A 144179-nucleotide genomic window follows, 5' to 3' on the forward strand; every position below is an offset into this window, starting at 1 on the left:
CATGTAATGATGGATTGACTACTCTTGAAATTTCTTTTTAGTATTCTTGAGTAGGGCATTGAAATCTTTGTTTAACCATGACCGAAGTTGAAAGGGTATGGTTGTGATGTATTCGACCATGGTGCATTCATGAGCATGATTTATGCTTGTTACTTGAATGGTAAAAATTTGTGTTTTAGATGGTTATGAACACCTTGAGATTCGGCCATGCACCTATATGTGTATATGTTTGCACATGATGTTTTGGTTATGAAGTAAGTGATAAATATGTTTGCTTAAAGAAGAAAATGTTGAAGAATGGTTGTGAAATTGCAAGTACATTCGGCCTCGTACACATATGATGTGAAAATCTTGGAATTTATTGTTGATTTGGTGCAAGTATGACTAAGTATAATCGGCCATATGAGTGCTTGATGCTATATTATAAGTATTGAGCTACAATATGTAAAGCATTAGCTAGTAAAATGTGTGCCATTCATGTGTGGTGTTAAACATGTAATTGGCCTCAACATCAACATGCATAATCGGCCATGAATGGGTGCCTAAGAGGTTGTGTTGTTCGGCCATGAGTAAGCATGTTGAAGGCTTTGTGTGTTAAGTTGATTCATGAATTCCGTACTTATGTGACTTTAATGTCTAGTGAATATATGTGGGCTAAGTGCCTTGAGTTCTTCTTTTCGATACTCAAATGATTGAATCAAATTATTTGTTAAATTAAGCTCAAGAGCAAAGGGGACCAAATCCGATAAAGGGAAGGAAAAAGTAGTCGAATAGCCATCGAATCGCTTCGACAACATCCGAGGTAAGTTTTCGAGTATCGAAACTTAGATTTTGATTCGATTGAATGAAGTAATAAGCAATCGAAATTACGCCCTTGTATATGGCCATTGAGCCGAAATGATATTTTGTTAAGTGAATTGTGCATAAAAGTTTTGTTGTGAAAATGAAACAAAGATGTGCATGAATCTTGAGTGATATCCGGGCTAAGCCCAAGGCAATTGTGCGACCAGTGATATCCGGGCTAAGCCCAAGGCAATTGTCGAAGCTATGATATCCGGGCTAAGCCCAAGGCAATTGTGCGAGTTGTGATATCCGGTTAAGTCCGAAGGCATTTGTGCGGATTACCATAACCGGGCTATGTCCCGAAGGTGTTTTGAACGAGTAGCTATATCCGGATAAACTCCGAAGGTATGTGATTTGAAATTTATAAGCTGCTGGAAAATTTTCAGTTAATGCACTTGTGAAATTCCCAACAACAAGGTATGTTTTGTGTGTGCTTTGCACACTATGAGTAAGTCGTATGAATATTCGCTCTAATGATAAATGAGCTATCGGCATTAACTAGGCCGTTATTTGTGTATGAATATAAGAGTTGGGATTGTGAAGTAAGCATGTCTTGAGAAATTGTGCATATGAATTATTGTTTAGCTACTTGAATGCTATGCTTTGGTTGTGTGTATATTATGGCTCGAAACTTACTAAGCATAAATTGCTTACTCCGTTTCTTTGTTTCTCTGTTTATAGATTTTGCTCGTTAGCGATCGGATTCGGGATCATAGAAGTTGAAGTCAACCACACTATCAAAGCCCTTTTTGGTGCTCCTTTAGTTGAGTTTTGGATATGGCATGTATAGAACTACCCTTGGTTGTTTTTAAGTACTTGTGATGTATATGTGTACGGCCATGCGAAAATGGTTCGTAATAGTGGAGTATGGAATTAGACTATTTGTGGTTTGTAATTATATATGGTTTCATGATGTGATTATGGATTGGAATGGGAGTGTTGGTCACATGATCAGCCATTGGAATTGCTAAATATGATCATATGTGGACCCATGTATGGCAAGACTATAGTTGGCCCATGGAGACTACAAATTAGGTAAAGCCTACCTTAAAAACAGATGCTGCCAGCTGCAGTGACGTGGATGTGGAAAATCACCAAATTTGTTGGAATGGTGTTAAATAGTGAATAAATTATGCGATTGAACCTTGATGAGTCTATTTTCATATGAAAGTAACGAAACGATCATATGAACAGTATACCGAGAGATATTAAAGTTCTCGTGAGACAGGGCCAGAACGGTTTCTAGGTCCCCTGTCGTGACTTTGAAAATTTACCATAAATTATCCAGAATGAATTAGAAGTCATGCCTTATATTTGAAGATTCCTTTTTGAGTCTAGTTTCATTAGAAACAAACGGCATCAGTATTGAAACCCTGTACAGAGAGATATTCAAGTTGTAACACGCGAAGGTCAGTGTAGTCGACCCCTGTAACATGGGTGACTTTAACTAATAAACTGTACCAATTGGCCTGACCAAAAATTCTAGAAATAAATCCATGGATGGATATATGAGTCTAAATTCAGGGAAAATTTACAGAATCAGTTTCCAAGTTGTGAAACTCGAGATATGCTTTTTAAGGCGACAGCGATGCAGTTTTCCAGCTTGCCTGGGAATGTCAAATTGGTCGGTGCCATAAGTGGTTTTGGCTTGTTAACCCCTCGTGTCCGACACCGGCAATGGTCTCGGGTTCGGGGTGTTACAATTTTATTGGTATCAGAGCTACGGTTTAGTCGATTCTAGGACTACCGTGATATGTTTGGGGTCTAGCTATACATGCCATTAAGTGATGAATTGATAGTGTGGTGATTTCTGACCATTTGACTTTGTGTTTGTGTATAGCAATGGATCCCGATCCCAACCGAGCAATAGCTGATGATGTGGAGAGTGTGGCGCTGCTCCGCGCAAGGGACAGCGCCGACGGACTCTCAACCTATTGCCAACAATCCGAATGATGAGGCTAAGCAAGCCTTTTATAGTGTGATGAATGATTGGTTTAACCAATACATTCGAACTAACACGGCTGTTCCACAACCTCCATTCCCGACTAATGCAACCCCCGCACCTACAATACCTCCGATGGCCGACCAAGTAAGGTCAAGTAAGCCCCAGTCTCAGGATTCAAAACATGGGGCCACTGAATTTAAAGCTACGGATGATGACGATGCCGAGCAAGCTGAATTTTGGATGGACAACACTATCCGGGTGCTCGATGAGCTATCTTACACACCCGATGAATGCTTAAAGTGTACTATCTCCTTGCTACGCGATTTCGCCTACTATTGGTGGAGTACTCTGACTTCTGTGGTGTCTAGAGAGCAAGTAACTTGGGAGTTCTTCCAAACTGAATTCCGAAAGAAGTATATCAGTCAGAGATTTATGGACCAAAAACGAAAGGAATTCCTTGATCTTAAGCAAGGTTCCATGTCGGTTACCGACTACGAACAAAAATTTGCGAGGCTTAGCCGGTACGCGCGCGAGTGCATTTCTTCAGAAGCTGTGATGTGTAAACGCTTCGAAGATGGACTGAACGATGATATAAAGCTGTATGTTGGCATTTTGGAAATCCGAGAGTTTGTGGCTCTTGTCGAGCGAGCGTGCAAAGCCGAGGAGCTCAGTATGGAGAAAAGAAAAGCTGAAGTGGGAGCAAGGGAGTTTCGTAAGAGGTCTTCGAGGAAGCCCTTCCCACAATCATCAAAGAAATTTAGAGATGGCTTAGGCGGTCTAGAGACATTTCGGCTTTTCTAGACGAGACCGCGATCGACCCCTATGGGCACGCGATTCACTTCGATTGCCGTGTTGGCAATGATCGTTGAGATGAGCGGAGTGCCAATATTGTGGCAAATGGCATTCGGGAGTTGTAGATTCCGTGACCGCTCTGTTACAAGTGCGGATCACCGATCATTTCATTAAGGATTGCCCGAGCTTATCTGGACAAAACGTAAATCAAAGTGGGAACCCGGGTGCTACCACAACTCGAGGTAAGCCGTCTAGAAATACGGGCAATGCTAGTGGCGGTCAGAGAGGATCTAGAGATGCCACCATCGGATCTCGAGGCTCGTGCTCTGCTAGGACTTATGCCATACGCCAAGACGCCGAGGATGTCTTTGCCTCACCGGATGTTATTACCGGTATCCTCACTCTTTTCGATACTAATGTGATTGCTTTGATTGACCCGGTTCTACTCATTCTTACATATGCGAAACCTTAGCATCCAGCAAGACTTTGCCCATTGAGTCTACTGAGTTTGTAATACGGGTGTCAAACCCCTTGGGTCATTACGTGCTCGTCAACAAAGTGTGTAAGAAAAGTCCCCTAGTATTTTGAGGTTCTTGTTTTCCGGGGACTTGATGCTTTTGCCATTCGACGAATTCGACGTTATTCTTGGTTTGGATTGGTTGACCATGCACGATGCGGTTGTAAATTGCAAAAGCAAGACTATTGATCTGAGGTGCACGAATAACGAGTTAATTCGGGTTGAGTCTACGGACTTAAAGGGATTGCCAGCTGTAATATCAGCAATCTTGGCTCAGAAATACGTAAGAAAGGGGTGTGAAGCATACCTTGCGTATGTTCTAGATGACAAGGAGTTAGAAAAGAAACCCGAATCTGTGCAAGTGGTTTGTGAATACCCAGATGTTTTCCTTGAAGAATTGCCGGGTTTACCACCTGTTTGGGAAATAGAGTTTGGCATCGAATTGGTACCTGGTACCATTCCAATTTCGATAGCTCCGTATCGTATGGCACCAACGGAATTAAAGGAGTTGAAAGCTCAGTTGCAAGAATTGGTGAATAGAGGTTTTGCTCGCCCGAGTTTTTCACCTTGGGGTGCACCAGTGTTGTTTGTGAAAAAGAAGGGTGGAACCATAAGGCTGTGCATCGACTATCGTCAGCTTAATAAAGCGACGATAAAGAACAAATATCCGTTACCGCGTAGTGATGATTTGTTCGATCAACTGAAGGGAGCCTCAGTGTTCTCGAAAATGGATTTGATGAATCGGATCTTCGGACCATATTTGGATCGGTTCGTAGTCGTGTTCATTGATGACATCTTGGTCTATTCAAGAAATGAGGCCGAACATGCTGAACACCTGAGGTTAGTGCTGTGAATCTTATGGGATAAGCAATTATATGCTAAGTTCAGCAAGTGTGAGTTCTGGTTAAGAAAGGTTAGCTTCTTGGGACATGTGGTATCTCAGATCGGTATTCGAGTCGACCCAAACAAAATTTCAGCCATACTTAATAGGAAGCCTCAGAAATATTACTGAGGTTCGAGAGTTTTGGGGCTTGCTTAGGTTATTACCGACGATTTGTAAAAGGTTTCTCAATGATAGCCACGCCAATGACGGTTACTCCAAAAGGATGTTAAGTTCGAATGGACGGAGAAATATCGAAAAAGTTTCGATCAACTGAAAACTTATTTGACCGAAGCCCCAATTCTAGTGCAACCCGAATCGGCAAAGAGTTTGTCATCTATAGTGACGCCTCCCTACTTGGGTTAGGTTGCGTATTGATGCAAGAAGGTCGAGTTGTGGCCTATCGCGCGAGGCAATTAAAGCCACATGAGAAAAATTATCCGACCCATGGTCTCGGATTGGTCGCCATCGTATTCGCCTTAAAGATATGGCGACATTACTTATTTGGTGAGAAGTGCCATGTGTATTCGGATCATAAAAGTCTCAAATATTTGATGACTCAAAGAGACTTAAATCTGCGATAAAGACGTTGGCTCGAGTTGTTAAAGGATTATGAGTGGTCTTTGACTATCACCCGGAAAGGCGAATGTGGTTGCAGATGCCTTGAGTCGTAAATCATTATTAGCTTTACGAGCGATGAACGTGCACTTGTCCGCTCGATCCGACAATGTGTTAGTAGCTGAATTAAAAGCCAAACCATTATTGATACATCAAATTCGTGAAGCTCAGAAAGTCGACGATGAGTTGGCTGCAAAATGGGCTGAGTGTGTTCCGAACAAGGACTCGGAATTTCAAATCGATGATGATGATTGTTTGAGGTTCAGAAGTCGTCTGTGTGTTTCAAAGAATTCGGAACTTATTTCGATAATTTTGAAAGAAGCCCATTGTAGCCGAATGGCAATCCACCCGGGGAGTACGGAAATGTACAATGATTTGAAACGTCGGTTTTGGTGGCATGGTATGAAACGAGACATCTCCAACATCGTTTCGAGGTGTTTAATATGTCAACAAGTGAAAGTGGAACATCAAGTACCTTCAGGATTACTTCAGCCGATCACGATACCCGAGTGGAAATGGGATCGAGTCACAATGGACTTTGTATCCGAACTGCCATTGTCAGCGAATAAGAAAGATGCGATTTGGGTCGTTGTAGATAGATTGACTAAGTCGGCTCACTTTGTCCCCGGACGTAACGGACTTTTCAATGGACAAACTAGCCGAATCAGACGTTTCTCAGATTGTGAGATTACATGGGGTGCCTATTTCCATCGTGTCGGATAGAGATCCGAGATTTACCTCGCGATTTTGGAAAAGGTTACAAGAAGCTTTGGGTACCAAGTTGCATTTCAAAGACCGCCTTTCACCCCAAACCGATGGTCAATCCGGCGGATGATTCGATACTTGAGGATATGTTAAGATGTTGCATCCTCGAGTTCGGTGGTTCATGGGAACGATATTTGCCTTTGATTGAATTCGCTTACAACAATAGTTTTCAATCAAGTATTAAGATGGCACCTTACAAGGCCTTGTACGGGCGTAAATGCCGTACACCATTGTGTTGGACGGAGCTCGGTGAAAGCAAATTTTCGGGGTGGACTTGATTAAAGATGCTGAACAGAAAGTGATAGTGATCCGTGAAAATCTGAAGATAGCCTCCGATCGTTAGAAGTCGTACGCGGATCTGAAGCGTAAAGACATCGAGCATCGTGGGAGATAAAGTGTTTCTCAAGGTTTCGCCTTGGAAAAAGATACTCGATTCGGTAGTAAGGGCAAGTTGAGCCCGAGGTTCATTGGGCCATATGAGATATCCGAGCGAGTCGGTCCGATTGCATATCGTTTGATTTTGCCCCGAACTCGAAAAGATTCACGATGTCTTTCATGTTTCGATGCTTGACGCTATAGATCCGATCCATCGCACGTAATTAGTCCATCGAGGTTGAAATTCAATCCGATGTGAGTTATGAAGAAGAACCGATTCGTATCCTAGCTCGTGAAGTGAAGGAGTTGCGAAACAAAAGGGTTCCGTTAGTAAAAGTGTTATGGCTCAAACACGGGATGGAAGAAGCTACTTGGGAACCCAAGAGCCCTATGAAAGAGCGTTACCCAAACCTATTTACCGGTAAGATTTTCGGGGACAAAAATTTCTTAAGTGGGGGAGAGTTGTGACAGCCTAAAATTGACCCTAGTCGGGGTGTGGTTTCGGGACCACAAAACCGAGGCATAAAAATAATTTATAATTTATTTTGATGCCTATAATATGTGTTAATTCATGTGTGACATTTTTGATGTTTCGATTTAGAGTTATAAATGTGAATTTCACTAGAAAGGACCTAGTAGTAAACTTTGAAAGTATGATGGGGAAATGTGTGATGACTAGTTGAAAATGCATGCAAAATTAAGGGATTTGCATGTCAAATTCCCCAAAGATGGCATAGTGGCCGGCCATGACATGGTTTATGGGCAAAGAAAACATGTTGAAACATATTTTGTTAATGCATGATGTATTAAATGATAAAAAAATTAATGATGTTGGATGAGAAATAAAAAAATGTGTGTGAGTGTGGCATTTCCCCCCCCCCATTGCAGTGCAAGTGAAAGAAGAACAAGAAAAAAATTGTTCATCCTTGTTCTTTCCTTTTTGGCCGAAAATACTAAGGGAGGAGATAGGAGTTTTGCTTCATGCTTGGTTTGGAAGAGAACAAGAAGGAGATTTGGCTATACTTGTATCAAGATTAAGGTATGTTTGAGGTTGTGTCATGAAGTTCATGCTTGTTTTGGTTGCTAACTTGATGTGCATGTTAGCCATGGTTCAAATCCTTGTTATGCCATGAAAATGGTATTTGGCCAAGGTTGATATTGTGTTAAAGCCATTGCATGCTAAATGTGAAGCTTGTTGATGATGCATGTAATGATGGATTGACTACTCTTGAAATTTCTTTTTAGTATTCTTGAGTAGGGCATTGAAATCTTTGTTTAACCATGACCGAAGTTGAAAGGGTATGGTTGTGATGTATTCGGCCATGGTGCATTCATGAGCATGATTTATGCTTGTTACTTGAATGGTAAAAAAATTTGTGTTTTAGATGGTTATGAACACCTTGAGATTCAGCCATGCACCTATATGTGTATATGTTTGCACATGATGTTTTGGTTATGAAGTAAGTGATAAATATGTTTGCTTAAAGAAGAAAATGTTGAAGAATGGTTGTGAAATTGCAAGTACATTCGGCCTAGTACACATATGATGTGAAAATCTTGGAATTTATTGTTGATTTGGTGCAAGTATGACTAAGTATAATCGGCCATATGAGTGCTTGATGCTATATTATAAGTATTGAGCTACAATATGTAAAGCATTAGCTAGTAAAATGTGTGCCATTCATGTGTGGTGTTAAACATGTAATTGGCCTCAACATCAACATGTATAATCGGCCATGAATGAGTGCCTAAGAGGTTGTGTTGTTCGGCCATGAGTAAGCATGTTGAAGGCTTTATGTGTTAAGTCGATTCATGAATTCCGTACTTATGTGACTTTAATGTCTAGTGAATATATGTGGGCTAAGTGCCTTGAGTTCTTCTTTTCGATACTCAAATGATTGAATCAAATTATTTGTTAAATTAAGCTCAAGAGCAAAGGGGGACCAAATCCGATAAAGGGAAGGAAAAAGTAGTCGAATAGCCATCGGAATCGTTCGACAACATCCGAGGTAAGTTTTCGAGTATCGAAACTTAGATTTTGATTCGATTGAATGAAGTAATAAGCAATCGAAATTCTGCCCTTGTATATGGCCATTGAGCCGAAATGATATTTTTGTTAAGTGAATTGTGCATAAAAGTTTTGTTTTGAAAATGAAACAAAGATGTGCATGAATGTTCGAGTGATATCCGGGCTAAGCCCAAAGGCAATTGTGCGAATTGTGATATCCGGGCTAAGCCCGAAGGCAATTGTGCGAGCTATGATATTCGGGCTAAGCCCGGAGGCAATTGTGCGAGTTGTGATATCCGGGTTAAGTCCCGAAGGCATTTGTGCGGGTTACCATAACCAGGCTATGTCCCGAAGGTGTTTTGAACGAGTAGCTATATCCGGATAAACTCCGAAGGTATGTGATTTGAAATTTATAAGCTGCTGGAAAATTTTCAGTTAATGCACTTGTGAAATTCCCAACAACAAGGTATGTTTTGTGTGTGCTTTGCACACTATGAGTAAGTGCGTATGAATATTTGCTCTAATGATAAATGAGCTATCGGCATTAACTAGGCCATTATTTGTGTATGAATATAAGAGTTGGGATTGTGAAGTAAGCATGTCTTGAGAAATTGTGCATATGAATTATTGTTTAGCTACTTGAATGCTATGCTTTGGTTGTGTGTATATTATGGCTCGAAACTTACTAAGCATAAATTGCTTACTCCGTTTCTTTGTTTCTCTGTTTATAGATTTTGCTCGTTAGCGATCGGATTCGGGATCATAGAAGTTGAAGTCAACCACACTATCAAAGCCCTTTTGGTACTCCTTTAGTTGAGTTTTGGATATGGCATGTATAGAACTACCCTCGGTTGTTTTAAGTACTTGTGATGTATATGTGTACGGCCATGCGAAAATGGTTCGTAATAGTGGAGTATGGAATTAGACCATTTGTGGTTTGTAATTATATATGGTTTCATGATGTGATTATGGATTGGAATGGGAGTGTTGGTCACATGATCAGCCATTGGAATGGCTAAATATGATCATATGTGGACCCATGTATGGCAAGACTATAGTTGGCCCATGGAGACTACAAATTAGGTAAAGCCTACCTTAAAAATAGATGCTGCCAGCTGCAGTGACGTGGATGTGGAAAATCACCAAAATTTGTAGGAATGGTTTTAAATAGTGAATAAATTATGCGATCGAACCTTGATGAGTCTATTTTCATATGGAAGTAACGAAACGATCATATGAACAGTATACCAAGAGATATTAAAGTTCTCGTGAGACAGGGTCAGAACGGTTTCTGGGTCCCCTGTCGGGACTTTGAAAATTTACCATAAATTATCCAGAATGAATTTGAAGTCATGCCTTATATGTGCAGATTCCTTTTTGAGTATAGTTTCATTAGAAACAAACGGTATCAGTATTGAAACCCTGTACAGAGAGATATTCAAGTTGTAACGCGCGAAGGTCAGTGTAGTCGACCCCTGTAACATGGGTGATTTTAACTAATAAACTGTACCAATTGGCCCGACCAAAAATTCTAGAAATAAATCCATGGATGGATATATGAGTCTAAATTCAGGTAAAATTTACAGAATCAGTTTCCGAGTTGTGAAACTCAAGATATGCTTTTAAGGCGACAGCGATGCAGTTTTCAGCTTGCTGGAATGTCAAATTGGTTGGTGCCATAAGTGGTTTTGGCTTGTTAACCCCTCGTGTCCGACACCGGCAACGGTCTCGGGTTTGGGGTGTTACAGTGAGTTTGGAAACTCAATGTGTAACAAGCCCCTATCAGAGCCCAAAGCAATATCAGCCTGCTGGGCCTAAGCCCAACTTCAATCTCAACAGATCTCGGGTCAAGCCTTTTCATATTTCATATTCTTGGGCAAGCCTTTATCAGAAATGGTATGGCCCATAGGCCCATTTCAATATCACATGTAATATCAATGAATGTATGCAAGCCCATTTGGGGAGACTACTCAACCCACCATCCGCTACTCTCCACCCGTACCAACCAACACACCATGTGAGGAATAACTCAACCCACCCAACCAACACACCACCGGCAAAGATAGTCGCTTTATCATATATCCGAGGCCTAGCCTCTTTAATAATCGGGCAAAGCCCTTTTGAAATGGGCAAAGCCCTTTTCAATAAACTGGGGCATAAACCTTTTTTAATAAACTGTGGCATAAGCCCTTTTTCAATAAACTAGGGCATAAGCCCTTTTGCACTTCCTCCATCCATATAAAACCCAACCCAATGCATTTACGAATACATCATGTGCATATCATACCAATCATGTATATCAAAATCCCATGTATCAAATTATAAGTAAATCCTAGGGGTATAACGGTCATTTTTACCTAGGGGCAAAACAGTCATTTTCATAATATAAGGGTAATTTCATAATTTTACCAAATATTAGGGTTTTTCGTGTTCATTATTAGTTACTAACCATTCATATGTTTTAAACAGCGATTCTGGCCCATTTTTCGCGATACCGAGTTATTGGGCCAGAAACCCCTTATGGGCCCTACATAGCCGATTTAGTCATCTAGGTCCATTTAGCCTATTCCATAATGTTGTTACTAGTCTTAATGCGCAATTTAACAGGTTTTCATTTTCTACCAATTTTACCCAAATGGGCCCGAAAGCCCTTGGGCCCAATTTCAGCCCATTGAGGCCCAACTTACCATCGTGCACAAAATTGAGTTCTTACATGTTCCATCGATCCAAACACCGATCTTATCATATTTATCGCATCTATACCCAAACGCAACATTACAAGTTCCCGAAATACCAGTATTTTAGCATTTCGGCTTCTCAGCAAATATTAATCTAAACTATTACGGGGGTTAGTACACACCTGTTACGAGTTGAAGTTGAAACGTTTCCAAAATCAATCGCCTACGATAACCACCACCTGTCACTCAAACTTAACTAATCCAATATCAATATATGTAAATCCTAAGCACATCAGTCATACGGAACATAAGGGCATATTCGTCATTTTACCATGCAGGGGAATTACGGTCACTTTACCTTACAGGGGCTTCACGATCTTTTTACCTAATAGGGGTATTTTAGTCATTTCATCCTACAAGGGTGTTTTGGTAAATCTACAAACCAAGGGTATTTCAGTAATTTTGCAAACCAATAGTATTTCCATAATTTTTAGAAAGTCAAGGGTATTTCTGTAATTTTGTAAATTAGGGGTATTTTGGTAATTTTACTGATCGAGGGTATTTTGGTAATTTTGTAAACCAAGGGTATTTTAGTAATTTTGTAAATCAAGGGTAAAACAGTAATTCTGTAAATCAAGGGTAAAACAGTAATTCTATAAATCAAGGTAAAACGGTAATTCTGTAAATCGAGGGTAAAACAGTAATTCTATAAATCGAGGGTACTTTGGTAATTTTACAATTTGAGGGCATTTCAGTAATTTGATAAACTAAAGTATTCTAAACAGGGATAACAATACAAATGGGCCTAAAGCCTATTCTCGACCCAAATGGGCCCACACGCTCGTGTGGCCCTTTTAGCCCAAATCTAGCCACAAATATGAGATTCACCTAGCCTAGTCCAATATTTACTACACAATCAAACAACTTATCCAATTGGGCCCGTAGGCCCACATGGCTCTTTTCGGCCCATCGCGGCCCGAAGTAGCCATCCTACAGCTAGAGTAGTGAGAAATACACACCTGATAGGAGACTGGAGTTAATCCACGCTCTGAGCACTCTTAGCCGACGCCCAACCCAAACGAGCACGCCATACAGCGAAAGGGATCAGCCAAGAAAAGGTACCTTTACTCTCCTCATGGTTCCCTCTATTTAAAGCCAGCTTCGCAACCACTCTTATGTTAGCTTCCCGATGTGGGATCCCTCCAACATCAGTGTAACACCCCGAACCCGAGACCATCGCCGGTGTCAGACACGAGGGGTTAACAAGCCAAGATCACATGTTTTGCCCACCAATTTGACATTTCCAGTCAGGCTGGAAGACTGCGTCACCTTCGCCTTAAAAATCATATCTCGAGTTTCAAAACTCGGAAACTGGTTTTGTAAATTTTCCCTGAATTTAGACTCATATATCCATCCATGGATTTATTTCTAAAATTTTTGGTCGGGCCAATTGCTACAGTTTATTAGTTAAAATCACCCATGTTACAGGGATCGACTGCTCTGACCTACGCGCGGTATAACTTGAATATCTCTCTGTACAGGGCTTTAATGCTGGTGCCGTTTGCTTGTAATGAAACTAGACTCAAAATGGAATCTGTACATATAAGGTATGTCTCCTAATTCTTTCTGGATAATTTATAGTAAATTTTTAAAGTTGCAACAGGGGACCCAGAAACCGTTCTGGCCCTGTTTCACAATAGCTTCAATATCTCTTAACATGTAACTCCTATGACCATTTCGTTTCTTCCATATGAAAATAGACTCATCAAGGTTCATTTACATAGCTTATTCACTATTTAATACCATTCCTACGAATTTTGGTGATTTTTCACATTCACGTCACTGCAGCTGGCAGCATCTGTTTTTAAGGTAGGTCTTACCTATTTGGTAGTCTCCATGAACCAACTAGTCTTGCCATACATAGGTTCATATATGATCATTTTAACCATGCCAATGGCTGATCATGTGACCAACATTCCCATTTCCAATCCATAGCCACATCATGACACCAAATATATACATACAAACCACAAATAGTCTAAGTTCATGCTTCCTTTTTACGAGCCATTTTCGCATGGAAGTATACATATACATCACCACATTTTTAAACTAACAGGGGTAGTCCTATACATGCCATTTCAAAGTTCAAACAAAATTTATACCAAAATAGAGGCATTGATAGTGTGGATGACTTCGACTTTATTGATCCCGAATCCGATTGCTAACGAGCGAAATCTATAAAATAGAGAGCCAAAGTAACGGGGTAAGCATTTTTATGCTTAGTAAGTCTCAAGGAATATAATCAACTCTAATTACAGCAATACATTCACATAGCCAAATGCATCATTTCATTAATACACATTCTTACTTCACACTTCATCATTATATACTTTCACAAAGTATCAATCAAGTCAATAACTGAAATTCATTAGTCGATTGAGCGAATGTTGCTCAAACGTGTCGACTTTCCAATGCACATATAAACGTACCTTATTCTTTGGGCTTTTCGTGTACTAATTGAATTTATTACAGCAACCAACACTCACCTCCAGCCCAAGATTCTTCGAATATAACCGGATATAACCATGTGCACAAATGCCTTGGTCTTAGCCCGAATAGAATGACTTCATACGAATGCCTTGGTCTTAGCCCGGATATAGCCACTTGCACAATTGCCTTGGTCTTAACCCGGATATAATTTCAGCATAATTGTCTTCGGCTTAGCCCGGATATCATTCAATTTCTCATGTACACATACATCAATAATCATTGGACATACATATTTCATTTTCACACTAAGGCTCAAACGCAAATATAATCACAAGCATATTCGCTTGGACTTAGCCCGGTAGAATTCAAATACTCATACACACATAATCAATAATCAATACACATCCATACTTTATTTCACATAATTCAAGTAGGGTCACTTCTTGAGGACTTACCTCGGATGTTGTCGAACGGCTTTTTCGGCTATTCGATCACTTTCTCCTTCCCCTTGTCCAATTGTGGCCCTCTAAGCTCTTGAGCTAATTCAAACAAATTCAATTTATTAAAACCTCATTGTGCTAGCTTATGGCCGAATATGACAAGGAGTTTAAATGGTCATATGGCCACCCTTTAGCTTGAATACACAATGGTCATGCACATTTTATACTACATCAAGCAATTCAATACAATTTATTCGAGCATCAAGGAAATGCTAAGGCCTTCAATAGGCTACCCAAGGCGAATATTCATGTACATGTTGAGGCCAATTATGCACTTAATACCTCACAAAACAGCATGCATTTTACTAGTTAATGCTTTGCATATTGTGGCTCAAAACTTATAATATAGCATCAAGCACTTATATGTGTGCTAGGCGAATTGTGCTTGCAATTTCACAATTATTCTTCAACATCTTCTTCTTTAAACAAACTTATTCATCACTTCCTTCATAACCAAAACATCATGTGCAAACATATATATACATATATGAGCATGGCAATTTCAAGGTGTCCATAGCCATCCAAAACACAAATTTTAACTAACATGCAAGAAGCATGAACCATGCTCATGAATGCATCATGGCGAATATGACAATCATGCTCCTTTTCAACTTCAATCATGATAAAACAAAAGAAAGCTCAAAATCTTACTCAAGAGTAGACAATCCATCATTGCATGCATCATCATCAAGCTTCACACTTAGCATGCAATGGCTTTATCACCATAACAACTTTGGCCAAATACCATTTCCATGGCTTAACAAAGATTTGAGCCATGGCTAACATGCACATCAAGTTAGCAACCAAAACATGCATGAAACTCCTAACACAACCTCATACATACCTTAATCTTGATGCAAACTTAGCCAAATCTCCTTCTAGATCTCTTCCAACCCAAGCATGAAGCAAAAATCCTCCCCCTTTTTCCTTAGTATTTTCGGCCAAGAAGTGAAAATAGATGAACAAATTTTTTCTTTTCTTTCTTTAGGATATTCGGCCAAGGCTATGGAGAAAGATGAACACTTTTTTTTGTTTCTCATCCTACTAACATTAATTTTTTTTCCATACTCTTATTTTATTATTTCTAACATCATCCATTAGTAAAACATGTTGGGAACATGTTTCCCTTGCCCATAATTTGTCATGGCCGGCCATCCACCTTAGGAAATGGGATAATTGACATGCAACTCCATTTATTTCACTTCATGCATTATTAGGCCACTTAAAAATACACCTATCACATTTTCAAGTCCTAGCACATGGGTCCTTTCTTATAAATTTGCACCTAATTAATAAAAATCGAGACACGAAATATTTACGCATACAAATTCCACATACAATAAGCACGGAATATAACACCTAATTATTCTTGTGACTCGGGTTCGTGGTCCCGAAACCACTCTCCGACTAGGGTCACATTAGGGGTGTCACAATCAGAGTTTAAATTCAACACCAACTCTTGCCGTCCCCTGTTAGCAAAATAAATGCTCCTTGCTTACCATGGGATTCGAACCCATGCCTCCCCTCAGATGCTCCACACGCTACTTGCCACTAAGCCACAAGGCTTTTTGTGTCATATTTTATCCCCAATTAATTATAAAGTCTAAAGGCCAAAGTCCAGGTTCCCTTAAAGAAACCAAAATAAATTGCAAGAGCCAAGGCTTGAACCCAGGCTCCCATACAACCTTAATGACGCCACAACCACTAGACTACAAGCTTCCTTGTGTCATTTATTTAACACAATAATTTAAAAACCCTCATCCAAGCATCCAGTTTTTTTTCACTTAATACCAAAATTTTTGCTAAAGCCCAAGTTTGAACCCAAGATTTCTCCAACACTTCTCAAAGCCATTAACCACTAAAGCAAACATTTAATTGTGTTATTTCATTGCACAATTAAATACCTATATACAACCTCCTTACGGACCCGCACTCAAGGCCCAATACTTCTAGGCCCAAATTCAGGGTGTTACAGGTTATTACAGACGGTTTGTTAAAGGATTCTCCATGATTGATACTCTGATGACGAGGTTGTTACAGAACGATGTCAAGTTCGAATAGACAGCAAAGTGCCAACAGAGTTTCGAGAAATTAAAGACATTATTGGCTGAGGCTTCGGTTTTGGTACAACCCGAGTCAGGTAAAGAATTTGTGATTTATAGTGATGCTTCCTTAAATGGTTTGGGATGTGTACTTATGCAAGAGGGTAAAGTCATAGCTTACGCTTCAAGATAGTTGAAGCCTCACGAGAAGAACTACTCGACACATGACTTAGAGTTGGCCGCCATAGTGTTTTCTTTGAAGATTTGGCTACATTATTTATTTGGTGAAAAATGCCATGTCTTTATCGATCACAAAAGTCTTAAGTACTTGATGACTCAAAAGGATTTGAACTTGTGACAACGAAGATGATTGGAACTGTTAAAAGATTATGAGCTTGTGATTGATTACCATCTAGGTAAGGCAAATGTGGTGGCCGATGCTTTATGTAGGAAGTCGTTGTTTTCCTTAAGGGCTATGAATACATGGCTGGCTTGGTCGATGATGGTTTGATTCTAGCCGAGTTGAGAGCTAGACTGACTTTTCTCCAACAGATTTATGATGCTCAGAAAGTTGATAAAGAGTTGCGAGCTAAGAGAATCCAGTGTGTGTCTAACAGTGAATCGGATCTTCTGAGTGACTCCGATGGTTGTTTGAGATTCCGTTGTAGGATTTGTGTTCCGAAGGACATTGAGTTGATTTAGAATATTTTACATGAAGCACACAACAATTGTTTGTCAGTTCACCCAAGAAGTACAAAAATGTATAATGACTTGAAGAAAATGTATTGGTGGAATGGTATGAAAAGAGATATCTCAGATTTTGTATCGAAATGCTTAGTTTGTCAGCATGTAAAAGTTGAACACCAAGTACCTTCAGGTTTACTTCAACCATCATGGTTCTCGAGTGGAAATGGGACCGAATTACTATGGATTTTGTGACAGGTTTACTTTTAACTCTTAGAAAGAAAGATGTCATACAGGTTATTGTCAATAGACATACTAAATCAGCTCATTTTATTCTAGTGCGTACTGATTACTCACTCGATAAGTTATCTGAATTTAGCATTAGTGAAATTGTTAGACTTCATGGAGTACCTATATCGATTGTATCGGATAGAGATCTAAGGTTTACTTCACGGTTTTGGAAAAATTTACAAGAAGCTTTAGGTACAAAGCTAAACTTTAGCACTACTTTTCATCTACAGACTGATGGTCAGCTTGAGCGAGTAATTCAGATCTTGAAAGACATGCTCCGATGTTGTGTAGTGGAATTCCAAGGTTGTTGGGAAAAGTACTTATCATTGGTGGAGTTTGCCTACAACAACAGTTATCAGTTGAGTTTTAAAATGGTACCCTATGAGGCATTGTACGGATGTAAGTGCTGAACACCTTTGTATTGGACCGAGCTTAGAGAAAATCAGATTCACGAAGTTTACCTAGTCAAAGAAACCGAAGAGAAAGTGAAGGTAATTCATGATTGTCTGAAAGCCACTTCGGATAGACAGAAATCCTACACAGATTTGAAATGGAAAGAAATTGAGTATCAAATCGGTGATAAGGTATTTTTGAAAGTATCTCTATGGAAAAAGGTTTTGAGATTTGGTAAGAAGGGCATGTTGAGTCCTCGTTTTATTGGGCTGTATGAGATCACCGAGAGAATAGGGCTGGTTGCCTATCGGTTAGCTTTACCATCTGGGTTGGAAAAGATTCATGATGTATTTCATGTGTCTATGTTATGCCAATATAGATCAGATTCTTCACATGTGATTTCATCAACAGAAGTTGAGATTCGACTGGATATGACTTATGGTGAGGAACCGGTTAAGATTTTGGCACGAGAAGTTAAACAATTGAGAAACAAAAGCATTACCTTGGTCAAAATGTTATGGCAAAGTTCATTTAAAATTCATTCAATTTCATCACAACCCAAGCCTAGCCGAATATTTATTATGCTTATAGCAGCCCAAAATTTTTATTTATTTCACATTTTAACCACTAAATATACACATTTCACAATTTAGCCCCTAATTTGGATTTTCATTAAAAATCACTTAACAAAACTTGTATATCTATCAACAAACATTCATAATCTAACAAAAAATTCAAAATACATGCTTATTCATCAATGGAAACATTCAAAATCTTTAACATTTTTGCAAATTAGTCCCTGGGCTAGCTAGACCTAGTTGCAACGATCTCAAAAACACAGAAATCACTAAAAACGGATCAAAAACACATACCTAATTGATGGAAATAAGAGTGCCAAACCTTAGCCCTATTTCTCTCAAGAAAATCAGTTGGTTTTTGTCTTTTGAAGAAGATCAACACAATTAAAACATTTTGTTATATTTAACTTTCATTTATTTACTAAATTGCTAAAATAACTTTATTATTAATTCAAAATTTCAATTATGCCAAGCAATTATCATCCCCTATCTAATTAATAGTCTATTTACCACATAAGGACCTTAACTTTAAGGTTTTATAGCTATTAGATACCTTTAACTAATAGAACTCTACTTTTACACTTTACGAGATTTAGTCCTTTTTATCAAATTGACTAATCAAACGGTAAAATTTCTGAATGAAACTTTCACACAATCATATATTCATGCATAGACTTTAAAATAATAATAAAATAAATATTTTGACTTCGGATTTGTGGTCCCTAAGCCACTGTTCTGATTTGACTAAAAATGGGCTGTTACAAGAGCCTTGGAAAGTTTACTCAAAATCTAAAAGTAAATCTCGGATCAATGTTAGAAACAATAAACATTGTCACTCCATGAAATCTGACAATCTCTGACATATATGACTCGGCTCCTTCTTAAGCGAATAATCAGTTTTGACTAGAGTAAACGAGCTAACTTTGACAATCTATCAACCATAACCCAGGTCAAATATTTCTTTCTCGGTGATACAGGAATACCCTATACAAAATCCCTCGTGACTCACTCCCATTTCCACTCAGAAATCAAGACAAACTATACTAATTCTAGCAATAATTGATGTTTCTATTTTTATTTGAAAGAATAGAATAAGTGTTGCTGCGAGTCTTAGATAAAATGTTTCATTTATCTCTAGATTATTCAAAACACACAATTATTACGATAATACTTTAACTATCAGTATCCACTGTAACTCCTTTAAACGAATCATTCTGGGTTTACTCTCACTTAAGTATCAGTCTTTAGATCATCATCATGCAATACCTAAATTCTTTGTAAAGGCAACGGTCTACTTTTAAATAAACTAATATAGAATCATTACTATAATCAATATATTCCTTTTCGAGTTCAGGTTGGATCAATACAAAACTTCCAACAGTAATACTTTCGACTTGTCATAACTTTCAGAAACATTATTAGAGTTTCCAAATAACAATGGAAAAGAGTTTACTCGGACCTATACAAATCCTATTTGTCAAATTTACATAACCATGAAATCCAACCTTGCAAAACCATAACTCACCTTTACTAACATTCACATAATCTATTTTCTCAAGTAAAATCTATAATAAAATTTTCAATGTTGAGCATGCTCAGATTCTGTATTAGAATAGATCAAAATATCATCAATAAACACAGATACAACTATATATATCTAGATGAAACTAAAAAACCCAATTCATCAAATTCCTAGATTATCAAAAACATTAATTACTCCAAGCAACATTATTAGAATCCATATACCACATCAAGCTTGAAAGCAGTTTCAATATACCACAATCTTTAACTTGCAACTGATAATAATTGGATTTGTATTTATCTTTTGATAACACTGTTATACTTTGTTTTTTTTACTGATCAAATAGAGCAGCTATACAAGATAAAATATATTTATTCTTTTTCTTGAATTTATTCAATTTTCACATTCATACAAAAGTCCCAGAATTTCTTCAGAAAATAGATCAAAAAACCCTCTGGGAATCGGTATATGATAAATCTTTGATCTTATTTCTTGAGTATCAATTAATAGATATATAATATACCAAAAATATTTATCAATCGCCCAAATAATTTTCTGTATAAAAAACCCTCAATACGTATGGCCAGTCGTCTATAGTTGTGTAGTTTGGGAATAAAGAAAAGGGTAAATACAAATTAGCATTTTCAGCTCAGGTTTTGTATATTCATCAAAAAGTGTTTTTTGGCTCAAATATAGGTACTAAGGATGAATAAACAGAGTTAGCTTTTTGGCTCTAGGTATATACCAAACAATGCCTTAAGTCATCCCTAGGTATCTCAATATCCACAAATTTAATCAATCAAACAATCACAAATTCAACTATTTATCATACATACTAGCATGTTTGTTTTCCTGTATTATCAATATCATTTGGTATATTCAATTACTTAATGCCTATTTACAGTGTAATATATAGAACTTAATAGTCTAATAGTCAAAAATTTAAAATCATTCACTATCATGCCAAATTTATAGTAAGCACAATCAACCTATATACATGTTCCTAACCAATCACTTGTATTTCTACAAGCTCAAGCACTCATTTGACAATAAAAAAATAAAAGGAAAGCACGAATGTAACACCCTTCACCTATATTCAAAGCCGAAATAGGGTTACGGAGCATTACCGAACTTATAAACATTTAAACATTCAATTCACATATAATTTCACATTTCATGCAAACATTATTCAAACTCAATCATAATATCCGTACAATGAGCCTACGAGGCCCTAAACATGCTTTGGGAGCAGTTCAGGACTAAAACAATAACTTAGGAAACTTTCACGAATCCTTAAAAAATTTTCTCAAAGTAGGGGACACATGCCTGTGTGGCTCAGCCTTGTCTCTCACACGACCATAGACACGGGTCGTGTGAACATTCAAAATAGGAGCACAGGGTCATGTCCTAGCCCGTGTCAGACCCCGTGTAACTCTCTGACTTAGGTCACACGGCCAACACACACGCTTGTGTGGCTAGCCCGTGTGCCCTAAAAATGGGCATACACGCCTGTGTGCCAGGTCGTGTGCTAGGCCGTGCCAAACCTGTAGGGTGTACTGACTTGTGCCACACAGCCAAGTCACTCGCCCGTGTGTGAGGCTGTGTGGAGCATATTGACTTGGTTTCAAAATCAACACCAGGGGACACATGGCTATGTAACATGACCGTGTGCCACACACAGCTGAGACGCATGCTCGGGTGGACAAAAATAGGCTATTTACCAAGCCATTTTGCTACCTCAAATTGGCACACACCTACATCAAACCAATTACATAATTCATAATGTTTACAAGCAACCAAAACAACTATATCTAAGACCAAAATACATATACCATTTCAATGCCAACATCTAACATGCTTATAATACCATACTATGCCTATTCAAATCATGCCAATTCACAATTTCAAAGCAATTATATGTACCATTTCAACTAAGCATTTCGTTGCCAAAAACCACAAGCACAACCATTCCCAATTCATCAAATATTAGCTACCTTGAAAGTTGCATTCAACAATCCATTCCTAAGCAATCATGAGCCACATCACTAAGAGGCATTAATACAAATATACATACACCACATAATTGTCAAAATAAGCCAACTTACATGGCTAATACAAACCAAACACTTAATCTTCACAAGCCAACACAAATGCCCAAAATCATGCTACATATACCAAAATGACTCAAAGTCCCTATACATGCCATATACTTAAATACCAAAGTTCATAGGTACCAAGTGATAGGTGGATAGTGTGAAGCGATCTCAAACGATCCCCAAATTCGAGCTAGCTTGATAACACTAAAACATGAGAAAAATAAACAAAGTAAGCTATAAAGCTTAGTAAGCTCGTATACACTAAACTTAATTCAATCTCAAGATTATAAATCAACAATTTGAATATATCAACATTTAGCATATATTAGCTAACAAACCTTTCATATACACAATTCTAATATTAATCATATTCTTTACAAGTTTCTTCACACTAAAGCTTATATATGTCACGTACGTACCTGTACCATCTTTTATCATTCTTATGTCACGTACATACCTGTACCATCTTTTATCATTCTCATACTCAATCACATCTTTCATTTACCCATTGAACCATTCAAAATAGAAGTCGAATACTCAAGTCTCTCGCACACTAAATACCTATACCATGGCCCGAAGCCAAATCATGGTAACTTATATCCGCAGTACTGATATCATGGCCAGAAGCCAAATTAGTCGATATTCATGGCTCGAAGCCAAATCGGTATAACTAGCACCCAAAGTTCTAATATCATGGCCTGAAGCCAACTCAATGTATGCCCTAATGACATGTCACTAGTATCCTAAACTATTCCTAAGGCTCAACCAAGATTTCAAATGTCGAATCGTCATTAAATCACTATCAGTCATATCCATAGACTTGTATTCACAATTTATGCAATATCAAAGCATATGAAATACATTTCTATCAAAACTTATAATATACGAACTTACCTCGGGTTCAAAAATAATGAAATAGACCGATTAATCCAAAACTTTATTTTTCCCTCAATATAGATCCGAACTTCGTTTTTCTTGATCTAAATATAATCAAAATTAACTTATTTAATCATCTCTAAATTCAATTTAATCCAAAACTCACATTTAAGCAAATTTACACTTATCCTCTAATATTTCACATTTTTCACAATTTAGTCCTTATTTCATAAAATCACAAATTAATGAAATTCAAAATTAACCCATGCTAGCTGAATTACTATTATACCCCTAGTAGGCCTTATTTTTCATTTATTTTGCATTTTAACCATGAAGTTTTCACATTTCACAATTTAGCCCCTAAATTGCATTTTCACTAAAAATCACTTACCAAAACTTGTATAATTCACAACCAACATTCATAATCTATCATTAAACATCAAAACACACATGCATTCATCAATGGCATCATTCAAAACTTTAACAGTTTTGCAAAATAGTTCCTAGGCTAGCTAGACCTAGTTGCAACGATCACAAAAACCTAGAAATCATTAAAAATGGGACGAAATTCACTTACAGCGAGCTTGAGAGTGAACCGAATGCTTCAAGCTATATTAATGGCTTCCTGACATATATTTTCAGTGGATGAATGATAATGGAAGATGATAGGAACTATTGTTTTGTTTTAATTTATTTTTATTTACCAATTTACTATATTAACGTTAGTTATAAAACATTAAATTCACCTAACATATGTCCAACAATGTCCTCTTACATTATAAATGGACTAATTATCACTTAAGTACCTCTACCTTAAATTTCTATAGCTATTCGGCACCTTTAGCTAATAGAACACAAATTTTACACTTTACGCGATTTAATCCTTTTTACTGAATTGAGCACTCAAACAGTAAAATTACTAAACGAAAGTTCCACATAATCATTTTATCATGCTGTAAACATTAAAATAATAATAAAATAAATATTTTGACTTCAAATTTGTGGTCTCAAAACTACTATTTTGATTTGACTAAAAACAGGCTGTTACAATGAAAATAAGAGTAAATTTCCAATAATACCCTTCCTCACTTTAGATAACACATTGTCTTCAATGTGTAGCCCTGAAAAGATAAGGAAAGAAGTTACCCAATTGATCGTGACATTGATTAAATCTACTAGTGGCCTCTTCCTTCCTTTTTCGTTATTAGCTCGAAAATGTTGTGCTTTTATTATGTGGGGTTCCTACACAAAAAACTTAAATAAAAAAAACACAAATATAAAAGTTTACCATTAATCCTACTCCTAAAATGATAAAATAAAAGTTATCCAAAATTTAATACATTCCCAAAATAAAAATTAAAAATTTAGTCGTCTTCATCCTCATCAAAGTCCATCTCCTCATTCCTTTATTATTCGTCATCCTTGCTTTCTTCTTGTTCCCCAGTCTTTTTCTCCTCATCTTCATGCTTTAGATGCGTCAGGGCCGAACATATCTAGCAGATAATTAGGTATTCTCATGTTGTTTTGCCTCACAAAGTCTTAAAGAATAGGACCTGTTTCTTGCATCCATCTAATCATTCCGTCGATTTTTGCACTACTACTCTTGCTCCTTTCTTGTCTAGATGTCAATTTTACTTTTCTTTTGAGTGAGGCTGGGACGTCCATATTTTCTTTTCTCCTCTAGTTCCAAGCTATGATATGCTTTTGGTTGAGTTCTAAATATTGAGTGTACATAGAATCGCCTATTAAGCACTTTTTTAGGTGCATGAACTGCTCGTTCTCTTCCATTGGAACCTCATCGCTCTTACAAAGTGCCATCACGAGATGGAGAAAGAAAGTCCCTACCTTGTGGCCATTAACACAACACTTTATACTTTGATGGATCCATTGCCTTATGCATAATTGTTTCTTTAGTAAAATTCCATATAAAAAAATAGCTCGGAATGTATCGACATTAGAAACATTAAGAGCAGGTGTAATTCTAGTGCAAATAAATTACATCCACTTTGAGCTATTCGAAACATTATAGCTTACTTTTCAGTATCTAGCCGGAGGTTTCACTAACCTCAATTTTCAGTTAAGTATTTCACAAAGATTTCAATATTGACATCTTGAAATCTCGTTAGATTAGTATTTTCTAAATAATCAGAGTCATAATATGGAGCATAGTAATATTTACAAATCTTTTTCAAGGAGAATGGCACATCTTTACCTCGCATTGTTATTGTTTTCCACATGACACCATGTGGTCTCCAAGTTTCCTCGTCCTTAAGAGTAGTATAAAATTCTTGCACAAGATGAATAACATCATTTTCTTTTGAGATCGTGCAGAAACGCTCCCATATATGATGTCGTACTAAAGACCAAGTTTCATTACAAAGGACCATCGATAGTTTTAATTCCCTTTCCTAAAAAAAGGTTTTGCCTTGAAGCTTGAGGAAATATTTTTTGACATTCTGGTTTCAAAATTTCAAAGGATTCGAAACCACCGGTGGTTCTTGTACATTAGTTTTTCTAACTTTCCCAGGTGTAATACTCAATATGATTTTTTCTTAGAAAAATTAATAAATTCAAACAATGTATTTCAAAGGCAATAGAACAGTAAAATTTGAGATTTGGAACTCTTAACCTTGTCCTTGAAGTCTTGTTTATTTTGTTTAAAGGTATTGTTGTGACCTCCCGTATGAATGCTTGATGTATAACTTGCACCAAAATAAAGAATAAAAGATTGCATAAAAATAAAAGAGAAAGGAATAAGAAGGGAAAGTTAGGTCTTGAAGAATTTTTAGATTATTTGAGAGAGTTTAGAAGTTACGAGGGTTTTAGGTTTAAGTTAAAAGAGTTTTTAGATTTTAAAGGCGATATTTTAAGGATAGTTTCAGTTATAAATTAGGTTTAAAATAGGTGGATTCTGTAATGGGTCAGGTTAGCCCTATAAAAACTTACAACGATGTCGCGACACAGGAGTTCCGTGTTGCGACACCCTTAGTGGTATGTTAATGTCATGACATCGAGGATCAATGTCATGACACACCCTGAAATTTTGGAATCCTAGGTAAAAATCCTCTGTGTCGCGACACAGCACCTCTATTGATATTTTGATTACAGAGGCGGTGTTGCAACAGGGAGGTTTCATGTTGCGTCACCGACTTTGTTGTAGCACAAATTTCCCATATTTAAAGTGTCTCATTTTCTATTTAAAGAAAAATTTAATAAAAAATAAAATCTAAACTATCGGTTAGTTAAAAATACAATAATATACATAAAGTTAAAATTCAGTTAAGAATGTTAGGTCTTGCTGTCAGATTCATCCGTCAGCTCGATTAATGAATACGTGCACCCTCCTCTAGTTTTGGTTTTTATAGAATTAGTCCAATGCCCGTCATGCCACTCCACCTTCCTTCGCTTATATCACTCTTTGAACTTACTTTTTCGACCCGCACGTATTACAGAGAACACTTGTAACACCCGTAACCCATATCCGTCGATGGATTAGGGTTACAAGGCATTACCGAACAATTCACAGCTTAAGGAAGTCATTTATTACTATACATGTTTAAGATAATATAAACTCAATTATACGAATTATATATATCTCCTTTATAATGTTCAAATAATCAAATTTTAAAATAAATACTTTCATGATAAATTTTCTATACAAACATTAAGACATTCAAACTCATATATCAAATACATGTCATTAAATCATCTAACTTGGCAAATATCAAACATATCTTTATGAACCATTAATTGAGCAAAACATACAAACTAAATTACATCTCATTCACATACAAAAATCATTCATAAATTAATCTTACGTAATCAAATCCATATGATCATACTATTCCATCACATAAATATGCCATAAACACTTATAAAATGATTTAGTACTACAATGTAATATACATTATACTTAACTTTACCCATTTTACCAAACTTATAACAAACATGACAAACATATATTCCTTGTATTAAATTTAATAACTTAAACTAATTCATAGTACAAATCATCTATTTCAAGTAAACCAAATTTTAAGACACAACCAAATACATATATGTATATACATATATCTAATATGAAAAGCTTCCCAAAATGATTAACCATAATCTATTTATATCATTACTTTAAAATCGTGAGCATATACCAAGCACACTATATATGTATATGGCATACATATTACTAACTAATACATTACATATTTTAACTCAATAACATCCATCATTTACTCCATTACCGGAACACAAGATCAAGTACCACAACACATATATACCTTGAAATGATGTCTATGCATATATCATCACACATTATGTGCCAAAATATATTTATATGTGCAAGTACCGAATCATCAATCAAGTATGTTCCTTACCTAATTTCAACATTTAACCGAATACATTCGACAACCAAGTTAAATCATTCCTACCAAATACCAATTAAAATTGAATCATTTTAATCATGAATAACATAACAAACATATTTCATACTTATGTATATTCCATGGCCAATTCAAAAAAACCACGTCCAAAATCATCAACCACTTTCCATGTATAAAACACTTATCTACTTGACTAAAGTTTCATATACTCAATATCATATTAGCCATACTTGTATGGCTTAATATATACACAACTTCAAAATCAAACATATTAAGTAGTCTATACATGCCATATGTTCAAATTTAAACTTATCAAATACCAAAAATAGTCGATAGTGTGATAGACCTTGCTGACGATCCCCGAACTCGTAACTAGATCTCGAAAACTATAAAACAGAGGCAAACATAACATACAGTAAGCTATTAAAGCTTAGCAAGTCATAAGCAAATCATAACTCAATGACATTTATCAACTTATTTTAACCAAACCAAGTTATACTATCATAGTCAAATTTAATCTCAAGTTTAACATTTCACAATTAACATATGCTTTCATAAATAACCTTATCTTAACCGATTATACATATAAACATATTCCAAGTATCATTCAATTTCAAAGACATAACATCATTATATAACTGAATGTATTTACACACGTATGCACATACTCATGAATCAAAATATAACATCACATGCATATACATAACGTATAGCCGAATATACTTTGCAAGTGCACATATGTTCACATTAATAACTTATATAATTTGCATCATATATCAAATGGCCAACTTACCTTTTTTTTGAATACGTAATCAACTAACTCATACCTGATCATTTTAGCTCATTTTACACCTTTTTTCACAACTTATCATTGCCCGTTGAACCATTCGAAATTGAATAGGATACTCGGATAATCACATATATTAAACAATGCCAACATCCCAGATGTGGTCTTACATGCTATCTCATATCGATGCCACTATCCCAGATAGGGTCTTACACAAATCAAATACGATGCTGATGTCCCAGACATGGTCTTACATGTAATCACAGATTGATGCCAACGTCCTAGAGTGGTCTTACATGAGAACACATATCAAAAATCCTATTTCATGACATATGTATCCTAGCTATTCGTAAGGTTTGTACAGGACTTTCAGATGTTATAATTTGGTCGAATCGAACTCATAAACTTTGTTTCCATGCATATGTACATTCGACTTTCACATATATAATTTCACATAATTTAATTGCAGCATTTAAACTCATACATAATTAAAATAAACAATATCTATTTGCTTATAAACTTATCTCGGATGATGAAAATCGGAACGAGACGGCTAATCGACAACTTTAGTTTTCCCCCGGTCCAAATCTGATTTCTTTGGTTCTTGATCTTGAATCAAGCTTGCTAATGACCACATACCTCAAACTTTCATTCTTTTTCTTTCCTTTTTTATTCGGTCAACATAAAAAGAAGATGAACAATGACTTTTAATTTTAATGTTTTATTATAAACATATTATTTACCATTTTACATATTTAACCTTTAAAAATTAATTACTCAAACAGATATTCTAAAGTTACTACCTTACATACCATAATCTCATGGTAAAATTGCATTTTAGATACCTCAAATTAATAAGACAATAGCGATTCGGCCTTTATACATATAACCATCAAATTTTTATTTTATGCAATTAAGTCCTTTTTATTAAATCAAACACTCAAATGAAAAAATTAAATCACGAAAATTTCACACATATAAATTCAAACATAATAAACACAGAAAATAATTTTAAAATATTTTTCTAACTCAAATTTGTGGTCTTGAAACCACCATTTCGAATAGGGTCTAAATCGAGCTGTTATAACACTTTCTCTAGTTCAGGGTAATTAAGGATTTTTACAAATATTCCAAAGCATTGTCTCCCTAATTTTCCCTATGTTCCTTATTTTTCGGTGACCACATCTAAAGGTTTTTGTCTCACCATTTATCTTCATTTTTAACTCATTATTTTCTAGGTCAATGGTGGACCTTAATGTTACTAAAAGTGGCCTACCAAACAAAATGGGTATTTCACGGTCTTCCTTGAAATCTACAATTATAAAATAAGTTGAGATGATAAACCTCCTCACTTTAACCAACACATCTTCAAGTACCCCCTTTGGTTGTACTGATGACCTTTCAACTAACTGTAGTGTGATCAGGGTATTTTTAAGCTCCCTTAACCCAATTTCTTCATAAATAGATAAGGGTATTAAATTAATATTGTCTCCTCAATCACATAAAGCCTTACTAAAATGGATGTCCCCTACCTCTATAGGTATTGTGAAACTCCCAAGGTCTTTTAGTTTTGGGGGTATCTGTAACACCCCTTACCCGTACCCAAGGCCGGGATAAGATACAAGGTATTACTGAACACATACATAGTCATTCATACAAAAATGGGGCTATAAAATTTTTCTTTGACACAAATTCATTCATACATACACAATTTGTTCCTAATATAGGCCTGCAATGCCCAAAACAGCCATCGGAAGGGATTTGGGACTAAATAGAAGACTTTAGAAAAGTTTGGGAAATTTTCCCTAATACAGAGCCATATGGATGTGTGAGACAGGGGACATGCCCATGTGCTCTCGACACGCCCATGTCCTCCAACCATGTAACTCTCTGACTATGACGTTAGCATCCATTTAGGGTTACACGGCCATATCACACTGCCGTCTGGCCAGACCATGTGTCAATTAAAATTAACTGAATTTTTCATAAAAAGGTGCAGACTTCACACGGCCAGTGTACACACCCATATGGGTAGGCCGTGTCTCTCACACGGCCAAGACACAACCCCGTGTCTTAGCCCGTGTGTTTACTACTAAGCATACTGACTTGTAAAAATTAGGGTCCAAGGGACACACGGCCATTCAACACGCTCATGGGGTAGACCGTGTGTCACATACGGTCTAGATACATGCCCGTGTCTTTACCCTATGGACCATTTAAAGGCTACTTTCCAAGCCAATTTTCACCCTCAATCATTCATACATTCAAACATATTTCATAGCATGCAACATGACATATTTAGACACTCAAATATTCAACACCATGGCACTCTCACATCTTCATAATGTCATCCTATTATACATTTATTTTGTTACACCATTTAGAAGCATTCCACACCAATTTCATGCATTATTAAACTTGTTACCATAACTTCAAATTATGCATTCATGACTATAGTCATTTTGATCCATTAAGTCATCCCTTATCTTTTGGCATCTAATACATACTCTTTCATACATTCACCAAGCAATAACATATCACATCATCAATGCACTAACACATGCATGCATGGGTAATTAGATTACAGCCCAATGATCAAATATAAGCCATATCACATGCCATTACAAAATGAATCATCAATATCATAAGCCTTCACAATTTGGCCAAATAGCGTGACACATATCACAAAATAACCAAGTCCCCTGTACATGCCATACTCAAAATAACAATTTCAATATACCCAATAATCTTTTGATAATGTGATCGAATACTCTAATAGCTTCTGATCCCCGAGCTAGCTTGGCAGAACTACAAATGATGGAAAAGAGAGGGGAGTAAGCATTTAAACTTAGTAAGTCCACATGCAAAAAATATGCAATATTAATAAACCATAATCATGCAAGACATAATAGCATAACCACCAAGATTATTCATCATTCAAGCATTCTAGCTCATTTATCAAGTGTTCATATATATATATATATATATGAATATACTTTCTCATCACATACCATCCTTTAACGAGGCATCCCTTATGAGTATAATGAATGTACCTGTACATATCTGTAGCATATCAATTAACTTTACTTTCATTACAATGCCATCTTGGGACTTTCATCGCATCATTTATTATAATACTCGTTGAACACTCGGAATACTATTAGATACACTAAAACTTGCACATAAGTGCCACATAAACATACGTAGCCAAAGCTACCTCATATCATGCAACACTCACCATGGAGCTACTTATGAGCTTGCTCATACAAGCTATCAATCAAGGTGCAACTACACGAGCTGTTCACAAAAGTTGTCAGGTATTCGACCACTCAAGGACTACCTATCCATCGGTAGGACACACAAGACCATTGTCCAGAACTCAATCACATGTATCGCATCCATTATGAACTCGGACCACTCAACGAGCTTGGATACTACATATATCACGAACCCGAACCACTCAACGAGTTCGGACTTCTTAATTCCTAGTGACATGTCACTTGTATCCTAGACTATTCCTAAGGTTCAAACGGGATTTTCCTCACTTGCACAAGGAATACTTTATCGTACTTGCTCGTGATGTCGTATGTAACAGCCAATTATCATTTATGCTTTCATAGCAACCAATAAGTATATAACTCAAAATAACAAGAAAACATTTGTCACATAATATCAAAACATTAAAAACATGCTACAACACCACATTATTTGCATATGCACTTACCCCGGTATAAAATGATGGTAATCATACCTAATCGCCGTATACTTTATTCTTTCCTTGATCAAGACCCGGTTCACGTTTTTCTTGATCTATAATGCCAAATTTAACTTGTTTATTAATCACATTATTCAAATGAATCCATAATTCATGCTTTGGTAAAATTACCTTTTTACCCCTAACTTTTCACTTATTTATGATTTAGTCCCTAGGCTCGTAAAATGAAATACGTGTATTTTCTTTGTTACCCAAGCCTAGCCGAACCTATACCATGCTTACATCAGCCTACATTTTGTAGCACCCCTAACTTGTATCCGTCGCCAGACTAGGGTTAGACGTTACTGAACAAATTAGAACATTCAACATTCATTTCACAATCATTATAGCATCATAGTCATACATCAGCACAGAGTCCCTTACATAGGTCAACAATACCTTAAACATGCTTTAGAAAAGGGTCGGGACGAAACTAAGCTCATACAAAATTTTTTGACAATTAAACATTTTTCAAAGTTACAGAGGTCACACGCCGGTATGAATAGGCCGTGTGCCTCACACGAAATTAGACATGCCCGTGTGTCTAGACCGTGTCATATCAGGGCATACATACTAACTTAATCACACGGCTACAAGACATGCCCGTGTGCTTTGGCCATGGTCAAAACTAACTTGGGCCACACGGCTAGCCACACGCTCGTGTGCTTTGATCGTGCTCAAAACTGACTTAAAATGTAGGGTACCCCAGGGGACACACGGCCGTGCAACATGACCGTGTGTCTTACATAGCTGAGACACACGCCCATGTATCTGCCCTTGTAGACAAAAATAGGCCATTTGAAAAGCCAATTTGCCACACGATTTGGGTCAAACTTACTAGCATCAAACCAAGTACATTTGCACTATAATTTCAGCCAATTTCAATACCAAAACTTACATCATTCATTCCATAATATTGACAACAAATTCATGTCTGTAACACATACCAAAACATGTCATTCCATAAGTGAAAATCATACCAAAACATATGGATTCATAATCTCTAATCATACAATTAAATCTCATGTCAAACCTTACCAAATTCCATACTAGGCACATTCCAAAACACTTCACATAGATAATATTGCATCACATAATTCATACCAAAAGCTCATTTATATGCACAACCAAAACCAAGCCAAATCACATGGCTAGATACACTTCACAACACATAATCAACTATTTCTAGCCTATACATGCCATACTTTCTGAATTTACACTTTCCAAAATTTACCAAAATAGAGCTTGATAGTGTGGTGATGATCCTTGATGATCCTCGAGCTTCTGATAGTTACGAAACCTTGTACGGATTTAGATAGACGGAATCAACTACTCAACGACTTTCAACTTTCCCCGATCTAATTCCATTTTCTTTAATTCTTGATCTAAATCACCTAATCTCTTAGCTGAACCCTAAGCTTGCTTTTATCTTTTCTTTTTCTTTGGTTTTTTGGCAATATGGTGAAAAATATGAACAAAATTCATGTTTTCTTTAATTAATAAACTTTAATCCATCTTTTACCATTTTAACCTTGTTAAATTCATTTAAAATCCACTATCACATATCCATAATTGTCCATTCATTTAAACCATGGTATAATTGCATCATAAGGACCCACATATAAAGACATAACAATTAAGCACTTTAATAAATAGCAGGCAACTTTTGCATTTTATGCGATTAGGTCCTTTTATCAAATTCAGCACACAATTGATTGAATTTTCATACATAACTTTTACACGTCAATTCAAATATAATAAGCACGAAAAATAGTATTAAAATATTTTTCTGACTCGGATATGTGGTCCCGAAACCACTATTTTTACTAGGGTCTAAACCGGACTGTTATATATTTTCCTTTATTTCACATTATTACTACCTACTTTTACACTTTTACAAACAATTCCCCATTTTTAGGTGTTTTCACTAAAAATCACCGAGTAAAAGATGTTTATCATGCATCAAACATTCATATTCATCCATTAATCATCAAAATACATTCATGTTACACATAGGTCAAATTTCATACATGAACCTTAGCTCAAAATATAGCTAGAAATAGGTATATCATGGTTTAAAGACTTCAAAAATACAAAGAACATTAAAAACGAGGCTAATGAACACTTACAATCAAGCTTGGAAAGGTTGAACAAAACCTTAGCTATGGCTATTGAGAAATTTGGCTAACACTTGAAGAAGATAGACACATTTTTGCTTTGATTTTCCCTTTTTTATTCTTTTAATTACCGAATGGCTAAAATGCCCTTACGGTCTTTCTTTCAAATTTTTCCTATGCGTGTCCATTTTTGTCCAAAATTATAGAAATTGGTCAAATTTCTACTTAGGACCCTCTAATTCATAATCTAAAGAAATTTCATGCTTAAAGCTTCTAGAATGCAAGTTTTGCATTTTATTCAATTTGGTCCCTAAAATTCAATTAGACATTTTATGCATAGAATTTCTTCATGAAACTTTCACATAAGCATGCATTCATATTATAGACCTCATAAAAATCATAAAACAATTATATCTATCTTGGATTTGTGGTCTCAAAACTACTATTCCAACTAGGCCCTAATTCGGGATGTCACAACTCTCCCCCTTTAGGGATTTTCGTCCCCGAAAATCCTACCTGTAAAAAGGTTTGGATATTGTTTTCTTATAGCCTCGTCGGGCTCCCATGTAACCTTTTCAAACCCATGTCTTTTCCATAAAACATTCACAAGAGCAACACTTTTGTTTCTCAATTGCTTAGCTTATCGAGCCAAGATCTTAACCGGTTCCTCACCATAAGTTCTATCCGATCTAATTTCAACATCTATCTGTACAATCACATGAGAAGGATCGGATCTATATCCACGCAACATGGATACATGAAACACTTCGTGAATCTTTTCTAACTCAGTCGGCAAGGCCAATCGATAAGTAACAGGCCCTATCCTTTTGGTAATCTCATACAGTCCTATAAAATGAGGTCTCAACTTGCCTTTTCTTTCGAATCTCAAAACCTTTTTCAACGGAAACACTTTAAAGAATACTTTATCACTGACTTGATACTCAATTTCTTTCCTTTTTAAATTAGCATACGACTTTTGTCTATCCGATGTCGCTTTCAAACAATCACGAATTACTTTCACCTTTTCTTCAGTTTCCTTAATCAAATCTATCCCATGAATCTTATTCTCCATAAGCTCAGTCCAATAAAATGGTGTATGACATTTACGTCCATACAATACTTCATAAGGTGCCATTTTCAAGCTCGTCTAATAACTGTTGTTATAGGAAAATTCAACCAAAGGTGAGTACTTTTCACAACTACCTTGGAATTCAAGAACACAACATCTGAGCATATATTCAAGTATATGAATTACTCTCTCAGATTTTCCATCAGTCTATGGATGAAAAGTAGTACTAAAATTTAGTTTTGTACCCAACGCTTCTTGTAACTTCTTCCAAAATAGAAAAGTGAACCTCAGATCTCTATCCGAAATAATCAATAAAAGGTACTCCATGAAGTCTCACAATCTCAGAAATATACGATTTGGCTAACTTGTCAAGTGAATAATCAATGCGTACCGGTATAAAATGAGCCGATTTAGTCAATCTATCAACCACAACCCATATGGCATCTTTCTTTCTTGGTGTCAATGGCAAGCCTGTTACAAAGTCCGTAGTAATTCGGTCCCATTTCCATTCGGGAACTAAAATAGGCTAGAGTAAACTTGAAGGTACCTGGTGTTTGGCCTTTACTTACTGACAAATCAAGCACCTCAACACAAACTCGGATATATCTCTTTTCATGCCATTCCACCAATACATTTTCTTTAAATCATTGTACATTTTCGTGCTACCTGGGTGAACTGACATACCTCTATTATGAGCCTCATGCAAAATATTCCGAATCAACTCAACATTCTTCGGGACACAAATCCTTCTACGGAAACTCAGACAACCATCAAAATGTGACAGCCCAAAATTGACCCTAGTCGGGATGTGGTTTCGGGACCACAAAACCGAGGCATAAAAATAATTTAAAATTTATTTTGATGCCTATGATATGTGTTAATTTGTGTGTGACATTTTTGATGTTTCGATTTAGTGTTATAAATGCGAATTTCACTAGAGAGGACCTAGTAGTGAACTTTGAAAGTATGATGGGGAAATGTGTGATGACTAGTTGCTCATGCATGCAAAAATAAGGGATTTGCATGTCAAATTTCCCCCAACATGAAGTGGCCGCCATGGCAAGAGAGGATGGGCAAAACATGTCATGAAACATGTTTTGTTGGTGCATTAGGGAGAAATAATAAACAAAGGTGTATGGGTAAGAAAAGAATGAAAAAAAATGTGTGTGAGTGAGGTATTCCCCCATTGCCGTGAGTTGTAGAGAAGGAAAGAAAAATTTTGTTCATCCTTTCTCGTGAGCCAAAACTAAGGAAGAAGGAGGATTTTTGCTTCATGCTTGGTTTGGAAGAGATCTAGAAGGAGATTTGGCTAAGTTTGCATCAAGATTAAGGTATGTATGAGGTTGTGTTAGGAGTTTCATGCATGTTTTGGTTGCTAACTTGATGTGCATGTTAGCCATGGCTCAAATCTTTGTTAAGCCATGGAAATGGTATTTGGCCAAAGTTGTTATGGTGATAAAGCCATTGCATGCTAAGTGTGAAGCTTGATGATGATGCATGCAATGATGGATTGTCTACTCTTGAGTAAGATTTTGAGCTTTCTTTTGTTTTATCATGATTGAAGTTGAAAAGGAGCATGATTGTCATATTCGCCATGATGCATTCATGAGCATGGTTCATGCTTCTTGCATGTTAGTTAAAATTTGTGTTTTGGATGGCTATGGACACCTTGAAATTCGCCATGCTCATATATGTATATATATGTTTGCACATGATGCTTTGGTTATGAAGGAAGTGATGAATAAGTTTGTTTAAAGAAGAAGATGTTGAAGAATAATTGTGAAATTTGCAAGCACAATTCGCCTAGCACACATATAAGTGCTTGATGCTATATTATAAGTTTTGAGCCACAATATGCAAAGCATTAACTAGTAAAATGCATGCTGTTTTTGTGAGGTATTAAGTGCATAATTGGCCTCAACATGTACATGAATATTCGGCCTTGGGTAGCCTATTGAAGGCCTTAGCATTTCCTTGATGCTCGAATAAATTGTATTGAATTGCTTGATGTAGTATAAAATGTGCATGACCATTGTGTATTCAAGCTAAAGGGTGGCCATATGACCATTTAAACTCCTTGTCATATTCGCCATAAGCTAGCACAATGAGGTTTTAATAAATTGAATTTGTTTGAATTAGCTCAAGAGCTTAGAGGGCCACAATTGGACAAGGGAAGGAGAAAGTGATCGAATAGCCAAAAAAGCCGCTCGACAACATCCGAGGTAAGTCCTCAAGAAGTGACCCTACTTGAATTATGTGAAATAAAGTATGGATGTGTATTGATTATTGATTATGTGTGCATGAGTATTTGAATTCTACCCGGCTAAGTCCCAAGGCGAATATGCTTGTGACTATAATTGCGTTTGAGCCTTAGTAACGAAAATGAAATATGTATGTCCAATGATAATTGATGTATGTGTTCATGGAAATTGAATGATATCCGGCTAAACTCAAGACAATTATGTTGGAAATTATATCCGGTTAAGACCAAGGCAATTGTGCTAGTGGCTACATCCGGCTAAGACCAAGGCATTCGTGAGACATTCTATCCGGCTAAGACCAAGGCATTTGTGCACATGGTTATATCCGGTTATATTCAAGAATCTTGGGCTGGAGGTGAGTGTTGGTTGCTGTAATAAATTCAATGAGTACACTCAAAAGCCCAAAGAATGAGGTACGCTTTATATGTGCATTGAAAGTCGACATGTTTGAGCAACATTCGCTCAATCGACTAATGAATTTCAGTTATTGAATTGATTGATACTTTGTGAAATTATATAATGATGAAGTGTGAAGTAAGAATGTGTATTAATGAAATGATGCATTTGGCTATGTGAATGTATTGCTGTAATTAGAGTTGATTATATTCCTTGAGACTTACTAAGCATAAAATGCTTACCCGCTGCTTTGGCTCTCGCTTTCTAGATTTCGCTCAAGCAATCGGATTTGGGATCGTTGAAGTCAAGTCATCCACACTATCAAGCCTCCATTTTGGTATAAATTTTGGTTGAACTTGAGATGGCATGTATAGGACTACCCCTTGTTGGTTAAATATGTTGTGATGTATATATGTACGGCCATGCTAAAATGGCTCAAAAAGGAAGCATGAACTTAGACTATTTGTGGTTTGTATGTATATATTTGGTGTCATGATGTGGCTATGGATTGAAATGGGAATGTTGGTCACATGATCAGCCATTGGCATGGTTAAAATGATCATATATGAACCTATGTATGGCAAGACTAGTTGGTTCATGGAGACTACCAAATAGGTAAGACCTACCTTAAAACAGATGCTGCCAGCTGCAGTGACGTGAATGTGAAAAATCACCAAAATTTGTAGGAATGGTATTAAATAGTGAATAAGCTATGTAAATGAACCTTGATGAGTCTATTTTTATATGGAAGAAACGAAATGGTCATAGGAGTTACATGTTAAGAGATATTAAGGCTATTGTGAGACAGGGCCAGAACGGTTTCTGGGTCCCCTGTCGCAACTTTAAAAATTTACTATAAATTATCCAGAAAGAATTAGAAGTCATGCCTTATATGTACAGATTCCATTTTGAGTCTAGTTTCATTAGGAACAAACGACACCAGTGTTAAAGCCCTGTACAGAGAGATATTCAAGTTATAACGCGTGAAGGTCAGAGCAGTCGATCCCTGTAACATGGGTGACTTTAACTAATAAACTGTACCAATTGGCCCGACCAAAAATTCTAGAAATAAATCCATGGATGTATATATGAGTCTAAATTCAGGGAAAATTTACGAAACCAGTTTCCGAGTTTTGAAACTCGAGATATGATTTTTAAGGCGACAGTGACGCAGTTTTCCAGCCTGACTGGAAATGTCAAATTGGTGGGCAAAACATGTGAACTTGGCTTGTTAACCCCACGTGTCCGACACCGGCGATGGTCTCGGGTTCGGGGTGTTACAATTTTATTGGTATCAGAGCCACGGTTTAGTCGATTCTAGGACTACCGTGATGTGTTTGGGGTCTAGCTATACATGCCATTAAATGATGAATCGATAGTGTGGTGATTTCGACAATTTGACTTTGTGTTTGTTTATAACAATGGATCCCGATCCCAACCGAAGCGATAGCTGATGATGTGGAGAGTGTGGCGCTGCTCCTCGCAAGAAGGGACAAGGTCTGGCGGACTCTCAACCTATGGCCAGCAATCCGAATGACGAGGCTAGGCAAGCCTTTTATAGTGTGATGAACGAATGGTTTAATCAATACATTCGAACTAACACTACTGTTCCACAACCTCCATTCCCGACAAATGCAACCCCAAGACCTACAATACCTCCGGTGATCGACCAAATAAGGTCAAGTAAGCCCCAATCGATAGGATTCAAAACATGGGGCCACCGAATTTAAGGCTACGGATGATGATGATGCCAAGCGAGCTGAATTTTGGTTGGATAACACTATCCGGTGCTCGATGAGCTATCCTGACACCCGATGAGTGCTTAAAGTGTACCATCTCCTTGCTACGTGAGTCCGCCTACTATTGGTGGAGTACTCGACTTGTGGTGCCTAGAGAGCAAGTGACTTGGGAATTCTTTCAAACCGAGTTCAAAAAAGTATATCATCAGAGATTCATCGACCAAAAGCGGAGGGAATTTCTTGATCTTAAGCAAGGTTCTATGTCCATATCGACTACAAACGAAAGTTTGTGAGGCTTAGCCAGACGCTGCGAGAATGCATTTCGTCCGAAGCTATTATGTAAACGCTCGAGGATGGGCTGAATGATGATATAAGGATGTTTGTTGGCATTCTCGAGATACGAGAGTTCGTAGTACTTGTTGAGCGAGCTTGTAAAGTCAAGAGCTTAGAAAGGAGAAACAAAAAGCGATGTGGGAACCGGAGAATTCGAAGAGGTCCTCGGAAAGTCTCTTCAACAAGCATCGAAGAGATTTCGAGATGATGCGAGCCGGTCTAGAGGCGTTTGGGCTTTTCTAGACGAGGACGCGATCGACCCTGTGACCACACGAGTCACTTCGATCGCCATGGTGGAAGTGATCGCCGAGAGAGGCGAGTGTCCACATTGTGGCAAATGGCATTCGGGAGCTGTTGGTTTCGTGATCGCTCCGCTATAAGTGTGGATCGGCCGACCACTTTATGAAGGATTGCCCGAGGATGCTTGAACAGAATGTGAGTCGAGTGGAAACCCGGTGCTACCATCGCCGAGGTAGGCCACCTAGAAATATGGGCAATGTCAGTGGCGGTCTAGATCCTGATGCTACCATCGATCCGAGGCTCGTGCTCTGCAAGGACTTATGCCATACGCCGCACGTGAGGATGCTGCCTCTCCGATGTCATTACAGGTACTTTCACTCTTTTCAATACAAATGTGATTGCTTTGATTGACCTTGGTTCTACTCATTCATATATATGTGAAACCTTAGCATCCAAAGAAGACTTTGCCTATTGAGTCTCTCGAGTTTGTAATTCGGTGTCAAACCCTTGGGTCATTACGTGCTTGTCAACAAAGTGTGCAAGAAAAGTCCCCTAGTGTTCCGAGGTTCTTGTTTTCCGCGGACTTGATGCTTTTGCCGCTCGATGAGTTCGACGTTATTCTTGGTTTGGATTGGTTGACCATGCACAATGCGGTTGTAAATTGCAAGAGCAAGACTATCGATTTGAGGTGCGCGAATAATGAAATAATTCGGGTTGAGTCTACGGACTTAAAGGGCTTGCCAGCTGTAATATCAGCGATGTTGGCCCAGAAATATGTAAGAAAAGGGTGCGAAGCGTACCTTGCGTACGTGCTCGATGACAAGGAATTAGAAAAGAAACCCGAATCGTGCTCCGTGGTTTGTGAATACCGGATGTTTTCCACGCAGAATTGCGGGTTTACCACCGCTCGGAAATAGAATTTGGCATCGAATTGGTACCGGTACCACTCCAATTTTGATAGCTCCGTATCGTATGGCACCAACAGAATTAAAGGAGTTGAAAGCTCGCTTGCAAGAATTGGTGGATAGAGGTTTTGCTCGCCGAGTTTTTCGCCTTTGGGTGCGCCGGTGTTGTTCGTGAAAAGAAGGATGGAACCATGCGGTTGTGATCGACTATCGTCGCCTTAATAAAGCGACGATAAAGAACAAGTATCCATTGCCACGTATTGATGACTTGTTCGATCAATCAAGGGAGCCTCGGTGTTCTCGAAAATAGATTTGAGATCGGGCTATTATCAATTGCGAATCCGAGATTCGGACGTGCCCAAGACCGCCTTCGAATCGAGATATGGTCACTATGAGTTCCTAGTGATGCCGCTTTGGGCTCACTAATGCCCTCGCGGTATTTATGGATTTGATGAATCGGATCTTTAGACCATATTTGGATCGATTCGTAGTCGTGTTTATTGATGACATCTTGGTCTATTCAAGAAATGAGACCGAACATGTCAACACCGCGATTAGTGCCGCAAATTTTACGGATAAGCAATTATATGCTAAGTTCAAGCAAGTGTGAGTTCGTTAAGAGAGGTTAGCTTCTTGGGTCATGTGGTATTCAGATCGGGTATTCGAGTCGACCAATAAAATTTCAGCCATACTTAATTGGAAGCCTCAGAAATATTATCGAGGTTCGAGCTTTTTGGGGCTTGCTTGGTTATTACCGACGATTTGTAAAGGATTCTCAACGATAGCCACGCCGATGACGGTTACTCCAAAAGGATGTTAAGTTCGAATGGACGGAGAAATGTCAAAAAGTTTCGATCAACTCAAAACTTATCTCGATCAAGCCCCAATTCTAGTGCAACCCGAGTCCGCAAAGAGTTTGTCATCTATAGCGACGCCTCCTACTTGGATTAGGTTATGTATTGATGCAAGAGGGTCGAGTTGTGGCCTATGCGTCGAGGCAATTAAAGCCACATGAGAAAAATTATCCGACTCATGATCTCGAATTGGCGCCATCGTGTTCGCCTTAAAGATATGGCGACATTACTTATTTGGTGAAAGGTGCCATGTGTACTCGGATCACAAGAGTCTCAAATATCCGATGACCCAAAGAGACTTAAATCTGCGACAAAGACGTTGGCTCGAGTGTTAAAGGATTATGAGTGATCATTGACTATCACCCGAAAGGCGAATGTGGTTGCGGATGCCTTGAGTCGTAAATCATTATTCGCTTACGAGCGATGAATGTGCACTTGTCCGTCCAATCCGATAGTGTGTTAGTAGCTGAATTGAAAGCCAAACCACTATTGATACATCAAATTCGAGAAGCTCGAAAGTCGACGACGAGTTGGTCGCAAAACGGGCCGAGTGTGTTCCAACAAGGACTCGAATTTCAAATCGACGATGACGATTGTTTGAGGTTCAAAAGTCGTCTGTGTGTTCCAAAGAATTCGGAACTCATTTCGATAATTCTGAATGAAGCCCATTGTAGCCGAATGGCAATCCACCCGGGGAGTACGAAGATGTACAATGATTTGAAACGTCGGTTTTGGTGGCATATCGTTTGATTTTGCCCCCTGAACTCAAAAAGGTTCACGATGTCTTTCACGTTTTGATGCTTCGACGCTATAGATCCGATCCATCGCACATGATTAGTCCATCAGAAATTGAAATTCAAGCTAATATGAGTTATGAGGAAGAACCGATTCGTATCCTATCACGAGAAGTGAAAGAGTTGCGAAACAAACGGGTTCACTGGTGAAAGTGTTATGGCTCAAGCACGGATGTAAGAAGCTACTTGGGAGACCGAGAACTCTATGAAAGAGCGATATCCAAACCTATTTACGGTAAGATTTTCGGGACGAAAATTTCTTAAGTGGGGAGAGTTGTGACAGCCCAAAATTGACCCTAGTCGGGATGTGGTTTCGGGACCATGAAAACCGAGGCATAAAAATAATTTAAAATTTATTTTGATGCCTATGATATGTGTTAATTTGTGTGTGACATTTTGATGTTTCGATTTAGTGTTATAAATGCGAATTTCACTAGAGAGGACCTAGTAGTGAACTCTGAAAGTATGATGGGGAAATGTGTGATGACTAGTTGCTCATGCATGCAAAAATAAGGGATTTGCATGTCAAATTTCCCCCAACATGAAGTGGCCGCCATGGCAAGAGAGGATGGGCAAAACATGTCATGAAACATGTTTTGTTGGTGCATTAGGGAGAAATAATAAACAAAGGTGTATGGGTAAGAAAAGAATGAAAAAAAAATGTGTGTGAGTGAGGTATTCCCCCATTGCCGTGAGTTGTAGAGAAGGAAAGAAAAAATTTTGTTCATCCTTTCTTTGAGCCAAAACTAAGGAAGAAGGAGGATTTTGCTTCATGCTTGGTTTGGAAGAGATCTAGAAGGAGATTTGGCTAAGTTTGCATCAAGATTAAGGTATGTATGAGGTTGTGTTAGGAGTTTCATGCATGTTTTGGTTGCTAACTTGATGTGCATGTTAGCCATGGCTCAAATCTTTGTTAAGCCATGGAAATGGTATTTGGCCAAAGTTGTTATGGTGATAAAGCCATTGCATGCTAAGTGTGAAGCTTGATGATGATGCATGCAATGATGGATTGTCTACTCTTGAGTAAGATTTTGAGCTTTCTTTTGTTTTATCATGATTGAAGTTGAAAAGGAGCATGATTGTCATATTCGCCATGATGCATTCATGAGCATGGTTCATGCTTCTTGCATGTTAGTTAAAATTTGTGTTTTGGATGGCTATGGACACCTTGAAATTCGCCATGCTCATATATGTATATATATGTTTGCACATGATGTTTTGGTTATGAAGGAAGTGATGAATAAGTTTGTTTAAAGAAGAAGATGTTGAAGAATAATTGTGAAATTTGCAAGCACAATTCGCCTAGCACACATATAAGTGCTTGATGCTATATTATAAGTTTTGAGCCACAATATGCAAAGCATTAACTAGTAAAATGCATGCTGTTTTTGTGAGGTATTAAGTGCATAATTGGCCTCAACATGTACATGAATATTCGCCTTGGGTAGCCTATTGAAGGCCTTAGCATTTCCTTGATGCTCGAATAAATTGTATTGAATTGCTTGATGTAGTATAAAATGTGCATGACCATTGTGTATTCAAGCTAAAGGGTGGCCATATGACCATTTAAACTCCTTGTCATATTCGGCTATAAGCTAGCACAATGAGGTTTTAATAAATTGAATTTGTTTGAATTAGCTCAAGAGCTTAGAGGGCCACAATTGGACAAGGGAAGGAGAAAGTGATCGAATAGCCGAAAAAGCCGCTCGACAACATCCGAGGTAAGTCCTCAAGAAGTGACCCTACTTGAATTATGTGAAATAAAGTATGGATGTGTATTGATTATTGATTATGTGTGCATGAGTATTTGAATTCTACCCGGCTAAGTCCCAAGGCGAATATGCTTGTGACTATAATTGCATTTGAGCCTTAGTAACGAAAATGAAATATGTATGTCCAATGATAATTGATGTATGTGTTCATGGGAAATTGAATGATATCCGGCTAAATCTCAAGACAATTATGCTGAAATTATATCCGGTTAAGACCAAGGCAATTGTGCTAGTGGCTACATCCGGCTAAGACCAAGGCATTCGTGCGAGACATTCTATCCGGCTAAGACCAAGGCATTTGTGCACATGGTTATATCCGGTTATATTCAAGAATCTTGGGCTGGAGGTGAGTGTTGGTTGCTGTAATAAATTCAATGAGTACACTCAAAAAGCCCAAAGAATGAGGTACGTTTATATGTGCATTGAAAGTCGACATGTTTGAGCAACATTCGCTCAATCGACTAATGAATTTCAGTTATTGAATTGATTGATACTTTGTGAAATTATATAATGATGAAGTGTGAAGTAAGAATGTGTATTAATGAAATGATGCATTTGGCTATGTGAATGTATTGCTGTAATTAGAGTTGATTATATTCCTTGAGACTTACTAAGCATAAAATGCTTACCCGCTTGCTTTGGCTCTCGCTTTTCTAGATTTCGCTCAAGCAATCGGATTTGGGATCGTTGAAGTCAAGTCATCCACACTATCAAGCCTCCATTTTGGTATAAATTTTGGTTGAACTTGAGATGGCATGTATAGGACTACCCCTTGTTGGTTAAATATGTTGTGATGTATATATGTACGGCCATGCGAAAATGGCTCAAAAAGGAAGATGAACTTAGACTATTTGTGGTTTGTATGTATATATTTGGTGTCATGATGTGGCTATGGATTGAAATGGGAATGTTGGTCACATGATCAGCCATTGGCATGGTTAAAATGATCATATATGAACCTATGTATGGCAAGACTAGTTGGTTCATGGAGACTACCAAATAGGTAAGACCTACCTTAAAACAGATGCTGCCAGCTGCAGTGACGTGAATGTGAAAAATCACCAAAATTTGTAGGAATGGTATTAAATAGTGAATAAGCTATGTAAATGAACCTTGATGAGTCTATTTTCATATGGAAGAAACGAAATGGTCATAGGAGTTACATGTTAAGAGATATTAAGGCTATTGTGAGACAGGGCCAGAACGGTTTCTGGGTCCCCTGTCGCAACTTTAAAAATTTACTATAAATTATCCAGAAAGAATTAGGAGTCATGCCTTATATGTACAGATTCCATTTTGAGTCTAGTTTCATTAGGAATAAACGACACCAGTGTTAAAGTCCTGTACAGAGAGATATTCAAGTTATAACGCGCGAAGGTCAGAGCAGTCGATCCCTGTAACATGGGTGACTTTAACTAATAAACTGTACCAATTGGCCCGACCAAAAATTCTAGAAATAAATCCATGGATGTATATATGAGTCTAAATTCAGGGAAAATTTACGAAACCAGTTTCCGAGTTTTGAAACTCGAGATATGATTTTTAAGGCGACAGTGACGCAGTTTTCCAGCCTGACTGGAAATGTCAAATTGGTGGGCAAAACATGTGAACTTGGCTTGTTAACCCCTCGTGTCCGACACCGGCGATGGTCTCGGGTTCGGGGTGTTACACAAAATCTCTCTGAAAATCTGATTCACTTCTCGAATCACACTGAGCTTTCTTCACTTGTAACTCTTTATTCGCTTCCTAAGCATCACAAACCGTCTGTAATAACCGGCTAAACCCAAAAAGCTCCTAACTTCAGTTACATTCCTTGGCGGCTTCCATTCAAAAATAGCAAAAATCTTACTAGGATCAACTCGTATACCATCTTCTAAAACAATGTGGCCTAAGAACTCGACCTCTCGAAGCCAAAACTCGCCTTTACTAAACTTAGCATACAACTGTTTGTCCCTCAAAGTCTGCAAAACAGTTCTCAATTGTTCAGCATGCTCTGCCTCATCTCTAGAATAAATCAGAATATCATCGATAAACACCACAACAAATTTATCCAAATATGGTTGAAAAATTCGGTTCATTAAATCCACAAACACAGAAGGAGCATTTGTTAATCCAAATGGCATAACAAGAAACTTGTAGTGGCCATACCTCGTTCTAAAAGCAGTCTTAGGCACATTAGACTCTTTAACTCGTAACTAGTAATATTCGGACCTCAAGTCTATCTTAGAGAACCATGTCGCTCCTTTCATCTGGTCAAACAACTCATCAATCCTTGGAAGAGGATACTTATTTTTTATTGTCACCTTATTGAGTTGCTGGTAATTAATGCATAGTCTCATGGAACCATCCTTCTTTTTAATGAATAATACTGGAACACCCCATGACAAAAAGCTCAGTCTCACAAAAACTTTGTCAGTCAACTCCTACAACTGTAACATCAATTCTTTTAGCTCAATTGGGGCCATCCTATACGAAGAAATAAAGATAGGTGTTGTCCCTGGCATTAGCTCAATACCGAACTCAACTTCTCTATTTGGAGACAAACCAGGCAATTCCTTCAGGAATACATCCGCATACTCACATAAAATCGACACTGATTCAATCTTCAACTCAGATTCCTTTATATTTAATATGTATGCCAAATAAGCTTCATACCATTTCCTCATACATCTCTGAACAGTCATTGAAGAAATTACCATTAGTGACTTATAGGCATCACCTGATTCAACCTAACGAATCTCATCATTTTCACATTTCAATTCCATAACTTTATGTCTACAATACACTATAGCATCATGGACTGTCAACTAGTCCATAGCTAGTATGACATCAAATTCATCAAAAGGCAACAACATCAAGTCGGCCAAAAAACAATGACCTTTAACCATCAAAGGGCGTTTCTTTCATACTTTATCAACTATCACATGCTTTCCTAACAGGTTTGACACTTTAATCATAAATTCGGTAGACTCAACAGGTATATTCACACTAGATGCCAATTTCATACACACATGCGAATGAGTAGAGCCAAGGTCTATCAAAGCTATAACATTAGTATCATAGAAAGAAAAATTACCAGTGATCACATCAGGAGAAGCTACGTCTTCGAGTGCGCATATGGCATAGGCCTTAACCGGAGCCCTAGCTTTAGATCTCACTGCTGTATCTTGTGTCATATTCTTACTACCGAACCCATTCCTGGCATTTCTCAAGGGTCTTCCCTTAGAAGCTGTGCCACTCAGTCATGAACTCTGAAATCTTTCTTTCTCCATCATCTCGGGACAATCCTTAATAAAGTGGTCTAGAAAACCACATCTAAAACAAGATCCTTCACTCACCCTACAGTTTCCAGAATGACGTCTACCACATTGTTGGCATTTGGCCTTGGAAGGTTTAGTGTTGCCCACAGAGATCTAAAACTCAAATTCTGCTTTCTACGGTTCCCGTACGAGTGTCCAGCTAACACATATGAACGGGAGTACATCTCTCTAGGTTTCTTAGACTGAGATGGCAACGACATACACTGATAACTCTTTCTTGTATCTCTAGCCTCAGACTCAGCTTTCTTCTTTTCTTTGACCAATTTTTTAGCTTTACAACCCCACTCAAGGAGTACCACAAATTCTTTCAACTCAAGAATACCTACTAATGTCTTAATATCCTCATTAAGTCCATCTTTAAAACATCTACACATCTTAGCTTCGGAAGATACACACTCCCGAGTGTACTTGCTAAGTCTGACAAATTCTCTCTCATATTTACTAACTGTCATATGACCCTGTTTCAAATCCAGAAATTCCTTACGCTTCTGATCGATGAGCCATTCGCTAATGTATTTCTTTCGAAATTCCTCTTGAAAGAATTCCCAAGTAATCCTCTCCAGTGGTACCACAGATATCAGCGTTCTCCACCAGTGATACGCCATATCTCTCAACAAAGATATGACACATTTTAGGCACTCCTCGAGTGTACAGGATAATTCATCAAATACCCGTATCGAGTTCTCTAACCAGAACTCTGCTTTTTCAGGGTCATCATTGGCATTTTCCCTAAATTCCTCAGCACCTTGTTTCCAAATTTTATCAACAAGTGTTCTAGCAAATCTCATGAAATCCATACGTTGAGGCATCACAGTTGCGGGTTAAGGATTTGGGGGAGGTGGGGGAGGTTGAACATTCGGGTTTGTTCGAACGAACTCTATATACCATGCATTCATCATGTGGAGAAAGGCCTCTTTGCCTCTTTCTCCTCTACTGATAGTTTCAGGTCTACTCTCGGCTAGCACCGCCCCTTCAGCGGGAGCAGGCGCGTTGCTTTATACGTCATCTACTATAGCTCTGTCGAGATCCATTTGCTATATGAAAACATATTTTAAAATTTTTCAAGAGTCATCACATTATCACAACATATGTATGGCATGTATAGCTAGACTTAAACACATGCTACGTAGTTTGAGAATCAACTAAACTGTAGCTCTGATACCATTAAATGTAACATCCCTTACCCGTACCCGAGGCTAGGATAGGATACGAGGCATTACTGAACACATACACAGTCATTCATGCAAAAACCAGGCTATAAAATTTTTCTTTAAAACAACTTCATTCATACATACACAATTTGTTCCTGATATGGGCCTGTAAGGCCCAAAACAGCAATCGAAAAGGATGTGGGACTAAATCAAAGACTTTAGAAAAGTTTGGGAAATTTTCCCTAATACAGAGCCACACGCTCGTGTGAAACAGGGGACATGCCCGTGTGCTCTCGACACGGCCATGTCTTCCAGCTATGTAACTCTCTGACTATAACGTCAGCATCCATTTAGGGTTACACGACTGTATCACATGGCCGTCTGGCCAGACCATGTTTCAATTAAAATTAACTGAATTTTTCATAAAAAGGTACAGACTTCACAAGGCCAGAGTACACGCCCATATGGGTAGGCCGTGTCTCTCACACGACCAAGACACACCCCCGTGTGTTCACTACTAAGCATACTGACTTGTAAAAATTAGGGTGCAAGGGACACATGGCCATTCAACACGCTCATGAGGCAGACCGTGTGTCATACATGGTTTAGATACATACCCGTGTCTCTACCCCTGTGGACCATTTAAAGGCTACTTTCCAAGCCAATTGTCACCATTAATCATTCATACCTTCAAACATATTTCATAGCATGCAACGTGACATATTTAGACACTCAAATATTCAACACCATGGCATCTCACATCTTTATAATGTCATCCTATTCCATTTTCATTTTATTACACCATTTAGAAGCATTCCACACCAATTTCATGCATTATTAAACTTGTTACCATAACTTGAAATTATGCATTCATGACTATAGTCATTTTGAGCCATTAAGTCATCCCTTATCTTTTAGCATCTAATCCATACTTTTTCATACATTCACCAAGCAATAACATATCACATCATCAATGCACTAACACATGCATGCATGGGTAATTAGATTACAGCCCAATGATCAAATATAAGCCATATCACATGGCCATTACAAAATGAATCATCAACATCATAGGCCTTCACAATTTTCCCAAATAGCATGACACATATCACAAAATAACCAAGTCCCCTATACATGTCATACTCAAAATAACAATTTCACTATACCCAATAACCACAAAGATTATTCATCATTCAAACAATCTAGCTCTTTTATCAAGTGTTCATATATATATATATATATATATATATGAATATACTTTCTCGTCATATACCATCCTTTAATAAGGCATCCTATATGAGTATAATGTACATACTTGTACATATTAGTAGCATATCAATTAACTTTACCTTCATTACCATGCCATCTTAGGACTTTTATCGCATCATTTATTATAATACCCATTGAACACTCAGAATACTATTGGATACACAGAAACTTGCACATAAGTGCCACATAAACATACGTAGTCGGAGCTACCTCATATCATGCAACGCTCACCATGGAGCTACTCACAGGCTTACTCATTAAGCTATGATCAACGTGTAACTACACGGGCTACTCACAAAAGTTATCAGGTATCCAACCACTCAAGGATTACCTAGCCACCTGTAGGACACACATGACCATTGCCTGGAACTCAATCACATGTCTGACATCCATTATGAACTCAGACCATTCAGCGAGCTCTGATGCTCGCATCCATAATGAACTCGGACCACTCAACGAGTTCGGACTTCTTAATTCCTAGTGACATGTCACTTGTATCCCAAACTATTCCTAAGGTTCAAACGAGATTTTCCTCACTTGCACAAGGCATACTTTGTCGTACTTGCTCGTGATGTCGTATGTAAAGGCCAATTATCATTCATGCTTTCATAACAACCAATAAGTATATAACTCATAATAACAAGAAAACATTTATCACATAATATCAAAACTTTAAAAATATGCTAAAACACCACATTATTTTCATATGCACTTACCCCGGTACAAAATGATGGTAATCGAGCCTAATCGTCATATACTTTATTCTTTCCTTGATCAAGACCCAGTTCACATTTTTCTTGTCTATAATGCCAAAATTAACTTTTTTATTAATCACATTATTCAAATCAATCCATAAATCATGTTTTGGTAAAATTACCTTTTTAGCCCTAACTTTTCACTTATTTACAATTTAGTCCATAAGCTCGTAAAATAAAATGCATGCATTTTCTTTGTTACCCAAGCCTAGCTGAACCTATTCCATTCTCATATCAGCCCACATTTTCCTTTATTTCACATTATTACTACCCACTTTTACAATCAAGTCCCCTTTTTAGGTGTTTTCACTAAAAATTACCTAGTAAAAGATGTTTATCATGCATCAAACATTCATATTCCTCCATTAATCATCAATATACATGCATGTTACACATGGGTTAAATTTCATACACGAACCTTAGCACAAAATATATCTAGAAATGGGTACATCATGCTTCAAAGACTTTAAAAATGCAAAGAACATTAAAAACGGGGCTAGGGAGCACTTACAATCAAGCTTGGAAATGTTGCACAAAACCCTAGCTATGGCTATTGAGAAATTTAGCTAACACTTGGAGAAGATAGACACATTTTTGCCTTGATTTTCCCTTTTTATTCTTTTAATTAATAAATGACCAAAATGCCTTCTTTCAAATTTTTCCTATGCATGTCTATTTTTGTCTAAAATTATAGAAATTGGTCAAATTTCTAATTAGGACCCTATAATTCATAATATAAAGAAATTTCATGCTTAAAGCTTCTAGAATGCAAGTTTTGCATTTTATTTAATTTGGTCCCTAAAATTCAATTAGACATTTTATGCATAGAAATTCTTCATGAAACTTTCACATAAGCATGCATTCATATTATAAACCTCATAAAAATCATAAAACAATTATTTCTATCTCAAATTTGTGGTCTTGAAACCATTATCTGACTAGGCCCTAATTCGGGAGATCACAGTATCTATTTTAAAATAATTGCACTACATGATACGCTTACGCTAACTTGCTTTCCTGTTTTTATTTTCCTATGCCTAGATATAATTTCTTTTAAATACTTTTCGTACTTAGGAACTTTCTCAATTAGATCTATTCAAGGCAAGTTAACATTCAGAACTCTAAATAAATTCGAAAAACTTACAAATTCTTCCTCATCACGTCTCTATTTTTCTTCTAACTGAGAAGGGAATGGTACTCTCGTTAGTGAAAATTCTCCTATTGGCTTATCTTCCAGCTTGGTTACTTTTTCTAATTTTGGTTCAACATCAGCTTCTTGAGGGTCTTGATGAAGATCATTAGTATCCCCCTTGTCTTCCTCTTGAGTTGGCTTTTCTGGGCTACTTAGTACTTTTCCCAAACAGACTGTGATCGCTTTTATGTGCTCATTTCCTTCTGTTTGAGGATTTTTTTTGTGTTACTCGAGATTCCTATGCCAAGTTGTCTTTTAACATCTCTCATTATGCTTATCAATTGGCTCATTTGATCTTCCAGTTTAGTCAATGTTTTTGTAGTATTGGTGCACTCAGATTGCAACCAGTTTACTTCAAATCTCATCGATTGCATCTCTCCCTTGATTTGATCCATGCATTGACCATATACAATATGGTCATTTAGGTTGGTTCTTTCCTGAGGCTTCTGTAAGTAAGGAGGTTGATAATTAGTATTTTTAATTGGTTGCATACTATTACCTCTTCCTTAGTTTTCGCCCTATCTTATGTTTGGGTAATCTCTCTAGTTGGGATTATAAGTGTTTGAATAAAGGTTTACACCCTTATTCCCAACGCAGTTAACATCCTTGATTGGATTATTAATGTAATGGATGAGAGATTTGTCTCCTCTATATATAGATGATGCACTGGATAAGGACTCTGTGCAGCTGAGTTTGTCCAAAATTTGTTGATATAGATCATCCTCCTCGACAAATTTTACCGTAAAGGGTTTTTGGTCATATGTATAACGTTCAATTGACTACTGGTAGGAATTCATCGCCATATTTTATATCAACTCATACGCATCTTCATATGTTCTGTTCATTAGGGCTTCTTTTGTCGCTCCATCTAGTCCTGAACGTACATGCACATCCAACCTATTATAGAACATTTCCATTATCAACCACTCAGGCAATCCATGATGTGGGCATCTTTCTATCAGTGTTTTAAAATGCTCCTAAGCTTCGTGAAAGCTTTTTCCTTCTAACTATTTGAACGTTGCGATCTCTCTCCTCGGTTGGGCCATCTTGCTAATAGGAAAGAACTTGTGTAGAAATTTTCCTACAAGTTCATCCCATGTCATGATAAATCCTAGTGCCTGCAAATCTAACTAAGTAAACGCATTATCAATTAAGAAGAAGGGGAAAAATTGAAGACGAATAGCATCATCAATGACCCCCTTATATTTAAATGAATCACAAAGTTGAAGGAACTATATTAAGTGTTAATTTGGGTCATTCATCATTGTGCCTCTAAGCTGCAGATTATTTTGCATCATCTGGATCATGGCTTGTTTTATCTTAAAGTTACTAGTCGTGATGGTCGGCCTTGTGATACTTCTATGAACCATCTCCGGATTTGGTAGCGTATAGTCCCTTAGGGTTCTTTCGTTACACACCATAGGTATTTTTGAAGGTAGTTATGGTGGTGGTGGTAAGTCCTATGGGTTATTATTGTTAATCTTGTCAAACAAAAAATTATTGCATGGTAAATTGTCTACAACAGGTGGTTGGTTTTGTATCGGTTGTTGTTGCTATTGCTATTGATGATTTATACGGATTATTTTCTCTAGATCAGTAGCTAGCTCCATAGGCGTGCCTCTATTATGAATCATATACTGAAATCAGAAACAAAAAAGATAAAAGATGTTAGTAAAAGTAAAATAAAAGTTTTATCTATAATTTTTAAATTTCCTAATTATTCTATTAGAATGTAAAAATTAAAATCAATTAGTAAAGTTGCCTCGCCAACAACATCGCCAACAACTTGACCGCCTCCAAACGTACTACATCCAGAGTGTGAATACTATAACAAAAAGATATGAAATATAGAGGCAGTGGTCGTAAGTATACGGTCAGGTTGTAATATAGTTTTACAATAGAATAGATGAGTATTCTGAGGATCGTACCCAATGGAGGCTAGTACTAAACTAAGTTTAACCTGAACGTAAATAGATCTAATTAGTAATTTAAATAAACTATATTACAACATAACATAAATGAAGGTTTTTGGTTTTTATAAATTAAAAGAATGAAAAAAACATAAATAAAATAAGCTTGGAAAACTGATTTATAAACTTGATCAATTCTAGCTATGGGTGATTAGCTTACTTTGGTGGTCATAATTGATTTCTATTTCGGGTTTCTATTTAATCAACTAGTCATTACCCTAGCAGATCTCTAGATCATCCACTAAACAAATGAGTCGGCAAGAACTAATTATCTCTCAACCTCACAGTTTAGATTGGTTTGAGGCTAAGGTGTTCACAGATAGGTCATCCCAATTTTGGGTTAATTCCCACCTAAATAACTTCCTAGGGTTTTCAAGCCTAAGGTTTAAGTTTTTCCACTCCCAAATAGTTGATCCATTAAGAGAACCCTACATAGTAATTAGTTAATCACACCTCTAGTCTCTAATGCCCCATAAGAGGATTAGTTCCTTATGAAATCAATAAACATTGTAAACTTAATGTAAAAGATATGCATAAAGAATAAGAAAAGAGTAGAGTTTAGAGAATCTTATTTTCTATTCAATAATTGAAGCACTAGAAATCCTCAAGAGTCAATCTCATCTACAAAGTAAGTTCTCTGAAGAACACTAAAAGAAATAAACTAAAAAAAACCTAAAGCCTAAAAGAAAGAACAAATGAAAAGTAAATTACAAAAAAAATCTGAAAGTATGAAAATTTATCCCTAAACAAGTGTTTTAAAAGCCTATTTATGGAGTTAGACTTGTTATCATCCTCAACCCTAAGTCAGTTACCGTTCTCGTGTTGACTCTTCATTATACAGACCAAAACACCTTTAACTTGTAAGTATTCCTCATACAAGGATGATGTTGTGACACCCTAATCTTTATGTCGTGACATCGAAGGCAATATGCATGGTTCAAGGGTAACTTCAAGGGTGTTTTGCGACATCACATGGTTGTGTCACGAAACCAAAGGTAATATTGTAATTCTGGCATTCTACTCCCTATGTTTTGATATCAAACTTCCCGTGTTGCAACACAACGATTAATCTTGAGTTTCTATGCCCTTGAATGGTTTCCTACACACTTACTAGGTACATTAACTTGCCTTTAGGCCTCCTTCGGCCTTAAGGTTAATAAAAAGAAAAAATACACTTTTTATTGAATTTAAACTGAAATATAAAAACTTAACTAAAACATAATAAAAGTGCTTATATTCAAGCTCCTCAAGTATGAAAACTAGTTTAATTTGCTACACCAACTTACGGCAGATCAACAAGGCAAGAAACTAGTTAGTTCCAAGAGGAAGCTTACTCCGCCTGTCGTCCCTTCTCGTTTTGAGATTTAGATGGTATCCGCCACTCCAGTGAACTTGACTCCCTTCGCCTAAGGTTTGCCTGATGAGTTCGCTCCCCACACTGCCATTTCTACACCACCATCTATCTAAATCAAGGCAACATCCCTCTTCTTCTAGCAGGGCATCCTAACTATTCCAATAGGGGGACCTTTTTATCGAGGTTAACATCCCTTCTCCCCAACAAAAATCAACCAACGGTGGGAAAGAGGTCTACCCCAAGAGCTAAAAAATGTAATCTTGGAATTGGTTGACTTCTACAAAATTATGATAGAGGAATATGCCATGCTTGGTTGGGACCTCCATGAACAATGTAGTGGAAGTGAAGCTAAATGGACTTAATTAGAAATGACCCTAGCTTTTCAAGATCAAGAACTAGACTAGCTCTGCCAAACACAAGAGATTGTAGCCTACCAAACTCAAGATTTCTCCAAGTCTATCTCCACTGGGAGTCTATGTAAAACTCCTTAAAATTTGAATCTGAGGATTGGGCACGCCAACTAGAAAGCTAGATCAAGTTACTAGAGGAACGTCAACTAGAAAACTTAGAGAGGGTTTAGAAGGGAAACAACAAAGCCTTAGAGTGATATAAGATTGAAACCAAAATGAGAATACAAAATTACATTCCTAAGTTGAGATCTAACCATATCCTCTATGCCCAAGTTCTTGTGAGTCCATTCGACGTGAGCCAAGTGAAGTTCTACTACTTGCGCTAGTTCACCAACACTAACTTAGCCTTTGATGCGATAAATCCCTCTAAGGCTACATGAGAAGAGTTCTAGAAGAGGTGGAGGGAGTTTGATGACCTCTTTTACTTTTCAGAGCCTGAGCCAAACACTTTTGCCCCTATTAAGGAAGCCAATGATAAATGGGAGGAGGACACAAAAGGTTGTTGATCCACCGACTGGGGCCAATGCTTGATCATCTTTGTGCTTGTACTAATTCCCTTAATTAATGAAAATTACCATCCTTCACTTTCCTAGTCTTTTATTCTCACTTCACTAACTTATCTTCCTATTATCCCCAGTAAATTATCACCAATCATGCACTTATCCTCGTTACATTTATTAACTTTTAACAACACTAAGGGACTAAGACAATTTTACTGTAACATGCATATAGGGGTTATTCTTTAACTTCCTATGTCCAAAGGATCGGCAAACCAGGACTCTGATACCACTAAATTGTAACACCCTATACACGACCCAATCAGTAGGTCTGAATATCGAATGATGCGCTGACCTAATTAACTTAGTAGTATTTTTTATTCTGATTACATTACATGCTTAAACGCTTAAGTTTCAAATGTAACTATATTAAATCTCATTTTGAACTATTGATAAGTACTTACAATTCTAATTTCCAATAACAATTTATAAATTGTAAATAAATTTTGAATACAATGTAATCAACTTAAACCTAGAGGCGTAGCCTCTAAGGGTGCCTCTCTATATACATGTTACATATATCGTGCCCAACTTTTCGTTTTGGCAGAGTCTAGCTTAGTCCCTTCTCTTGATTTCTTAGCCTTGATCTACATTGCAACCAAGTAGTAAACTTTATAAGTTTGGAAGAACTTAGTGAGGCTTACACGTAAATTTTTCATAGAACACAACTTCAAATTTAAGATGGTGATATACTATACACAAAATTAAACTTCTTGGATTCTAGAGGATAATGCACAAATACCTCGACATGGAAATGCCTTTCTTTCTCTCTCTCTCTCTCTCTCTCTCTCTAAGTTAACATTGGCAGACAAAACCATTTGATACTCTTCGTGAATCTATCTTAACATAGATAACCATTTTCTCCATATCAAACTGGCGTAACCTATGGGAAATTATCTAAGAATTCATTCTAACTACAGATCCCTTACTTGACCTTGTTAACCCACATTGAGATCCGTACGTAGTTGTTGTACTAATTCAATCGTAAGTTTGTCTTAGCCCATGTTAGTCATTTTTCCTAACAAAGGTCCTATTCTAAATTCTCAATCGTAGACCCGAATATGATACATGGTTGATCGGCCTGTTACCTCTATTCCTAGAGGACTTGCAACCACCATTGCAACCCTCAAGTATTGATTTACCTTAGATCAATCTTAAAGGTACTTTAATTTAGTAAACGGTTCCTAGCAGACTACTTCCTACCCATGTATCCCTTGACAAAGTCCATCTTTGGTAGTCCCACATGGTCCTCTCTGCTATATAGTCTTGATAGGCTCCTAATTAAATTAGTCCTCCTTGTTGATTGATGGTCCCTACGGTTTTCCCTCACGTTATAAGATCTTAAGCTAGCATCGTCTTTTTTGGTAAGTCACTGGTTGACTTATCGCTCAAAACGTTTGGTTAAGCATCTGCTTCATAGACCCATTTCTTGCCAACCACTAGTGAACTAATAATAACGGTTACTACATATCTCAAGTAGATTATCTCATCTATTACCTCCGCTTTGTTAAGGCTTTATAGATCCATTTCCTCATTTCCGTAATACTTTGGCAAATTGCCTAACTAGTCCGTTTAACCATGTTCTTGGGTGCACCAACTCATCCTATTATGCTACTCACCACACGAGTCCTATGGTGATTTCCCCTTTTCTTGCCCTAGTAGATTCTTAGTTCGCCATTCTGACGGACTTAATTTGTTGCCACAGACAAGCTATGGTCTTACACAAAGGTAACCCAATGTTTATTATCCTAGCAGACTCTCCCGAGTTTACTGACTCCGAGAGTCTTTAAACCTCCTTCAAGGTGTCACTCTGTAGAGTATGTATACCGTCATCACTGTGTCACCCAGAAGCACCAGTTGGTAACCATCATGGGGGAGAATTGTGACAGCCCTAATTTGACCTTAGTCGGAAAGTGGTTTCGGGACCACAAAATCGAGTCGTAAAAAAATATTAACCGTTAAATTTTGTGCTTATTGTATGTAAAAAGGCATGTGTGAAAGTTTCATGCTTTAATTTTATCATTTGTATATGAAATTTATTAAATAGGACTCATGTGAAATAATGTGAAAGATGATAGGTTAATCTCAAAGTGGTTTAATAATGCATGTTAGAAAAAGGATGGGTTTGCATGTCAAATATCCATTTTTGACAAGTAGTGGCCGGCCATGATGAAGTGATATATAAAAATATGTATTAATTATTAGTTAATGGCTTTATATTTTATAATATAGATGAATAAAATGAAAATAATAATAGAAAGAATGGTGAAGAAAACAAAGTCTCAACTTTGTTCTTCATAGCCGAACCTAAAGAGAGAAAAAGGGGGAGCAAACATTCGGCCATTTGAAACCTAAGGAAGCTCAAGAGCTAAGGGGATCGAAATCAGATAAAGGAAAGGAGAAAGCAATCGAGCAGCCTATCCATAACTGTTCAAATATACTCGAGGTAAGTCTTTGAGTAATGGAACTTAGCTTATGATTTGATTAAATAATGTTATATATTTATATATATATAGCATAATAAATAAATTGTGACCTAATGGTTTCTCTTGATTTACATATTGAAATAAATAGGTAGTGCATCGGCTTGTAGTTGAATGGTTATAAAAAATAATGTAGAGTAGCAAAACGGAATCGTGTTATTTGTATGAGCTATTGAGCCGAAAATGGAATAATGGATAATCATGTTGTGTTTGTGATCTAATAATGTAAATGAATTGTTAATGATTTATAATATAAATATATTTTGTGCATGACAATTGAGGATCATATCCGTTAAGTCCCAAGGCATTCGTCTTTGGTTGTTATATCCGGTTAAGTCCCAAGGCATTCGTGCTGGTTGTTATATCCGGTTAAGTCTCAAGGCATTCGTCTTTGGTTGTTATATCCGGGCTAAGTCCCGAAGGCATTTGTTCTGGTTGTTATTTCCGGGATAAGTCCCGAAGGCATTCGTGCTGGTTGTTATATCCGAGCTAAATTCCGAAGGCAATTAGGTTGGAAAAGTGCGATCTTGTCGTAATAATTTCTATTGATGTGCTTACAACCCTAAGATGATCAGGTATGCACCGTATATACATTGAAATTAAGTTAAGATTGACTATAAGCATGTAAGTATATGGGTTGAAGTGTGAAGTAACATAAGTATGTGATTTTATGATTTGCATTTATTTAGCCTTGTAATCGAATTAGATGTATTCGGCCTAATTATGAGGTTAGCTGGGTAAAAAGAGATTATCTACATGATACGAATTCGTGTTTAAGGAGAAATTTAAGATGACATGTATGAACAATAGTGGTATATTTAATCATGACTACATTTAGTCAGAAAGGTGATGAGCCTTATGAATGCTATGCTTTAGTTATAAATGATTTCATTACTTAAGACTTACTAAGCATCGAAATGCTTACTCTTTTTGCCTTAATTCCCTGCTTTATAGATTTTGTTCGTGAACTATCGGACTCGGGAGATCCAAAGTCGAAGTCGTCCACGCTATCTAAACCTTTCAGTACTATTGTAAATGAACCTTGATAATGGCATGTATAGGATTGACTTTTGATGTTAATTACGTGTCTTTTTGGTGATGTATATATGTATAGCCATGCGAAAATGGCTTGTTAAGTTATTATATGCGCTCCACATAATTAATGTGTATGTGTGGATGATAATCGATTAATGTTTTAAATGTTTTGATGTGAATTAAACTTAGGAATGAATTAATGTACTATTTAAATTGAGAAGATTGCTTTGTATATTGTATAAACGAAATTCGAATTCAAAGGTATGCTATCGGAAATTACCTGAATATTGTCAAATGAATTTTTGTGCTTGTTTGGTAATAATCCTTACCCCTCCGGCGACGGATACGGGTTAAGGGTATTACATTTTATTGGTATCAGAGCTACGGTTTAGTCGATTCTAGGACTACCGTAAAACGTTTGGGTCTAGCTATACATGCCATTATGTGTTAATACGATAGTGTGGTGTGGTGATTTCTAACAATTAAAAATGTTTTATTTTGTATAGTAATGGATCCCGATCGAGTGATAGCTGATGATATTGAGAGTGTAGCGCCTGCTCCTACACACGGGACCGCACCGATAGACTCTCAACCTATAGCGAGCAATCAAAATGACGAGGCTAGACAAGCCTTTTATAACATGATGAATGATTGGTTTAACCAATACATTCGAACTAATGCGACTACTCCACAACCCCCATTTCCAACAAATATACCCCCTGCACCCACGATACCTCTTGTAATTGATCAGATGAGGTTGAACAAGCCCACGGTTGACAGAATTCGAAAGCACGGGGCTACTGAATTTAAAGCTACAGACTGTGATGATGCTGAGCAAGCTGAATTTTGGTTGGACAATACTATTCGAGTACTTGATGAACTATCTTGCACACCCGATGAATGTCTAAAGTGTGCTATATCTTTGCTACGTGATTCCGCCTATTATTGGTGGAATACATTGGTTTCTGTTGTACCCAGAGAGCGGGTGACGTGGGAGTTCTTCCAAACTGAATTTCAAAAAATATATATTAGTCAGAGGTTCATCGATCAGAAGCGGAAAGAATTTCTTGAACTTAAACAAGGTTCCATGTCAGTTACTGAATATGAAAGGAAGTTCGTCCGACTTAGCGATATGCTCGGAATGTGTATCGTCTGAGGCTATTATGTAAACGCTTTGAAGACAGGTTAAATGAAGATATTAAAATGTTTGTTGGTATTCTTGAAATCAGAGAGTTCGTGGTACTAGTTGAGCGAGCTTGCAAAGCCGAGGAGCTTAGTAATGAAAAAAAGAAAGCTGATGTTGGAACTAGAGAGTTTCATAAAAGATCTTCGGGAAAGCCTTTTCAGCAATCATCGAAGAAATTTTGAGATGATTTTGGTCGATCTAAGAACATTACAGGTTTTTCCAAACGAGACCGTGATCGACCTCCTATGAGTACGCGAGTCACCTCAGTTGCCAGTGTTGGAAATGATCGAAGAGATAGGATCGAGTGCAGATTTTGTGGAAAATGGCATTCGAGGAGTTGTAGATTTCATGATCATTCTTGTTATAGATGCGGATCACCCGATCATTTCATCAAAGACTGCCCAAAGTTGTCAGAACAAAATGTGAATTAGAGTGGGAAACCGGGTACTACTATAGCTCGAGGTAGACCATTGAGGAATGCGAGGAATGCTAGTAGCGGTCAGAGAGGGTCTAGAGATGCTACGACAAGATCTGAGGCTCGTGCTCCTGCTAGAGCTTATGCTATACGTGCACGCGAGGATGCTTCTTCGCCTGATGTTATTACCGGTACTTTCACTCTCTTTGATACTGATGTGATTGCTTTGATTGACCCTGGTTCTACTCATTCTTATATATGTGAGACTTTTGCATCCAGTAAGACTTTACCTATTGAGTCTACTGAATTTGTTATTAGGGTGTCAAATCCCTTGGGTCAATATGTGCTTGTCGATAAGGTGTGTAAGAAATGCCCCTTAATAATTCGAGGTTCCTGTTTTCCAGCTGATTTGATGCTTTTACCGTTTGATGAATTTGATGTTATCCTCGGTATGGATTGGTTGACCGTACATGATGCAGTGGTGAATTGCAAAAGTAAGATCATTGATTTGAGATGTACAAATAAGGAGGTAATCCGAGTTGAGTCTACTGATTTGAACGAATTGTCAGCAATAATAATATCCTCGATGTCGGCTCAAAAATATGTAAGAAAGGGGTGTGAAGCGTATCTTGCGTACGTACTTGATAGTAAGGAATTAGAAAAGAAGCTTGAATTAGTGCCAGTGGTTTGTGAATATTCGGATGTTTTTCCCGAAGAATTACTGGGGTTGCCACCTGTTCGGGAAGTAGAGTTTGGCATTAAACTTGTATCTGGGACTACACCGATTTCAATAGCTCCGTATCGTATGGCACCAACCGAATTAAAGGAATTGAAAGCTCAGTTGCAAGAGTTGACGGATAGAGGTTTCGCTCGACCGAGTTTTTCACCATAGGGTGCACCAGTATTGTTTGTGAAAAAGAAAGACGGAACCATGAGAATGTGCATCGACTATCGTCAATTGAATAAAGTGACCATAAAGAATAAATATTCATTACCACGTATTGATGATTTGTTTGATCAGCTGAAAGGAGCCTCAGTGTTTACAAAGATAGATTTGAGATCGGGTTATTATCAGTTACGAGTTCGAGACTCAGATATATACCCAAAACTGCTTTCAGAACGAGATACGGTCACTACGAGTTCTTAGTAATGCCATTTGGGCTCACTAATGCCCCTCCGGTATTTGGACTTGATGAATCAAATTTTCAGACAATATTTGGACCGGTTTGTAGTTGTGTTTATAGATGACATCTTGATTTATTCACGAGATGAAACCGAACATGCCGAGCACCTGAGATTAGTGTTGCAGATTTTATGGGACAAGCTGTTATATGCTAAGTTCAGTAAGTGTGAATTCTGGTTGAAAGAAGTTAGCTTTTTGGGGCATGTAGTATCTGCATCGGGTATTAGGGTTGATCCAAGTAAAATATCAGCCATACTTGATTGGAAGCCTCCTAGAAATGTTATGAAGTTCGAGCTTTTGGGACTTGCTTACATTACTGACGGTTTGTAAAGGTTTTTCAATGATAGCTACACCAATGACGGTTACTTGAAAAGATGTTAAGTTCGAATGGTCAGAAAAGTGCCAGAAAAGTTTCGACCAACTAAGAACCTATCTGACTGAAGCTCCAGTGCTAGTGCAGCCTGAATCTGGTAAAAAGTTTGTCATTTACAGCGATGCATTCTTACTTGGGCTGGGCTGTGTGTTGATGCAAGAAGGTCGAGTTGTAGCTTACGCGTCGAGGCAATTAAAGCCACATGAGAAAAACTATCCAACCCATGATCTCGAATTAGCTGCCATCGTATTCGCTTTAAAAATCTGGCGACATTACTTGTTTGGAGAGAAGTGTCATGTGTATTCGGATCACAAAAGCCTCAAATATTTGATGACTCAAAGAGATTTGAATCTACGACAAAGACATTGGCTTGAGTTGTTGAAAGACTACGAGCTTATCATTGATTATCACCCGTGAAAGGCTAACGTAGTTGCCGATGCTTTAAGTCATAAATCACTGTTTACTTTGCGAGCGATGAATGTACATCTGTCCGTGTCATCCGATAATGTGTTAGTAGAAGAATTCGTAAAGCTCAGAAAGTCGATGAAGAATTGATTATAAAACGAACCGAATGTGTCTCAAATGTTGAATCAGAGTTTCAAATCGACGACAATGATTGCCTGAGGTTCAGAATTTGATTGTGTATTCCAAGAAAGTCGGAACTTATTTCAGTAATTTTGAGCGAGGCTCATAGTAGCCGAATGTCAGTTCACCCGGGGAGTACGAAAATGTACAATGATCTGAGACGTCAGTTTTGGTGCCTAGTATGAAACGAGAAAATTTTTATTTTGTTTCGAAATGTTTGATATGTCAACAAGTGAAAGCAGAACACCAAGTGCCTTCGGGGTTACTTCAGCCAATCTTGATACCTGAATGGAAATGGGATCGAATTATGATGGATTTTGTATCTGGGTTGCCATTATCGCCAAGTAAGAAAGATGCGATTTGGGTCGTTGTTGATAGATTGACAAAGTCGACTCATTTTATTCCTGTACGTACAGATTATTCACTGGACAAACTAGCTGAATTGTACATTTCTCAGATTGTAAGGTTACATGGGGTACCTATTTCTATTGTGTCGGATAGAGATCTGAGATTCACATCACGATTTAGGAAGAAATTGCAAGAAGCTTTGGGTACCAAGTTGCATTTTAGCACTGCTTTTCATCCCCAGACTGATGGTCAATCCGAGCGGATAATTCTGATACTCGAGGATATGTTGAGATGTTGCATCCTTGAGTTTAGTGGTTCATGGGAACGATATTTACCTTTGGTTGAATTCGCATACAACAATAGTTTTCAATCAAGCATTAAGATGGCACCTTACGAGGCTTTGTACGGTCGTAAATGCCGTACACCGTTGTTTTGGACTGAGCTTAGTGAAAGTAAAATCTTCGGGGTTGATTTGATTATAGATGCTGAGCAGAAAGTAAAAGTAATTCGTGGAAGTTTGAAAACAGCTTCAGATCGTCAAAAATAGTATGCGGATTTAAAACGAAGAGACATTGAATATCAGGTTGGAGACAAAGTGTTTCTTAAAGTTACACCTTGGAAAAAGGTGTTCAGATTTGGCCGTAAGGGCAAATTGAGTCCGAGGTTCATCGGGCCATATGAAATATCCGAACGAATTGGACCAGTCGCATACAGATTGATTTTGCCCCCTGAACTTGAAAAGATTCATAATGTTTTTCATGTCTCGATGCTTCGACGTTATAGATCTGATCCATCGCACATAATTAATCCATCAGAGGTTGAAATACAATCTGATTTGAGTTATGAAGAAGAACCGATTCGTATCCTAGCTAGCGAGGTGAAAGAGTTGCGAAATAAACTGGTTTCGTTAGTAAAGGTGTTATGGCTCAAGCACGGGATTGAAGATTTCCCTAACAAAACTATGAAAGAACGATACCCAAATCTATTTACTGGTAAGATTTTCGGGGACGAAAATTTCTTAAGTGGGGGAGAATTGTGACAACCCTAATTTGACCTTAGTCAGAAAATGGTTTCGGGACCACAAAACCGAGTCGTAAAAAAATATTAACCGTTAAATTTTGTGCTTATTGTATGTAAAAAGGCATGTGTGAAAGTTTCATGCTTTAATTTTATCACTTGTATGTGAAATTTATTAAATAGGACTCATGTGAAATAAATGTGAAAGATGATAGGTTAATCTCAAAGTGGTTTAATAATGCATGTTAGAAAAAGGATGGGTTTGCATGTCAAATATCCATTTTTGACAAGTAGTGGCCGGCCATGATGAAGTGATATATAAAAATATGTATTAATTATTAGTTAATGGCTTTATATTTTATAATATAGATGAATAAAATGAAAATAATAATAGAAAGAATGGTGAAGAAAACAAAGTCTCAGCTTTGTTCTTCTTAGCTGAACCAAAAGAGAGAAAAAGGGGGAGCAAACATTCGGCCATTTGAAACCTAAGGAAGCTCAAGAGCTAAGGGGATCGAAATCAGATAAAGGAAAGGAGAAAGCAATCGAGTAACCTATCCGTAACTGTTCAAATATACTCGAGGTAAGTCTTTGAGTAATGGAACTTAGCTTATGATTTGATTAAATAATGTTATATATTTATATATATAGCATAATAAATAAATTGTGACCTAATGGTTTCTCTTGATTTACATATTGAAATAAATAGGTAGTGCATCGGCTTGTAGTCGAATGGTTATAGAAAATCATGTAGAGTAGCGAAACGGAATCATGTTATTTGTATGAGCTATTAAGTTTAAAATGGAATGATGGATAATCATGTTGTGTTTGTGATCTAATAATGTAAATGAATTGTTAATGATTTATAATATAAATATATTTTGTGCATGACAATTGAGCATTATATCCGGTTAAGTCCCAAGGCATTCGTGCTTGGTTGTTATATCCGGTTAAGTCCCGAAGGCATTCGTCTTGGTTGTTATATCCGGCTAAACTCAAGGCAATTGGGTTGGAAATGTGCGATCTTGTCGTAATAATTTCTATTGATGTGCTTACAACCCTAAGATGATCGGTATGCAATCAGATATACATTGAAATTAAGTTCGATTGACTATGAGCATGTAAGTATATGGGTTGAAGTGTGAAGTAACGTAAGTATGTGATTTTGCGTATTTGCATTTATTTAGCCTTGTAATCGAATTAGATGTATTCGGCCTAATTATGAGGTTAGCTGGGTAAAAAGAGATTATCTACATGATACGAATTCATGTTTAAGGAGAAATTTAAGATGACATGTATGAACAATAGTGGTATATTTAATCATGACTACATTTAGTCAGAAAGGTGATGAGCTTTATGAATGCTATGCTTTAGTTATAAATGATTTCATTACTTAAGACTTACTAAGCATTGAAATGCTTACTCTTTTTGCCTTAATTCCTGCTTTATAGATTTTGTTCGTGAACTATCGCACTCTGGAGATCCAAAGTCAAGTCGTCCCACGCTATCTAAACCTTTCGGTACTCTTGTAAATGAACATTGATAATGGCATGTATAGGATTGACTTTTGATGTTAATTACGTATCTTTTTGGTGATGTATATATGTATAGCCATGCGAAAATGGCTTGTTAAGTTATTATATACGCTCCACATAATTAATGTGTATATGTGTATGATAATCGATTAATGTTTTAAATGTTTTGATGTGAATTAAACTTAGGAATGAATTAATGTACTATTTAAATTGAGAAGATTGCTTTGCCTATTGTATAAACGAAATTCAAATTCAAAGGTATGCTATCGGAAATTACCTGAATATTGTCAAATGAATTTTTGTGCTTGTTTGGTAATATTCCTTACCCCTCCGGCGATGGATACGGGTTAGGGGTGTTACAGTGTCGTTCTAGTGACCAAATAACTAACCACTCCATGATGCCAACTAATTTCTTTGGAATTCCTATTTTAATTTGCCCATTCCTCTAATACTCCAATTATTCCTAACTTCAACTACCCCGTTGAGGTAAATTTCCTCCATACTCCGCGTATATTACTCAAGCATATCATACAACTCATCATTATACATATAATATGCTAGTTAACTAATCATCAATTAACGACCATAAAACAGTAAGCAGACAAACTAGCAAGAGCTCACATTATTGTGCACACACAACATACTCTTTCATTAAGTACATACACACTATGAACTTAGGCAAACTCAATACATACCCAACATGGTTCATGCAAGTAGCATAACATCATATATCACCCAAAGGCAAGGTACAAAAACTCATCTTAAATTCTTTTTCCTTGTTAGCTTAGCTTGTCCCAACGCTAGAGTCTCCTTCATCCTGGTGGCTAAGCATGACAACCATATATTGGTTAATCGAAGGCATTTAAACCTTCAAACCTAAAACCTACCTTACAAAAACTTATTAGGAATTCCTTATTTTCTCCTTCCTTGAATCCTTGAATACAGAAGGTTAAGAAAGCTTATCAATTACTCGATTTCTCTACTCCCAGACTCCAATTATCACAAATTTTGCTCCATGCAGAGCTCCCCTGGGTCTCCTCTTCTTCATAACAATCGAAGAAGACAACACAATTAAGAAAAAAATTGCAGACAGAATTGAAGAAGATCTTTTTTTCTAGAATGTCCACTTTCACCTATATATAACTCTTATATACGGTCTCCCAATATCTTCTAGCCAATCATCGACAATCATTATATCTCCCACTATGGAACCAATCGATTCCATCCTAACCAAACCAGAATTGAAGTTTAACCAAACCAGAATTGAAGTTTAACTATTTACTCGACAGTCACAAAATTTTCTCAAAATTCCTAATAGGGTTCGCCAACTTACTATGCATTCAATTAAGTTCCAAAATTCCTTTAAATTTGAGTCCTTTACGAAATCCAAGTGTGACATCAAGACATCTGAAGTCAGTAGCTAACCTTGGCTCTAAGGGTTGTAAATCTCAAGATGTGGACCCTATGTCTCGAGACAACAATCTTGCATCGATAAGTGTTGAGACTTAACTCTCGATTGATCAAATTTATCCCTGAAACATCAAATTTAGGCTCATTTGAGCTTGAGTTTCATTTGTAATGAACCATGATTGCCTAAAATGATTATTTTCTTGTTTATTATTTTTATTTTACATGTTTTGAATGTATAAATGATCGTTTGAATCTTTTGGCAAAGAATGTGGCATTCCATATCTTATCATCTTTCTAGATTGGGTGTAAGGTGTTACAAAAATGACAAACCTAAGATGGTGGTTTTGAGACTGCTATTGTTGTTGTTACATAAAAGCAAGAATTGTTTGAAGTTGTGACTAAAGTTTTTTGCATTTTATTATGTTTGCTTCTCGTTCAACTTCGAATTTGTTTTTCATCTCTTTATGTGATCTTTAAATTTATCAACTTCATATATGGCTTGTGAAGAAGTATATCATTTGTAGGTACTTCCAAAGTAGTAGGTTGGCGTCATACCTGACTTGACATGACAAACTTGTCTAGGTCTTTCCTGTTCAACTACTTTGAGAAGAACTTGATTTTCAGTTTCTTTTATAGAATGAATTCCCCTCCAATGTAGTAGATTGGACATCAAGAATTCTTCTTTCAACTATCTCCTACATAATATAAAAAAGTTATAGTTAACTTAATTTAATCATAAGTATTAATATATAGTAATAAAAATATAAGTACCACAATTTTTTGATCAAGCAACTTATAAAACTTGGTTGCTTCTCCATTCAACTCTAGATTGAATTGACCTTTAGAGATATCATTTGATGGTGGGGATTCTTCAGAACAAGTTCAGAAAAATGATCGTGCATGTTAAAGGCATCCTGTACCATGCTTTACACAACATCTTGCCTTCTAGACTCAACTACCTGATAATTGAAACAACTAGATTGAAGAATCTTAGAAGAAGATCTATTGTAACCTAGGAGAAAACCATCATATTTTAAGTGTTCATAGACAACTTCTCGACCAAACCAATCAATATTGGCACACCTTACACATGGGCAACGTATCAAATATCTTTACTTCCATTTTCAAAAGCAAAATTGAAAAGCCTTTGGACTCCATCTTCATACTCTTAATCTAGAGAACTATATCCAACTTTTATCCATTTCTTCCTTTAAAAAGTCTACTTGAACAAACAATAAAATATTTTTAGTATTTAGAAAGTCTACATTAACCAAATGCATTGTTCAATGATTTTAATAGCTATCATTTAAGTCCTAAAATTTCAAATTTGAAAAATAGAACTATATTATTAACTAAATTTGTGGATAATATAAAGACTAATAATAGAATTTAGCCTTTTTCTATATTTTAACTTGACATATATTAGAATTTTATTAGTTATAAATATTTAATTTAAATTTCTAACTAGATGATTAAAACTATTTTAACATATCAAAGTTTTTTTTTGCCTAAAGAGAAAAAAGCTATCAAAGATATAAAAGGAAAATGTTGAAATTGATATTGACATTTTAATATCTTAAAGAACATTGTTGCTTAGGTATTTGGGTTTTTTCCCAAAAATATTAGTTAAAATTAAAAGCATTTATGAATAAAAATATTTAATTTTTTAAAATATCATGTTTATTTGAGCAAAACAAATAATGTTTTTTTTGTATATTAGTTTTTTTATCATGATAGAATTAAAATAAATATTAGTATATAATATTAGGACTCTAATAATAGTTCAACATTTTTTTTATTTCGGCTTAAAATTATTACTTTCTAAACAATCTAATCATCAAAAGCATAGTTAAGAAAAGAAAGAATCTAATCATCAAAAGCATAGTTAAGAAAAGAAAGTTGTAGATGAAACAACTAAACATCAAGATGAAAATCTTGAGTTATAATTAAGCTTAAGATAGGCATTGAATTTGATTATTATGTTCTTCTTTGTTTTCTTCATTTATAAGCCAACGGTTGAGACGTTGAGAAGCCTTTTCAACTTGTTCATCCCAATTTATTCTCCAAACTATGAACCCAAGAATGACGATTTGAAATGCCACCCCACTAAGCAATCCAATCCATAGTCCCTATTAAAACATCAATAAAATCCTTTACAATTTTAAAATAAATAAATAAATAAATAATCATCCTTTTCCTTTTTCTTTTCAAAACATATAAAATTTTCAATAATCTGAATCCTCTGTTAAAGATACTAAAATTGTTTCCTAAAATTCAACTTTCAAATCTTAAAATTAATATTTATTTTTAAATTTGATAAATCTATGATTTTAATCACAAAATTAGTTTTGACGTAAAATAATGTTGCCGAAGTAAAATACTCCTTGTTTTAACTTTAAAAATTAAAAAATAATAAATTTATATAAAACAATATTTATTATTCTTACCGTAACTTGAAGATTCAACACATAACCTAATACAACTCCAATGGGTAATCCTACAATATAATAACATCCCAAGTTGACTATTGCTACCATACTTTGGAATCCAGCCCCAATTGCTACACCTGAAACATTAATTTTAGACTTTACTTATTAAACTTTCTTCTTTAAAAAAATATTTGAATTATAAAAAGATTATATGAAATTGTGATATCATGACATTTACATCTATTTCTAATAATTTAATGTCATTTTAGTATTTTCATCCTAAATTTTAATAGATCATATTAAATTTATTTTTTTTCAAGATGACAATACTAAAATAATATTAAATTATTAAATAAGTACTATTTTCAAAATATCCTAATCTTATAGGATCCTTTATACTTGAATATATCAATATATATAAACATAGGCAAACTACTCATTGCTTTTACTCCGCAAAAATTATACCTCATGGTTTTGGAAAACAACACGAAAATGACAGCTCAATTTAATTTGAATTGCTGGTGTGTTAATATTTATAGATACACGGTTATTGCGAATTGTTGCACCACATGTTGCATTTTCTATTGTAATGTGGTGAGACAACAAGTTTTATTCAATAGTGTTGGTAATTGTTTAAATGAGTTTATAAAATAAATAAAGCATCAAAATAATGTGATGAATATATGAAAAAGAAATTAAGAAAGATTTTAAGATATTAAGAAAGCTTTTTTATATGGAGAGATAATTAAAGCGAAGATTATTTTGGTTAAAGATAAAGCAAAAATATTATCCTATTTCAAAGAAACGGAAGTAATCAACTATATATATTAACTTATAAATAGAAACTTTCATTCTTTAATAAATATCTCAAGGAGAGTGAGAATGTTATTATTAAGAGTTTCGAAATATTTTGTTAATGCAAAAGGATTTATTGTACTATGGAAAAGTGTTATGACAATTTTATTAGGTGAAATTATTGTAGGGAGAGATTTTATAATAAAAGTATAGTTGTGAAATTCTGATAGTAAAGAGTTTTGGTTGGACTTAAAACATTCTTATGTTTTAGTAGTGGATTCATCAATGAGTAAGACCGACAATCATAGATTTAATACTGAATTACACAAACAAATTTTATAAATATTGATATAAAATAAATAAATTTCAGCATAAACACAGAAAAAAAAGTCAAGTCTCGAGAGAAAAACCCGAAAAAAGAAAATATAAATAGAAGTAAAAATATATATAAATATATATATATATAGAATGGGATAAGTTTTAGTTCTTACCAGTTAATATTGCTTGAAAGCTATTGAACAAGACTGAGAGGGCAAGAAGATCTGAGAGAGATGATATGACTTGTGCAACTTGTTCATCGCTTGTAAACAAGTAGGAAATTTGATGCCAACACCCTAAACACAATATAAAGAATACCATTCCAATGCATATTGATTCACTCATTATTGTTTTTATTGCAAATTTCAATGCTTTTGCATTTCCTCTTCCTAATTCGTTGGCAACCCGAACTCTGCAAAAACACACAATTTATATGATAAACGAGGTTAAAGGGAAGAAATATTATGGATTAACAGTATATAGAGAAAAGAAAGAAATTACATTGCTGCACCAAATAAGCCTAGGCAGATCATAAATTCCCATGCATTGAAATTGAGGCTGCAGAGAAATTTGATTACTTAGAATAATATTGGAGCGAAAAAAAAAACGAAAATGAAAGAATTAAATTACCAGATGGAGAATGCACCAATGGCAATGGTTGCATTTTTCATATATCCAGCAAGCAACACAAGAATGGCAGTGTACCACAACTCTAAGCTGTTAATTCCAAACCAATCATTTTCTGATATCATGTCAAGTATATCCTAGAAGCAGTAACAATGTGAGAAAGCATCATAATACGTTACCAAATCATGAGGCCAGAGGCCATGGACAGTTTTATTATAGGCCATAAATCAAACAAGGCAGCCTTGGAGAATCCTTTCCATGTATTGGGGCACCAACCTCCAAAGATGAACACAAACTCCCCTACAACCATAATCCAACAACATATATTCAAGGAACCCATTGCCCCAGCAACACCCCAGTTTAGCTTGTAAACCATGACCCATGACAATAACAAGTGAAGAGCAAATGAAAAAGCACTTAGCCATCCAACAATAAAGTTTTTGAGCTGAGCTTGCAGGTACATTTGCATGGTTAGTTGAAACACCATCTGGTAAAGCATTGGGATAAACCACAGAGATATACTCCCAGCTGCTTCCGCAATCTCCTCTTCCTGCCCGAGTAGTTTGAAGATGGGTGAAGCGAAAACCAATAGTGGGACTGATACCGTCGCCATAAGGCCATCCACAATCCAGGATCGTTGCAGGTATATCCCCATCATATGGTATTGCTCTGCTCCAAATGCTTGCCCGCATAGTGTTTCAGTCGCACTCGACATCCCTATCTTTCAAATTACATGAAACTAATTAGGGAGCATTCGATCAAATACATTAATAAAAATAAAAATAAAAACAGAATGATAAGTTAACTAATTAGAGCTATAGATAATTACTAACCAGAATACCATTGATAAACCTTACGAAAATGCTTTGAATGAGTGCAAAAGTGGCAAGCTCGGCTCTCCCAATGTGACCGAGAAACGATTGTGTGACAATAATCATTCCAAAGCTAGTGACTCTAGCCAACATTGAAGGGAAAGCAATCCTCCATATTTTCTTTGTTTCAACCCAAACTCTTTTCTTCAGATCATTTTTCTCTTCTTCTTCGTCGCGTTCTGCAATAAACCTCAGCTCCAAATTCTCATCCATGACTAGTTAGTTTTGAAGAGATAAGTAATTGTTAAGGCCAACTGGACTTGGTTTAAAAATAATGGGGACTTGAAATGGTTTTATCAGCCAACTTAAAACTTTTTCTGTACCTACCACCAAAACTAGCTTTTGATTACAAAAAGGAATATTATGCCCGCAGTCTCGTTCAACTCCATCTCCAAGTTGAAAATGTAGAAAGGAAAGGGAGTAGTTGACTGGTGGCTTGTTTAAACATGGGACCCACAGATCGAGGAAAAAGTGTTACAGACATTCAATTTCCTTTGATATGTTCTAAGTGTTTCCTTGGAGACCATGGGCCATGCAATCTTGTATATGATACTATAATTTAATGTGTTACATTTTTAGCTAACAATCATACCTACCAAACTGCACAACATTTAAGATAGTTTAAATTAAAGGTTTGCATTATTAGTGTACAAGTTAACTTTATATAAATGAACAGAAAAGTTGATACCTCTGTATACTGTCAACTTAAAAACAATAATAAAAATAAAGAAATTATATTAAAAGTCAGTAAATTATTAATAAGTTTATGTTTTGTTACTTAATTTTAAAAGTTACAAAAAGTTATTCAAATATTTGAAAGTTTTCATTTAAGTCACTAAACTATGTAAAAAAATTTATTTAAGTCTGTTAAATATGATTCCTATTTTCAATCAAATTTAAAAATAATCTTTCAGTTAAACTCTGTTTACTTGTTTCAATCAAACACTGATTAGTTTAGATTATTTTATTATTATTTGATCTATGAATTTAGCTTATAAATAGGCTCTTTTATAACCTTAGAAAAGATACCCATTAGAGATTAGAACTCATAACACATTTAGAGAATTGTGTTTACGTTTTGTGGGCTCTTTGTTTTCGGGTTTTCAGGATTTAGTTTTTATCTCCATCTTTTGTACTCTTCGTTTTTTTTCCATTATAGTAAAATTATCTTTGCCCGTGGTTTTTTATCCTCTTTGGAGGGGTTTTTCCATGTTAAATTTGTGTGTTCAATTTCTCAATTTATTCCGCTATTTTCTTGTTCGTTGCTTAATCGGGTCGAAATACTAACAAGTGGTATCAGGGCTAGTTCAATTTTTATAGATCAGCCCGTTCAGAGATGGCAACAACAAGGTTTGAAATTGAGAAGTTCGATGGTGAGACAAATTTCAATCTGTGACAAGTTCGGATGATGGCAATTTTAGTTCAATCAGGTTTGAAAAAGGTTGTTACCGAGAAAAAGCCTGAGAATCTAAATAAAATAGAATGGGAAGAGCTTGATGAAAAGGCTTTGTATACAATCAAGTTGTTCCTCGCAAATACGGTATTGTAGGAGGTATTGATGGAGAAAACCTCATCCGCCTTGTGGAAAAGGTTAGAAACTCTTTATGCGACTAAGTCTCTGGCTAACCGTTTAGTGTTGAAACAACGTCTATTTACGTTTCGCATGAACGAATATGAGGTTCTTAGAGATCACATTAGTCAATTCATTACTCTTTTAAATGATTTAAAGAATGTTGAGGTTCATATTGAAGATGAAGATGAGGCTATGCTATTATTGTGCTCTTTACCCCCTTCATACAAGTCTTTCAGGGAGACCCTGATTTATGGCAGAGACAAACTCTCGTTCGAAGATGTGAAGGGTCATTTGTTGAGTAGAGACAAACTCGACAATAAGTTTGGTTTGGATAGCAAGGCAGATAGGCAACCTTCCGTTTTGGTAGCATCAAAGAAACGAGACAAAAGGTGTCGCTATTGTAAAAAGTTAGGTCACGTCAAAGCAGATTGTTATAAACTGCGAAATAAAAGAACTGCTGAGAGTAACGAGGAAGATGTAGCTGGTGCTAATTTGGCGGATGAAAACGGTAATGATTTCTTGCAAGTGTCAGCGAGCGATAACTCCAAGCTCACGTCCGAATGGATCCTAGATTCAGGATGTTCTTTCCACATGTGTCCCAATAGAGAATGGTTCTCCACATACAGTTTGGTTGAAGGTGGAGTGCGCATGGGAAATGATTCATCTAGTAAGGTAATTGGTATTGGTACTGTTAAAATTAGGATACACGATGGGATGATTATGGCACTCACAGATGTCAAGTATGTACCTGATTTAAGAAAGAATCTCATCTCAATGAGTATTTTAGACTTGAAAGGATGCAGAAGTAACATCGAGTCGAGCGGCATTAAAGTATCTCGTGGAGCTCTCGTTTTGTTAAAAGGTAAAAGAACCGGCAGCCTTTGTATTCTGGAAGGTTATACAGTGACCAATGAAATCGGACGTCCTCGTCTGCTACTGAGTTGAAGTCAACTTGTTTGGAGCGGCGAACTTGGTCATAGGAGGGAAAAAGGTATGACTATTTCGTTGAAGAGAGGTTCTTTTTGGTTGCGTGTTTTGAAAAGTTAGGCACCTCGTATTCGTGAAAATCGCACCGGGTTAGTTTTGATTTGGCGAAGTACAAGTCAAGGCTAGAAGTCTTCCAATTTCTAAGCACAAATTCGACTCAGTTAATTCCCTGCATAGTTCAAGATAGGCTCGTGGCGGGCTTTGGCAAAGATTGCATTGTGGAAATATGAGTCAAGGTGGAGATTTGTTAAATATTACTCCTATTTTCAGTCAAATTTGAAAAATAATCTTTTAGTTAAACTCTGTTTACTTGTTTCAATCAAACACTGATTAGTTTAGATTATTTTATTATTATTTGATCTATGAATTTAGCCTATAAATAGGCTCTTTTACAACCTTAGAAAAGATACCCATTAGAGATTAGAACTCATAACACATTTAGAGAATTTTGTGTTTACATTTTGTGGGTTCTTTATTTTCGAGTTTTCGGGGTTTAGTTTTTATCTCCATTTTTGTACTCTTCGTTCTTTTGCCATTATACTAAAATTATTTTTGCCCGTGGTTTTTTATTCTCTTTGGAGGGGTTTTTCCACGTTAAATTTGTGTGTTCAATTTCTCAATTTATTCTGCTATTTTCTTGTTCGTTGCTTAATCGGGTTGAAATCCTAACAAAGTCACTAGAATGTTAAGTTTTTTTTAAGGTAAACTACATCAATTGTCCCTAAACTTTATATAAAATTACATTTTAGCCACCTAACCTTTTTAAACTAACATAGTAACTATATGTTATTGAATTGTTACATTTTACCACTCACGTGGCAGATTAAATTAAAGGGATAATAACCAATTTAATCCTAGAAATATAAATAAAATATTATTTTGATATTTTAAAATATTTTTAATAGTATTTGAAAACAGTTTTAAAAATCTTAAGAATTAATAAAATTATTTACAATATAAAATGTGCTATAAATATTAATTAAAATTTTATCTTAATATTTTTTTAAAATAATTATTAAAAATAAATACAATAAAATCCTCCTCCATTCCGTCCTCTCCCCCACCGAGTTTTTGAGCTTGAAAAACTATATAAAAGTCTTGTGTTCGAACAAAAAAAAAAAACTGCTTTGATTATGTTTGAAACTATCAACTATTTGACAAGTCGTTGTAGAACCATAATTAGAATTTTTTTTCATTTTCTTATAAAAGATGAAACGAAATAAGTTTAAAAAAAAGGTACAATTGACTAAAGAACCCAGAGGAGTTTTTTCCATGAGAGGCATGTTCCGGATATTTTTTTAGACTATCCCAAAAAGGTGGAAGGGAGAGGGGGAGACCGGTGGGGGTTTATTTTATATAAATATAAACATTTTTATTTAATATTAATATAAATATTAAGATAATTTTATTTAATTTTTATAAGAATGATATTTTTTATAATACATTTTATATTTTTAATTTATTTTTATGATTTAAAAAACTTTTTTAGAATAATTATTAATAAAATATATCAAAATATCAAAATAATATTTTATTTATATTTTAGGGACCAAATTGATTATTAGCCCTTAACATTAACATGCCACATCATCATTTTAATGGGAGATAACATATAAGTGGCAAAAATGTAACAGTTCAATAACGTTTATGGTTATTATGTAAGTTTTAAAAGTTGGGTGGTTGAAACGTAATTTTATATAAAATTCAAGGATAGTTGGTATAGTTTACCCTATTTTTTAAAGTTCGACTAATGCGCCCCAAGTGATGATTTGCCGATCAGTATGGTGGCGTTAGAGTATAATTTTACTTATATTTTGAGAAGTTTTCCATGTGTTTTGACGACCTAATATGCTTGTAAACTCATCTTTTGGTTGAATTTTGTATTTTATAGGATAAAAAGAGAGGTGGAATCATTGGAAGTGGACAAAATGAAGTTTGAGTATTTTGTGGACTAAGAAGATGGGTAGAAAAAGTCATAGAATAAGGCTTGCCCACGGCTTATGCTCGGAGAAACAAAGTTGCATGATTTTAATATAGTTTTCAATAAACCTCAATCTTTTTCGAAGAATCCTTCAAAGCCCTATTCTCAGGGATTGATTAGGATTTTTTGATATATTTTAAAATTAAAACTTTATTTTTAACTCTTATCTAGGAGATCTTGGAGAGTATTTAAAGTGGCTTTGGAGCATGAAAAAGGAAAGAACAATACTTTCACATTTTCATTTGCTATTATTTTTCACTTCATGGATTGTTAAATTCTTAATTCTAGTCAAGGGTTTTATCAATGTTTTTGATTCATTGAATTATGAGATTATTTTTCTTCATGCTTTTAGATTCTTGAATATCTTTACATCTTCTATTCTTCATATTATTATTGATTTGTGAATTGCATGAAATTTGTCAAATTAATATACAACCAATTAGAATCTTTTCATTCGTAATTCTGGGAAGGTTTTAATCCGTGTGGTGAGTAACTCCGATTATGAAGGTGTAGAATCTAGTTTAGATAATCTGTGCTGGTGTGAAATGGTTGGCTAGAATTAGGTCCTCCAAATCATAAGGTTGTTGGTAAGTTAAATCTTAGGAGCTTCTCCGTAAGACTATTTATCAAACAAGAGAAGTAATCATTCAAGTCTCTCTTTGATTACCAAGAAACTAAGGAAAGATTAGGCTATAAGAGCGTCTCGAGTAGCTATAAGCAATTTATTGAAAAAGTTTAGAAAATCATTTACAAAATCAATGATCAATCCGTGAATTAGAAACTGCGATTTCCCTTGCCTCGATATTTATCATACTTTAAATTTCCCTAAATCTTATTATTTTGACTACATTATTTACAATTAGTTTTATTCTAGTTTGAGCTTTAAAACCCCCTTCAACTTTATTTTCTCATTTATTTTCTAGGAATTAGTCTAATCCCACTTCATGTGGATTCAACCTTTCTCATCATTCTACAAAAGTTTATTTTTCTTTTCGAGAAAGATTTATTTTTGGAGGTCTCGATAGCCTACCAAAATTTGATGCTGTTGTCTGGTAGTGGTTCCAATTAGATTAATTTCTATTTACCTTGTTACTTTTATTCCCCCATTCTTTACATGCAGGTGAACTTGAATTTGATCCTGAAATTGAGAAATCTATAAGACGATTGAGAAAATAGACTGAATATCGCAAACGAGTTTTTTCATCTTCAATTCCTTTTATGGAAGCTGTAGAAGAAGAAGTATCAATTCATTAAACTAGTGATCACTGAAGATCAAATCAAACTTCGTGCCTTTCCATTTTCATTAGCCGAACATGCAGAGGATTGGTTATTCTACTTGCCTTCTGGATCAATTAACACATAGACGGACATAGCGAGGCTTTTCTTGACAAATACTTTCCCGCCTCACGAGCTGCTAACATACGGACAGAGATTTGTGGCATCAAACAAAAAGACTCTGAGACACTCCACGACTATTAAGAAAGATTTAAACTGTTGTGTGCGAGTTTCCCTCAACATGAGATCTTTAAACAACTTCTTATTCAATACTTTTATGAGGGGTTATTACCTATGGAAAGTAAGATGATAGATGCAACAAGTAGTGGAGCAATTATTAACAAAACTCCTAGAAATGCTAGGGAGTTGATCAATGTTATGGCCGCTAATTCACAACAATTTGGCTTGCAACAAGACACCACATTTAGATGAGTGAATGAGGTAAGTATCTCTGCTCTTCAAAGTCAAATTTCTAATCTTACCCCTCTTGTGCAACAAATGCCGATGGGTAACATACAAAAACTAAAAGCTTGTGGTATTTGCACAAGTAATGACACTTAATGGATATGTGTCCTACACTTCTAGAGGATGCAACTGAGTCTGCTAATATAGTTGGTGGATTTTATGGTCCACCTCAAAGGAAGTATGATATTTACTCAAACTGCTTTAATCCAGGATGGAGGGATCACCCAAATTTTAGCTATGGGACAAAGCCATACAATTCCTCACAAGTTCCTCATGGACCGTCTCATGAGTCATCTCATTAACATTCATCATCAAAGATAGGTATGTCCATTGATGAAATAGTTCATTCTCTTACTACTAGCACACATCAATTCTAATAAGAAACTATGGCAGGCATAAAAAATTTGGAAAATCAAGTAAGTCAACTTGCCTCATCTCTTAACCTATTTGAATCTCAAGGTAAGCAACCTTCACAAACTATTGTCAACCCAAAGACATATGTAAATGTGATTATTTTGAGAAGTGGTAAAAAATTGTAAGAAACGATAGCGAACAAGCAAATCATGAAGAAAGGAATTGGAAAGAAGTGACACATCCAAATTCTCAGATGAAATGCCAAAGATGTTGATGATGCCACCTCATTTTCCACAAATATTAGCTAAAGAAATCTTTAAGACTTTTGGCAAAGTCAAGGTAAAAATCCAGTTACTTGATGTTATTTGTCACAGCCCGGTTTAGACCCTAGTCAGAACAGTGGTTTCAGGACCACAAATTTAAGTTAGAAAAGTATTTTAATATTATTTTTTGTGCTTATAATATGTGAATTGATATCTGTGAAAGTTTCGTGTGAAAATTTTATTGTTTGTGTGCCGATTTGATAAAAAGGACCTAATCACATAAAATGCAAAAGTGACTTGCTATTTGTTAATGTACTAAATTGCCATGATTTGTTTCTATGAAAGTCCTTATAAGGTTATTATGCCATTAAAAGGTTAATGGTCATTTTTTACCATGAATTATATGTTGGTTATTAATGATTCATTAAAGGCATATTAGTAAATTAACAAATAAGTGATAATTTAATAAAACCAACATAAAAAATTAGCTCATTATTCATCTTTTTTGGCTGAAAATCACAAAGAAAATTTAGGGTTGGAAGAGCTTTCATGTTCGGCACATTAAGCTTTGAATTAGGTATGTTTTTGTTTCAGTTTTTGATGATTTTTATGTTTTTGTGATCGTTGCTTTGTATTCTATCAAGCCCATGTCTCAATTTATGAATTTGATTATGATTTTAAGATGTGCCATTGTTGATAATGTGAGTATTATGAAGTTTGATGATAGTAAATGGAAGATATGTGTTAGATTACTATGTTTTATATTGGAATTTTTGATGAATTTGAGTATTTTGGGTTAAATTGTGAAAATGAGAAATTGAAGGACTAAAATGTAAAATAAATAAAATATGTGGGCTTATATGAACTACATGAAAATTCGGCTAAGCATGTGTATATGGAAATTTTGTGTATTTTGTAATTTTATGAATTAGGGACTTAAGTGTTAAAACGTGAAAATATGAGAGCTAATTTGTAAAATGCCCTAAATATGTGTGAATGGATTGATTTAAATGAATGTGAGATTGAATAAGTTAAATTTGAATTTATATAGATCAAGAACCAAAGAAAACAGATTTAGATCGGGGAAAATCGAAAGTCACCGAGTAGTCGATTCCGTTCGTTCGAATCCGTACGAGGTAAGTCGATATACAAATAATTGTATTGAATTGATTTATTAATTGCTTATATGATATTTGGATTGTGATGAATGGATTTAAGAGCGAAATATGTGAAATCCGAGAAAGTTTCGATAATGCGACGACGTTTGAAAAGTCCTGTGCGAACCATAGGAATAGTTAGGATACATATGTCATGAGATAGGATTTCCGATATGTGATTTTGTGTAAGACCACGTCTGGGACTTTGGCATCGATTTGAAATTTATGCGTAAGACCATGTCTGGGACATCGACATCGTATTTGATTTCGTGTAAAACCCTGTCTGGGATAGTGGCATCAATATTTGATTACATGTAAGATCACGTCTTGGACGTTGGCATTGTACTAGCTTTCTGAGTTATTCGTGTATCCTATTTGATTCTGAATGGTTCAACGAGCATTCCGAGAAAATGAATGACTATGTGAACTTGTGTCCGATTCAGGTACGTTTGAAATGTATATTAAGATTGAGAATGAAAGGTAAGCATATGTATATATGTAGACATATGAAATATGTATGAGTTATTTGAGAATGAGATATGCATATGTAGTTGAATTATGAACAACTGATCTATATAAGAATTATAGATATGTAGTTATATTTTTCCATGAACTACATGAATGAAATGGTTTAGAAATGTGTTATGTGATGAGTTTGTTTGTATATGGCTTACTAAGCTTTTGAAAGATTACTTTGTGTGTGTTTTCAATTGTTTTTAGATATTTAATCTACTGAAGGCTCGAGGATTGTCGAGGATCATCACCACACTATCAAACTTAATTTTGGTACCTTTTGAAAATGTATATCTATCAAAATATGGCATGTATATGCTAGAGAACTTTGAATGTGTTTTGAGATGTATATATCTAGCTATGTGATATGGCTTGGTTATGGATGAAATTATGAATGAATTTTGGTATATGTTTTGTGTTCAAAAATGGTATGTTCTGATGCGCTCTTGAATGACCAAATGAAATGGTCAATTTTGGTAAGTTTCATGATTAATTTGGGAAGTTAATATGATGTGAAGTACTATGAATTGAAATGGATTAATATGATTATGAATCATATGCTTTTGATATAAAATTTGTACTTTGAATTGGTATGTTTGATATAAAATATGATTATGAATCATGATTAAGTGTGTGGCCGGCCAAGGGGAGACAAAAATTTTAAAAAAGCCAAAATTTATGGGATATTAGGTGACTTTTGACCAAATAGGTAATAAAATAAAAATAGGATGATATCATCCCTTTTTCATCTTCTCTCCACCGATTTTTCCAGCCAAGAAATGGGTTTTGAAAGCTTCATATTTTCAGCAACTTTGAGGCTTAGCAAGTAAGTGATTTTAATGTCTTTCTTAAAGATTTTTACATTTTTGTAACCCCTAAAGCATAAGCTTTCATAAGAGGGGACTATTGTGCAAAATGATGAAGAGTCTAGGGTTTTGCCATGAGAATAAATGTGTTGTTTGTTGTGTTTTTATAGAAGATTATGAGTTCTAGTTGTGACAGCCCTAAAGTGACCCTAGTCGGAAACCGGTTTCGGGACCGCTAAACCGAGTCACCAAATTATTTGGATGTGATATTTATGGTCTAAAATATGTGAATATGAATGTGTGAAAATCTTAAGCTTCGATTTAGTAAATTGCATGTGAATTTAGTCAAAAGGACTTGTGTGACACTTTTGAAATGTGATAGGCTAATCTACAAGGATCTAATAGTGCATGTAAACAAAAGGAGGACTTGCATGTCAAATTCCCCCTTTTTAATTGCTAGTGGCTGGCCATGACAAAGGATGATGGGCAAAACATGTCATAGACATGTTTTGTTGGTGCATCATTGGTGGAAAAATAAATTAAAGAGCATGGGCAAAGAAAGAAAAAAATGGTCTCATCCATGCTCCCCCTCCCTTGCCGTGAATGGAAGAAAGAAAACAAAGAAGAAAAAAATGTTCATCCTTTGATTCATCTTTTGGCGAAAATTTGAAGGAAAAAAGGAAGAAGGAGTGAAGCATTCGGCTATCCTAGGTCACTATTAAGGTAAGTTTGATGTTTTGCCATGAGATTCATGTATATTTTAGTAGTTAGCTTGAGTTCTAACTAGCCATGGTTCCAATCCTTACTATGTCATGGAGATGATATTCGCTAAGGTAAGATTGTGTTGATATCATTTGCATGCTAAAAGTGAAGCTTTGTAATGGTGCATGTGATGGTGTCTTGATGATGAATGTGTTATGGAAAGAAATCGGTCTTCCTAAGAATATATTTGTGAATGTTTATATTAGTAATAACCAAATTAAAGAGGTTTGATGTCTTGAACAAATGTTGATTATATGATTCAAAATGAGATATGTCAATGATGAAGTATAATCGGCCATGGAGGTAGCTCATTTTGGAAGTGTGATTGTGGTATATTTTCTTTGTGATTGATTATAAAAAATTTGGCTTAAGTGAGGTAATTGGTAAAAGATGTGTTTATGATGTAATACATATGTTCTCATAAGCTAAGTTATGTATATGTGATATCTTGCATATTGGTTGTTATGGTAAGGTTTGAGATATTGACGTATGAATATGTTTTGTTTGTGGTTCGCAACTAATGGTTAAGTTGTTAAGTTACATGCTTGAGTAGTAAATATGTTAAGAATAGTTCTAAAATGTATATGGATGCCGTGTGATGGTGTTTGATTGGGAAGTAAATTGTTTGATTTAGCTCAAGAGCCTAGAGGATCAAAGTCGGATAAGGGAAAAGAGGAAGTAAACGAATAGCCGTGGATATCTAGTCGTCGACCACTTTCGAGGTAAGTTTTAAGCGATAAATCGTTGAGTAAATTCAATCATAATAGGGCATAATGAGTTGATTTGATAAGATATGATGTGGCCATGATATGTCTTAAACCCAAATGGTAAGTTCATAAGTGTTTGGACTTGGAAATTTAAGAGCAAATTGTAATAAATTGCTTGGACAGCAGCAGTAAGGTGATTTTAGAAAATCACTATAAATTGTTGGTGTGGAATTATAGGCTGAATAAAATATGTAATCAAAGCTTAGTTGGTCTAGTTTCTTATAAAAGAGACCGTGGAAGCAAAGAAATTTCCTATAAAGAGATATTTAATGTTGTGCGGACAGTGTCGGAATGACTCTGAAATCCCCTGTTCTGTTTTGGAAAATCATTATAATTCGTACAAAATGGTTATGAGATAAGATTTATATGCTTAGACTCCTTAATGAGTCTAGTTTCAAATGGAGTCAAATAGAACACATTATGAATTCTGTACAATGAAAAATTTGATTCGTAGTGAAGAGTGGTCAGATTAGTCAAACAGTGAAACAGGGAAGCTTTAAGAAAAATCTGGTATTGATTGGCCAAACCTAAAATTCTGAAAATTTTATGGGTGGAAGATACATGAGTCTACATTCGGGAAAATTAACGGCAATTGATTTTGAGTTTTGTAGCTCCAGTTATAAACAACTTGGTGACTGTTGGTCAGAAAAACTGCTTGTAGTGAATATGTGATTTTGTTGTAAACTTTGATGAAACTATTTGAGTTGCTTATAAGCTATTGCTGAAATTGATGTACAAGAAAAATATGAAATATGTATGATATACATATATGTGTGATAAGGCCGAATGGCCAATGCGATGCATGTGAAAGTGTATGTATATGTGATAAGGCCTAATGGCCGATGTGATGAATGTGAAAGTGGATGTATATGTGATGAGGCCTAATGGCCGATGTGGTGAATGTGAAAGTGTATGTATATGTGATGAGGCCTAATGGCCGATGTGATGAATGTGAAAGTGGATGTATATGTGATGAGGCCTAATGGCCGATGTGATGAATGTGAAAGTGTATGTATATGTGATGAGGCCTAATGGCCGATGTGGTGAATGTGAAAGTGGATGTATATGTGATGAGGCCTAATGGCCGATGTGATGAATGTGAAAGTGTATGTATATGTGATGAGGCCTAATGGCCGATGTGGTGAATGTGAAAGTGTATGTATATGTGATGAGGCCTAATGGCCGATGTGGTGAATGTGAAAGTGTATGTATATGTGATAAGGCCTAATGGCTAATGTAAAATATATGTGTGATATGCATATGTGGTAAAGCCGAATGGCTAATGTGAATGTTGTAACATGTGATTAAATGTACATGAAACTTGGAATATGTTCCGGGTGAGACCCGATGACTACGTGTGGAGATTATGACCGGGTAAGACCCGATGACTACGTGTGGAGATCATGTCCGGGTAAGACTTCTTTTATAAGAATTGCTTATAAAAATACGCAATGCGAAAGGTTAAACAGGTATGTACTCCAAGCTTATATGTGAGCTTGATTTAAACTAAACCATAAGGTAGTTATGTGATGTATACGAGAGCAATCTATGAGACTATTCCTATGATTATGATGAGATGTGCATATTTGGATAAAGGGGTGGTATGCCCAAAGGAAAAGTGAAATAAAAATACGAACAACTATGTTATAACTTGATTGTTATCTGTTGACACTGCTTGAAACTTACTAAGTATTGTAATGCTTACTCCGTGTACTTTGTTTCCTCTGCTTTATAGATCTCATTTGGAAGCTACAGGCTCGGGGATCGTCAAGAACTAGTCACACTATCACTATCCACCTGTTTGGTACTGCTATGTTTTGGAATATCTTATGGCATGTATAGAATAGACTAGTAGTGAGAGGATATCTTGGTTAATGTATAGGACTACCCTTTTGGTGTAGGTCATGTACCCTTCGGTTTTGTGTAAATTCGGATAGCCATGCGAAAATGGCTTAGATATACTTTGATCATAGCATTATAATCGTTGTATGTTGTTTGTCAAGAGGTATGGAAATGTTGGTAACGGTTAGCCATGGGAATGGTCATTCATGATCACTTTTGGTATATGTATGACAAACTCTAGTTGATCCATGGAGGACCATGAAATAGGTAAAGTTTACCTTAAAATAGATGCTGGTAGCAGCAGTGACGTGAATGTGAAAAATCACTAAAAATAGTAGAAAGGGAATTAAATAGTGAATAAATTATGTAGTCGAACCTTGATGAATCTATTTTCGTAGGAAAGTAACGAAACGATCATATGAACAGTATGTTAAGAGATATTTAAGTTTTCGTGAGACAGGGCCAGAACAGTTTCTGGATTCCCTGTTCCGACTTTGAAAATTCATTGTAAATTAACCAGAGATAATTAGGAGTCATTCCATATATGTATAGATTCCTCTTTGAGTCTAGTTTCTATAGAAACAAACGGCATCAGTATTGAAGCCCTGTACAGGGAGATATCCAATTCGTAACGCACGAAGGTCAGTGTAGTCGATCCCTGCAACAGGGGAGAATTTAACTAATAAATTGTACTAATTGGCCTGACCAATAATTCTAGAAAAAAAATTTTAGATGCATATATGAGTCTAGTTTCAGGGAAAAATTACGAAACTGGTTTTCGAGTTTTAGAACTCAAGATATGATTTTAAAGTGAGAGTGACGCAGTTAGCTAACTGCCTGGAAAATTTTAAAATGGACTGTGAAAGTGAATGGTTTAAGCCGTTAATCCTCGTGTCCGATTCCGCAGCGGACTCAGTGCACGGGTGTTATAATTTTATTGGTATCGAGCTACGGTTTAGTCGATTCTAGGACTAACGTAGCACGCGTGAGTCTATTTATACATGCCATAAAGTGATAAAATGATAGTGTGATGATTTTTGACTATTAAAATGTGGTTGTTTGATTGTAATGAATCTTGATCCCGATCGAGTGTAGCAAGCTTCGACTATGAGAATTTGTGATATAACTTCACTTAGATACGCCTAAATTATTAAGTTGATCAGGTACATATCATGTACTCGTATTTGAATTTCGATTTGGATTGAACTAAGGGTATAAGCGATGCAATGTTGAAAGAGTTTTATGACTATAAATGTGATTTTGTATGTGGCTATGGAACCGGAAGTTGAGTGGTCGATAAGCATGTTGTGTTTGTATTCAAGTAATGTAAATGATATACAAATGTGTATTGCTATATGTATATATGTACATGAGAATTGAGAGTGATGTATCCGGACTAAGTTCCGAAGAGCAATCATACTAGTGACGTGTATTCTGCCTTCGTGCCTAGTAGGCTTCGTGCTTAATTTGAGCAAAGTTTAAGTGTTCATTTCTATACTAATTCAAACTTAAATGAGATGATATGTTTAAAAGTGTACATATATGATGTTTTATAGACTTGGTTAAGTCCTTTCAATGGGTAATAACGAATGAATATGGGAATTACGTGCGAATGATTGAGGCACTATGTGCGAGATCGATGAATCGAGGCACTATGTGTGCGAGATCGAGAATTGAGGCACTATGTGTGCGAGATCAATGTCGAGGCACTATGTGTGCGAGATCGATGTCGAGGCACTATGTGTGCGAGATCGGTAATCGAGGCACTATGTGTGCAAGATCGATGAATTGAGGCAATTGTGTGTGTGAGTTTTTCAACGAGCACTAAGTGTGTGAAATGAGACTCATGTAAGACCTCGTCTGGGACGAAGGCATTGATTTGAGATAATGTGTAAGACCATGCCTGGGACATGGCATCGGCTCGAGATGTGAGCATATGTAAGACCATATCTAGGATATGGCATTGTAAGAGCTATATGTGCTTGAATTAGTTGAGCCCTTACAAGTAAGTATTCGCCGTTGATAAACGAGCTACCGCCTTTGGCTAAATTGATCTTTGTGTATGAACATAAGGGTTGGTAATGTGAAGTAAGTTCTTGAGTGAATAGAGCTTAAATTATGATTTGATTAGATCATGTTTTAAGCAAATCGAAATCACGCTCTTGGTGTGTGGCTATTGAGCCGAAATTGTAAATATGATGAGTGTCTTGTGTTTGAGCTTTGGTAATGAGAATGTAATAAGAATGTGTATTGATTTGTTGATATATGTGCTTGGTTATTCGAATGGTATCCTGCTAAGTCCCAAGGCTTTTGTGCTAAGTTACTAAATCGGGCTAATTCCGAAGGCAATTGTGCGAATAACTATAACCGGGCTATGTCCCGAGGACAATCGAGCGAGTCGCTATATCCGGTTAAATCTCAAGGTACGTGATTCGAAATAAGCAATCTTGCTGTAAAATTTCAGTTAATACGCTTGCAAAAATTCCAGCAATGAGGTATGTTCGTATGTGCTGAATGAATTAAATGTTCGGTGTGTGGAAGTTGAATATTGAGATACGACGAGTTATAAAGGATATTTATTGGGATGTTTGAGTATATGTGTATTTTCGGCCGAGTTACGACTTATACATGGATGAAAATGTGGGTTACAAATATGTGGGTTGATGATGTGAATTATACATGTTAGTATGTGCTTGATATGTGTTTGAAATGCAATTGTGAATTAAATTAAGTGATTATTGCTTATGAAATCAAGGAAATGAGATATATGTGCATACTTGTAGAAATGTTTATGTATTTGTTTTGAGATAAGAAAATGATTTTATAGATCGATGTGAAATCAATAATGAATTACAATTGCTATCGATGAGCTAATGTTTATATGAATATAATTCAATAAGAGGACGTTATTCTAAACTATGTATCGGTAGAAATTTTTGAGGACGAAAATTTCTTAAGTGGGGGAGAGTTGTGACAGCCCTAAAGTGACCCTAGTCGGACCGATCACCAAATTATTTGGATGTGATATTTATGGTTTAAAATATGTGAATATGAATGTGTGAAAATCTTAAGCTTTGATTTAGTAAATTGCATGTGAATTTAGTCAAAAGGACTTGTGTGACACTTTTGAAATGTGATAGGCTAATCTACAAGGATCTAATAGTGCATGTAAACAAAAGGAGGACTTGCATGTCAAATTCCCCTTTTAATTGCTAGTGGTGGCCATGACAAAGGATGATGGGCAAAACATGTCATAGACATGTTTTGTTGGTGCATCATGGGTGGAAAAATAAATTAAAGAGCATGGGCAAAGAAAGAAAAAAATGGTCTCATCCATGCTCCCCCTCCCTTGCCGTGAATGGAAGAAAGAAAACAAAGAAGAAAAAAAATGTTCATCCTTTGATTCATCTTTTGGCGAAAATTTGAAGGAAAAAAGGAAGAAGGAGTGAAGCATTCGGCTATCCTAGGTCACTATTAAGGTAAGTTTGATGTTTTGCCATGAGATTCATGTATATTTTAGTAGTTAGCTTGAGTTCTAACTAGCCATGGTTCCAATCCTTACTATGTCATGGAGATGATATTCGGCTAAGGTAAGATTGTGTTGATATCATTTGCATGCTAAAAGTGAAGCTTTGTAATGGTTCATGTGATGGTGTATTGATGATGAATGTGTTATGGAAAGAAATCTGTCTTCCTAAGAATATATTTGTGAAAGTTTATATTAGTAATAGCCGAAATTAAAGAGGTTTGATGTCTTGAACAAATGTTGATTATATGATTCGAAAATGAGATATGTCAATGATGAAGTATAATCGGCCATGGAGGTAGCTCATTTTGGAAGTGTGATTGTGGTATATTTTCTTTGTGATTGATTATAAAAAAATTTGGCTTAAGTGAGGTAATTGGTAAAAGATGTGTTTATGATGTAATACATATGTTCTCATAAGCTAAGTTATGTATATGTGATATCTTGCATATTGGTTGTTATGGTAAGGTTTGAGATATTGACGTATGAATATGTTTTGTTTGTGGTTCGGCAACTAATGGTTAAGTTGTTAAGTTACATGCTTGAGTAGTAAATATGTTAAGAATGGTTCTAAAATGTATATGGATGCCGTGTGATGGTGTTTGATTGGGAAGTAAATTGTTTGATTGAGCTCAAGAGCTAGAGGATCAAAGTCGGATAAGGGAAAAGAGGAAGTAAACAAATAGCCGTGGATATCTAGTCGTCAACCACTTTCGAGGTAAGTTTTAAGCGATAAATCGTTGAGTAAATTCAATCATAATAGGGCATAATGAGTTGATTTGATAAGATATGATGTGGCCATGATATGTCTTAAACCCAAATGGTAAGTTCATAAGTATTTGGACTTGGAAATTTAAGAGCAAATTGTAATAAATTGCTTGGACAGCAGCAGTAAGGTGATTTTAGAAAATCACTATAAATTGTTGGTGTGGAATTATAGGCTGAATAAAATATGTAATCAAAGCTTAGTTGGTCTAGTTTCTTATAAAAGAGACCGTGGAAGCAAAGAAATTTCCTATAAAGAGATATTTAATGTTGTGCGGGACAAAGTCGGAATGACTCAAATCCCTATTCTGCTTTTTGGAAAATCATTATAATTGTACAAAAATGGTTATGAGATAAGATTTATATGCTTAGACTCCTTAATGAGTCTAGTTTCAAATGGAGTCAAATAGAACACATTATGTGATGAGGCCTAATGGCCGATGTGGTGAATGTGAAAGTGTATGTATATGTGATGAGGCCTAATGGCCGATGTGGTGAATGTGAAAGTGTATGTATATGTGATAAGGCCTAATGGCCGATGTGGTGAATGTGAAAGTGTATGTATATGTGATAAGGCCTAATGGCTAATGTAAAATATATGTGTGATATGCATATGTGGTAAAGCCGAATGGCTAATGTGAATGTTGTAACATGTGATTAAATGTACATGAAACTTGAATATGTTCCGGTGAGACCCGATGACTACGTGTGGAGATTATGACCGGTAAGACCCGATGACTACGTGTGGAGATTATGACCGGTAAGACCCAATGACTACGTGTGGAGATTATGTCCGGGTAAGACTTCTTTTATAAGAATTGCTTATAAAAATACGCAATGCGAAAGGTTAAACAGGTATGTACTCCAAGCTTATATGTGAGCTTGATTTAAACTAAACCATAAGGTAGTTATGTGATGTATACGAGAGCAATCTATGAGACTATTCCTATGATTATGATGAGATGTGCATATTTGGATAAAGGGGTGGTATGCCCGAAGGAAGAGTGAAATAAAAATACGAACAACTATGTTATAACTTGATTGTTATCTGTTGACACTGCTTGAAACTTACTAAGCATTGTAATGCTTACTCCGTGTACTTTGTTTCCTCTGTTTTATAGATCTCATTTGGAAGCTACAGGCTCGGGATCGTCAAGAACTAGTCACACTATCACTATCCACTGTTTGGTACTGCTATGTTTTGGAATATCTTATGGCATGTATAGAATAGACTAGTAGTGAGAGGATATCTTGGTTAATGTATAGGACTACCCTTTTGGTGTAGGTCATGTACCCTTCGGTTTTGTGTAAATTCGGATAGCCATGCGAAAATGGCTTAGATATACTTCAATCATAGCATTATAATCGTTGTATGTTGTTTGTCAAGAGGTATGGAAATGTTGGTAACGGTTAGCCATGGGAGTGGTCATTCATGATCACTTTTGGTATATGTATGACAAACTCTAGTTGATCCATGGAGGACCATGAAATAGGTAAAGTTTACCTTAAAAATAGATGCTGGTAGCAGCAGTGACGTGAATGTGAAAAATCACTAAAAATAGTAGAAAGAGAATTAAATAGTGAATAAATTATGTAGTCGAACCTTGATGAATCTATTTTCGTAGGAAAGTAACGAAAAGATCATATGAACAGTATGTTAAGAGATATTTAAGTTTTCGTGAGACAGAGCCAGAACAGTTTCTGGATTCCCTGTTCCGACTTTGGAAATTCATTGTAAATTAACCAGAGATAATTAGGAGTCATGCCATATATGTATAGATTCCTCTTTGAGTCTAATTTCTATAGAAACAAACGGAATCAGTATTTAAGCCCTGTACAGGGAGATATCCAGTTCGTAACGCACGAAGGTCAGTGTAGTCAATCCCTGCAACAGGGGAGAATTTAACTAATAAACTGTACTAATTGGCCTGACCAATAATTCTAGAAAAAAATTTGTAGATGAATATATGAGTCTAGTTTCAGGGAAAAATTACGAAACTGGTTTTCGAGTTTTAGAACTCAAGATATGATTTTTAAAGTGATAGTGACGCAGTTAGCTAACTGCCTGGAAAATTTTTAAAATGGACTGTGAAAGTGAATGGTTTAAGCCGTTAACCCCTCGTGTCCGATTCCGGCAGCGGACTCGGGTACGGGGTGTTACACTAGTTGTCTAATAAACAACTTTTGTGAAAGAAATTGCATGAAAACACCTTAAAAAGGGCTAGATTGCTAAGTTGTAAAATGAGTTGTAAATGTGTGAAATAGTTAAAATTATGAGTTGCTATAGTTATGAAAATGGTTCATCTAGACTCAAGGAGTAAAGAAATGTGATAAAAATTATTTTACGAGCCTAGGGGTAATTTGGTAATTTTGGTAAAATATAGGGGCAAAATTATAAAAATAACCCAAGTGTGTCAATGGACTAATTTGATCAGTACATTGTTTTAATAAGTTGAATGTGATGTTTTAGATGATGAAAATCGGGATTTGGACCTAGAACGGAAAGAAATCGATTAAGGGATAATTACGTCTTTTTTTTTTTTTACCTTTGTGGTATTGAGGTAAGTTCGTATGTAAACAATACCATGTTATACATGTATTTAAATGTTATCATTACATGAATTGTACAGATATTAATGTGTATGTGATTAATAGAAATATGATAAGACAAAGAAAAAATCCCGTTTGAACATTTGGAATAGAATAGGATACGAGTGCCATGTCACTAGGAATTATGAGTCTAGATGACTAGCTCGAGAGTGAGCATTGAAATGTCATGAGATATGAGGTAGCTTTAGCTACAATTGAGGCACTTATGTGCAAAGGCTTTTTCGAGTATCCAATTAGTATTCTAAGTGTTCAACGGGTAATCCAGGGAAAGAGTTGATGATGGTCCCAATGAGGTAAGTCATTGGTGAGTATGCACTTGAGTTATGTTACGAGTTGTGCAAGTATGTATACTAAGCCTATGAGAATGCCTTGATATGTGATGATCTATGATGCATAATATGTGTTCTTACCATGATGGATGAAATGATGTTGTATTAATTTTGTGAACAATGATCATGAATGAGTAACTTAGCCTTGACAGATTTGAGTTACTGCAGTAGTGTAACTTTGAAAATACACTAAAAATAATGGAAAATGAGTTAGAGGCAGAACAAAATATGGGATTAAATATTAATGAGTCTATTTTCACATGAAAGAAACAGGGAAGAAAAAGAATTCTATATTGTGTGATATTTGAATTCTTGTAAAACAGGGTCTGAATGAATTCGAGATCCCCTGTTCTGATTTTATAAATTCACCATAAATTGTAAAAAAATTATTAAGAGTCATAACTTACATTCATGGATTTCTTATTGAGTCTATTTTTACGGGAAACAAACGGCATGGTCATTGGAATTCTGTACAGTGAGAAATTCGGTTCGTAGTGTACAGGGGTCAGAGTAGTCATACCCTGAAACATGGAATACTTTAACTAATAAACTGTACTAAATGGCTCGACCAAAAATTTTGAAAATTTTATGGAAGAAAGATAAATGAGTCTAATTTCAGGAAAAATTTATGGAACTTAATTCGGAGTTTCGTAGCTCTAGATATAAATAATTTAGTGACCATTGTGCAGGAAGACAGCTTGTCGTAAACTTGAGAATATGTTGTAAACATTGATAAAACTGTTTGAGTTGCTTATAAGATATTGAGTAGAACCATATGTGAATTTTGAATTGTGATGTTAGGAAATGATATATAAGTGGTTTTTATATGATGAAATTGATGTACAAGATATGTATATGTGGTGAGGCCGAAATGGCTAATATTAAATGTGTGCAAGTTATCCAAGGGCCTTTATGAAAATGTGTGCTATCTTATTTGTATAGTGAGGCCGAATGGTTACTTAGAAATGTAATATGGCTGAGTGGTTATTTAAATGAAAGCAAAGTATATGATGTATTAGCAAGTAATGATAAAAGCATTATCTTATATATGTGCTTGTGTATGTGGTGTGGCGAATGGGCAAGTGTGAAATGTACATATGTTTATGTGTATATAATGTGGCGAATGACCAATTATCAAATGTGGGTTTTATTAGATATTTGATGAGGCCAAAGTTAGTAAAAAGTATATAAAATAAATTGTGCTGAGATTGTATCCGGGTTTAAAGTCCCGTAGGCTTTGTGCTGGTGTTATGTTCGGTTTTATACCTCGCAGCCAAATGCTAGTGAATTCGATAAAGCATATGACTACGAGATCCTATGCTAAGATGATAAATTGAACTCAGATTACATTAAGTGATTCGGTATGTGATATATATATTATTTATGTGAGATTGATCTGACGAGAATATATATTATTTATGTGAGATTGATCTAACGAGAATAAAGAATGTGTAATGAGAAGCATATGAAAAGATGTGGTAAATTCATATGTATATTTGTATATGTGTGCATTCAGTTATTATGCAAAGTTACAAGATAGTTTTCGATATGCCATTTAACTATGAATGTTGAAAGTAAGTGTGGGTAAGAAATGATACACTAGTGAAATTTGAAAGAATTAAAGTTAATCCTAAGCTTGTAAATACTATGTTTATATGAGTTTGAGTATAAACGGAGTAAAATGATATGTGTTTGTGCATAATCGGCCAAATAGTATTGTACTCGTAAAGTGTTATGTGATTTGAACATTTGGTTTGTTTTAAGTTCAACTGCTTTAAATTGCTTAAGACTTACTAAGCTTATGAAAGCTTACTTTGAATGTTATGTTTCTCTGTTTATTTTTGTAGATTGTTGACTCTTACTATTAGCACGGGGATCGTCAACACTTCGTCACACTATCTACTATTGTGGTTATCATGTGTTTTGGACTTAGCTTATGGCATGTATAGGTTAGACTATAAGTAGAATGATATTTTGACTATTGTATATAAGCCATGCGAATATGGCATCTTATAGAAGTTTACTTTTATAAGTTTTAAATTCGATCTTTATTTGTATCTATTAGTTATATATATAAATAATCTTTTATTTAAGAAAAAGGCTCAAAATTTTACTGTTCTGATCTGATTCCTAATTCCTGGTAACGCCTCGTGCTATTCCGGCGACGGCTACGGGATAGGGGTGTTACATACTCTCCTCATGGTTTGCTCTATTTAAAGCCAGCTCTCCATCTACTCTTATGTTAGCTTCCCAATGTGGGATCCCTCCATCACCAGAGTTTAAAACCAACACCAACTCTTGACGTCCCAACATAGCAAAATAATCAACCTTTATGCGTGCTAAGGATTCAACCAAAGTCCTTTCACATGCCAACTCACGCCACCACCACTAGGCCATCAACTCATTTGTGTTATAAATCCAACACATTAAACTTTAAAGCGCACCTGCTTGCTTCCAGATTTATTGAAAACAAAAACCAAAATATATTGCAAGAGCCAAGACTTGAACCTTGGACCCCTTCCTTCCTCTATGGTGTTCAGAACGCCCCACGCCCAAACCATCACCGAGTCAAGCTTGAGGTGTTACTAAACTTATCTTACCTTTTAAACAACTCTAAATCACTTATTTTAATTTTCGAATAAACTGTTTTTCTGCGTCATGGTTACTTAAAATTCATTTCTCGAGTTTCAAAACTCAAATTAAGATCCGTAAATTTTTCATGAAACTAGACTCATATATATATCTACTAATTTTTTCTAGAATTTTGACTTATCCAATTAGTACAGTTTATTAGTTAAAGTTTCCCTTTCAAAACTCGATCAGACCGACCTCTTCTTACTACTTAACCATTTAATAAATGTAACGCCCCACGCTCAAACCATCACCGAGTCAAGCTTGAGGTGTTACTAAACTTATCTTACCTTTTAAACAACTCTAAATCACTTATTTTAATTTTCATGTGATAATCATCATTCAATCATACATATTAATAAACATGTATATCATCACTATTTTCTTAGCTAATCACTAGCAAGTATTTACACATCATTCATTATTCATATTATACCAAAAGTAGCTAAGTTTCTATACATGCCATACCCAAAACAAAACGCCTAGTTATACCGAGTTATTTCTTTGATAGTGTGATCGGCCTCCGACATTTCCTTCGATCCCCGAGTGACTAGATAAGTACTATAAGAAGAAGAAAATAAATAGATTAAGCACTAGGCTTAGTAAGCTTACAAGCAAATAAATCACAACATTCAACATAATGGATAATTATGCATAATATCATCTAACATCATAAATTTCTTTACTTCTCAATTTCTATCTTTTTCTTTATTCCCTTACCATCTTTCTTACCTGACCTTTCCTTTTTCATAACTATAATCTACTTTTCCTTTGCTGTTAATTCACTATAATTTAACTCAGATCCTCACCCGTTGAACCACTCGGAATACTAAGGATACTAGGGTCGTTCTGCTATCAATATCTCGCCAATGCCATGTCTTTGACATGGACTTACATGAATTATTCTGTCTCCAATGCCATATATAATATGGACTTACATGGCTCAATCCTGTCTCCAAAGCCATATTTCTAATATGGACTTACATGGCTCATTTCTTACATCTGTCAACCCTAATATCCTAACATTCCTAAGGTTCAACCGGCTTTCTAACACTTTTCCTCCTGTCACTTCACCTTAAATTGACTTTAAATATTTTCATAACATAATATATAAATGCTGAAATTAACAATAATAATGTAAAATAAAAGAATATTGCATTTATTTATCAAACTTACCTCGATACAAAATGTGACTAAACTTTACAATTTAGTCCTTTACTTTTTCTTTTCCCCGATCTACTCTCGAATTTTGCTCTTCTTGATCTATAATAGCAAATTTAGCTTATTTAATATCAACATTTATCAAAACAACCCTTTACTCAAATTTTGGCAAAATTACATTTTTGCCCCTAAACTTTCACATATTTGCACTTTTTCCCCAAGGCTCGTAAATTAAAATTCATCCTATTTTCTTATGTTTTATGACATGCTGATCATTTTTCCCTTCTATGGCAACATCAAATTCACACACTAACATGTACTTATGACTATTAGGTATTTTTACCGATTAAGCCTTTTTACTCGTTTTCACTTAAAACCAAGTAGCACAAGTTGTCTAACATAATTTAAAACCTCATATTCCATCATAAAACATCAAAATACACAAATTTCACCCATGGGTATTTTTCCAAATTTGATTCCTAACTTAAATTATTGCTAGCATAAGCTTTATCGAGCTACGGGACTTCAAAAACGTAAAATCATTAAAAGCGGGCTTGGAATCACTTACTATGAAGCTTGAAAGTTGAAGAAACCGCAGCTATGGAGAGAGGTAAGGTTCTGCTGGTAACTTGAAGAAGATGATACAATTTTATCATCTTTTTACCTTTTATTAATGTTAATAACCAAATGACCAAAATGCCCTCCTTACTAAACTTTCAAAAATTCCTTCCATGTCCTAATTTTGTCCATGAACTTAAAATTGGTCAAATTACCATTTAAGATCTCCTAATTAATATTCCAAAATAATTTCATACTAAAACTTCTAGAATGCAAGTTTTGCAAATTATTCGATTTAGTCCCTAACCTCAATTTAATCACTTTATGCATAGAATTTTATCACGAAATTTTCACACAATCATGTAATCATACCATGAACCTCAAAATAATAATAAAATATTTTTATTTTATTTTTTTACCTAATTTGTGGTTTCGCAACCACTGTCCGCTTAGGCCCTATTTCTAATGTTACATTTCTCCCCTTTAGGGATTTTCGTCCAAAATCTTACCGTGAAGAGATATGGGTACTGTTTTCGCATAGCCTCTTGGGTTCCCATGTAGCCTCGTCTACCCCATGTCTATTCCATAGTACTTTCACAAGTACAATACTTTTGTTCCTTAATTGCTTTACCTCTCGAGCTAGAATCTTTACCGGTTCTTCACCGTAAGTCATGTCTGGCTAAATCTCAACCTCTGTTTGAGAAATCACATGTGACGGATCTGAACGATAACGACGTAGCATAGACACATGAAATACATTATGAATCTTCTCTAACTCAATCGGTAAAGCTAACCGATATGCTAATGGTTCGACTCTCTCAATCACTTCAAACGGTCCAATAAAACATGGACTTAGTTTGCCTTTCTTGCCAAATCTGAGAACTTTCTTCCACGGGGATACTTTCAAAAAAACTTTGTCACCAACTTGATATTCGATCTCTTTTCTTTTTAAATCTGCATACGACTTACATGCATGTCAAGTCGCTTTTAAACAATTTCGATAACTTTCACTTTTCTTCCGTTTCTTTAACTAGATCAACCCCAGAAATCGGCTTTCTTTAAGCTCAGTCCAATATAAAGGTGTGCGGCATTTACGTCCATACAAAGCTTCATAAGGTGCCATCTTCAAACTCAACTGATAACTATTATTGTAGGCAAACTCTACTAATGGTAAATATTTTTCCCAACTGCCTTGAAATTCCAGTACACAACATCTAAGCATATCTTCAAGTACCTGAATAACTCTCTCGATCGACCGTCGGTTTGAGGGTGGAAAGTCAGACTAAAACTCAACTTTGTGCCCAAAGCCTTCGTAATTTCTTCCAAAACCGTGAAGTAAATCTTGGATCTCTGTCTAAAATGATCGATAATGGTACCTTGTGTAGTTTGACTATCTCGACATATACAACTCGCCAACTTGTCAAGTGAATAATCCATACTGATCGGGATAAAATGAGCCGACTTCGTTAACTTATCAATCACAACCTATATCGCATCTTTCTTTCTCGGTAAACGGCAATCCTGTCACAAAATCCATAGTAACTCGATCCCATTTCCACTCGTGGACTAGCACAGTCGCAATAAACTGAAGGTACCGATGTTCGACCTTTACCTCTTGATGATCAAACATCTAAAACAAACTCAAATGTCCTTTTCATTCCTACCCACCAAGACATTTTTTTTAAATCATTATACATCTTTATACTACCGGATGAATAGACAAAGAACTACTATATGCTTCCTGTAAAATCTTTCGAATAAGCTCATCATTCTTCGGTATGCATACCTGTCTCTTGAACATCAAACAACCGTCCGAATCGATCCGAAAATCGACTCTACATCCGACTCAGACCGATCTCTTTTGGTTAACAACTCACTGTCATTTTTTTTGAGCTTCACAAATTTCTTCAAGAAACATCGGTTTAGCTCTCAACTCAGCTAAGATAAAACCATCATCCGATAAGGCTAGACTAGTGTTCAAAGCTCTTAATGCAAATAAAGATTTCCTACTCAAAGCATCAAGAACAACGTTTGCCTTACAGGTGATAATCGATCACTAGCTCATAATCTTTAATCAACTCTAACCATCTTCTTTGCCTCAAATTCAAATCTTTTGAGTCATCAAATATTTCAAACTTTTGTGATCGGTGAATATGTGGCACTTCTCACCGTACAAATGATGTCTCCAAATCTTCAACAAAAAAACAATGGCGCTAGCTCTAAATCATGTGTCGGATAGTTCTTCTCATGTGGCTTTAGTTGTCTAGAGGCATAAGCAATTACCTTCCTTCCCGCATAAGTACACAACCAAGTCCATTCATGGACGCATCATCAAATCACAAACTCCTTACACGGTTCTAGTTGCACTAAAACAGAGCTTTAGTCAACAATGCTTTTAACTTGTCAAAACTCATTGACACTTCTCATCCATTCAAACTTGACATCCTTTCGCAGAATCTTGTCACGGGTAGCTATCATGGAAAATCCTCTACAAATCGCCTATAATATCCGGCAAGACCAAGAAAACTTCTAACCTTTGATACATTTCTAGGAGGCTTCCAATCAACAATGGCTGAAATCTTGCTCGGATCAACCTTAATACCTTCACGAAACAATATGTCCAAGAAAACCAACTTCTCGTAACAAGACTCACTTTTGTGAACTTGACATACAACCGATTATCTTTCGAATCAGAAAAGCGTTCTCAAATGCTCGCATGCTCGGTCTCATCATGAGAATAAATCAAGATATCATCAATAAACAAAACTACAAACTTATCCAAGTACGGTCTGAAAATTCGGTTCATTAAGTCCATGAAAATGGCAGGAGCATTAGTCAAGTCAAATGGCATCACAAGGAACTCATAATGACCATACCTAGTCCGGAAGCGCCTTCAAGACATCGACTCTTTAACTCACAACCGATAATATCCGGATCTCAAATCTATCTTGAAAAACACAAGAGCTCCTTCAATTGATCAAACAGATCATCAATTCTAGGCAATGGATACTTGTTCTTTATTGTTACCTTGTTAAGTTACCGATAATTTAAGCACAATCTCATCGATCCGTCATATTACCTTGTTTCAATTCCAGGAATTCCTTTCTCTTCTGGTCAATAAACCTCTGATGATGTCCTTTTACGAAATTCCTCCGAAAGAAATCCCAAGTGACCTCTCCTTTGGTACAACCGATACAAGTGTCTTCCACCGTAGTAGGATGAGTCTCTAAGAAGTGATACTATACATTCCATACATTCCTCGGGTGTACAAGATAACTCATCAAAGACTCGATAGTATTTTCTAACCAAAATTCGCTCTTTCGCATCATCATCTTTTGTTGCTCGAACTCTTCGCCCTTGTTTCCTAATTCTATCAACTGGTGGCTTTTCTCTTATCACTGCACTGTGATTGGGGAGCTTGAGCTACATGGGTAGCCCGAGAATCATGAGGGGTGGAGGTCTAATCGCGGATTCGCATTTAACGAACTCGGCAAACAAATCATTCAAAGCTTGGAAGAGAGCTTCTCGAGTCACTCCTCCCGATTAATCACATCGCCTATTCTCGATGGCGCTACCCTTCTACGGAGCAAAGCATTACTTTCTACATCATCATCACCAGCTCACTCGGGATCCATTACAATAAAACAAAATATTTAAAAATCGTCAAGAGTCGTCACACTATCAAAATACAAGTATGGCATGTATAGCTAGACTTTTTCTCACACTAGCTGTTCCGAGAACCTACTAAACCTGCTCTGATACCAATAAATGTAACGCCCCCATGCCCGAAACCATCACCGGAGTCAAGCTTGAGGTGTTACTAAACTTATCTTACCTTTTAAACAACTCTAAATCACTTATTTTAATTTTCGGAATAAACTGGTTTTCTGCGTCATGGTTACTTAAAATTCATTTCTCGAGTTTCAAAACTCAAATTAAGATCCGTAAATTTTCATGAAACTAGACTCATATATATATCTACTAATTTTTTCTAGAATTTTGACTTATCCAATTAGTACAGTTTATTAGTTAAAGTTTCCCTGTTTCAAAACTCGATCAAGACCGACCTCTTCTTACTACGAACCATTTAATAAATGTAACGCCCCCACGCCCGAAACCATCACCGGAGTCAAGCTTGAGGTGTTACTAAACTTATCTTACCTTTTAAACAACTCTAAATCACTTATTTTAATTTTCATGTGATAATCATCATTCAATCATACATATTAATAAACATGTATATCATCAGCTATTTTCTTAGCTAATCACTAGCAAGTATTTACACATCATTCATTATTCATATTATACCAAAAGTAGCTAAGTTTCTATACATGCCATACCCAAAACAAAACGTCTAGTTATACCGAGTTATTTCTTTGATAGTGTGATCGGCCTCCGACATTTCCTTCGATCCCCGAGTGACTAGATAAGTACTATAAGAAGAAGAAAATAAATAGATTAAGCACTAGGCTTAGTAAGCTTACAAGCAAATAAATCACAACATTCAACATAATGGATAATTATGCATAATATCATCTAACATCATAAATTTCTTTACTTCTCAATTTCTATCTTCTTCTTTATTCCTTACCATCTTTCTTACCGACCTTTCCTTTTCATAACTATAATCTACTTTTCCTTTGCTGTTAATTCATTGTAATTTAACTCGTATCCCGACCCGTTGAACCACTCGAATACTAAGGATACTAGGGTCGCTCCTCGCTATCAATATCTCGCCAATGCCATGTCTTTGACATGGACTTACATGAATTATTCTGTCTCCAATGCCATATATAATATGGACTTACATGGCTCAATCTCGCTCCAAAGCCATATTTCTAATATGGACTTACATGGCTCATTTCTGCTTACATCTGTCAACCCTAATATCCTAACATTCCTAGGGTTCAACCGGGCTTTCTAACACTTTTCCTCTGTCACTTCACCTTAAATTCGACTCTAAATATTTTCATAACATAATATATAAATGCTGGAAATTAACAATAATAATGTAAAATAAAAGAATATTGCATTTGTGACATCCCTAAATCGACCCTAGTCGGAAAGTGGTTTCGGGACCACCAAACCGAGTCATAATAATAATTAACCATCATAATTGATGCTCATTATATGTATATATGCATGTGTGAAAATTTCGTGTTTGGATTTTGTTAATAGTAAGTGAATTTTTATCAAATAGGACTTATGTGAGAAAATTTAGAAATGTTCTAGGCAATTGTAAGGTGGCCTATTAATACATGTGGGAAAATAGTTGTCCTTGCATGTCAAATAACCCACTTCCTAAGGTGAGTGGCCGCCATGACAAGAATATGGGCAAGGGAACATGTTTCCAACATGTTTAGTTAGTGGATTATGTAGAAAAAATAAAGAAATGAAAAAAAATGAGCATGGATGCCCCCCTCTGTTGCGTGAGTAGAGGAAAAGAAAGGAAAAAAATTGTTCATCCATTCTCAAAATCTTGGCTGAAAATACTAAGGGAAAAAGGAAGGATTTTTGCTTCATGCTTGGTTTAGAAGAGAACTAGAAGGAGATTTGGTCATACTTGTGTCAAGATTAAGGTATGTTTGAGGTTGTGTCATGAGATTCATGCATGTTTTAGTTGCTAACTTGATGTTCATGTTAGCCCATGGTTCAAATCCTTGTTATGCCATGGAAATGGTATTTGGCCAAGGTTGATATTGTGTTAAAGCCATTGCATGCTAAATGTGAAGCTTGTTGATGATACATGTAATGATGGATTGACTACTCTTGAAATTTCTTTTAGCATTCTTGAGTAAGACATGGAGTTTTCTTTGTTTAACCATGACCAAAATTGAAAGGGGATGGTGTGGGATGTATTCGCCATGGCATGCTCATAAGTGCGATTTATGCTTGTTGCATGATAGGTAAAAATTTGTGTTTTGATATATGTGTATATGTGTTTGTACATGATGTTACAAATGGATGTGAAAATATATGCTAGATTGGGAAAATTTGATTAAATGTTCATGAGATGAAATTAGGTGATTAAAAGATGTTAGTTGACATTGTACATATATATATATATTCGCCATTAAAGTGAGTATGTAGGTAATGTTGAATCAAGTTTTTGGTGCATATTCGTTAGGTGTATAATCGACCAAATGGGCGATTAGTAAGAATGGTTGCGAATATACAAGCATACATATGCATGTGTAGTTGAATTATGAATGTTTAGCAAGATGGTTAAACTAGTGATTTATTGATTAAGCTCAAGGAGTTAAAGAAGGAGAATCAAGCAAGGGAAAGACGAAGGTCATCGAGTAGCCGACTTGGAACTATTTTACCCAACACGAGGTAAGTCATTAAGCACGTATTTGATATTGTTTAAATGATTGTAAAATTTATGCAATTGTGTTTAATGGGATGATATATATATATAAATGAAAATGTATGTGTATGGAGTGATGACAATTGTTGAATGTAAAAGAAATAGTGAAATGTGTAGAAAGTTTGCTTTCGGCACTAAGTGTCGGGCAATACGTGTGTACGGTGACGAGATTGGCACTAAGTGTGCGTGTGGAAATATATGGCACTAAGTGTGCATGCTGGAAATATATGGCACTAAGTGTGCGAGCTCAAGGGCATGGCACTATGTGTGCGGGCTTAAATCGCATGGCACTAAGTGTGCGAAATCGAGTATTAAGCAATCGTGTGTGCGTACTCTATATATATATATAAATATCTCCGATCGAACAATTATATGGAGGGTGTGTCTCCATCGAGTGAGTATGGACGGCGGATCGGTAAGTACCTTGAGCTCATGACGAATAGGTAATACGCTCATGCTTGGGGTTGAATTTGGTAAGCCTTAAATCTATGTGATTATTGAAATTGTATGGTTGTGCTGGAAAATGAGTTAATGTGTAAAAATGCTTCGATTATCTTGTTGTGTAGAATATGAAATGTGGATGTATGAATTGGTGCGAGATTGGACCGAAAGGTCCGAGGTATTATGGTATAGATTCGATATGGACGAGTACCTAGCCTCATTTGTTGTACATGTAGTAGTAACTTTATCGATTGGATTGACGAATGCTTATGACTTACTGAGTTGTAAACTCACTCGGTGTTTTCTTGTCACCCATTTTAGGTCTCTTGGACTCGTATTGTTATGCGTGCTCGAACCGTCGTTGAAGTCATCACACCGCTGAAATCTTGTGGTATTGTTTTTGTTGTTGAAGAACATTTGGCATGTATAGGCTATTATATTTTGTCGAATTGTGGGTTGTAAACTTTAAGCCATGTGAAAATGGCCTATGTGGTCGCCGAGTGGGATGCTAGAACCTATAGCCACGAGTCTTAGAAACTCAAATTTTGTTAAGGTGGCCATAATTTGTGTCATGTATGATGGATGATTAAGGCCAAGGAAAAATTCATGAAATTGGCATAGTCTACTGCAGTAACTGTTGCGGACAGCAGCAGTGAGATGAGATTGAAAATCACTAAAAATAGTATAAGTAGAATTAAATAGTGAGTAAATTATGGAACTGAACCTTGATGAATCTATTTTTATATGGACGAAACGAAACGACCATATGAGCAGTATACTGGGAAATATTAAAGTTCTCGTGAGACAGGGCCAGAACGGTTTCTGGGTCCCCTGTCGCGACTTTGAAAATTTACCATAAATTATCCAGAAAGAATTAGGAGTCATGCCTTATATGTACAGATTCCATTTTGAGTCTAGTTTCATTAGAAACAAACGGCACCAGTATTAAAGCCCTGTACAGAAAGATATTCAAGTTGTAACGCGCGGAGGTCAGAGCAGTCGATCCCTGTAACATGGGTGACTTTAACTAATAAACTGTACCAATTGGCCCAACCAAAAATTCTAAAAATAAATCCATGGATGGGTATATGAGTCCAAGTTCAGGGAAAATTTACGAAACCAGTTTCCGAGTTTTGAAACTCGAGATATGATTTTTAAGGCGACGGTGACGCAGTTTTCCAGCCTGTCCAGAAATGCCAAATTGGTCGGTACTTTAAGAGGATTTGTCTCGTTAACCCTCGTGTCCGACACGGCGTCGGTCACGAGTTAGGGTGTTACAATTTTATTGGTATCGAGCTATGGTTTAGTCGGTTCTAGGACTACTATAGCGCGTGTGAGTCTAGCTATACATGCCAAATTGTTAGTGCTTAATAATGTGATGACTTGACGGTTGGAATTTTTGTTTTGATTAGCAATGGAACCCGGGTAGAGAGACCTTGGCGGATGACGTTGAAAGTGTAGCGGCTGCTCCTGCAAGGGGACACCGCCTGCTGAGCCTCAGTCATCCGCTGAATAATCAAAATGAAGGGCGAAACAAGCCTTCTTCACCATGATGAATGAGTGGGTCGCGCAATATGCCCGAACCAACCCGGCTGTCCAACCATTCCCGAATTTAAATACTCCACCCCAAGAGCCCGCGATGCCTCCGATTCCATCGATCCTGTGAGGCCGAGTAAACCACCGTGGACTTGATTAGGAAGCGTGGGGCGAGGAGTTCAAGGCCATAGTTACCGATGATGCCGAAAAGGCCGAAGTTCGCTCGATAACACCATTAGAGTGTTAGATGAACTGTCATGCACACCGATGAATGTCTTAAGTGTGCTATATCCTTGTTAAGAGACTCACTTACTATTGGTGGAGGACTTTAATTTCCATAGTCCCAAATGAACGAGTTACTTGGGATTTCTTTCAATCCAATTTCGAAAGAAATACATTAGTCAACAGTTCATCGATCAAAAGCGTAAGGAATTTTTGGAACTCAAGCAAGGCGGATGATCAGATCTCGAATACGAACATGAGTTCGTAAGACTTAGTCGGTATGCTTGGGAGTGTGTGGCTGATGAGGTTGCGATGTGCAAAAGATTTGAAGAAGGATTGAATGAAGAGTTAAAGTTACTAGTGGAATTTTGGAGATAAAGGAGTTCGTGACACTAGTCGAACGAGCACTGCAAGGCGGAAGAACTTGGGAAGGAGAAGAAGAAGGCTGAATTTGAAGCAAGAGATTACCGTAAAAGATCGACGAGTAAATCTCCGTTCTCGGCAGTAAAGAGGTTCGGGAGGACACCAAGAAGTCGAGGACGATCGGGAATTTCCATTAGAGCCCGACCATTGACGGACTCCCGAGCTACTTCAGAGCTAGTGTGGGCAATAATCGTCAAGAGAGACCTGAATGCCCCAATGTGGAAGACGACACCTAGGTGAATGTTGGGGTAAGTCTGTTAATAGGGCTCATTATGGATGCGGTTCAAGGACCACTTCATTAGAGATTGCACGAGCTAGATGAGAGGAATAAGACGCAAGGTGCAAGACCTAGTGGAACAACGGTGGAGGTAGGCCCCGAGAATCTCTGGAGGTAGGGGTGGTAATCGAGAGGAGCCTCTAATACTACCGTCCGATCCGAGACCCGTGCTCTGCTAGAGCATATGCCATCCGCAAGCACGAGAGGAGGCATCCTCCCCGACGTTATCACCGGTACTTTTACTCTCTTTGATACTATTGTGATTGCATTGATTGACCCCGCTCTACTCACTCATATGTATGTGAAACCTTAGCATCCAAAGAAGACTCTACCGTTGAGTCTCATCGAGTTCGTAATTCGAGTGTCAAACCCTTTGGGTCAATACGTGCTTGTTGATAAAGTGTGCAAGAGATGCCCCTAATAATTCGAGAATCGCTTTTCCGCCGATCCGATGCTTCTACCATTTCATGAATTGATGTTATTCTTGGTATGGATTGGTGATCAGACATGATGCAAATGGTGGATCGCAAAGGAAAACCATTAATTTGAGGAGTGCAAATAATGAGGTAGTCCGAGTCGAGTCTCATCGATTTAAAAGGAGCGCCAATGATAATATCTTCTATGACCGCCGGAGATATGTGAAAAAGGTGTGAAACATACCTTGCGTATGTGTTTGGAAGTAAAGAGACGGAAAGGAAACTCGAATCGGTACCAGTGGTTTGTGAGTATTCAGATGTTTTTCCCGAGGAGTTACCGGATTGCCACCGGTTCGAGAAGTGGAATTCGCATCGGTTGTACCGGTACTACGCCGATCTCAATAGCCCCGTATCTATGGCATTAACGGAATTAAAGGAATTGAAGGTTCAATTGCAAGAATTGACGGATAGAGGTTTCGCTCGACCGAAGTTTTTTCTCCATGGGCGCTTTGTATTGTTTGTGAAGAAGAAGGACGGAACCATGAGGTTGTGCATCGACTATCGTCAACTCAATAAAGTGACGATAAAGAATAAATATCCATTGCCACGAATTGACGATTTGTTTGATCAATTAAAGGGAGCCTCGGTGTTTTCAAAGATAGATTTGAGGTCGGGTACTATCATTGAGGGTCCGAGAATCGGACATACCCAAAACCGCTTTTAGAACGAGGTACGGTCACTACTGAATTCTTGGTGATGCCGTTTGGGCTCACTAATGCCCTCGCGGTGTTTATGGATTTAATGAATAGAATTTTCAGGCCATACTTGGATCGGTTCGTAGTTGTATTTATCGATGACATTTTGGTCTATTCGAGAGATGAAACGAGCATGCTTTGAACACCGAGGCTAGTGTTGCAAATCTTACGAGATAAGCGATTATACGCAAAGTTCAAGAAATGTGAATTTTGGTTGAAAGAGGTTAGCTTTTGGGGCACGTGGTGTCCGTGACGGTGTCGTGGTGGACTCGAACAAAATTCGCCATAGTCGATTGGAAACCACCAAGGAATGTTACCGAAGTTAGGAGCTTTTTGGGGCTTGCGGTTATTACCGACGATTTGTAAAAGGTTTCTCGACGATAGCCACGCCAATGACGGCTTACTCCAAAAGGATGTTAAGTTGAATGGACGGAGAAATGTTAGAAAAGTTTCGATCAACTGAAAGCTTATTTGATGAAGCCCCAATTCTAGTGCAACCCGAATCGGGCAAAGAGTTTGTCATTTATAGTGACGCATCCCTTCTTGGATTGGGTTGCGTATTGATGCAAGAAGGGCGAGTTGTGGCCTATGCGTCGAGGCAATTAAAGCCACATGAGAAAAATTATCCGACCCATGATCTCGAATTGGTCGCCATCGATTCGCCTTAAAGATATGGCGACATTACTTATTTGGTGAGAAGTGCCATGTGTATTCGGATCACAAAAGTCTCAAATATTTGATGACCCAAAGAGACTTAAATCTGCGACAAAGGCGATGGCTCGAGTTGTTAAAAGATTATGAGCTCGTCATTGATTATCACCGGGAAGGGCTAATGTGGTTGCGGATGCCTTAAGCGGAAATCACTTTTTGCTTTATGAAATATGAATGTACACTTGTCTATCCTACCCGACAATGTGTTAGTAGCTGAATTGAAAGCCAAACCATTATTGGTACATCAAATTCGTGAAGCTCAGAAAGTCGACGATGAGTTGCTTGCAAAACGGGATGAGTGTGTTCCGAACAAGGACTCGGAATTTCAAATCGATGATGACGATTGTTTGAGGTTCAGAAGTCGTCTGTGTGTCCCAAAGAATTCAGAACTTATTCCAATAATTTTGAACGAAGCCCATTGTAGCCGAATGGCAATCCACCCGGGAGTACGAAGATGTACAACGATTTGAAACGTCGGTTTTGGTGGCATGGTATGAAACGGACATCTCCGACTTTGTTTCGAGGTGTTTAATATGTCAACAAGTGAAAGCGGAACATCAAGTGCCTTCAGATTGCTTCACCGATCACGATACCCGAGTGGAAATGGGATCGAGTCACAATGGACTTTGTGTCCGGCCGCCATTGTCGCCTAGTAAGAAGGATGCGATTTGGGTTGTTGTTGATAGACCGACTAAGTCGGCTCACTTTATCCCCGTCGTCGGATTTTTCATTGGATAAACTAGCCGAATTGTACGTTTCTCAGATTGTGAGATTACACGGGGTACCGATTTCTATTGTGTCGGATAGAGATCCGAGATTTACCTCGCGATTTTGGAAGAAATTTCAAGAAGCTTTGGGTACCAAGTTGCATTTCAGCACCGCCTTTCACCCCCAAACCGATGGTCAATCCGAACGGATAATTCAAATACTCGAAGATATGTTGAGATGTTGTATCCTTGAGTTTAGTGGTTCATGGGAACGGTATCTGCCTTTGATTGAATTCGCTTACAACAATAGCTTTCAATCAAGTATTAAGATGGCGCCTTACGAGGCTTTATACGGTCGTAAATGCCGTACCCCATTATTCTGGACTGAACTTAGTGAAGGTAAATTCTTCGGGGTTGATTTGGTTAAGGATGCCGAGCAAAGAGTTCGAGTAATTCGTGAAAGTTTGAAAGCTGCTTCGGATCGCCAAAAGTCGTATGCGGATTTGAAAAGAAAAGATATTGAATATCAGGTTGGAGACAAGGTCTTTCTCAAAGTTTCACCTTGGAAGAAGGTGCTTAGATTTGGTCGTAAGGGCAAATTGAGTCCGAGGTTTATCGGGCCATATGAAGTATCCGAACGAGTTGGGCGATCGATATCGATTAATTTTGCCCCGAGCTCGAAAGGATTCACGTTTTCATGTCTCGATGCTTGACGATATAGGTCCGATCCATCGCACGTAATTGCTCCATCCGAGATTGAGACTCACCTAATTTGAGCTATGAAGAGGAACCGGTTCGCATTATGAGGCGTGAAGTAAAAGAGTTGCGTAATAGGAAAATCCCGTTAGTGAAGGTGTTGTGGCATAAACACGGAATGGAAGAAGCCACTTGGGAACTTGAGGACTCTATGAAAGAGCGATACCCGAGCCTATTTACGGTAAGATTTTCGGGACGAAAATTTCTAAGTGGGGAGAGTTGTGACATCCCTAAATCGACCCTAGTCGGAAAGTGGTTTCGGACCACCAAACCGAGTCATAATAATAATTAACCATCATAATTGATGCTCATTATATGTATATATGCATGTGTGAAAATTTCGTGTTTGGATTTTGTTAATAGTAAGTGAATTTTTATCAAATAGGACTTATGTGAGAAAATTTAGAAATGTGCTAGGCAATTGTAAGGTGGCCTATTAATACATGTGGGAAAATAGTTGTCCTTGCATGTCAAATAACCCACTTCCTAAGGTGAGTGGCCGCCATGACAAGAATATGGGCAAGGGAACATGTTTCCAACATGTTTAGTTAGTGGATTATGTAGAAAAAATAAAGAAATGAAAAAAATGAGCATGGATGCCCCCCTCTGTTGCAGTGAGTAGAGGAAAAGAAAGGAAAAAAATTGTTCATCCATTCTCAAAATCTTGGCTGAAAATACTAAGGGAAAAAGGAAGGATTTTTGCTTCATGCTTGGTTTAGAAGAGAACTAGAAGGAGATTTGGTCATACTTGTGTCAAGATTAAGGGTATGTTTGAGGTTGTGTCATGAGATTCATGCATGTTTTAGTTGCTAACTTGATGTTCATGTTAGCCCATGGTTCAAATCCTTGTTATGCCATGGAAATGGTATTTGGCCAAGGTTGATATTGTGTTAAAGCCATTGCATGCTAAATGTGAAGCTTGTTGATGATACATGTAATGATGGATTGACTACTCTTGAAATTTCTTTTAGCATTCTTGAGTAAGACATGGAGTTTTCTTTGTTTAACCATGACCAAAAATTGAAAGGGGATGGTGTGGGATGTATTCGCCATGGCATGCTCATAAGTGCGATTTATGCTTGTTGCATGATAGGTAAAAATTTGTGTTTTGATATATGTGTATATGTGTTTGTACATGATGTTACAAATGGATGTGAAAATATATGCTAGATTGGGAAAATTTGATTAAATGTTCATGAGATGAAATTAGGTGATTAAAAGATGTTAGTTGACATTGTACATATATATATATATATTCGCCATTAAAGTGAGTATGTAGGTAATGTTGAATCAAGTTTTTGGTGCATATTCGGTTAGGTGTATAATCGACCAAATGGGCGATTAGTAAGAATGGTTGCGAATATACAAGCATACATATGCATGTGTAGTTGAATTATGAATGTTTAGCAAGATGGTTAAACTAGTGATTTATTGATTAAGCTCAAGGAGTTAAAGAAGGAGAATCAAGCAAGGGAAGACGAAGGTCATCGAGTAGCCGACTTGGAACTATTTTACCCAACACGAGGTAAGTCATTAAGCACGTATTTGATATTGCTTAAATGATTGTAAAATTTATGCAATTGTGTTTAATGGGATGATATATATATATAAATGAAAATGTATGTGTATGGAGTGATGACAATTGTTGAATGTAAAAGAAATAGTGAAATGTGTAGAAAGTTTGCTTTCGGCACTAAGTGTCTTGGGCAATACGTGTGTACGGTGACGAGATTGGCACTAAGTGTGCGTGCTGGAAATATATGGCACTAAGTGTGCATGCTGGAAATATATGGCACTAAGTGTGCGAGCTCGAAGGGCATGGCACTATGTGTGCGGGCTTAAATCGCATGGCACTAAGTGTGCGAAATCGAGTATTAAGCACTGTGTGTGCGTACTCTATATATATATATAAATATCTCCGATCGAACAATTATATGGAGGGTGTGTCTCCATCGAGTGAGTATGGACGGCGGATCGGGTAAGTACCTTGAGCTCATGACGAATAGGTAATACGTTCATGCTTGGGGTTGAATTTGGTAAGCCTTAAATCTATGTGATGATTGAAATTGTATGGTTGTGCTGGAAAATGAGTTAATGTGTAAAATGCTTGATTATCTTGTTGTGTAGAATATGAAATGTGGATGTATGAATTGGTACGAGATTGGACCGAAAGGTCCGAGGTATTATGGTATAGATTCGATATGGACGAGTACCTAGCCTCATTTGTTGTACATGTAGTAGTAACTTTATCAGTGGATTGACGAATGCTTATGACTTACTGAGTTGTAAACTCACTCGGTGTTTTCTTGTCACCCATTTTAGGTCTCTTGGACTCGTATTGTTGCGTGCTTCGGAACCGTCGTTGAAGTCATCACACCGCTGAAATCTTGTGGTATTGTTTTTGTTGTTGAAGAACATTTGGCATGTATAGGCTATTATATTTTGTCGAATTGTGGGTTGTAAACTTTAAGCCATGTGAAAATGGCCTATGTGGTCGTCGAGTGGGATGCTAGAACCTATAGCCACGAGTCTTAGAAACTCAAATTTTGTTAAGGTGGCCATAATTTGTGTCATGTATGATGGATGATTAAGGCCAAGGAAAAATTCATGAAATTGGCATAGTCTACTGCAGTAACTGTTGCGGACAGCAGCAGTGAGATGAGATTGAAAAATCACTAAAAATAGTATAAGTAGAATTAAATAGTGAGTAAATTATGGAACTGAACCTTGATGAATCTATTTTTATATGGACGAAACGAAACGACCATATGAGCAGTATACTGGGAAATATTAAAGTTCTCGTGAGACAGGGCCAGAACGGTTTCTGGGTCCCCTGTCGCGACTTTGAAAATTTACCATAAATTATCCAGAAAGAATTAGGAGTCATGCCTTATATGTACAGATTCCATTTTGAGTCTAGTTTCATTAGAAACAAACGACACCAGTATTAAAGCCCTGTACAGAAAGAAATTCAAGTTGTAACGCGCGGAGGTCAGAGCAGTCGATCCCTGTAACATGGGTGACTTTAACTAATAAACTGTACCAATTGGCCCAACCAAAAATTCTAAAAATAAATCCATGGATGGGTATATGAGTCCAAGTTCAGGGAAAATTTACGAAACCAGTTTCCGAGTTTTGAAACTCGAGATATGATTTTTAAGGCGACGGTGACGCAGTTTTCCAGCCTGTCCAGAAATGCCAAATTGGTCGGTACTTTAAGAGGATTTGTCTCGTTAACCCCTCGTGTCCGACACCGGCGTCGGTCACGAGTTAGGGGTGTTACAGCATTTATTTACTGTAAACTTACCTCGATACAAAATGTGACTAAACTTTACAATTTAGTCCTTTACTTTTTCTTTTCCCCGATCTACTCTTGAATTTTGCTCTTCTTGACCTATAATAGCAAATTTAGCTTATTTAATATCAACATTTATCAAAACAACCCTTTACTCAAATTTTGGCAAAATTACATTTTTGCCCCTAAACTTTCACATATTTGCACTTTTGCCCCAAGGCTCGTAAATTAAACTTCATCCTATTTTCTTATGTTTTATGACATGCTGATCATTTTTCCCTTCTATGGCAACATCAAATTCACACACTAACATGTACTTATGACTATTAGGTATTTTTACCGATTAAGCCTTTTTACTCGTTTTCACTTAAAACCAAGTAGCACAAGTTGTCTAACATAATTTAAAACCTCATATTCCATCATAAAACATCAAAATACACAAATTTCACCCATGGGTATTTTTCCAAATTTGATTCCTAACTTAAATTATTGCTAGCATAAGCTTTATCGAGCTAACGGACTTAAAAAACGTAAAATCATTAAAAGCGGGCTTGGAATCACTTACTATGAAGCTTGAAAGTTGAAGAAACCCCAGCTATGGAGAGAGGTAAGGTTCTGCTGGTAACTTGAAGAAGATGATACAATTTTATCATCTTTTTACCTTTTATTAATGTTAATAACCAAATGACCAAAATGCCCTCCTTACTAAACTTTCAAAAATTCCTTCCATGTCCTAATTTTGTCCATGAACTTAAAATTGGTCAAATTACCATTTAAGATCTCCTAATTAATATTCCAAAATAATTTCATACTAAAAACTTCTAGAATGCAAGTTTTGCAAATTATTCGATTTAGTCCCTAACCTCAATTTAATCACTTTATGCATAGAATTTTATCACGAAATTTTCACACAATCATGTAATCATACCATGAACCTCAAAATAATAATAAAATATTTTTATTTTATTTTTTTACCCTAAATTTGTGGTTTCAACCCTTTGCTCCATTTAGGCCCTATTTCGAATGTTACATTTCTCCCCTTTAGGATTTTCGTCCCGAAAATCTTACCTGTGAAGAGATATGGGTACTGTTTTCGCATAGCCTCTTCGGGTTCCCATGTAGCCTCGTCTACCCCATGTCTATTCCATAGTACTTTCACAAGTACAATACTTTTGTTCCTTAATTGCTTTACCTCTCGAGCTAGAATCTTTACCGGTTCTTCACCGTAAGTCATGTCTGGCTGAATCTCAACCTCTGTTTGAGAAATCACATGTGACGGATCTGAACGATAACGACGTAGCATAGACACATGAAATACATTATGAATCTTCTCTAACTCAATCGGTAAAGCTAACCGATATGCTAATGGTTCGACTCTCTCAATCACTTCAAACGGTCCAATAAAACATGGACTTAGTTTGCCTTTCTTGCCAAATCTGAGAACTTTCTTCCACGGGGATACTTTCAAAAAAACTTTGTCACCAACTTGATATTCGATCTCTTTTCTTTTAAATCGCATCGACTTACATGCATCTCAAGTCGCTTTTAAACAATTTCGATAACTTTCACTTTTTCTTCCGTTTCTTTAACTAGATCAACCCGTAAATCGGCTTTCTTTAAGCTCATCCAATATAAAGGTGTGCGGCATTTACGTCCATACAAAGCTTCATAAGGTGCCATCTTCAAACTCGATCGATAACTATTATTGTAGGCAAACTCTACTAATGGTAAATATTTTTCCCAACGCCTTGAAATTCCAAAGACACAACATCTAAGCATATCTTCAAGTACTGAATAACTCTCTCTCGACCGACCGTCGGTTTGAGGGTGGAAAGCAGACTAAAACTCAACTTTGTGCCCAAAGCCTTCGTAATTTCTTCCAAAACCGTGAAGTAAATCTTGGATCTCTGTCTAAAATGATCGATAATGGTACCTTGTGTAGTTTGACTATCTCTGACATATACAACTCGGCCAACTTGTCAAATGAATAATCCATACGAACTGGGATAAAATGAGCCGACTTCGTTAACTTATCAATCACAACCTATATCATCTTTCTTTCTCGTAAACGGCAATCCTGTCACAAAATCCATAGTAACTCGATCCCATTTCCACTCGGGGACTAGCACAGTGCAATAAACTGAAGGTACACGATGTTCGACCTTTACCTGCCGAGATCAAACATCTAAAACAAACTCAAAATGTCCCTTTTCATTCCTACCCACCAAGACATTTTTTTTAAATCATTATACATCTTTATACTACGGATGAATAGACAAAGAACTACTATATGCTTCCTGTAAAATCTTTCGAATAAGCTCATCATTCTTGGTATGCATACCTGTCTCGAACATCAAACAACCGTCGAATCGATCCGAAAATCGACTCTACATCCGACTCAAGACCGATCTCTTTTGGTTAACAACTCACTGTCATTTTTTTGAGCTTCACAAATTTCTTCAAGAAACATCGGTTTAGCTTTCAACTCAGCTAAGATAAAACCATCATCCGATAAGGCTAGACTAGTGTTCAAAGCTCTTAATGCAAATAAAGATTTCCTACTCAAAGCATCAAGAACAACGTTTGCCTTACAGGTGATAATCGATCACTAGCTCATAATCTTTAATCAACTCTAACCATCTTCTTTGCCTCAAATTCAAATCTTTTGAGTCATCAAATATTTCAAACTTTTGTGATCGGTGAATATGTGGCACTTCTCACCGCACAAATGATGTCTCCAAATCTTCAACAAGAAAAACAATGGCGGCTAGCTCTAAATCATGTGTCGGATAGTTCTTCTCATGTGGCTTTAGTTGTCTAGAGGCATAAGCAATTACCTTCCCTTCCTGCATAAGTACACAACCAAGTCCATTCATGGACGCATCACTCAGAAATCACAAACTCCTTACGGTTCTAGTTGCACTAAAGCAGAGCTTTAGTCAACAATGCTTTTAACTTGTCAAAACTCGTTGACACTTCTCATCCATTCAAACTTGACATCCTTTCGCAGCAATCTTGTCACGGGTAGCTATCATGGAAAATCCCTCTACAAATCGCCTATAATATCCGGCAAGACCAAGAAAACTTCTAACCTTTGATACATTTCTAGGAGGCTTCCAATCAACAATGGCTGAAATCTTGCTCGGATCAACCTTAATACCTTCACGAAACAATATGTCCAAGAAAACCAACTTCTCGTAACAAAGTACTCACTTTTCTTTGAACTTGACATACAACCGATTATCTTTCGAATCAGTAAAGCGTTCTCAAATGCTCGCATGCTCGGTCTCATCATGAGAATAAATCAAGATATCATCAATAAACAAAACTACAAACTTATCCAAGTACGGTCTGAAAATTCGGTTCATTAAGTCCATGAAAATGGCAGGAGCATTAGTCAAGTCAAATGGCATCCCAAGGAACTCATAATGACCATACCTAGTCCGGAAAGCAGTCTTCAAGACATCTGACTCTTTAACTCACAACTGATAATATCCGGATCTCAAATCTATCTTGAAAAACACAGTAGCTCCCTTCAATTGATCAAACAGATCATCAATTCTAGGCAATGGATACTTGTTCTTTATTGTTACCTTGTTAAGTTACCAATAATTTAAGCACAATCTCATCGATCCGTCATATTACCTTGTTTCAATTCCAGGAATTCCTTTCTCTTCTGGTCAATAAACCTCTGACTGATGTCCTTTTTACGAAATTCCTCTTGAAAGAAATCCCAAGTGACCCTCTCCTTTGGTACAACTGATACAAGTGTCTTCCACCAGTAGTAGGATGAGTCTCTAAGAAGTGATACTATACATTCCATACATTCCTCGGGTGTACAAGATAACTCATCAAAGACTCTGATAGTATTTTCTAACCAAAATTCTGCTCTTTCTGCATCATCATCTTTTGTTGCTCGGAACTCTTCTGCCCCTTGTTTCCTAATTCTATCAATCGGTGGCTTTTCTCTTATCACTGCACTGTGATAGGGGAGCTTGAGCTACATGGGTAGCCTGAGAATCATGAGGGGGTGGAGGTCTAACTGCCGGATTCGTACGAACGAACTCGGCAAACAAATCATTCAAAGCTTGGAAGAGAGCTTCTCGAGTCACTCCTCCCTGATTAACTGTTACTGGCCTATTCTCAGATGGCGCTACCCCTTCTACGGAGCAGGCGACATTACTTTCTACATCATCATCACCAGCTCACTCGGGATCCATTACAATAAAACAAAATATTTAAAAATCGTCGTGAGTCGTCACACTATCAAAATACAAGTATGGCATGTATAGCTAGACTTTTCTCACACTAGCTGTTCCGAGAACCTACTAAACCCTTTCGATACCAATAAATGTAACGCCCCATGCCCGAAACCATCACCGAGTCAAGCTTGAGGTGTTACTAAACTTATCTTACCTTTTAAACAACTCTAAATCACTTATTTTAATTTTCGGAATAAACTGTTTTTCTGCGTCATGGTTACTTAAAAATTCATTTCTCGAGTTTCAAAACTCGAAATTAAGATCCGTAAATTTTTCATGAAACTAGACTCATATATATATCTACTAATTTTTTTCTAGAATTTTTGACTTATCCAATTAGTACAGTTTATTAGTTAAAGTTTCCCCTGTTTCAAAACTCGACTGCACTGACCTCTTCTTACTACGAACCATTTAATAAATGTAACGCCCCCACGCCCGAAACCATCACTGGAGTCAAGCTTGAGGTGTTACTAAACTTATCTTACCTTTTAAACAACTCTAAATCACTTATTTTAATTTTCATGTGATAATCATCATTCAATCATACATATTAATAAACATGTATATCATCAGCTATTTTCTTAGCTAATCACTAGCAAGTATTTACACATCATTCATTATTCATATTATACCAAAAGTAGCTAAGTTTCTATACATGCCATACCCAAAACAAAACGTCTAGTTATACCGAGTTATTTCTTTGATAGTGTGATCGGCCTCCGACATTTCCTTCGATCCCGAGTGACTAGATAAGTACTATAAGAAGAAGAAAATAAATAGATTAAGCACTAGGCTTAGTAAGCTTACAAGCAAATAAATCACAACATTCAACATAATGGATAATTATGCATAATATCATCTAACATCATAAATTTCTTTACTTCTCAATTTCTATCTTCTTCTTTATTCCCTTACCTTCTTTCTTACCGACCTTTCCTTTTCATAACTATAATCTACTTTTCCTTTGCTGTTAATTCACTTGTAATTTAACTCGTATCCCGACTGTTGAACCACTCGGAATACTAAGGATACTAGGTCGCTCTGTCTATCAATATCTCGCCAATGCCATGTCTTTGACATGGACTTACATGAATTATTCCTGTCTCCAATGCCATATATAATATGGACTTACATGGCTCAATCCTGTCTCCAAAGCCATATTTCTAATATGGACTTACATGGCTCATTTCGTTACGTCTGTCAACCCTAATATCCTAACATTCCTAGGGTTCAACCGGGCTTTCTAACACTTTTCCTCTGTCACTTCACCTTAAATTCAACTTTAAATATTTTCATAACATAATATATAAATGCTGGAAATTAAAAATAATAATGTAAAATAAAAGAATATTGCATTTATTTCTCAGAAACTTACCTCGATACAAAATGTGACTAAACTTTACAATTTAGTCCTTTACTTTTCTTTTCCCGATCTACTCTCGAATTTTGCTCTTCTTGATCTATAATAGAAAATTTAGCTTATTTAATATCAACATTTATCAAAACAACCCTTTACTCAAATTTTGGCAAAATTACATTTTGCCCTAAACTTTCACATATTTGCACTTTTGCCCCAAGGCTCGTAAATTAAACTTCATCCTATTTTCTTATGTTTTATGACATGCTGATCATTTTTCCTTCTATGGCAACATCAAATTCACACACTAACATGTACTTATGACTATTAGGTATTTTTACCGATTAAGCCTTTTACTCGTTTTCACTTAAAACCAAGTAGCACAAGTTGTCTAACATAATTTAAAACCTCATATTCCATCATAAAACATCAAAATACACAAATTTCACCTATGGGTATTTTTCCAAATTTGATTCTAACTTAAATTATTGCTAGCATAAGCTTTATCGAGCTACGGGACTTCAAAACGTAAAGATCATTAAAAGCGGGCTTGGAATCACTTACTATGAAGCTTGAAAGTTGAAGAAACCCTAGCTATGGAGAGAGTAAGGTTCTACTGGTAACTTGAAGAAGATGATACAATTTTATCATCTTTTTACCTTTTATTAATGTTAATAACCAAATGACCAAAATGCCCCTCCTTACTAAACTTTCAAAAATTCCTTCCATGTCCTAATTTTGTCCATGAACTTAAAATTGGTCAAATTACCATTTAAGATCTCCTAATTAATATTCCAAAATAATTTCATACTAAAAACTTCAAGAATGTAAGTTTTGCAAATTATTCGATTTAGTCCCTAACCTCAATTTAATCACTTTATGCATAGAATTTTATCACGAAATTTTCACACAATCATGTAATCATACCATGAACCTCAAAATAATAATAAAATATTTTTTATTTTATTTTTTTTACCCTGAATTTGTGGTTTCGCAACCACTGTTCCGTTTAGGCCCTATTTCGGAATGTTACAGTGTCACTTCCTTGTCCCCTAAGTGGCGCCACATCTGTTCATAAAATTAAAATTCTGAAGACTACCACGAATTTAACTTAAGTTTGGGCCTTCCAAAGGCCCACTAACCTACTAAAATATATATTTTAACCAACCAGAACACACACAAATTTTAAAAATCACAGAAACACAGAAAACCCGAAAATTGGGGCGTTACAACTCTACCCTCCTTAAAGAAATTTCGTCCTCGAAATTTTACCTGAATCAAACAGATGAGGTTATTGTTGATGCATCGCCATTTCTGGCTCCTAAGTAGCTTCCTCTCTGCCATGATTACGCCACAGCACCTTTACTAGTGGAATTGATTTCCTCCTCAAAATCTTAACATCTCGATCCAAAATCTGCATAGGCTCTTCCTCAAAAGTCAAGTCTGTTTGGGCCTCGATCTTTGTAACCGGCACAACATGAGTAGGGTCAGAACGATACCACCTTAACATGGAGACGTGAAAGACATCATGAATCCTATTCAACTCTGGAGGTAGCTCCAACTGATAAGCCACTGGACCCACTCGCTTAAGAATCCGTTAAGGCCCAATAAACCGCGGACTTAACTTGCCTTTCCTCCCAAACCTTAATATTTTCTTCCAATGCGAAACCTTCAAGAAGACCATATCACCCACAGAGTACTCAATTTCCTTGCGCTTCAAATCTGTATATGACTTCTGTCTATCAGATGCTTCCTTCAATCGGTCTCTAATCAACTTGACCTTATCCTCAGATTCGCCACCAACTCAGTCCAAGAACACGCGTTCACCCAACTCGGTCCAACAACTAGGTGTACGACATCTTCGCCCATCTGATTGCCTCATAAGGAGCCATTCGAATACTTGCCTGATAACTGTTGTTGTATGCAAACTTTGCCAGCGGTAAGTAATCCTCCCAACTGCTTCGAAAGTCGATAACACATCCCCTTAACATGTCTTCCAGAATCTGAATAACCCTTTCCGACTGACCATTAGTCTGAGGATGAAAGGTTGTACTAAAGTTCAACCGCGTACCTAACGTCTCATGCAACTTTTTCCAAAACTGAGATGTGAATCTAGGATCTTGATCAGAAATAATCGAAACTGGCACTCCGTGAAGTCGCACTATTTCCGCCACATACAATTTGGCTAACTTCTGAAGTGAATAATCAGTGCGGACAGGTATGAAATGAGCAGATTTAGTCAACCTATCTACAATTACCCAAATCGAGTCCTTCTTCGACGGTGTCAAGGGTAACCCACTCACAAAATCCATGGTTACCCTCTCTCACTTCCAAAGTGGTACTTTCACTGGCTGCAAAAGTCCGGAAGGTAATTGATGTTCAACTTTCACTTGCTGACAAGTCAGACCTCCAGGATACCAGGGCACCAATACAACTCCTTGAAGTCGCGATACATTTTACTCCCTCCAGGATACATAGCACACAGACCTCCATGAGCTTCTTTCAGAATTGCTTGCCTCAAGTCACAGTCCTTCGGAATACAAACTCTACCTCGGTAACACAGAACTCCCTCACTGTTCAGTCTGAACTCAGAAGTATCCCCATTCTTAACCTGCCAGAATCGAGAAACCAGAGACTCATCCCTCGACTGTTTTTCCTTAATCTCATCCACCCAGGTCGGCCTAACTTGCAATTCTGCTAACAGACTATCGTCATAATACGAGACTCAAATGAGCAAACATGACTCTCGGATCGAATCTGAGTTCTCGACTTAGGGCATCACCACCACATTAGCTTTGCACAGGTGATACTCAATCGCGATCATAATCTTTAAGCAACTCTATCCATCTCCGCTGCCTAAGGTTCAGCTCCTACGAGTCGACAAGTACTTAAGACTCTTATGATCGTGTATATAATACACCTTTCTCCGTCTGAGTAATGTCTCCAAATCTTAAGCGCAAAGATTACCGCCAACTCCGGATCATGAGTAGGATAGTTAACTTCATGTGGTTTAAGCTGTCGCGATGCATAAGCAACTACTTTACCCTCTTGCATCAGCACACAACCCAACCCTACATGTGATGCATCACTGCATATGGTAAAATCTTTTCTAGACTCATTTGAATCGATCACAGATGCCTCGATCGAACTTTCTTGACTTCTCAAAGATTCTGTTGTTTCTTAGTCGAAACAAACGATACTCCTTTCTTTATAAGCTTTTTCAAAGGCGCTGCCATCATAGAAAATCCTTCCACAAACCTTTTATAGTACCCAGCTAAACCTAGAAATCTTCGAATTTCCGACACTGACCTCAGTGGCTTCCATTCCAGAATCGCTTCAATCTTTCGAGGGTCCACCTTGATCCCTTCAGCAGAGACAACATGCCCCAAGAAAGTTACCGCTCTCAACTAGAACTCACACTTACTGAATTTTGCATAAAGCTCCTTCTTCCTCAGCACTTACAGCACAATACGAAGATGCTCATCATGCTTCTCCTCAGTTTCAGAATAAACAAAAATATCATCGATAAAGATGACCACGAATTGATCCAAGTATGGCTGGAACACTCGATTCATCAGATCCATAAATGCCGTAGGTGCGTTCGTCAACCCAAATGGTATAACCAAGAACTCATAGTGACCATACCGAGTTCTAAATGCCATCTTGTGAATATCCACCTCCTTAACCCTCAACTGATGATACCCAGATCGAAGGTCAATCTTGGAAAATATTGAAGCTCCTCTAAGTTGGTCGAATAAATCATCGATTCTCGGCAGTGGGTACTTGTTCTTAATCGTCAGTTTGTTCAACTGTCGATAATCGATGCACATCCGCATTGACCCATCTTTCTTCTTTATGAACAACACTGGTGCTCCCCATGGAGACACACTTGGTCTAATGAAGCCTCAATCCAATAACTCTTGCATTTGGGCTTTCAGCTCCACCAACTCCTTCGGTACCATCCTATAAGGTGCAATGGACACCGGTGCCGTTCCAGGCAACAAGTCGATTCCAAACTCAACCTCTCGGTTCGGGGGCAAACCCAGAAGCTCCTCTGGAAAAACATCTTGAAAATCCTTGACGGTTCTAACTTTATCCACTGTCAGATCCTCAGTTTCTGATTGGCTTACAAATGCCAAATGCCAAATAAGCCTCACATCCCTTTTGAATCCACTTCTCGGCTCTCAATGCCAACACCACATTAGATAGATAATCCCTACACTCGCCTATCACCAAAACCTCCTCATCCTTTGTGGTCTTTAACTTTATTCGCTTAGTAGCACAATCCAGAGTAGCCCTATGCTTAACAAGCCAATCCATTCCCAAAATGAGATCGAATTCTCCGAAAGGTAGCTCCATCAGATCTCCAGAGAAAACTTTTCTTTGAGTTTCTATAGGCACATCTCTATACAATTTATCTACCCTAACCGAGTGACCCAAAGGACTTAGTACAGATACCCCACTCGCGGTCTCCTCAGAGCGCACACCCAGCGACCTAGATATAGCACATGCAACATATGAATGGGTAGATCCAACATCTATCAACGCAGTGTATGGCATATTGGAAATAAAAAATGTAACACCTTGTACCTGAGACCGTTGCCGGAGTCGAACACGAGGTGCTAACAGACTTATTTCATTGTAAAACACAGTTCATTTAAAATTTCCAGACAAGCTGGCTAACTGCGTCACTGTCACCTTAAAAATCATATCTCGAGTTCCAAAACTCAAAAACCAGTTCTGTAAATTTTTTCTGAAACTAGACCCATAATTCCATCTACAAATTTTTTTCTAGAATTTTTGGTCTGGCCAATTAGTAAATTTTATTAGTTAAAGTCTCCCTTGTTTCAGGGTTTGACTGCTCTGACCTTCATGAATTATGACTCATATATCTCCCTGTACAGGGCTTAAATACTTACGCTGTTTGTTTCTAAGAAAACTAGACTCAAAAAGGAATCTATAAATATATGGCATGACTTCTAATTATCTCTGGTTAATTTATAGTGAATTTCCAAAGTCAGATCAGGGGATCCAGAAATTGCTCTGGCCCTATTCCACGAAAACTTAAATATCCCTTAAAATACGACTCATATGATCATTTCGTTTCTTCCGTATGAAAGTAGATTCATCAATGTTCGATTACATAATTTATTAACTATTTAATTCCATTCCCACTATTTTTAGTGATTTTTCAAATTTACGCCATCTTCTTTATCAGCATCTGCCTTTAAGGTAGACTTTACCTATTTCATAGTTTCCATGATTCAACTAGCCCTTTAGCATATATAGCACAAATTATGATCATGATTAACCATTCCAATGGCCAATCATTGCCAAGCATATCCACACCTCTCAATAACCATATACATACAAAATGATTATAACACTATGCTTAAAATATATAAGCCATTTTGCATGGCTATCCAAATATATACAACAAAGTACTTGACTAATAACACAAGGGCGATCCTATACATGCCATTTTCAGAGTTCAACCAAAAGTGTACCAAAAGGGCTTTGATAGTGTGGATGACTTGACTTCGACAATCCCGAGCCCGACAAATGACGAACCAAAATCTATAAAGCAGAGAATCAAAGAAACGGAGTAAGCATTTAATGCTTAGTAAGTTTTGAGCAATGAAATCATGCACAATCAAGTATAGCATTCATACGACTAAACGAATAATTTCATATACACATATTCTCACAATCATACCTACTTCACATTTCCAACCCTTATATTCATACATAAGGAATCAACGACTAAAAGCCTAAGCTTGTTAATCGATTGAGCAAATACTATTTAGAAGGAATCAATTATCTCAATGCACATACGAAACATACCTCATCGTTGGGATTTTACGAGCGTATTAATTGAAATTATTACAGCAAGATTGCTCATTCCCAAACCCAAGTATCTTCGGGATTTAGCCGGATATAACCACTCGCACAAGGCCTTCGGGTCTTAGCCCGGATATAGCAACTCGCACAAATGCCTTCGGGACTTAGCCCGGAATTAGTAACTCGCACCAATGCCTTCGGGACTTAGCCCGGAATTAGTAACTCGCACAAATGCCTTTGGGACTTAGCCCGGAATTAATCACTAGCACAAATGTCTTCGGGACTTAACCCCGTTAGTATCCGAATATTCATGCACATATCAGTAAATCATGACACATCTTTATTTCGTTTTCATAACTAGAATTCAAACACAAATCAATTATTAAGCATTCCCATTTTTAGCTCAATAGCCACATACGAACAGCATGATTCGATTTGCTTCATGACATGATTTCTATGCGCATACGGCTACCCATCATAAGTATAGACTAATTAACTCACATATAATTCAAGTAGAATCATTATATCACCGTATATTGTTATGATTATACGTCATGACTTAATCAAATCGTAAACTAAGTTTCATTACGTGAAAACTTACCTCGGATGTTGTCGAACGATTTTGACGGCTATTTGATCACTTTTTCCTTCCCTTTATCGGATTTAGTTCCCCTTTGCTCTTGAGCTTAATTTAACAAATAAATTGATTTAATCATTTGAACATCAAAAGAGAAACTCAAGGTACTTAGCCCATATATACATTAGACATTAGAGTCACATATATATGAAATCATGAATCAACTCAACATATTAGCCCACACTCTCTTTTAGCCGATTATCTAAGCCAAGATAAAAGCATCAATATGCTTGCCTCTAACCAAATACATGCAACACCAATCTACCTCATGTGGCCGAATATGCATGTCTATGTTGAGGCCGATTATATGCTTAATATATTCTACAAATATGGTCACTTGTATTGACTAATTACCATTTTGTTTCAAGTTCAAAGCTCGGCTAAAACACCTATATACACTAGTAATCAAATACTAACATTTGCACTTCACCTTAATAGCTAACTTAGCAACCCTTATTTTAACATATAATTGTTCATAACAAAATTAGAGCATCCTCTCCATTCCATCAATTCAAAACACATACATTACTCAATAATATTCAAAGTCACATTCGGCCTTAGCACACAACTTCTCTACTTTATCTAACATGAACAACAACTATATTTCTCTTCCACTTCCTACCATGGCCGAATGCCTCATGAAGTTGCTAAGACCTACCTTTTTCAAATTCTCACACACACTCACATCCAATCCTTTTTGTTGAGCACTCAAACTCTATCATCTTCATACCTTATCAACACAACATCACACCAACCAAGAAGACAACACCCATGGCCGAGTATCATCTCCCTCATATAGCAAAGATTTAAACCATGGGCTAGGTAGAACTCAAGCTAACAACTAAAAATATACATGAATCTCATGGAGCAACATCAAACATACCTTAGCCTAGTTACATGCATGGCCGAACCTCTTCAACTTTTCTTCTTCCTTCCTCCTTAGAATTTTTGGCCAAAGATGAACATTTTTTTTTCTTTTCTTGTCTAGTCACGTCAATGGGGAGTAAGGGGGGACAACTTTGGTTTCTCCTCCTACTCACCTCATGTTTTATCATTCTTAATTCACTATTTTATTTTCTAAACCCATAATGCTAATAGGAAACTCATATTATCATCTATGACCCATCCATGGCCGGCCACTACTCAAAATAAATGGATATTTGACATGCAAACCCTTCATTCTTATAACATGCATTAATAGGCCACTTACATTTGCCTAGCACATTTCTAAATTTTCTCACATAAGTCCTATTAACTAAATTCACATGCAATCGACCAAATCGAAGCTTAAAACTTTCACACATTCATATTCACATATTCTAGACAATAAATATCACATTCAAATACTTCGGTGACTCGGTTTAGCGGTCCTGAAACCACTTCCCGACTAGGGTCAATTTAAGGCTATCACAAGAAATGTACCAGTTATGACGTCAGGTGCATCACCCTCCTCTCGGTGACGAGCTGCATGCACCAATGCCGGCTGACGAGCCTCAGCAAATCCAGCACCCCTGCCAGGCACTTCTCTTCCTCGACCGATTTCATTACCACCACTGTCTTGCCCACGTCCTCTTGGAAACTGTGGTCCACCCCTCACAGGTTGAGCGACCCTCTGCTCTAAAACTTGAACCTGATCTGGTTCCTGGGGACAATCCTTAACCCTATGCTCCATAGATCCGCATCAAAAACAAGCACCAGAATGTTTCCGACACTCGCCCATATGTATCTTCCCATAATTCCTACAACCCTGCAGTCTATCAGCATTCATCGGTACTGCTCGAACTGGCTCTATTACCCTTGCTCTTTAAATACCACCTGAAAATCCTGAATCTCTCCTAAAATGGTTCCGATCTTTCTCACGACTCTGTCTTTCTGTATGCTTCACTTCCTCAGCTATCTTAGCTTTCTCCACTAAAGCAACGAAGTTATGCTCCCTCTGCAGAGCAATCAAGACCCTAAGTTCATCTCTCGACCATCCTCGGCGTCGCTACGCTCATACTCAGAGCGATAATCCCGAAGCATACCTGGCTCGATCTCGAAACTCAGACTCACACTCACCACCGACTTACTCCCTTAGACCGTGTTCAGAATTCTTTCCGTGGCGTCCATGTAACTAGCCCCAACATACTTTCCTTTGAAGGTCATCTTAAATGACTCCCAAGTCACACTTGTTTGCGGGAGTTCCATCTCTCACCGTAAGCCACCACCGATAAGACTCATCCTCGAGTAATGATATGGCTCCTTCACTTCGCTCTCTGAGCGGTCTAGATCATCCATAATCCGTTCTGTGGCTTCTAACCAATACTCAGCCACATTCGGAGCTACACCAGATACGCCCCTAAATATCTCTGCTCTATTGGCCCGGAGCCGCTCAGAAATAGACCCCCGAATTTTGTTTCTTGTACTTGCCCCAGCAACCCTTTCCAAAACTCGGAGCATTGCCTGGGACAGAGCATCATCCCCGGCACCTCGATCATGAGACTCTACCTCCGTTGCTGGTGGTACCGGTGCATCTGCTGCCGGCACATGTCCTGAAGATGAAGATTCAGCCTAAGCATTACCTCGGCCACGTCCATGGCCTCTTCCACGAGCTACTCGTGTACTCATTTCATATTATCTGGTTAAGAATTTTATGAATCAGTTTAATATTTCAGTGTTTATTACAGATGTCTTATGAATAACAGTAATTCAGAGTTTGAGTTTGTTTCCTTTTGCGGTAGCCTAGCTACAGCCTCAGTCTACTTATTAGAGTTTCTATAGTTCCAGTGTTACCCTAACTAAAGTACCATGATAAGGTTTTGTACAAGCATATAACAGATATTTCAGAAACAATCAGAAAGACTCAGAAAACTTATAGACTTGGGTCGGAGATTTGGTGTGCCACCTTCTAAAAAAAACCTAATTTTAGAAAATCGATTTTAATCTTTAAAATCATCTATTTGTAAAGAGAAAATATCGGAAACATTCTCGAAAATAATTTATAATCAAGTTCCAAAAAAATGATTTTTGAAAACCTTTATTCAGTGTTTCTTTACAAACTCCCGTTTTTAGACCCGTTCCACAGCGAGTTGTTGCAACTTGGCTCTGATACAACTAAATGTAACACCCTAAACTCGGCCCAGACGTTATGGCCATATCTGATGTGTCACATGGACTTACGACTTAGTATGCATTCATTGGTTTAAGTGATTGAGGTGGTCTTTGTAAAAACAGCGGTTGAATGAAAAGCTGGTTTATCAATCTTTAGGCTATCCATTTGTTGTGCTTGTTGAGTCTTGAAAACGTTCATTAATTTTGAAAACCCGCGCAGCCTAACTCTAGCAGTTTCGTCATAGTATAAATATAATCAGAAAATAAAACCATAGCGAAAAAAAGAAATTTAAATAGCGGAATTATTACAACTTAAAACCCAAAATTAAATCAGAATATAAAAATAATAATAATAAACTAACTTAGAAAAACCAACTTTGCAGATGATGTGGCCACTCCGAATCCCTCACAGCTCCAAGCCCACTATGGTTAGGGATTTCCTGTAGAGATGAAAATAAAGGGTGAGTTCGATAAACTCGATGTGTAACATAACCCAACCATAGCCCAAAACAGATCAAACCTCGAGTCGAGACTTATCGGGCCTTGGCCCAAGACAAAAATCGATTGAAACCCATAGGCCCATAGCGGATCTGAACAAATATATCATGAATGCGAAATCCCAACCCGAGCCATCCATAACACCCCGCACCAGCCTTACACCATGTGGGAGACTACTCGACCCACCCAACCGCTACACACCACGAAATTGCAATGAGGTCGCGGATATTGTGACGAAGTCACCAGATCTGAATATTATGGCTAGGCCACGAGCAGATATATATATATGTGGCAAAGCCACAGATTGACAAAAGGTCGCCGGATATTCTGACGAAGTCACGAGCAGATATATGTGGCGAGGCCACAGATTGCAAATGAGGTGCTGAACTCTTCCTCCATCAATATAAACCCATGTCCCATGCAACAAAAATAATATGTCATGGCATACGATACTAAATGTAATATCATGCTTTTTAGAAAAAAATAACCCTAAGGGTAAAATCGTAATTTTGCATGCATAAGGGTATTTCAGTAATTATTACCTATTGCTAAAGTTTCATGCTCATTCTAACGTTTACCAAGTAATCAGAAGTACTTACCTCGTCTTTTTACCAAAGTGAGCCCTTGGCCCATTGGCCCGTTTTCGACCCATTAAGCCCAAAAATACCGTTGTGCACGAAAATGCACCAGATTCATTTACAACTATCTCACGAGTGCTCGCACGCTCACGAATTCACAAAATACCAACGTTTCTGTATTTCAGTTTTTACCGATTCAGTCTAAAGGAGAGTGTTGTTTACACACCTGGTTGATGACGATTGATGATGATATCTCCCACGCGATAATCCTACAATCGATCAGTAACATATTAGACTTACGAATTAATAATAACTAACATAAATCCACGTCAACTAACCCAATCATCACACAAGTTAGTCATTTACGCACGAGGGGAAAAATAGTCATTTTATCCTCCAGGGGTAAATCTGTAGTCCTACCTTACAAGGGTATTTTAGTAATTCTACAACTTATCCACTTGGGCCTACGGACCCATTGGGACCACATGGCCCATTTTCGCCCATCGCGACCTGAAATAGCGGTCCTACTACTAGAGTAATGAGAAATACACACCTGTTAGGAGACTGTAGTTAATCCGCGCTCCAAACACTCTTAGCTCACGCCCAACCCAAACGAGCACGTCACAAAGCGAAAGGGATCAGCCAAGAAGGGTATGCCTACTCTCCTCATGGTTTGCTCTATTTAAAGCCAGCTCTCCATCTACTCTTATGTTAGCTTCCCGATGTGGGATCCCTCCATCACCAGAGTTTAAAACCAACATCAACTCTTGCTGTCCCAACATCAGTTAGAGAGTCATCGATCAGAAACGTAAAGAGTTTCTTGATTTAAAACAAGGTCGTATATCTGTTACAAAATACGAGCGAGAATTTGTGAGATTGAGCCAGTATGCATGAAAATGTGTCTCAACTAAAGTAACTATGTGCAAGAGATTTGAGGATGGCTTGAATGAAGATATCAAATTTTTAGCCGGGATTCTGAAGATAAAAGAGTTTGTTGTACTTGTTGAACGAGCATGTAAAGCTAAAGAACTCGGGAAAGAGAAAAGAAAAGCTGATTCAGAAGCTAGAGAAATACGAAAAAGATTATCAAGCAAGTCATTTCATTCAGCATCAAAGAAATTTTGAGATGATTTTAGCCGTTCAAAGGCTAATGTGGGATATTCGAGTAAAGATCGTGCTAGATTGCATTCGAGTTTCAGAGCTCCAGTTACTTCTATTGCAAGTGTTGGAAATGTTTTATCCGATCGACCCGAGTGTAGACATTGTAGTAAAAGACATCTAGGAAGTTGTAGATTGAGCAATCGAGCTTGCTTTAGATGTGGATCCTTAGATCACTTTATCCGTGAATGTCCTGAGTCAGTAGATGAAGAGATTAACCGGCCTAAAATACAGGTACTGTGAGTGGCAATTAGAGGGGAGCTAAAGATACGACTGTTAGATCTGAGGCTCGCGCACCTGCCAGAGCCTACGCCATCCGAGCTCTTGAGGAAGCTTCAACTCCAGAAGTGATTACGATTACATTTACTCTTTATGATACTTCTATGATTGCATTGATAGATCCCGGATCAACGCATTCTTATATATGCATGAACTTAGTAAGCAATAAGACTTTGCATGCAGAGTCTACTAAATTTGTAATTAGAGTATTGAACCCCTTAGGCTGGTGTATTTAGGTTGACAAAGTGTGTAAGAATTGTTTGCTGATGATTCGAGATTTCTATTTTTCGGCAGATTTGATGTTATTTCCTTTTGATGAGTTTGATATAATTCTAGGTATGGATTGGTTAAATTTGCACGATACTATTGTAAGCTGCAAACGGAAGACTATTGATTTGAGGTGTTAGAATAATGAGATTATTCGGATTGAGTCTAATGATCTGAATGGTTTACCGACAGTAATTTCTTCAATGTTAGCACAGAAATATGTGAGACAGGGTTATGAAGCCTATTTTGCCTATGTGATCGATTCGAAAGTAATAGAAAAGAAAGTTGAATCAGTGCCTGTTGTCTATGAATCCCTGATGTGTTCCCTAAAGAACTACTGGGTTTACCACCAATCTGAGAAGTTGAATTTGGCATTGAATTAATGCTGGGAATTACTCCGATTTTGATAGCTCTGTATAGAATGGCTCCAACCGAGTTAAAAGAATTAAAGTCTCAGTTGGAAGAATTGACTGATAGAGGATTCGCAAGACCGAGTTTATCACCTTAGGGTGCTCCTGTTCTATTTGTGAAAAAGAAAGACGATACGATAAGAATGTGCATTGATTATCATCAACTGAACAAAGTGGCTATCAAGAACAAATATCCTTTACCCCGAATTAATGATTTGTTTGACCAGTTGAAAGGAGCTACTATGTTTTCAAATATAGATCTCAGATCGGGTTATTATCAGTTGAGAGTAAAAGACCCAGACATTTCGAAAACTGCTTTCCGGATGCGGTACGGACACTATGAGTTTTTAGTTATGCCTTTTGGATTAACGAATGTACCTGCTATTTTTATGGACCTGATGAACAGAATTTTCAGACTATATTTTGATCGATTTATTGTTGTATTTATTGATGACATTTTAATTTATTTGTGTGATGAAACCGAACATGCCGAGCATTTGAGAATAGTATTATAGACTTTGCGTGATAAACAGTTATTTATGAAATTCAGTAAATGTGAGTTCTAGTTACGCGAAGTTGGTTTTCTGGGCCATATTGTGTCAGTATCAAGTATCCGAGTTGATCCGACCAAAATTTCAGCTATCTTAGATTGGCGAAATGTTTATGAAGTCTACAGTTTTCTGGGACTTGCTAGTTATTATAGACGATTTGTGAAAGGCTTTTCTTGAAGTGTCAGAAAAGCTTTGATCAGTTGAAAGCCCAATCAACAGAAGCTCTGGTGTTAGTACAACCAGAATCGAGTATAGAATTTGTAATATATAGTGATGCTTTGTTAAATGGTCTGGATTGCATTTTATGCAGGAAAAGGCAAAGTCATAGCTTATGTCTCAAGACAACTAAAGCAACACGAAAAGAATTATCCAACTCACAATCTGGAATTGGCGGCTATTGTGTTTTCTTTGAAGATTTGGCACCACTATCTATTTGGTGAGAAATGTCATGTATATTCTAATCATAAAAATTTGAAATATCTGATGACTCAAAAAGATTTGAACCTGCGACAGAGAAGACGGCTTGCTAAAAGACTACGAGCTTGTTATTGATTATCATCAGGGAAAAGCAAATGTTGTTGCTAATACTTTGAGTCGAAAATCATTATTTGCATTGCGTGCGATGAATGCTCATCTGATTTTGTCTAATGATGGTTCGATTTCAGCCAAATTAAAAGTAAGACCGTTGTTTTTACAATAGATTATTGAAGCTTAGAAAGTTGATAATGAGATAATAGTAAAACGAGCTCAGTGTGAATTGAATTCTGATTCTGAATATCAAATTGATAATGATGATTGTTTGGGATTTTGAGGTCAGATTTTTGTTTTGAGAAATTTAGAGTTGATTCAGGTGATTTTGAATGAAGCTCACAACAGTCATTTATCTGTACATCCGGGTAGTACGAAAATGTATAATGATTTGAAACAGCATTACTGGTGGTCCAGAATAAAAAGAGATATCTTTGACTTTGTTTTGAAATGTTTGATTTGTCAGTAAGTTAAAGCTGAACATCAAGTGCCATCCGGTTTGTTACAGCCAATTATGATTCCCGAATGGAAATGGGATAGAATAACGATGGATTTTTTTCGGGTTTGCCCTTATCTTCTAGAAAGAAAGATGCAATTTGGGTTGTGGTTGACCGGTTGACTAAATCAACTCATTTTATTCTGGTACGATCTGACTGTTCGCTTGATAAGTTTGTTGAGTTATACATTTCTAATATTATGAGATTGCTCTGGTTGCCATTGTCTATTATGTCAGATAGAGATCCGAGATTCACTTCGCAGTTTTGGAAGAAATTGCAAGAGGTTTTAGGTATAAAATTGCATTTTAGTACTGCTTTTCACCCACAGACAGATGGTAAATCTGAACGGGTTATTTAGATTTTCGAGGATATGTTGAGATGTTGCATTCTTGAGTTTGAAGGTACTTCGTATACAATAATAGTTTTTAATGGAGCATTAAAATGGCACTATATGAAGCCTTATATGGTAGAAAATGCAGAACACCTTTGTATTGGACAAAGCTAAGTGAGAATAAGATTCACGGGGTTGATTTGATTAAAGAGACTGAACAGAAAGTGAAAGTGATCCGAGATAGTTTGAAAGCAACTTCCGATCGTCAGAAATCATATGCAGATTTGAAAAGGAAAGATGTTGAATTTGAGATTGGTGACAAAGTGTTTTTGAAAGTATCCCCAGGGAAGAAAGTACTTCGATTCGGCAGAAAAGGCAAATTGAGTCCAAGGTTCATCGGGCCGTATGAGATTATAAAGTGTATTGGACCGGTTGCATACAGATTGTTATTGCCACCTGAGTTAGAAAAGATTCATAATTTGTTTCACGTATTGATGCTTCGAGGATACAAATCCAATCCCTCTCATGTAATGTCTCCGTCTGATATTGAGAATCAATCTGATATGACCTATGAAGAAGAATCGATTCGTATGAGGTTAAAGAATTACGAAATAAGAAAATTTCATTAGTAAAAGTAATGTGGCATCAACACGGTGTTGAAGAGGCTATGTGGGAGCTTGAAGATGCTATGAGACAGTAATACCCAAATCTGATCAATGGTAAGATTTTCAGGGGTGAAAATCCCTAAGGGGGGAGAGTTGTAACAGCCCAGTTTAGATCCTAATCGGAACAGTGATTTCGAGACCACAAATTTGAGTTAGAAAAATATTTTAATATTATTTTTTGTGCTTATAATATGTGAATTGATATTTGTGAATGTTTCGTGTGAAAATTTTATTATTTGTGTGCCGATTTGATAAAAAGGACCTAATCGCATAAAATACAAAAGTAATTTGCTATTTGTTAATGTACTAAATTGCTATGATTTGTTTCCATGAAAGTCCTTATAAGGTTATTATGCCATTAAAAGGTTAATGGACATTTTTTACCATGAATTATATGTTGGTTATTAATGATTCATTAAAGGCATATTAGTAAATTATCAAATAAGTGATAATTTAATAAACCTAACATTAAAAATTAGCTCATTATTCATCCTTTTTGGCCGAAAATCACAAAGAAAATTTAGGGTTAGCTTTCATGTTCGGCACTATTAAGCTTTGGATTAGGTATGTTTTTGATTTGATTTTTGACGATTTCTATGTTTTTGTGACTGTTGCTCTGTATTCTATCAAGCCCATGTCTCAATTTATAAATTTGATTACGATTTTAAGATGTGCCATTGTTGATAATGTGAGTTTTATGAAGTTTGATGATAGTAAATGGAATATATGTGTTAGATTAATATTTTTGTATTGGAATTTTTGATGAATTTGAGTATTTTGGGTTAAATTGTGAAAATGAGAAATTGAGGAACTAAAATGTGAAATAAATGAAATATGTAGGCTTATATGAACTACATGAAAATTCGACAAGCATGTGTATATGGAAATTTTGTGTATTTTGTAATTTTATGAATTAGGGACTAAAGTGTTAAAATGTGAAAATGTGAGGGCTAATTTGTAAAATGCCCTAAATATGTGTAATTGGATTGATTTGAATGAATGTGAGATTGAATAAGTTAAATTTGAATTTATATAGATTAAGAACTAAAGGAAAACAGATTTAGATTGGGGAAAGTCAAAAGTCATCGAGTAGTCAATTCCGTTTGTTCGAATTTATACGAGGTAAGTAGATATACAAATAAATGTATTGAATTGAATTATTAATTGCTTATATGATATTTGAATTGTGATGAATGGATTTGAGAGCGAAATATGTGAAATTCGAGAAAGTTTCGATAATGCGACGACATCTGAAAAGTCCCGTACGAACCATAGGAATAGTTAGGATACATATGTCATGACATAGGATTTCCGACATGTGATTTCGTGTAAGACCACGTCTGGGACTTTGGCATCGATTTGAAATTTATGTGTAAGACCATGTCTGGGACATCGACATCGTATTTGATTTCGTGTAAGACTTTGTCTGGGACAGTGGCATTGATAAGACTACATTTGGGACGTTGGCATTGTACGAGCTTTTCGAGTTATCCATATATCCTATTTTATTTTGAACGGTTCAATGGGCATTTCGAGAAAATGAATGACTATGTGAACTTGTATCCGATTTAGGTACGTTTGAAATGTATATTAAGATTGAGAATGAAAGGTAAGCATATGTATATATGTGGACACATAAAATATGTATGAGTTATTTGAGAATGAGATGTGCATATGTAGTTGAATTATGAACAATTGAGCTATATAAGAATTATAGATATGTGGTTATATTTTGCCATGAACTACATGAATGAACTGGTTTAGAAATGTGTTATGTGATGAGTTTATTTGTATATGGCTTACTAAGCTTTTGAAAGCTTACTTTGTGTGTGTTTTCAATTATTTTTAGATATCGAAGCTACTAGAGGCTCGAGGATTGTCAAGGATCATCACCACACTATCAAACTTAATTTTGGTACCTTTTGAAAATGTATATATATTAAAGTATGGCATGTATAGGCTAGAGAACTTTGAATGTGTTTTGAGATGTGTATATCTAGCCATGTGATATGACTTGGTTATGGATGAAATTATGAATGAATTTTGGTATATGTTTTGTGTTAAAAAAATGATATGTTTTGATACGCTCTTGAATAACCAAATGAAATGGTCAATTTTGGTAAGTTTCATGATTAATTTGGTAAGTGAATATGATGTGAAGTACTATGAATTGAAATGGATTAATATGACGTAGGAATCATTTGCTTTTGATATAAAATTTGTATATTGAATTGGTATGTTTGAGTTGGATTTTTATATGGGAATGAATAATGATATCATGGGTCAATTTGGCATGATTTAGTATCTTTTTGGCTACCTTTGGGATATGAAATGTGCTTTGTTTCATGCTTGTAGGGATGGTCCAAAATGGGTGGCAATTTGGCTTTGCAAATAGCCTATTTTTTCCACACGGGTAGAGACACGGGCGTGCATCTCAGCTGTGTGCGACACACGGTTATTTTACACGGTTGTGTGCCCCTTGGGGTACCCTACGATTTAAAGTCAGTATACCCTACAATTTTGACATGGCCTAGACACAAGAGCGTGTCTATCGGTCTTGTGTGGCACACGGGCTAGAACATGGGCGTGTAGTCGGCCGTGTGATCCAAGCCAGTAGCCTCCCTAATTTTCACACAGCTTGGCACATGGGTGTGTCTCATGGCTGTGTGGACAAGTCAGTATGTATGCCTTGTTTTGCCACGGCTTAGACACACGGGTGTGTCTAATGACTTGTGAGGCACACGGCCTGTTCACAAGGGCATGTGACCTTTGTAACTTGGAAAAATGTTTAAGTTTTGAAAAATTTTGTATTTGCTTGGTTTAGTCCGACCTCTTTCTAAAGCATGTTTAAGGTTTCGTTGACCTAAGAATGGACTTTATGTTGATGTTTGACTATGATGCTATGATGTTTGTGAAATGAATGCGAAATGTTCCGATATGTCCGGTAATGCTTCTTTACCCTAATCCAGTGACAGATACGGGTTAGGGTTGTTACATTATTAAACATATACTTCACTATGCAAAATTTCTCAAGGAGTTGTACACCAATAAGAAGAAACTCAATGGCAATGAAAAGGTACAAATGGCAGAAAATGTATCTACAGTTCTCCAAAAGAAACTCCCTAAAAAATTCAAGGATCCAGGTATGTTCACTATCCCATATCGAGTTGGAAATGTTAAAATTGAAAACTCTATGTTGGATTTAGGTGTTTCTATTAATGTTATGCCTTATTCTATTTGTTCTGCTAATAGAATGGGTCATTTAAAAAAATGGAGTAATTATCCAACTTGTTGATCAATCAAATGTGTATCTAACCGATATTTTGGAAGATGGATGTTTTGTTTCAAGTTAATAGACTAGTTTTTCCTGCAAATTTTTATGTCATAGACATGGAAGAAGAAGACTCTTCTAATCATAACTTGATTTTGTTAGGAAGGCCATTTTTGAGAACATAAAAAATAAAAATTAATGTGCATGATGGTATTCTCACTATGGATTTAGATGGGGAAGTTATCAAATTTAACATTTATGATGCCATGAAATATCCTAGCGATGTATGTTCTTTATTTGCTTTAGATGTCATTGACCCTTTGGTGCAGGAAGTATCTGAAATGATTGATGGAGATAGTTTGAAAGTAATCCTCAATAAGAGCTACAAACTTGAAGTATTAGAAAAAAATTGAGGAACCAAAACTTGATTTGAAGCCTCTTCCCGACCATTTGAAGTATGCATATGAAAATTCATCCATCTATAAACAGAAGAGAAAGGCCTTTCATGATCAAATGATTTCTAGGAAAAAAATTATATCTTGGACAAAAAATGTTGCTTTATAAATATCGTTGGAGACTATTTCCTGTGAAATTATGCTTTAGATGGATATGGCCTTTTTTTTTATCACTAACATGTTTTCTCATGGTACAGTAGAAATTCAAAGTCTGGATACTGACAAAATCTTCAAGGTCAATGCTCATCTAAAGCCTTTTTCTAAAGGTTTTCGAACTAATGAGTTAGATCCAATCCAATTGAAATGTCTAAAATATAAACAGTGAACAGGGAGTCACGTTTAGCTAAAGACATTAAAGAGAGGCGCTTCATGGGAGGCAACCTATGGGATTTCTTATTAATTTCATAAATTTTTCATGTTTGATGTCTTTTTAGATAAGATTAATAGGGATGAGAGCTTTAGCTGAATCAATGATAAGGCATGTCCAGGCCTTATTATTGTAGAACATCAGGAAGTACAACTTTTTTGTTCAGAGAATAAATTCAAGAATAAGTCATGCCCAACAAGGTGTGCCCACAGCTTATTCTTAAACTTCTTCTGAAAAAATAATAATAATCAATTCCCCAATGCCTCTTCTCTTATTTGTTTCAATTTTTTTCTTTTAAAAAAGGAGCAAACCCTACTAATAAAAAGAATCCCAGCCACCTCAAGCAACTTTACCCAAAATCCTCCCACACAAACATCCTACAACTTTGCCCAAAATCCCTCACCAAATTCACACCAGAAATTCTTCAAACAATCATGAAGCACAACCTTCTCTGTGACAGCCCAAAATTGACCCTAGTCGGAAGGTGGTCTCGGGACCACAAAATCGAGGCATAAAAATAATTAAAAATTTATTTTGATGCCTATAATATGTGTGTGCTCATGTATGACATTTTATGATGATTGATTTAGTGTTATAAGGGTGAATTCCACAAGAAAGGACTTAGTAATGAACTTTGAAAGTATGATAGGAAATGTGTGATGACTAATTAAAGCATGCATGCAAAATAATGGACTTGCATGTCAAATTCCCCTTTATAGGTGGTGGCCGGCCATGACAAGGAGGATGGGCTAAACATGTCATGAAACATGTTTTGTTGGTGCATTAGGGTGAAATAATAAACAAAGGTGTATGGGTGATAAAAAATGAAAAAAAAAAATGTGTGAGTGTGGTAATCCCCCATTGCCGTGAGTTGTAGAGAAGGAAAGAAAAAATTTTGTTCATCCTTTCTTTGAGCCAAAACTAAGGAAGAAGGAGGATTTTTGCTTCATGCTTGGTTTGGAAGAGATCTAGAAGGAGATTTGGCTAAGTTTGCATCAAGATTAAGGTATGTATGAGGTTGTGTTAGGAGTTTCATGCATGCTTTGGTTGCTAACTTGATGTGCATGTTAGCCATGGCTCAAATCTTTGTTAAGCCATGGAAATGGTATTTGGCCAAAGTTGTTATGGTGATAAAGCCATTGCATGCTAAGTGTGAAGCTTGATGATGATGCATGCAATGATGGATTGTCTACTCTTGAGTAAGATTTTGAGTTTTCTCTTTGTTTTATCATGATTGAAATTGAAAAGGAGCATGATTGTCATATTCGACCATGATGCATTCTTGAGCATGATTCATGCTTCTTGCATGTTAGTTAAAATTTGTGTTTTGGATGGCTATGGACACCTTGAAAATTGCCATGCTCATATATGCATATATATGATTGCACATTATGTTTGGTTATGAACTAAGTGATGAATATATTGGTTTAAAGAAGAAAATGTGGAAGAATGCTTGTGAAATTGCAAGCACAATTGACCTAGCACACATATAAGTGCTTGATGCTATATTATAAGTTTTGAGCCACAATGTGCAAAGCATTAATTAGTAAATTGCATGCTGTTTTTGTGAGGTATTAAGTGCAAAATTGACCTCAACATGTACATGAATATTCGGCCTTGGGTAGCCTATTGAAGGCCTTAGCATTTCCTTGATGCTCAAATAAATTGTATTGAATTGCTTGATGTAGTATAAAATGTGCATGACCATTGTGTATTCAAGCTAAAGAGTGGCCATATGACCATTTAAAATCCTTGTCATATTCGCCATAAGCAAGCACAATGAGGTTTTAATAAATTGAATTTGTTTGAATTAGCTCAAGAGCTAAGAGGGCCACAATTGGACAAGGGAAGGAAAAGGTGATCGAATAGCCGAAAAAGCCGTTCGACAACATCCGAGGTAAGTCCTCAAGAAGTGACCTTACTTGAATTATGTAAGATGAAACATGGATGTGTATGATTATTGATCATGTGTGTATGAGTATTTGAATTCCACCCGGCTAAGTCCCAAGGCGAATATGCTAATGATTATAATTGTGTTTGAGCCTTAGTAACGAAAATGAAATATGTATGTCCAATGATTATTGATGTATGTGTGCATGAGAAATTGAATGATATCCGGGCTAAGCCCAAGACAATTATGCTGAAATTTATATCCGGTTAAGACCAAGGCAATTGTGCTAGTAGCTATATCCGGCTAAGACCAAGGCATTCGTGCAAGTTGTTAAATCCGGGCTAAGACCAAGGCATTTGTGCAAATCGTGATATCCGGGTAAAGTCCGTGAGGCCTTGGTGCGGGTTACCATAACCGGGCTATGTCCCAAGGCGATTGAACGAGTACCGACATCCGGATAAACTCAAGGTATGTGATTTGAAAATTATGAGCTTGCTGGAAAATTTCAGCTAATGCACTTGTGAAATTTCCCAATGATAAGGTAAGTGCGGTGTGTGCTTTGCGCTAGGAGTAAGAGCGTATGAATATCCGCTCCTATGATGGAGCGAGTTATCGGCCTTAATGAAGCCGTTATTTGTGTATGAACATAAGAGTTGGGATGGTGAAGTAAGTATGATTATGTGAATGTGCATTAATGAAATGATGCATTTACCTATGTGAATGTATTGCTGTAATTAGAGTTGATTATATTCCTTGAGACTTACTAAGCATAAAAATGCTTACTCCGCTGCTTTGGCTCTCAGTTTTCTAGATTTCGCTCGATAGCAATCGGATTCGGGATCGATGAAGTCAAGTCATCCACACTATCAAGCCTCCATTTTGGTATAAATTTTGGTTGAACTTGAGATGGCATGTATAGGACTACCTCTTGTTTGTTAAATATGTTGTAATGTAAGTATGTACGGCCATGCGAAAATGGCTCAAAAGGGAAGCATGAACTTAGACTAATTGTGGTTTGTATGTATATATTTGGTGTCATGATGTGGCTATGGATTGGAAATGGGAATGTTGGTCATATGATCAGCCATTGGCATGGTTAAAATGATCATATATGAACCTATGTATGGCAAGACTAGTTGGTTCATGGAGACTACCAAATAGGTAAGACCTACCTTAAAACAGATGCTGCCAGCTGCAGTGGCGTGAATGTGAAAAATCACCAAAATTCATAGGAATGGAATTAAATAGTGAATAAGCTATGTAAATGAACCTTGATGAGTCTATTTTCTTATGGAAGAAACGAAATGGTCATAGGAGTTACAGGTTAAGAGATATTAAAGCTATTGTGAGACAGGGCCAGAATGGTTTCTGGGTTCCCTGTCGCAACTTTAAAATTTACTATAAATTATCCAGAAAGAATTAGGCGACATACCTTATATGTACAGATTCCATTTTGAGTCTAGTTTCATTTGAAACAAACGGCACCAGCATTAAAGCCCTGTACAGAGAGATATTCAAGTTATACCGCGCGAAGGTCAGAGCAGTCGATCCCTGTAACATGGGTGATTTTAACTAATAAACTGTACTAGTTGGCCCGACCAAAATTCTAGAAATAAATCCATGGATGGATATATGAGTCTAAATTCAGGAAAATTTACGAAACCAGTTTCCGAGTTGTGAAACTCGAGATATGATTTTAAGGCGACGGTGATGCAGTCTTCCAGCCTGACTGGAAATGTCAAATTGGTGGGCAAACCATGTGAACTTGGCTTGTTAACCCCTCGTGTCCGACACCGCAATGGTCTCGGGTTCGGGTGTTACAATTTTATTGGTATCGAGCCACGGTTTAGTCGATTCTAGGACTACCGTGATGTGTTTGGGGTCTAGCTATACATGCCATTAAATGATGAATCGATAGTGTGGGATTTCGACAATTTGACTTTGTGTTTGTTATTAGCAATGGATCCCGATCCCAACCGAGCGATAGCTGATGGTGTGGAGAGTGTGGCGCCTGCTCCCACGCAAGGGACAGCGCCGGCGGACTCTCAACCTATGGCCAGCAATCTTAATGACGAGGCTAGGCAAGCCTTTTATAGTGTGATGAACGAATGGTTCAATCAATACATTTGAACCAACACGGCTGTTCCACAACCTCCGTTCCCGACAAATGCAACCCCCAGACCTACAATACCTCCGTGGATGACCAAATAAGGTCAAGTAAGCCCCAATCGATAGGATTCAAAACACGGGCCACTGAATTTAAGGCTACGGATGATGATGATGCCGAAGCGAGCTGAATTTTGGTTAGATAACACTATCCGGTGCTTGATGAGCTATCCTGTACACCCGATGAGTGCTTAAAGTGTACCATCTCCTTGCTACGCGAGTCCGCCTACTATTGGTGGAGTACTCGACTTCGTGGTGCCTAGAGAGCAAGTGACTTGGGAATTCTTTCAAACCGAGTTCAAAAAAGTATATCGATCGAGATTTATCGACCAAAAGTGGAGGAATTTCTTGATCTTAAGCAAGGTTCTATATCCGCTACCGACTACGAACGAAAGTTTGTGAGGCTTAGCCAGACGCTGCGAGAATGCATTTCGTCCGAAGCTATTATGTAAACGCTTCGAGGATGGGCTGAATGATGATATAAGGATGTTTGTTGGCATTCTCGAGATACGAGAGTTCGAGTACTCGTTGAGCGAGCTTGTAAAGTCAAGAGCTTAGAAAGGAGAAACAAAAAGCTGATGTGGGAACCGGAGAATTCGAAAGAGGTCCTCGGAAAGTCTCTTCAACAAGCATCGAAGGATTTCGAGATGATGTGAGCCGGTCTAGAGGCGTTTGGGCTTTTCTAGACGAGGACGCGATCGACCCCTGTGACCACACGAGTCACTTCGATCGCCATGGTGGAAATGATCGCGAGAGAGGGCGGAGTGTCAACATTGTGGCAAATGGCATTCGGGAGCTGTTGGTTTCGTGATCACTCTGCTATAAGTGTGGATCGGCCGACCACTTTAGGAAGGATTGCCCGAGGATGCTTGAGCAGAATGTGAGTCGAGTGGAAACTCGGGTACTACCATTGCTCGAGGTAGGCCACCTAGAAATATGGGCAATGTCGATGGCGGTCGAGAGGATCTAGAGATGCTACCATCGATCCGAGGCTCGTGCTCCTGCGAGGACTTATGCCATCGCGCCGCCGAGGATGCTTTGCCTCTCCGGATGTCATTACCGGTACTTTCACTCTTTTCAATACAAATGTGATTGCTTTGATTGACCCCGGTTCTACTCATTCATATATATGTGAAACCTTAGCATCCAAAGAAGACTTGCCTATCGAGTTTCTCGAGTTTGTAATTCGTATCAAACCCCTTGGGTCATTACGTGCTTGTCAACAAAGTGTGCAAGAAAAGTCCCCTAGTGTTCCGAGGTTCTTGTTTTCCGCGAACTTGATGCTTTTGCCGTTCGATGAGTTCGACGTTATTCTTGGTCTGGATTGGTTGACCATGCACGATGCGGTTGTAAATTGAAAGAGCAAGACTATCGATTTGAGGAGCTCGAATAACAAGATAATACTGGTTGAGTCTACGGACTTAAAGGAGTTGCCACCGTAATATCGCCGATGTTGGCCCGTAAATATGTAAGAAAAGGGGCGAAGCGTACCTTGCGTCGTGCTTTCGATGACAAGGAATCGTAAAAGAAACCCGAATCTGTGCGTGGTTTGTGAATACCGGATGTTTTCCCAAGAATTGCCGCTTACCACTGTTCGGGAAGTAGAATTTGGCATCGAATTGGTACCTGGTACCATTCCAATTTTGATAGCTCCGTATCGTATGGCATTAACGGAGTTAAAGGAATTGAAGGTCCAATTGCAAGAATTGACGGATAGAGGTTTCGCTCGACCGAGTTTTTTTCTCCATGGGGCGCACCAGTATTGTTTGTGAAAAAGAAGGACGGAAGCATGAGGTTGTGCATCGACTATCGTCAACTCAATAAAGTGACGATAAAGAATAAATATCTGTTGCCACGAATTGACGATTTGTTTGATCAATTAAAGGGAGCCTCGGTGTTTTCAAAGATAGATTTAAGGTCGGGGTACTATCAGTTGAGGGTCCGAGAATCGGACATACCCAAAACCGCTT

At 36.7% G+C, this 144179-nt stretch overlaps 1 protein-coding gene, 1 long non-coding RNA gene and 1 other non-coding gene across 7 annotated transcripts; 1 reads left to right on the top strand and 2 right to left on the bottom strand.

Moving 5' to 3' along the window:
• Positions 1 to 27370: 27370 nt before the first annotated feature.
• On the bottom strand, positions 27371 to 73288 carry LOC108472742 (protein DETOXIFICATION 24-like). 5 transcript variants are annotated; one of them, XR_008274573.1, is made up of 7 exons: positions 72838 to 73288; positions 72184 to 72725; positions 72008 to 72094; positions 71879 to 71935; positions 71551 to 71789; positions 68391 to 68530; positions 27371 to 27652 (listed from the first exon to the last, which is right to left on the bottom strand). XR_008274573.1 is itself a non-coding variant. In XM_017774296.2 (7 exons), the coding sequence occupies exons 1-7, from the start codon at positions 73087 to 73089 to the stop codon at positions 69788 to 69790; spliced, it is 1473 nt and encodes a 490-aa protein (XP_017629785.1). In that variant the 5' UTR covers positions 73090 to 73287; the 3' UTR covers positions 69685 to 69787. The 5 variants fall into 5 exon arrangements, 2 of the variants coding, with proteins under 2 accessions (XP_017629785.1, XP_052877996.1); XR_008274572.1 differs by lacking the exon at positions 27371 to 27652 and adding an exon at positions 30514 to 30861; XR_008274574.1 differs by lacking the exon at positions 27371 to 27652 and adding an exon at positions 67610 to 67957.
• Positions 52908 to 53013, top strand: LOC128284452 (small nucleolar RNA R71). The gene has a single exon (XR_008274878.1). It is a non-coding gene; the product is annotated as a small nucleolar RNA R71 (small nucleolar RNA).
• Positions 73289 to 101384: 28096 nt separating the features above from the next.
• Positions 101385 to 113756, bottom strand: LOC128283413 (uncharacterized). The gene is made up of 2 exons (XR_008273751.1): positions 113676 to 113756; positions 101385 to 101634 (listed from the first exon to the last, which is right to left on the bottom strand). It is a non-coding gene; the product is annotated as an uncharacterized LOC128283413 (long non-coding RNA).
• Positions 113757 to 144179: the final 30423 nt, after the last annotated feature.

Source organism: Gossypium arboreum, chromosome 11, assembly GCF_025698485.1.
Source record: "Gossypium arboreum isolate Shixiya-1 chromosome 11, ASM2569848v2, whole genome shotgun sequence".
Lineage (NCBI taxonomy): Eukaryota > Viridiplantae > Streptophyta > Magnoliopsida > Malvales > Malvaceae > Gossypium > Gossypium arboreum.

Bases quoted from the DNA above. Each gene is read 5' to 3' on its own strand.
- LOC108472742 (XM_017774296.2), bottom strand. From the start codon at position 73,089: ATGGATGAGAATTTGGAGCTGAGGTTTATTGCAGAACGCGACGAAGAA. The intron at 71,936-72,007 runs GTAATTTAATTC...ATTTCTCTGCAG, and splicing joins ATTGGTGCATTCTCCATCTG to CCTCAATTTCAATGCATGGG. The intron at 70,402-71,550 runs GTAAGAACTAAA...TTAATGTTTCAG, and splicing joins CTTTCAAGCAATATTAACTG to GTGTAGCAATTGGGGCTGGA.